This window comes from Sylvia atricapilla, chromosome 12 (genome assembly GCF_009819655.1).
Source record: "Sylvia atricapilla isolate bSylAtr1 chromosome 12, bSylAtr1.pri, whole genome shotgun sequence".
NCBI lineage: Eukaryota > Metazoa > Chordata > Aves > Passeriformes > Sylviidae > Sylvia > Sylvia atricapilla.
In genome coordinates, this window is record NC_089151.1 from 17,477,404 (window position 1) to 17,621,582 (window position 144,179).

Genomic DNA, 144,179 nt, shown 5'->3' on the forward strand with positions numbered 1-144,179 from the left:
GTGCAACATGAACAGCTTTGGGGAGGTGATGGGCAGATACACTCAGGCTGCTTTCTTCTGTGTACTCACCTTCGCTAGCAACAGAAGAAATAAAAATTAATAGTGCTATTACTCCTTTCCCCTAATCCTTCTCACCCCAGCTTTATGTCTCTTAAGCAAAAGGTCAGTCTTTTCAAGCATGATTTAAAATGTGCACTCATGAAAAGAGAAGAGCCAAACCACACAAATCCTGGATGTTAAAAATATACTCCTCTGTAAAGTGTGCATTCCTCTTGTGTCAAATGCACACTCCCTTGCTGAGGTCTGGCTGTTTTGGGGTGTTGTGAGATGTGTTTGCATGGAAAGAGCTGATACAAGTGATATCAGAGGAGCCAATGAAGGAACTGAGTCATGTTCTTCCATGAGACAACTGAGGAAAATGAAGCCTCAGTAAAGATCCTTAGAAGAAGAGCCACACTCAGAGAGCATGACTTGGGAGGGGACAGGCTGAATATCTCCAGATCCTCCTGGATTTGCTGGGTAAGATCCATGTGCTGCTGCTGCTTCCCTGATAGCACAGAATGACTGAGGCCTCCTGCAATCTTCTCCTGCTGCTCTCCAAACTCCACCTTTAGGATCCCACAGCCTGGTGCCATTCTGGATGAATGGGGTGACAGCAGCAGCCCCCAGTAACCCACAGGGGCTCAGAGCTGCCTGGAGCACAGGGCAGACACTGGCAGGACAAAACAGCTGGAAAAGGTGTGTGTGGGAAAGCACCACACTGCTGCCAAAGGCTCTGCAGGCTCTGGAGGTGTGGGGATGTGGCAAGCAAACCTGCCCTGCAGCTCTGGCTGGCAGGCAAGGAACCAACCCCTGTGCTTGAGCTGGAGGTCACCAGGTTTACTGACAATGTGTAATCTACTTGGTGTGGCAGTAAAACACTACAGTTTGCCAACTTTGCATCCACTGAGGCTTTTAAAAATCCTTTGAATTTATCTCTAGTCATTTGCAGAGATTTTAATGGAGAAGGAGACATCATTATAGATCTCTTTACCTCAAATAACAGCGAAGCAGGGTACCCACTGGCAAAAACCAGAGCCAGAAACAAGAAAATAAATCTCTAGGGGACCAGGAAAATGCAGTTCTGCCTAGAGATAGCATTCTTTATTTAAAGCTTTTATTGTCTAGATTTTCTAGCTGAGGTTTCTGCTGTGTGAGAATGGGCTGTGTATTGTGTGTATTTGGGTTTTTGCTCTTGTTTTCCCAGGGATGTTTGGTGTCCTGAAGGAATCCGTGAACTACAGATGGTGCCCAAAGCAAGAAAATGTGGAATGTGGAGTGGAACACAAATGGAGCATCTGAAAGGCTCCTTGTGTGCTCCTGCAGGCCAGGGGAGCAATGCAGAGGAGACTCTTTGCTCCTTTTCTGTTATATCAAAGTGATTGCTGCAGGACTGTTCATTTTCCTTTTCTTTCTCTCCGTCATCCACCCCTAAAACCAAAACACTTAAAAGCCCAGTTTGAACAGTGGAATGTGTGGTGCATTCTTGTTCTGTCTGATGGGACAATGTCTGTGCCATGGGGGGTTGCTGAGGTAATTCTTTATTGACCATTAGTAATTCTGGGAGCTCATTGTATGAAATTCCAATGAACTGTATTGTGTCAAAACCATGCTTAATTTAATATCTAATTTAATTAACTTTTGTATTCCTGTGCTGAAGAATGCTGATATGGAAAGACATCTCCCAGGTATTGCCTGGGCATTTTGTGGGTTACATGAGCTGTTTTTCAATGATTACTTGAGCTTTGGATTTAAGAGTTTTTACATACAAATAGAGGTCACTTTTAAGCAGCAGAAGCAAATTTTAAAACCCCAGTGGTTTCTTATATTGCTAAAGAAAATTAAGAGTTACTGTATCATCTTTGGGATTTATTTATCTTTTACTTTTGCATTAAATTGTCAAAAAAGTGTGTTGTCTAAGTGAAAACATAATTAGAGTAGATAAAGGGGCTGGCTCTTCTGTCTGCAATCCCAGAATGAGGCATCTGCCCTCTTTTTGGGCTAAGTTCACTCACACCATGGCTGCACCAAACCAACCAAACACAGCTAATTGAAGCAGAAATCTTCTAAAAACTATCAAGATAGAAAAGAAACATTTTGCCTGAAGATATAATCACAGGCTGTTAATTATTTTGAAGGCACTAAATTCTGAAAAAGTTGTTCCAAAATTTTAAATAAAATCAGATCTTAGGTGAGGCATGTCTAGATAGAACTTTGTCAGCTGCAGGGGCAGCAGTTGTAGCTAAAAAAAGGGTCATACAAGTCACGTGGTGTGATCCAAGCAGAAATATATGTATTTTTTAATTTGTATATTCACCTTTAGAGAAAGCTGAGGCTGTGTAGTGTTGTTTGTAACTGATTTAACCCCTCTGTGGTAGCAGTGCACTGGAGGAGGAGGGGAGTGATTTAAGTGCAGTCAGAACATGAGGTTGCTGATGTAGCAATGACATTCACATATCTTGAAGATGTACAACTTCTGGAATACAAGTAATCAAATTTACTACATAATTTAACTCAGATGTTTTGTGGTTACAGGAAAACAAAGACCACAAACTGAGAGAGAGGCCTAAATATCCTCTAATGATTTATTAGGAGGACTTTCAGCCTACATAAGTGTTCCTATAAAATTGACTTAATAACCGAGATACAGAGCACAGTAAGACCAGACATTTTTGTCTTATAGTTCAGTGTAACCATATCCTACAGCAACATTCTCAAAGCTCAAGCAGATGTTGTTTAAATAAATTGTTTTGTGAAATGTGCTGCTCTTTTCTTAAGAACAAATGTCCTTTTGGCTGGGCTTTAATGGAGATGCTTTACTGATTTCAGACAACAGCAGAGAGAAAACTATACCCATATTGATTAAAGCAGACATTTTTAGTTCAAAAGCAATAACAATAAAAGAATTGAAGACCTTAGTGAGATGGAAATTCATTCCTTGGTAAAGGTCCATAGCTCTGACTGTAGGAATGGTAAAAAGTTTGGTATTTTGGGGGCAATGCAGTGCCCTGATCCCAAACCTCAGCCAGCAGGGATTGTGTGAAACACACTGCAGGGTGGGTGTTCCCAGTGCTCATCCTGCTGCCCTCACAGAGAGGATTTGCTGTCAGAGAGCTCAGGAGGCTTCTCTTGGTACCCCAGAGGCAAAGAGATGCTCTAGGCAATAGATCACACCATGTTCCAGCACAGGAATAGGGACAAGTCTCCCCTAACAAGGGTGGGAGCGAAGGGAAGAGACACCTCCTGATTTCAGTGGTCTCTGCCCAGTTACTAAAGGATCAATGACCTTTAAACCTACAGGAGACTGCAGCTGGGGTAATGGGAACAATGCAGGGAGCTTTTTTTTCTCAGCCCATTAAGGTCAGCTCTATTTTACAGTTAGGACTTCATGAACAGCCTGTTGAAATATTTTATATGCTTGTAGGTTGCAGCAGTAGATCCACTCAATAGCATCTCTTGCATCCAGAGGAGTTATTTGAAAATCCTTTGTGGATAGATATATTTCAGGCTGTGTCAGTCCACTGGGTAGGAAGTCAATTTTCAAAAGCCTTTTCTATTTTTTACCCAAAAAATAATGAAATTTTCAAAAGCTTTATGCAAAACCCAAGGCTGCAAAGTGTCCTGGACAAAGCTTCTGGACTTTAAGAATCAGCTCTTCAGATCCTGAAAGATTCTACCATGCTGAGATGAACAACTATTTAGGCAATCCACTTTCTCTTAACTGATTTGTTTGCTACCCTAATGTCCAACTCTTGAGAATGACTTTTCTGTGACAAGTCCTTTGGGAATGGATAGTCCCTGGATCCTTCAGAGCATGTGCAGTATTCTGATCAGACAGTGCAATAGATGGCAATATTAACATTAGTAAAGTTTCTTCTGCTAGGCAGGAAATATGGGGAATACTCAATTTACTCATCAAAAGATGACATTTGTGATTATTATCAAGCAGACCGTAAATACAAATTATTCAGTGTCTGTAAAACACTGGTGATATTTATCACTAAGAAAACTCACTGTGTTGGTGTGTCTCTGGAAGTGACAGATAAGAGCTATGGTATCAGAAATGGGCTTTGCCTGCAGAGAAACAATAACTTAATCAATGTTTCAAACATTCAGGACATCTCTCATCTTTCAGTGTGTGCTGCTGTTTATTATGGCTGTGTGCACATGCTCTCAGATAAACCTCTACATCCTCCTCATATCTTAGTCCTTTCAGCTGACACTTCTTGCTGAAAATCTCCTTTGACCTTTGGACTGTGTTTTTGTCTATAAGTGTCCATATTTCTATTTGATTTGGGACGTTGGAAAAGCACAGATGTGCTCAGGGCCCTGACCTGTTTTCCATAGAGGCTGGTATCAAATAAAGCAGTAGAAAAATATTCAAAATGTCTCTGACTGAAGTGCAGGAGGGAATCATTTTGCCATTGCCAGTTTTCAAAGCAGGTGAAGTCCACTGTGATGCAGAAGGCCATGAACCTCCTGCTCCTCTGCATGAAGCTGTTCTGGGTGGAGATGATGGTCAGCTGGTCAGTGGATTGTTCTGTTGGCACAGTAAAGGTGCTCATGGCACCACCATCAGCAGTGTGGCTGGACTGGGCAGGAGACCACCTAAAGGGTGTGTGAAAACACAGATTAATGAAAAAACAGATTAACTGGCCTTCAAATAGTGTGCAAGTGGCACAAAGGAGGCTGGCTTACCATTCCCAGGGTGCTGGCACACAGTGTCCCCTTCAATGTACAACCTCCAGCTTTCCTATGCTTGATATAACTATAGATCTATAATATAACTTCCCTCTGTACCCCTGCATGGGTGGAAACAGCTGAAACCTTTTGCCATTTAGCAAAATAACAGTGATTTATGTCCTCTTCATCATTTATTAACATTTATTGCTGCCTCAGGGAAATTTTATCTTTGGCAACTGATAGATCTGGTGCTCAGCTCCAGGAATCCTGCTCAGCAGCATGGCTGAGCCACTGGCCTGGGGTGTAGGGGCATAAACATGGCATGAGCACGAAAATAAAGAATTTCTGGAAAGAAATGATGTCAGTAGATTGCCATTAGACACTAAGGCTGCAAACTGCTGGAAATATGGCAAGAAAGGAACATCTCATCATCCAACTCTGAATCTTCACAATGAAGGTGCTTCACAACAGCGTTGGTATTTCCTTTTTACTTGAGAGATGAATAGAAATTACTTGCTTGAGTTCATCAGGAATGCATGTTATAAATGATGCACCAAGCACCTGCATCTGTGCTCAGTTTTGTAGTCATAGACATTTTAGTGGAGCTACTCATAAATGAGGCCTTTTCTAGAAGAAAAAAATTCCACAGAGGCTTTTTTTTTGTCTTTTTTTCTTCTTTTTTTTAAGTAGATGCAGAAATTGTAGTGAAGAGAATTTCAAAGATACACACAATTCTTATATGTTACTATGATTGATAAATAGTAAATTTGTATTTGATCTTTTAAAAAAAAACTTACAAGAAAGAGTTCAGAAAGATCAAAAGCCCCTAAAATTCTTTCCTCTAGAAGAAATTCAGACTGTTTGGAGGAGTTGTTTTTTTAGTCATCAGCATTAGACATCTCTTTTATGTGTTTGGCAAATTGTTACCTTTTTTTCTTTTCTTTCATTGTGATTTGATTAATTAGACCACAATGAAGACACTGGAATAAAATGGACTGATTACTTCTTTCTTTGTTTGAAAAATAAACATTTGGTTCGAGATCAGGTTTTTCCCCTCAAATGCATGAGAATATTCTTTCATGGGGTTTGATTTTTTGAAGATATATTTGAAAAATATCAAATGTTCCTGTTTAGCCTGCTTTAATTGCATTTGCAATTTTTTTAAATTCATCAATATTATTTGAACCATGTTCATGTTCTTTGGAATATACAGAGCAACTTTTGGCTACTGAGGCCTTTGGTAAAAAGATGATGAGAACTTGTCAAATTCATGAGGAAAAAAGAAAGAAAAATATTACCTTTTTTTTTTTCCCCAGCAGTTTTAAATGTTTCCACCTCATGAGACACAACTTGTTCAATCATTAAAGAGTTCTGTGACATAACCATGTGAAATTATGAAAATATATGGGGTGAAAGTATTACAAAGTGACGACAGCTGATTCCTAATTTCATCATCCATTGTAATTCTTGTCTTTCTGAGCAGCTTGAGATAAACTGACTTTTGTGGTTGGTATATTCATATGTTGCTGTGTTTCTTGAGACTTGTGTACTCTGCAAAATATGTTAAGCAATGAAAGTGCCTGTCTGAACTAAGTAAAATAAGGATAATTTAGGACATGCTGAACCCATGTAGAATTCCTCCTGCATCAGGAATGAGCCATGAGCCAGACCAGGAAAACAAGTTTGACAGTGCTCCATGTGCAGCCCCACTGAATAACATGGAGAAAGATGGAGTGAAATAAGGAAAAAAAAAACAGCTGCAGACAAAAGTTTAGATCATTTACCTGTTTGTCTGTGAATCAGGGCAATTTAACATCATAATTTAGAGCCAGAGAAGAAAAGCAAAAGCCTCACCAGTGTCTCCACTGACATGATATTTTCACTCCTCATTACAGTAACTTCTGTATTTGCTGGGAATCAAAGTGAGGTGGTTCTCCAAAGCCTCATTTCAAAGTGCTATTGGCTTGCTACATTACAGATAATTATTGAATGATAACCCAAATACTGAAATAACAGCTGACAATGGGCTTCAAGTAATTTCTCCACTGTAAGTATGTTCTTCTATTTTAAGATTTTTTATGCATTTCATGGTATGCAGCAAGTGCTTCCATATTAACATTTAAATACTTAACTTTCTATCTCTGTACTTTAATCTTCTTCTTACATCCTTTAGCCTTTATTACATTACCATTATCTGATAAATGCACAGTTCTCCGTGTCCTTTGAAGTAGTGAATTATTATACAGTATGGACTAGATTATCCATAGATTATTTTCCATGCAGCACAGTCAGGAGATTCTCGAGAGCCTGGGCAAACACTCTGAGTCAAGCTGCAAGGTCTGGCTTTGTACTTGCTCCAGGATTAGGGAATTGAATTTTCCTTGTCTGGCTTTAAGAAGCATCTGTAGCCACAGGCAGCTGAAGACAGTGTGTGAGCTAGAACTTTCACAACAAGCAGCACTTAATTTATTTTCTCTGCAGTGTGATTTCATCTGACCCAGCTCTAAGCATAGTCACTAGAAGGAAGTTCCAAATTCCAAAATTCTGATTTTTCAGTCAAATGTTTGATGCTTGTTATCAACTGTAGTGATGGTATTAAGGGGGAGGTAAATGTCCCAACATTCTTGAAATCATAGGGTCATTTAAGGACCTTTAACCTTTAATCTAAAAAAAGAAGTTTCCATCTAGTAGTTGCAAAAAAAGACTAAAGTCTACAGAAAACTAAAGCAAGGAACCAAAGGAGTATTGATTTCTGCTGCATGTATCTTGCAAACAGCAGCACATGATAATTTAACGGCCTGTACATTCCCCTTGTGATTCATAAGACAGTTCTGATGCATCTGGTTTGATGTGAAAAGCCAGAGTCAGGAGTGGGATGGTGCCTTGGTCTCTGCACTCTGGTGACGTGGACATCTGGGGAGTGAGACATGGCCTAAATCTGTGTATAAGTAGCCCCAGCACCACACAGGAGTGAAATGTCCTTGAAATTTATGCTCAAGACTACAAAACTCAAACAGTGTGAAAATTGTTTCCTATAACATCTCAGACCCAAATATTCTAAAATGAAGGAACAAGAAGAGGGACGATTTTGTCACCCAGAGGTCTAAATGAAGAAAGGTGCCTCAAGCTTCATGAGCTTAATTCTTAAATCTCTGTAATTCTGTGTGTGGTTCCTGTTACTTCTTTCCTCACAGGGCATCATCAAAATCTGTGATATTCACAGGAGTTGCAGTGAAAATAGTTCAGAATCAAATGTCAATACCTCCACTGCACTCCTCAATTTCTGTTTGGAGAAAATATTCATTTGCACATAATTGTTTGGTTTTCCTAAGTGGATAAATCCAGCAGATTGAGTTGTTCTTTGTGCTGGACAATTGTTTGAAAGCTTATGGTCCATGCCCAGTTCCTAATAACTTTTTCCACTCCACAGAAAGTTGAGTGGTGCCCTTAGGGATTGTGTCATTCCAATTCAGTCATTCCAATTCTCTTTTAATTATTAATTTCTAGTCTTCATTTATATTTCATTGTACTGCAGAAAATCTCCAGTCACCACAGTGCCACTTCCATCTCTTAAATGCCTGAAATATTTATTAAACTCATTAAGCTCCAGTCTTGGTAGCTAATTACAACAAACCTATGTTTGTGGAAGCAAATCTAGCTGTGAAGATTAAATTTAAATGAGTGCTAAAAACTCCTTGCCTTCGGAGATTTTTGTTTTTCCTCTTTTTAATTTGTCATGCTGATTTGTAAAGCTTGCTAGTTATTCTGGTACCATTAGCACTGCTGATAACAACAGACACTGTTTGTCTTGGAGAAGTGCCAGTATTCTAAGTACATATCTAATTTGTCCAGACATTTTTAAAGTCTCTTGAATTCAAATTATAAGGTTATTCTGAAGAGTTACAACAGACAATTACAGATGAAAATTTGAAATGAGAATTTTTTAAACAAAACAAACTACCAGAATTCTTTGACATTAAAGACACATGTTCAAATTCAACCCCTTTAGTACAGTGAATGTCACCAATCTCAGAGGGTTTAGCATGTGGACTTGATGCTATTTTTAAATTTTCCACAGACCTTGTGTAGCTGACTTAGAGGCCACTGCTAGATTTAAACCTCTGGTTATGCTTTTTTGGCTCTTTCTGTCCAAGTCAGACCTCCTTTGAAGGACCATCTTCCTCTCCAGAATTATGGATGGCTACTGGGATGAGGACTTTAGGCTTTGATAGGAGGCATTCCAGAGTAGTCTTCAATTTAGGGGGCATTCCAGAGTAGTCCTCCATCTAGGAGTCTTCCACAACAAAATCATGGAATGCCAAGGGTTGGAAGGGACCTTAAAGGTCATCTAGTCCCAATGAACCTCATTATTTTTTCAGCAAAGTTTTCCCATGAAGTTAGAAAAGTGAATTTAGGCAGCTATAGCAGATGGTGTAGCTATTTGGATATTAACTCTTTCTGGCTAAGAGTAATTGCCTTCACTTTTATTTGTGAGCCTTTTTGGAAGCTGTTCCCAAAAGTACCTCTGTACTTACACAGTGACTCCCCAAGAACCACTGGAATAATTCTGTGAACATCAGGAGTCCAAAGGTTTCTGTGAGAGCACTCTCCTCTCTCCAACAAGGGAGCAAGCTAAAATTGTTGTTTTTAAACAGCATCTTTCAGTTTGAGAGTCAAAAGATGAAGGCCAGAGATTTTTAAAAAGGTGAAATGCCTCTCACATAATCACCCCTGCAAAGGAAATATTCGCAGACCTTTTTAATATGAAAATGTATTTCCTTCTTGATTCATATGTCAATGACTTTGTCTTCACTTTTTTTTTGTACAAACTGATGTCAGTAAATTCCCCAAAAGGAACAAGAGCAGAGTGTGTAACCTGAGGATGAGTGTGCGAGTCTCGCTGCTGACATCTGCTGAGTGGAATTTCAGGTTTACTGGCAAAGGGAATTTTGTCTTGACTTGCTCCTTGGCTGCAGTGGAGTCAGGATGCAAAATGTTATGGTGGTGCAGAACAGAGAAACTCCTTCATGCACACAGTAGGTCTGGTATAACCTTGGGATGTGCTGGGTCCCACCATTCCCACTCTGACTGCTTTTCAGGCTGGAGCTTTTCAGGCTGGATAGAAAGTGCTCTTGGGTTTGCCATTGCCTGCTTCTTACCCTATGGATTTGGAAATAAATGCTTAGCATTATTTTCATACTGTTTAAGAGAGTACTTGTGGGTATGCTTTGAGTTAGGTTCCTTAGATAAGCTTCAAGTTGAACAGGACGTGTCCCCCTGGCACTGTATGCTGTAATGGGGAAGATTTTTAGGGAAAAGTGATTTTTTTTTTTTTTTTTTAATCCAAAGAAATAGGAGTCAGATGAGATACTGTACTTTCGTGGCCATCAGTGTACACTAGAAAGTGAAATCAGATGATGTTTTAGAGTGTTTCTGTGGCTGCCAGTCACTCAGTACATGCAGAACTTGGCTCCTGGTCCAAGAAAGAGGTGACAGAGTGTGTCTGGTTGGGTTGTGCTCAGCCACACTGGAGCATGCTGCACTAGCTGCTCCTCACCCTGTTCTTGCCTTTACTCTACTGAAATATTAATGGTACATGGCTGAGGACATAATTACTTCTTCATTCAACTTTCCAGTTTTGTAGTCCAAGACAGGGAATGTGGGGATGCGCAGCAAGTGCACATTGTCGAGTTCCAAAAGTTTCTGAATATGAAGGACTGTCCTCACCTGAGGACTGCGGAGCCTCTTCAAAATACAAATACACTGAAGTGAATTTCTAAAAGCACTGACAGTCCTTAAAAATCTATGGTTAAGATCAGAATTTTTAGTGTATATTACCAATGCCCACATATTGGGCTGGAAAAAACCTGGCCTATTAGACTTTTAATGTTTCAAGGAGAATCTCCCCTTCTGGAACAGCAGCACTTATTTCATTGTCCACACAAGAGTGGACAATGACATATTTTTCCAATCTCTGTGGACACTCAGGGCAATAAAATTTCCAGTATCTGTGGACACCATTATTTTTTAAAAAGTTCTGATAGTAATAGTATCTTTCTCTAAAGATACCATTAAGCACATTAAATGAAACTTCTACTTATGCAGTTTGCCTAGGACTTTTTTCCAGGAACATTGTATTTTTCTACCTACGTATTTTGTCTAGGAAAAGCCAAGGTTTAGCCATCTGATGAGCAGATCAAGGCCATTTGCAGACACCTCCATTGCACAGGGTCAGATCTGTCCTGTGGCATATAGACAATGGATCTCCTGCATTTGGGATGCAATGGGATCTAATGTGTGTACACCAAGTAGGTGATCTGTGTGAGCACAGTAAATCCAATTCACTCTGAGCTCACTGTATGGGTATAAATCAAGGATGCATCCCAGACACATTAGTCTCACTGCATTTCATTTTGTCTGGGAAAACCTGGACAGAAATATGGTAGCCCTAAGCTTCCCACATTCCACACTCCACACACACACATAATAGGTTCATGTCTTGAACCCTTGGTCTCTCTCGGGCTTTCCATTATTGTTGATACAACACATAAATCTCAGGTTAAGTGTTCTCCTGACTTTGCAGTTATTTGCCTTTTTCCTATAGGCCCAACAGTCTTTAAATCCTTCTGAGTTGCTTATTAGACTTTTAGGTGGGAAATAACAGATGACCCTTGGTTTAGCTCTCAGAAATCTCTAGTCTGTGTAATGCCCTGGTCTCCAACAAACCACTCCAAGCGATTTTTGCAGACGTGGGCGTTGTTCTCTTTGTTTCATGTTCTCTGTTGTTTTCTTAGCCAAGTTGCTTTGGTATTTATTAATTGAGAGTTGTAAGTAATTCACTTAATCTAACACTTGATCAGCAATTTCAAATCAACATTTGAGAGGGAACATACCCTCAGGCAGTTGTTATTTATTCTGGTCAGGTAATTCCTTTCTGGGCTGTTTAAACAGCAACATGTTTTTTGTTTCAGTGAGATTGCCTAACTTAGGAAAAAAGTTTGCAAAAGTCTGCCTTTCTGTTTCTTTCAAAGTTTAACTAAGTAGACTGCTCAGTGTGATAATGATAACCAAGTACTGAGGTGGGCAGATAGCAGCATAATTAGGGATATGCAACACTGCAGTATAAAGTCCAAGCATCTGGTAAGGATTAGATTTGCTGGTTACACAAAATCATGAAGATACAAACCATTCTGACAGATCTGATAGAAAGAAGAAAGATGAATACATTATCATCTAAGCTGCCCTTGTAGCACTGAGAAGTCCTGTAGTGCTGTCCACTTAAAATATTTCAACATCAAAAGCTAAACATTTGACTCTCATGGAGAAGTTGTATCACCCATTGCTAAATTTTCCTTTATAAGTATTTTAAGTATTTTACTCCTCTCTGAAGGAAATATTGACTATCAGACTCACATTTGGGTTTTAGGAGATTTTTTTTCTCCTTTTGGAGAGTAAGTCTGACTTAGTATTCCAGAGAAGTCCAATAGTTATAAAAAGCTCCATAGCAGAGTTTCTTCTGGCAGCCCATAAGAAAGAGGTCAGAAGAATCTCACTGAAATATGGAAGGAAGACTGAGCTTTAATAAGAGCACTGTGATAATTCAGGGGCTAGCATCGACAAGCCACATTTGTAGTTAACAAACAACCAAGCTTTAATCACTGCAAGGAGATAGATCCCTTTACACCTATTAAAAAGGGCTTTGAAAGTTACACAGGCACTCAGTGACAACTCTGGCATCACAAAATTATACCTCATCCTAGTTATCAACAAGGCAAAGCCATAACACAAGCCTCTATTCCCCCTTTCCTTCCTCCTCCCAAAAACAACAACCAGCAGCTACCAAAGCATTAAATTCTATTTAGGGAATCCTTAGAGCTGGTTTGTCCTGGACCCAATAAGGCAAGTGTCTGCAGCTCCAGAAGAAAGTGGGAAACTGAAGAAAGCTTTGAATTTCAAACATCTTTCAGTGAGGAATTAGTTTTAAAAGACATACAACAATAAGCCACGAAATAAGTCCAGACACCATAATTCAGGGATAGAATATGCTATGAAACTGGCAGGCATCCAGGCCAGAGCCAGGTGCCTGTTTTGGATTAGATTCAAGTGGCCTTAGGCCACCTATGGAGCTTTCAGGTAGAATCTGGAAGCAGCTCACCTCAATATGCCCTACCTTACTTCTATTTCAGGTCCTTGTGAAGGATTCCCAGATGGCTGGCACTCATCCAGACCCATCTGCTTTCAGCTCTCCTTGTCTCTATACTGTCATGAGACAGGCTGCAGAAAAAAAATGTATCTGGAAAACAGAGACTTAATAATTAACTGCCCATTTTCCTCAGTTTGCAATGAGAAAATTTGACTCATGAGAGCTGCATTTATGTCTTGCTGCTCTTGACACCCTGAGTGTGAGATTACAGATGAACAAGGCACAAGTGTACATATATAATCAAGGGGAAACAAAAGATAGACACTAAAAAAATAATAAATCTTGAAACTTAGACTCTTATAGGCCATAAAAAAACCCCCTCTGATTTGTCAACCTAATGAATATTTTACCTGTCACATTCTTCTGTTTACTTTTAATTCTATTTTATACTGGATCATGAAAATAAGCCAAGATAACTCAGGTCCTGAATGTCAGTTGTAGAATTCTGAGTGTAAATGGTTTTTGCCTGATCGTGGCTGGGTCCTTGATGTGCTGCCTTCTATATTTCTCTGGAATATCCTGTGCATGTCCTGCCATGGGACTCCAGTTTCATTCCATGAGGGTGGCTGGCTGGAAGGGCAGAGCTGGAACCAGTGAGGTTCTTCCTGCTAGATTCAGTACAATTATCCTGGAAGCATGGGGAAAAACTGGTCAAGCTACCCTCAAACAGTCTAATCAGTCTGAGTTTCTGTTATGAAGCTCCAGCACAATGTTGATATGTCTGCCCTGCCAAGGAGGTCTAAATCTCATTTAAATTCAAGCTAAAAAACTCCTGTTCTCATTAAAAGTAAAATGATTGAAATGGCCATAAAACACTTTTATTAATTTTACAGTCTTAAAAAGTTCATCCATGGAGCAAAACAACAGCACTGTCACAGTATCTGGTATTCCTTAAAGGGGAGGAAGGGAAGGATTTTGATTATAAAGCACTTCCAGCAAATATAATACCTGGAATTAGACTTGTACATAATGGTTTGCCAAGGAAGACCTCAACATGCAGGACTCCAATATTCGTTAATATTGTATTCTACATTTCTTTTATTGTACTAGGACTAGAAATCACCCTCCCAGCTACCTTTCATCCATGCTCTACTGCTTCACCTTTACTACTGTGCCACCATAAAGGCCCAACTCCTACCTTACTAAATTCAGTTTACAAAGAGCTGTTTTCAGTGTTACAGGCACACAACATAAAATGATCTAATTCCTTTTTCTTCCCGATATTCTGCTCTATTGAAAACAGGCAAAAATCAAACACTTTCCACTCGGTACACACACACAGAGTAAGATATTATTAAATGTTGTCACAGCAACTGGTGCAATACTGAGTTTGTAAAACAGCTGTTTGATTCCTCAGCATGCTGAAATCACTTTGGAAATCAGCACCACAGTTGGGGAATAGTTTTGTTTGCAAATTAGGAATGCAAAGAAGGCTGTGGTAAATTAAAAACTGTAAGCTGAGCTCTTGGGACAGGGACCAGTTTTCTGTTCTGCATGTGTTCAGCACCTAGCTCAAGGAGTCCTCTACAGCTACTGCTACCATATTCTTCATCTGTTCTCATCATCTTTTGGCATGAAAATTAGTGGTAAAAAATAGATCTCTTTGCAAAAAAATAAAAGGTAGGTCCAGAAGGCCTTGTTTTCCTGGTGAAAGAGTATAAAGCAATCTGAAGGGAGTTAATGCTCTTATCCAAGACTGTGATTGCTCACTGCCATTGTGGTGCAGTGTAGTCCTCAAGTAATGAGCTCTGGTCCTCACAACACAGCACGTTCCAGTGTCTGACACAAATGCCACTCTTGTTATGGAACAAGGGTTTAGAGTCCTTCAGTGCACAGCAAACAGAGTATCCGTGCAGATCTTTCAGACAACACCATCTTTGTACAGTGTTGTATGGTGCTGCAAGCCCTTTCTTATAGAAGCAAATATGGAACAGCTCCATAATTCTGTGGGAGACCTTTTCTTGTTTGTTTGCCAAGCTGTAGTTAAAACTCCCCCAGAGAGGTCCAGCTCGGGTAAGGAGGACATGAAGGTGGGTCTGGGCAGACCCCTACCATGGGAAGATGAACATACACTGTACCAGAAGTAAAACCACCTAATTTTCATAGGAAATGGGCTGATACTTAATTGAGAATGGTAAAACAAAGGATTTGTGAGCACACTGCAACTGTTCCACTGACGGGACTGAAAAGGCTCCTGAGCTCCTTTGCCATCTGTGTTCCCAGTAGGAAGGCTGAAGTAACAAAGGCTCATTGATGTGAGAAGGGAGGGAAGTTTTTAATAGAGGAATCCCAGGAGCCAGCCAAAGAAGCATTATCTTGTATTTAAAAAATCTGCAAATAATGAAATTCAGAGAAAAGAGAAGCCAATTTTCTTTGACTGGCCCGTGGAATGAGTAGCAAATAAAAGAAGAAACACGTTTTACAAAGGATTGGAGACTAAATCTTCCCAGCAACTTTCTTCATGGGATATGTTGCTCAAAAGCATGCAGGGATCCTTGTTCAGAAATGCTCTGGAGGTTCAGTTCCTCTTGAGCCCAACTGGAGCTGTGAACTCTTCGTACTGTTGAAAATTAAGTCCCAACATTTTGATCCCAGAACTCAGACCCCCACCCTGAAACTAACTGGATACAAGCAGGAGAATTGTTCAGAGATCTTATCTTCAAACTGATGCCAGCACTTGTAGGAACTACTCATGTCACCAGAAGTCACCTTTCCAGTCCAGTAATAAAATGAAGAAAGCAGGATAATATTTCAGGATTGGATGTGATGAAGCAACACGAAAGGAATAGGGGAGAAAAGCACAACTTTCAGTCTTGGATGAAACAAATATGTGTTGTTTACAGACATGAAAAGAAGAACCAATAAGAAATGAATGAGGAACCACTTCATCTCAATGCCATTTGTTTTGGGGGTGGAATAATCTCATACATTCCTAACATGGAAGACAGAGGTTGAAGTTCCATATGGATTTTGTTTCTTGGCCTGGTTTATCCTTTTCTGGGGTGCAGATGCTGGCTGACTGCAGCAGGGACTGAGCTTTCCTTCCTGCACGTGATGCCAGAGTATGTCTGAAACCAATCCTAGTGTCTTAGAAGTAATTTGCAGGGGTTTTAACTGTGTCTTTGTGATTCTGTAGGCTGCCCAGCCTTCCGGGTAGAGTGCAAATCACTATTTATAAAAAGCATTTTCAAAGTGGATCTTTGAACCTTCTGGACTGCACGGTTTCTCCCGTGCCATTTTTGATCCATTGTATAAATACGAATTTTGGCACGTGCACAACATTATAAACTGCATAATTGTTTTTATTAGAGTTCTGTGAGTTTGGAGGTACCTGTGCTTTAATTACCCTTGGCACGTTTCCAGGAAAACTCTTCTAAAATGTAGTGCTTGCAAAGCCTTCGTCGGGCCACCCACAATGACAGCTTCTATTTTTCCTCTATTAGTGATGGACATTTTCATTTAATTTCGGTCTGGGTGTGTGACAGAGCCCCCAAGTACTGAGCTGCAGCTTCCCCCTGTTCACTTTCCAGCCACAGAGTGGTCGGGACACCGTGGCAGCAACTTGTGACGTTTGGACCCGAGCCAAGCGAACGCTGTTTGCAAAGATTTTTAGGTTGTCTGTCTTGCTTCCTTGGCCTCCCCTCCCCCTTCCAAAAATTGCTAGTGACACTAGAAATGCAAGTCAGTTAATCTGTTCTAAAATCTAAGCACCAGCCTACAGCAGAGACGGCCGGGGAAATGCAGAACATTGCTTGGAAGGTGGGTTTAGTTCCGCTCCCGAGCCCAAATCTCTCGTGTCGCAGGACGGAGCAAGGACAATGGTAACAAGTCAGCAGGATAGCTGGAACTTCATACTCCATGCCAGAAAATGGGATGTCCAGCTAGCACAAATAAATGTGTAGAACTAATCAAATTAGGATGGACATGCTGTGCAATACAGAGAAATGCATGTAAGCAGAAAATTGTATTTAATATTTGTAATCAAAAGCATTTTTTTGGGACTGTAACAGCCTAGTGCTACGTGCAAATTGGGTGAGGAAAAAATGTAAACATTGATTCTTTGATTTCATGGCATTAGGGTGCAGCAGGAATGCTGGATGGAGCTCCTTTTTCAGGAGCTGTGATTAAAAAGTTATGTGAAATGAATTTAGGAGCTTATTGACAGACAATATTACTGTAAATGGTGGTGGAAACCTATGCCACAATGATTACTCTTTATTGCAAGGAGTTTGCCAGAATTTATAGGATGCAAACTGAAAAGTGTGGGTTTAGAGACAAGCTGAGGGTATGACTTCCTAACACCATGTTATAGGGCTTCTGCAGAAAGCAGAATTTAATAGAGAAACTGGTGAGACGGTGGAATTTTATTCTGTGAAATTTCAGGTCCTTAAGAATTAGGAATTAATGGAGGAACTACACTAAGTCAACCAGTACGTGTTTTTGTTATTTATGAGTTTTCATGTCAGCTGAAATACAGTTACCCATAAACAGAATAACCAGTGATATGGTATAGCCTGTGCCACGTGTCACTAAAAAATGTAATTAACCATCACGCAGAAGCAACTCTATTCCAGTAGCTCATATGGTAAACTGAACACTGGCTAGAAATGCAGAAACATGCTTTTGGGAACATGCTAGACTAGCATTTTCCATTCCACAGAACACTGTAGTCAGCTTCAGATTTTGTGGAAGTAGACAAAGGAGCCCTCAAAGTTTCTATTTATGAGAGTAGCCTTTTAAAATTTGGGGTGGAGGGGGGAGGAGGCCGGTGCAGGAGTGGCTGTGCTGTCAGCTGCCACTGCAGTGCTGTGTGGCCCTTTGTAGTCCTGCTCTGTGGAAGTCAGAGCAAGTGCAGGAGGTGCTGCAGCCCCGGGGAAGCTGAGCAGTGCCCTCAGAGCATCGTTGTGCAGGGTGTGCCCTGGTCCCAAACCTGAGGACCACCAGCTCTCCCTGTTCACAGCCTCCTCTCTGCACAAAGCATCTTTCTGGTAGGGAGGATACAAAGATTATCTTCTCAGGTTCTCTAACCCAACCAGAGAAAGGAGCTGTGGTTAGTCATGCCAGCTGAAAGGATTTGGCCTCAAACTGTACAGTATGGCATGGGTTTAGATAATGTACAGCTAGATGTGCCAATGGGATTTGGTACCAGCTGAGCACATCCCTGCAACTCCACTGAATCTATAGGAACCCTTCCACAAGACCTTTTTTAAGTTGTTCATATTTTGCTGAACCAGCAGTCTCATCCTGCTACAACTGAGCAACAGTTGCTGAACTCTTTAGACAAATTATATAAATTCACAAAATGCATTGAGGTTACTGAATGAAAAATGTAATGAGAAAGAAAAGCCTCCTTTTAGCTGTGTGTTGTGTATGGAGCACAACCAAATTTGGAGCATAATTTCACTTTTGGGCCTCTTCAACTTGTGACAAAGATGAACCTGGCGGGTTTTAAAAACTACCAGCTCATTTTAAAGAGGGTCATTTGTAAAGGGGCTTCTAAGAAGACTTCTCTGCAGAGAGTTTCACCCAGCATGTGGTTAATCATCTCTCACTAGAAATGAAGGCAAAGGGCTTCTCTGTGCCTCAAAAGAGGGAAACTTCTTCATGAGGATAAACACAGAGAGTGTAAAGATTGAGCTGGAAGAATCCTATGGAGTGCTTATACATATCCTGAGTAACCCAACAAGTATTTAATTTGGCAAGAAATGGTCCCAGAAATGGTCAAGTAGGGATGGACAGTTGCAGAGAGTGAACGCTGAGTTAGCACAGGAAAATTCTGCTCTGATTCTACTATGTATATTCACTGAATATTGATTAAAATGAGCCCTCCCTGCACCATTTCCCATTGGAAGTTCTCTGGAAGTCATCCAGCCATTTGTGGTTTAACTGTGGTATAAATAACACAAATTTATTTTAAACACAAATAAATCTGGAAGATAATCTAGATTGACAGCTCTCTGTCTTCTGTGAATCATTCTCTCATCTCAGTGGCCACAAATGTCTCTCACATGATAAAGAGTTTGCTCCAACAAAAATGGCAAAACAAACATGGGGGCATTTTAGTCCAGGGCTTGTTTCTCCTGCATTTCTGTCAGTCACGTAACCAGTAAACACAGAATCACAGAGCCATAGAATGGTTTGGATTGGAAGAGACCTCTCCTTCCAACACCCCTGCCATGGGCAGAGACACCTTGCTTTACACAAGGTTGATTCAAGGCTCACCCAACCTGGCCTTGGGTAATTCCAGAGATGGGGCAGCCACAGCTGTGTGAGTTCTGTGTGCAGCTTGACTCTGTCATGAAGGCCATGACAGCATAGTTCTTGGGGAAAAAAAAAAATCTAGGAAACTTTACTGGAAAAGAAGGATTCAAAATTAGAAAGAACAGGCTTCTGAATAATAGTCATCAATTTTCTATGATACGCTTACAAGTCGAAACAACAACATCCCACATCTTTGTATGTAGACCTCAGGACAGTGGACAGACACTTTGCACGCAGGTCTGTCTAGAGGGGGGCTGAGACATCCTTCTGAAACTTGGGCTCTGCTCTTGTGACCTCAGTGTGGGGAAAGCAAAGCAGGAACTCACTGCTGGTGTGGAGCAGCAACCTGCCTCTCTGCCTTGCAGCTCTGAGAGAAATCCTGACCCCCTGAGTGGGGGTCTGTAGCTGATCTCTTTATGCTGCAGATCCCTGTCCAGGAAGGTTCTTGCTACCTGCAGGGCAATGCTGCTCCAGGTGACAACCTTTACTGGGTCTGCACAGTTCCTTGTGTTCCTAGGTAATGAAGGAGTTCCTCACATGGATAGAACACGATTAGAACAGGTGGATATAAACTAGTAGGGGAAAATAAAGACCTATTAAGAACTTGACAAAACTGATCAACATAAAAAAATTAGTGGGAGCATCCAGCCTGAGAGCTTAGGGAGGATAGAGCCCAACGAGACTGCAGTGTGGTAATGGCATTCTCTGAGGAAATCTGTGCTTGTGGTCATCTGAGGTGGGGTTTGCTAGGGAGAGGGGGAGGAAACCCCCCCTCTGACTGCACTGTTTACTCCACTGCTGGCTGTGGAGCTTTAGTTTTCTCTGATGTTTTGCATGGTGTGTTTGCACATGGAACGAGCTGCCTTGCAGGATTCTCTGATGTTTATGACCATCACGGCTGGGATCTTGATTGACTCGGGGAGCAAAGGATGATGCTGTCTGAGCATGTTAACTGATCAGGGTTGCTGCCTACAGGCCAGGAAAGGCTGGTGTCCCCTGCCTAATGCCAACTCAAATTTAGATACATGTCATTTACAGTCATGCAAAGCAGTGTCATGTTTTTTCTTCTTCTTTGATCATACCCAGAAACTATAAATCCCCAGGGTGAAATCTTAACTCTACAGAAACCCAGAAGAAACCTCTTTTCAGTGATACAAGTTCATGGAAAGAGTTGTGTTTTTATTTTTTAAACAATTCTTTTGATTGCTGAAGAACTGTATTTATTTCTCTCCCCTCACAGCACATTAAATGTCAGTTTTCATGGTCAGGTAGGGTAGTCTACTGAAAACAGTCAGGTCTGTCTGTTCAGGGTGTTGAGGGCTGGTAATAAAATTACAGCTCAGTAATTTTATTTTTTTTCTCCTATTATCTGCCATGCACAGCATATTCTGTCTCCACTGGGACCATCGTAAACTTGTGGCCAGCTCTTTCATTTGAACATACTTGGTGGGAGGTGGCAGGTGCACTGCTACAAAAAGATCTTGAAACTTTATCACAATGTATTCAGCAAGGTGATAAGGTAAAACCTGCAGGAAAACAGAGAGAGGTGGAGGAGAAATTCCACAACTGGGAACTTATTTTATGTTTAATGACAGGAAATGCTTTAGAAGCAAAAATATCTCAGATCTGTCTAATCCACTGCCCCAGACTGGTTACCATGATACCCCTGGTGAAGGGGGCAGGTGGAGGAGATGACCTCCATCTCACCTCAGCTTCCATCATGCTCTCCAGCTCCTGTGCCAACGGGAGCAAAGAGGCACCTTAAGCTGACACAGTTCGTTTATTTTCACTGTGTGAGTGTGGGGCAAGGGAGATTTTGAGTGAGATTGGATATACTGGACGTATAGGATATACATACTGGAAAACTCTCTGGCACAAAAGGGAGATCACAAAGTGAGAGACACTTCTCCCAAGTGCAGCCAAAATCATCAGAAAAAAGTTCTTTGTTGATTTCCATCCTGGACCAGTCCCATCCGCTTCGGTTATTTGGATCTTTGATCCATTTCGGTTATTTGGATCTTTGATCCTTTCCCAAAGTTTTCTGTATAAAAGAGTGTGTAATAGCACAACTACATTGGTTGGGACCAGACGCTGGTGCTGTGTTTGGCTCAATTGGTGTGAGCCACTGTGTGAAAATCAGCCCCTCGATGGACATCAGTGCTCAGTATCCAGGACCTGTCACGGCCGTGTTGGCTTTCCAGGCACCTTAATCTTTGTGTCATTTGTTTCTTTGTTTTCCAATGATACGACTTCTAAAAAGAATAGAAAATAACAGCACATTGTCTCCAAGTGAGTGGTGGAAGCTGCACAGTCTGTCCTGGACTGTGCTCCTCCCAGCATCCTCACACAAGTCTGCCCTTGGTGAAGAGAGTGGATCTCATCAATGGATGAAGGCGTAGTGCCGAGTATCTGAGGTGCCTGAAGGAGGGGTGCCAAGGGGATGGAGCCAAGTGCAACTTGGAGGTGCCCAACAACGGATCCAGAGACCATGGGCAGACACCGATGCTCAGGAAGTTCCACCTGGACTTGAAGAAGGACTTCTTCCCTGGGCGGTGGCTGAGCACTGGAAGAGATTGTCCAGAGAAGGGCGTCCCTCACTGGGGACATTCCAGAATTGCCTGCACACGACCTCGCGGTGGGACCAGCTGACCCACCGCCATCCCTTCCAGCCCGACCACCGCGTCCCCGAGCCCTGCGGGCCGGCTGCCCGTCCTTCCCCGCACCGCCGCTGCCCCAGGTGCGCGCTGCCCCGCCCCGCCCGCCTCAGCCCGGCCCCAGGTGCCCCCCGGCCGCGGTCCCGCCCGGCCCGGCCCCGCTCCGCCCCGCGGCCCGCCCGCCCCGCTCGCCCCCCGGCCGCGGCCGCTCCAGACGCGGCGCCGGAGGCAGCGCTGCCCCGCGGCGGCGGCGGCGGCGGCGGGCCTTAAAGCGCGCTCGGGCGGCCGGGGCCGCGCTCACCTGGGCGCCGCTCCCCGCGCTCCGCCGGCCGCCGCAGCGGCTGCGGGGCAGCGCCCGGGACCATGCGGGGCGGGCGGGCGCGGCCGCCGCACGCTCCGGGGAGCAGGTAGCGCCCGCCAGGTGCGCGGCGGAACATGGACTGTCTGCTGCTGGCCGTCTGGACTTTACCTGCCGCGATCCTCGGCGGCGGCTCCATGCCGTTCCAGACCCTCCCGTGGCTCGGAAGCACTGTAAAGGCAGGTCGAGAGCACTTTCTTTGGCGGTCGCCTCGTGTACTTTTATACCAGGTTATTCTGGTTTCTGTTGCCTTGCCTTTCTGCCTTGCCTTGTCGAGGAAAATCTCGCCCAATGCTCCTTTTCTCTCTCTCTCGTTTATTTTTTTTTTTTTTTCTCTTACAGACCCTTCAGCTGTGTTGCCTCTGTTGCATGTCTCGTGCAGCAGCTTTAACCGGTGACAGCATCAGTGACTTGACTCATGGTTTGTATAGCTCTTTCTGTGAACATTTGCATGGATGCTTTTTTTTTTTTTTTTTTTTTTTTTTTTTTTTTTTTTTTTTTTTTTTGTGGGGTGACTGTTTAGAGGGAAGAAGTCACAGTGTCTGGGCAGCATAAAGTGCAAGCAGGCTGGCTACTGCGGGATGGTAACCCACGGGCAGGGATTAACTTGTTAAGCTCTGTGTGCTAAAGCTGAAAGGAACAATATGCAACAGCAAATCGAATGAATGAGATGGTAAATACATCCACGTTTCCATGCGCGATTAGGAAGATGAATGCCTGTGTAGCCACAACAGCAAAACCTCATGTGTCTGTTGTGGAAGCAGTGAGACAAAAGTAATGAGAAGATTTATTTGTGTGGGAGAGCAGGAGGAGCTGTGCAATGCAGGCTAAGGGGGGGAAAAACCTGGAGAGAAAGGACTTGTGTGAGTGGGAGCTCGGGAGCCGTTTGTTCCCAGGTTGGAGTGACTAACACGTAGATGCTGATGACTTCGGGACTTTTGAAGTGCAGTATGTGCTTTGTATTGTGTGTTAGTAGAAACAAAGTACAATAGAGAACCACACCGGGGTGCAGAAAGGAAAACCTTCTCGTGCACCCTGTGCTCCGCTCACTGGGGATTCCCTCTCTCCAGCAGCTGCTTGCATTTTTTGGCCACCAGCCTGCTTAGCGTCCTCAACTTCTGCCGTTGATTAACACCACCCGAGGAAAGTGAAAACTCTTGATGCATTGTTCCCACTGTCTAAGGAAAAGCAACCTATCAGTGGTTACGTTTTCAGCCTAATGTGTGTCCAATAAAGTCTATTCAGGCAAAGAGATTGATTGAGACTATTTGCAACATCTGATACAACACAAGAAGGAGGGCTTCTCTTCTTTTTTAATGGTGTTATTTCAATTTAGGAAGAAAAATTAATTGTTTGTCAAGTGCGTGGACATCTCTAAGTAGCCACAGAGAAACACAGCTCACAAATGAAACGGGGTTGGGAAGCAGTTTTTTCAGCAGAATTACGTAGGTTACCAGGAATAGGTGCAAAGATCCTGGTTCAGGAAACAGCTAAAACTCAGACCCTGATTCCAGGACACAGGTAATCCCTGCATGGCTACGTCAACACCAGTGCTAATGCACTGCAAGTGTGGCACCTGCTTGTACAGCCAGCTGAATTATGGCCTCCTTCCCCCTCTTTCTTTAGGTGGTTCTGAGTAGATCTGAAGTTTCAAAACCAGTTTTGTAATTTTTTGCATGTTTTATCCAAAACAATAAACTTCTTTGAGGTGCAATTAGCAATGGCTGACCAAAGGTTATTAGGTAGGATGTAATCTCTTTTCTGCTGGAGGTCAGTTACAATTTGAAACCCAGTCTAATCAAGTCACTACAAAGAGATGAGGTCTCACTCAGTTAAGGCATTAATAAATTAATCCTTTAATCCATCTGAGCAAGTGGTACAGTTCTGCGAGGCCCCAGTCATGGCTGCCCCTACAGTGATACAATATTTGCTGCGTTTTTGGGGAAGGGAAAAGCCTCTCAAACCAGAGCAGCTTTCACATTTGACAGCAATTAATACAGGGGGAGGGGAAAATCTACAGATGTGCTGGTGATGACAAATGTCTTCAGAGGAGCAGTTGTGGGAATGTTCACAGCTATGCTAGTTAGTCTGTGCCTCTCAGTGGGGCACAAAGGAAACAAACCCAGGCTGAGAGCCTCTGTGACTTAGGGGGTGAGTCTGTGCAGGCGAGACAGCACACACACAGAGCCTTCAGGCCAGCCCCAAACCGAGGGGATGCTCCATGCCATAGAGAGGGCCTGATACCGTGTCTGAGTGCCTTGTCTGGGGGATGCCAGAGCTGATGGCCACCTCTTTATCGTTACAGATTATGTGTTTGTGACACCTGTCAGAGTGGATGCCAGCGGATCCTACATTTCACATGATGTTTTGCACAGCACTAGGAGAAAGAGATCAACTCAGAGTTCAAAGAGTTCCTTGCACTACAAATTTTCAGCATTTGGACAGGAACTTCACTTAGAGCTTAAACCTTCGACCATTTTAAGCAACAGTTTTATTGTCCAGGTACTCGGGAAAGATGGAGTGTCAAATTCTCAGGAACATGAAATTGAGCAGTGTTTCTACCAGGGATTTATAAGGAATGATAGCACCTCTTCGGTAGCAATATCTACGTGTGTAGGCTTGGTAAGTGTCTATTTAAAACAAATCAGCATTAAAAGTATTTTCATATGTGGAATAGTAGCTGAAGGTATGTAGTTCATTTAATATTCAGGACACCATACCCCCTTTTCTGTTTTTTTTTTTTTTTTTTTCTAGTATCACTAGTTGCTATTGTATTTAACAGAAGAGACATCTTTATAGCCAATAAACTGCATCAAAACCTTAGTATTTTTTGATGATAGTCTTTCAGGAAAAAAGAGCCAGAAGACTGGCTGGTTGTCCTAGTAATTATTCCATAGCAATTTGTTACAGTTTGTGGCATTTCTGCTCACTCTTAAGAAAAAGTTCTTCCTGCCTTTGTGAACGGCTATGAATCAAGGAAAAAAAAAAAATCAGTCCAGAAGCTTGTGAAAAAGCAATATTGTATCTAAGTTCGTTAACTACTTTAAGGAATGGTCAATTTCCTAGCTTGGCAGGAGTTAGGAACAAATTTCCCTTTGTTTCCTTTGATAATTCAAGCCTTATTTGGGTTTACAAATCTTGATGAGTTGATCTCTTATGAATGTGTTAAATATTATCATTGTGTATTTTCCATTTATGGCTGTCAGCCAAGTTAATGAAAAAATCATTATTCACAGGTGATTTTTTTCAAAATACATTTGACAGTGCTCCTTGCCTGCAGAGAAGGCTTTACTGATGCAATTTAGGAGAATTGTCTGCAGAATTAATAGTTAAGCAGGTTTTTTAGGCCTAATCCCTTGCACTTGCAAAGCAGTCTGTGATGGCTGCAGAGGAAGGCAGTGACATTGAGTGGGAAGTATATGAAGTCATCTGTGTGCTTTGTGGTTGACTAAAGGTCCAGAGGATATGTTGGGTCACCCTCTGGAAATCTGTTTTGCAAAGGTACTTGTCTCTGAGGACTATTAAACTCTGTGACGGGACCAAAGGAGGAGCACTTGAGACAGCCAGTGTTTCCTTTGAAACTGGAATCAGTGACTTGAGAAGCCTGTTCATTAGGAAGGGCTGTTGATAACTGGTTGAAGTGGTCTGGGTTATATTTTGAATGCTGTACTCTTTTTTTTTTTTTTTTTTTTTTTTTTTTTGTCCTTCATTGAGTTAGAGGAATCTTAACAGTTCATTTGAACGGTGGCAAATGTGAATTTGGAGCAGGTGCCAGGAATTGCGTTGAAGCTTTCTTCTGCTTTTTAAAGTTGTGTTTGTGATGCTGAACTGTTAATATCAAATGTGCTCAGTTGATTTCATAGAAGCCTCATGTTCACAACTGCTACCTTTGATCAGATTTACTCAGAAAAATACCCTGTTTTCACCCTGTGTTTTGTCTTTTTGCTATGGGAAGTGCTCTGCCTACACACAGCAGGTACAGTTTGGGAGATCTCCCCTGTTTGGCCACGTTTTGGTTTTTAACATGCTTTCTGAGCTAAGTGAAGTTGGGCTTGTCAAGTCTTGTCTGGAGAAGGAAGGTTCAAGCCTGCCTCAGGTCACAGAGGAACAGAATGTGGTGATCTTAACTGAGAATGAAATGGATCTTTTACCACTGTCTCGACACACGGGTTGTTATGACTGGTAAGCTTCACTTAGAAAAGATCCAGAAACTGATCAAAAGAGAAGAAATACTGTGTTATGAACAAACTTATTATGGAAGTACCTAGATTATCAACGAATAGAATCTCTTTTAATCTTTCAAAAATTAGTTTCAAGGTTCAATAGATTTTGCCTTAAGTTGTTTTTTTAAATTTGCAAACGAAGTAAACCTTTACTTACAATAATCTCCTGTAGGGTAGGTATCCCAAAGTATAATTGTTCCTTTCTCTCCCTATCCATCTATTAATTTCAGTGCACCTAATGAATCCCAGGCAAATTACCAACAGGATTCTGAGTCTTTCAGTTTACAAGGCTGCCCTCTTAAAGATGTTGTCAGCTGTCTGTAATGACACCCACGTCACTTTTCACTGGGATCCAAATTCAGTAATCATATGTTAAGTCTGGATGCTGTGCTCTGATCAAGAGAACCTTGTGAATAGCTTCTATATCCTTTTTCACCAACTACTTTTGTCACTTGGTTGCCCTTCTTTCCTATTTGCTTTGTTCACTGCAATTAAACCGAAAGTGGTGTTTCTTCTCTATGGTTGGTAGCACTAATCTTTCCATTGTTCCTTTCATTAGCAATAGCTTCTCTACAATAAAGCTGCAGTGACCCATTCTTTCAAGCCTGGAACACCACAATGTGATTTGGAAGCAATTGCATTTCAATAGACTATGGGGACTCTTTGATCTAATTTTTTGGATGACCTAGAGTATTCAGTCATTCAGCTGTCTGTTATCTGCCAGTGCCTGCAGAGGAGACTTTGGGGAGAGTCTATATGAAATGGTTTGTTAGGCAGGATGACCTTAACTTAACACTGGAAAGGAGCAAGAATTTGTTGCTTTGGTCTAGATCTGTTAAGAGATGTGTGTATATTACGTTTTAATGGCTTAGTTGACAGGAAGGCCCCACGTTTTTATGCTGATTTGTTGATTTGAGAGCAAATGTTTCCATCAGTCAACACAATTTTCTTGGTGTGTCAGAGGGCAGAACTGGATCTTTATCTGAACAAGTCTCTAATACAGTAAGTGAGCATTTCAGGAAAATGTGCACAAGTTTACTGTGAGTACTGCCTCTTTTCATCATCAAAGTGCTTTGACTTTCAACTAGAAACTTACCTTTTTCTGTCTTCTTCCCTTTTTTCTACTTCAGTCAGCATCCTCTGGAGCATCTGTTATACAGCAAAAAAACAGTGCTTTTACTTGTTTTGTAAATGAAAACTTCTAGACCTTCTGTGGAGAACATGATACATTCCTTCCACAGAAGTTACGAATTTTTTAATGTATTTTTAAAATGCGTTCTCACTCCCAGGGATCTTTTGTTTTTACTCTTACAGCTTTGGGACAATGAGGCAAAGGTAGTTTCTCTCTTTAGCATCATCTTAATGTGTCTCAAATAGAAATTAATGCTAGATTTTTTGCTTTTCTTCACCGATTTTCATTATTTATTTAATAAACCTCTTGTGTTACTCCTGCATGACTTTCTGGAGTTTCCTTCAGTGTCTTGTGCTCTCCCAGTTGGTAAACCCAGACTACTGGCTTGTCTTGCTGCTTCAGCCCCTGTTTACATTCTCCAATTCAAACAGTTTCAAACATTCAACCTTTTTTTCCAAAATCCTGATTTGAGCTAATTCTTACTTATTGTAATTGTATTTTATTACTATTGTTATTTAGCAATTTGTTGTTACTTACAATTGCCTTTAGGTAGCTAATTGGGAGGCAGACTATAGCAAATCCACAGACTACTGTGGTTTTTCAGGTTTTTCTGAATGAGATGGTGCTGGCCACTGTTAGAATAAGAAATTGGTTTTTTAGGACCTACTCACAATGGTTGTACATCTTCCTACCTCTTTTCTCTTTCCCCCTTTTCCATTCTCATCCACTTTGTGCTATTTAATCTGCATTAAAAATGAGATCTGTTGTAAGTTCACCATCTCCACTTCCATGATGACATCTAAAAGATTTACTGCTGCCTTCCTAGCTGGTATCACAGTGTATTGATTCCCTCTCTTTACAGGCCAGTTTTTTGTCTCCTTACCTTAGGTTCATGTGTACAGAATCTCCTGTATAGACTGAGTTGTTTGCAGTCACACAGTAAATCAGGGCAGAGCACAAGAGAACCTCAGAGGTCTCTGGTTGTATTGTAGAGACATCCTCGAAAGTAATTTATAACTTTGCTTTTGGGAGCAGAAGTTGCATTCCCCTTGTGAACATGAACTCTGGCAAAGTCAAACAAGTTTATAATCCAGTACACAACACGGGAATTGGTGGCCCTAATGAATGAGGGGTTTGTTCTACAGCATTTGTGGCCTACAGGACACAGGAGAAGGGTCTAGAGCAAGGACAAAATGCGTGCCCAGAGGAAAGAACTGTTTATCCAGCATTAGGAACTCTGCTGCCATTCCATCACAGAGAAGAAGTGTGTGTATTCTGGGTCAGAAAAAGTGAGTTCAGTTCAGTGGAACAGTTCAGGTCCTTTAAAACCATGTGACACACAGCTTTATCATCTGGGCCAGGTTTAGCCCTGAGAGGCGGCACCTGCCCACCCCAGAGGTGGGCTTGGGCTGTTCCTGCCTTTCATCTGTGTGCCTCGGTTGGAAGTGCTGGTGCCCTCCTCTGGTTTTGGTGCGATGTGGTTCAATCTGTCAGTGTGCAGCCTCCTCCTCTTGTCTCCAGTTGTGCTGTGTTTATTAGTGTCTAGCCAAGGGAAGAGGAGGAGAGGGATGAATCATGTTACACTCGTTGAGCTGTCAGAGGATTCTAGACAAGAGGGGTTATAGACGTAGCACTGAGAGATAAACAGGAGATGTATTAATTCAGCAGAGGGGATGTGTGTGCTGTCTGAGGGCAGGGCTTTGCTTAAAGTATCAAAGAAGCCACAAAATTAAAGCTTCTTGATGCAGTCTGACCACCTAAGAGGCAAGCAGGCCAGGCAGCTCATGTACCCACTCTTTGTAGTCATTTAATTGTGCCTGGTGTTAGCATTATTCAAGTTGATGCTAACAGCAGCCTCCTATTCCTGGAGCTCACACTTTAAGGCCAATTAAATATGTTGAGACAAATCCCAACATTCTTATGCCGACAAACTGCCATCAAACTCAGTGAGCCAGACTGCTGGTGAAAGTACAGAATAATTGCTGTTTGCAATGAGGGTCCTTTAGAAATCGACAGCTGTAAAAATACAACAAAATTTGGCCCAGTGGGACCTTGAGGAGAAGCTAAGTACAGAGCTGGTGGTTTTTCTCATTCTTAAAGCTGTTTTTAATCCACCCAAAAGCCAATACACAAATCCTATTTTCTGCCATTGTATCAGCACAACATAAACAGCATCTTTCATGGGAATTTTATGATTTTATTTGTACTCACACACTACTACAACTCCATCCTTTATAAAACACAAACTGTGTTTTACAGGATCATCCCTTTGACCACTATTTTGGTGAACATTTGTCCATTATTCTTCCATTACTCTATTATGGTAAATATGAAAATAAGATAAATATCTACAGAAAAATGAGATGAAAATGGGAAATTGACATATTCTTGAGGATATTTTAAGTTTTACTAGAAAAATGCAAGGTAATGTTCCTGGTCTCAGCATTGACCTGACAGGTGATGAATTGGGTGATTAGGTTATTGATCAACCTTTTCCATATCTGTCTGATAAGCTTTCTGTTTAACTCTGCCTTTAGCTCTGCAAGACAAAGGGAGTGTTATCCCTGGTGTTTTGGCACTACTGATTCCTGATAGCTAAGAAGTGGAATTAAAGAGGATTAATGATGAGAAAGAATCTGATTCTGATTGGCAGATAAAATAATAGAAGTTGCATTTCTTCCTGGTTTTGTGTTAAAAAACCTGGAATGTACATAGAGGAAACTGAGCAAAGTGGGCCGTGGCTACACAACTGCTCTTGAGTGCCCACAGGAGCTGGTCTCCTCTCACTTGTGCCTGCCCTGTCATTGCTCAGTTGGCAGCAGAGCATGAAAATAAATGGTTTGTTGGTGTATTTCCAACCAAACTTCAGGCTGCTGTGGGCACCATTGCTTGAGCCCTTGGAGTGGTTTTCCAGAAACAGGGAGTAGCCATTTGTACAGAGAGAATTCTTCCCGGCCCTTCTTGTTAGGCAGCAGTCTTATCATCACTTCCAAAGGAATCAGCAGTCTCTATCTGTGCTTAAAACATCAGTGTTTTTCTTCCTGTAGCAAATCTTGTCCCCGAAACCTGGTTCCCACACTTTGCCTAGTCCATTAGAGAGGAGCTTATGGACAAATGCCCTTGTGAGGGTCAGGAGTGGATGACCTGCCTGCACAGATGTGACCCCTTCATAACAGGATGTCTTTTTGATGTCGTGAGGATTTTTATTTTCAGCGCCACTATTTTCATGTGGGCTTTACCATCTCTGTTGCTGAGGCAGCGTATTCTCTTCTGCACAGCTGGGAACTGCTGGACATCATCAACAGTTCTCTTTTTAGAGGTAGATTTCAATAACTGATAGAAGCTTTTAGTCACTGATTAATCTAAGCGGGGTTTTATTTCTGTCTTTCCCCTTTTCTTCCTCCACTTTGGAAGTGTTTGAGGAGAATACCTGGTGTGTAAAGGCTTTTGATTACCCAAACCACAATGACAGTCTGTGGAACTGAAGCTCAAGTCCAGCTGAAGCAGCCCACTCCTGGAGATTTGTACCTGACACATGGCACAGGAGTGAGAGGCACAGAAGTTGTCTTGGTTGTGCCCTGGCCTCTACACAATTCACTTATTTTGAGCGAATAGTGCTATCAAAACTGTTCTTACATATTGGGTTTTTTTGAAGCTTATCCTCTCCTTACCCTGTGCAGAAGCAGATCATGATGACAGCTCTGTGACATACTTGCACTCAGTTGGGAGCTTGACTTCAAGTCACGGTGGGCTGCTCAGTCACAACTACTCTGGATGGTCACTGCGAGTTCTGTCACCAGCTCCACAGGTTCCTCACATATTTTGGCTCCTCAAGTTTCTGCTTGTTATGGTACCGTGTTTAAGTCCACAAGATATTTATGGTAATGTTTTCTAATTTGTAGCTTCTTAGGGATGGGTTTGTTCTCCTGATGTACAGCAGGTTCTTTACTCTTAGGAAGAGAGGATCACTGGGGCTGCTGTCCAGTACTGCAGCAGGAGGGAAGGCTGGAGGTCTAAGATCTGTGGTTTGGAAATTTCCATGGATCCAGATAAAAGCTGTAGCTATGCTAGACAAAGGCATCCAGGCTGGTGATGCCCATGATTTATCAGTTAATTCCTCAAGATCATTTCAGAGCCATTTGCAGCTGATTTCATTCTCTCCTGAGCATTAGCTCTGTTGTTGGCTTACGGAGATGGAGCTTGCTAGGGATTTTCTGGGAATACCTGTGTTCCAGGAGCTCTGTGTGCCTCACTTTGTCATGGCCTTCTCCCAGTGAGCTGGCAGAAGAGGAGTTAAACTTAATTATCTCTGCAGTGAGAGCTGGCAGTGATCCTACAGTGAGTTTTAGCAGCTGAAACCCAGACTTCAATGTATTTTTTTTCTGAAAAACACTCATTTTGAGTTAGGAAGGCTCTGACTAGCCCTTAAGTGGTATCTGAATTGAATTTTAATGGATAATTCCATTGCAAACAAGATTTTTTTCTGTCTTTTTGATCATGTCACTGGGAGCAGAAATGTTGGTTCTTTCTTGCCTTTTCTTATCCCATTTTAATCCCAATTCTGTTGCTGCAGGTCTACCATAAATTACTGTATGCTAAAGGAATTTCCTATTGATTTGCTCTGACAGTGATTTGACCAGCTATGTGAATAGCTGATGGAAGCAGAACTTATCTTGGGTTCAGACAGTGGGGCATTGACTAAAGCTCTGAGGTAAACATTTGCAGAAGAAACCTGAAATCATAAAGCCTTGCAGTTCAGCATAATTTACAAACACGTATTAATTAAGCTTCAGTGCTGGCTCTACTCTGTGTTAGATGAGAACAACATCCTGGCACACAATGGGTTGACATCAGTAACCTTTTATTGTTTATCATGCTCGGAAGTCACCAAGAATGAGGGTGAAGAAATGTCAAATAATCAGGTCAGATGCAAGTGAATGAGTCTTGATGGTGGAAGCTTGGTACCGTGGGAACCATTATTGTCCAGAGTAATTTCTGGAACATGCAAGTTAATGTCTTGTTTTTTTACAATGTTAGTTCATAAGCTGGGGAAATCTGCAAACAACTTGTACAATCAGATGAAAACCTTTTCCCTGAATCGTATGTGGCTGCCCAGCTAGTGACTGCCAAAAAATGGTAAAAGACAGAAGTTGGATGACAAAGATAATTGGTCTTGAAGTTATTCCTACAGCAATAACAAGGCCCAGCACAAACCTGCTGAAGAGAAGAGGAAGCTGAGGCAATAAAGTGGTATTTGCTTGCAGAGACAATGGGGTGTTGCCTTTTCACTCCCCTGGGCATTCACATTTCAGGCTGCCCCACTCTGTACACAGACACTCAGGGCTTTATTCTTTGAGGACTGGATTCTTGCTGTTCACAGTGGGATCACTTGAATGCTTGTGCCTGCCTGCCTAATATATGTTAATTGAAGGACTTCTGTGTCTCAACATCTTTATTAATATTAATGGAATGAGATTTTTAATGGACCTATACAAAATATGCCTGACCTAGCTTGAGCCCTCACTTTGTTTTTATACTCTGCAGCACAGTGTGGCTTCTGACTAATTTAAGAATGTAATATTATATTCTGTGGCAGAGTACACAAACTAATGAAACATGGATTACTCTTCAGACCTGCAGTTTCCTTGCCATGAGATATAGAATTTTTGTAACACCAGAATGTAACTAGTTCTTTCTAAATCATGACATTAAAACCAGGTTTTCTGTTTCTTTGTGAGGATTATTGCACTTTAGTGAAAAGATTTTTAAAATAATTCTTCCTTGACCAGGTCTGTCTTATGCCACACATTCTTTTTAAAATTTTTTAGGAGTCATCAAAACAGTAGGCCTTACAATTAGGCTAGACTAAACCTCAAGAAATATTTTAAATTAATATTGTTGTTAAAGTATAAGTTAGTCATGGTGAGGGATAGGTATAAATGCTGTAACGCAGCATCAGACAAAGTTGAAACTTCTCTAAAAATGTGGCTACCCAGTGTCATTTCTTGTTAACACTTGACAGAATGTTGTTTTGTTATGTGCAAATATAAACTGAATGTTAAAATAGCAGTCTTGCACCAGGGCAGAGATGGTTTTTGTTTTACAGTCCACTGTGGATGGTTATGGCATATACAAGAAAAACGCTTCTGTCACATCTGCACTTTTTTGTTATTTTTTCTGATAAAGAACAATTCCTTGTAGTCTGCTCTACATTTCATTGTTTGTATAAACATCTCTACAACCAGTGTGGAGACCAGTCTGCCACAACAGGAGCTCCAGGCTTGCTCTGTCAGCTGCTCTCTTCATGCTGGAAGCCATGCTAAAGGCCAAAGGGATTTTTTTTTACACTACTGACATCACATACTGGTGGTGGGATGCTTGTCCTACCCCAAGCAGCAAAAGCTTGAGCAAAGGGACAGAAAAAAAGAATTTCCAGGCTGAGACAGCAGTGAGCTGCTGATGTCTGCTGATTCCTGCAGCCCAATATTGTCCGCTCTTGTTGATGGGCTTCATCTAAAGCTTCTTGTGGTGAGTAAAGTTTTCTGCTCACTGTTCTGGACCTGAACTTGGCTTTGGGAAGTGTCTTTTATTCCTTCCTACATCATCTTGGCCATTGAGTCAGTTGGCGCTCCACTTTTTTGCGATACGCTGCTGCAACTGCTACTTGGTTTAGAAAGATATTTTGAGAAGAGGAGGCACCACTGGCTCATCGAGAAAGTGAGACGTGTCTGTTGCTCCTGGCAGACCCCAAAATGCATGTTGGACACGAGCCAGGGTGGTGCTGTATAATCAGATTTCACTGAATCAGAAGTTAGATGGAGGCCAGCTCTGTGTGCTGAAGGGCAAACCCCGTGTGCAGGCTGAGCCTTGCTGCTCTCAGACCAACAGCCAGGAGAGAGATGTGGCAGGAGCTCAGGCAGCACCAGAGAGTCAGCTGCTGCTACTACTGCTAGAAACTGCACCCAAGTGCTTGGCATGCAGTGCCTGCAGTTGCCAGATAGGTTTCAGTGCCCTGGTGCCAAGTGTTGTCATTCCACTCTGCTGCCAGAGGGATCCTGACAATGAACGAGTAAAGGCAGTGCAATGGCCATCAAAAAATGCAAAGCCATGAGTAAATGTAAAGAGATTATTTGGCCTAACACAAATCCAGTCCTGATAAAGTCCAGTCTGGTGATGAGAATAAAAGAGGATGGTACCTTTTGAGGCCTGTTGTCTTTGTTAGACAGGAGATGGACTTGGCAGGCTTTGAGCTGGGAAAATGTGCAGGAATATTATCAGATGTCATCACAGAACACCTGTAGGGGACAAAACCTCATTCATCTCCTGCTCCTGGTAGGAGAGCTGAGTAATAGCAGAGGGGGAGCATGTTGAGAAATGGTTAATTGATTCCTGTGTTTACCAGAGAGAGCTGGGTGGTCATTTGAGCTGCCTGAGGCAGAGTCCTGCAGGTCTGGCATAATGAAGAGCATGCATGATCCCAGAGACAGAACCCAGATCCCAGGGTGCAGGTGGTGCCATGTGCTGGGAGCATCAGGATAATACTGTGGTGACACAGACTCGTGTTTTCCATCAGTGAGACAGATGAAATACCAAGGAAAGGACAATTTGGACCAGCAGCTGAATCAGATGGCCGATTATATTGCCATATATTACCAGTTAAAGCTAGGAACAAAAATGTGCCACACTCTGGTTTTGGCCTCTGAGTGTTGCACTGGTTCTGTTTAAAGGTTCTCAGCTTTTGGGTTTTAGTGCCATCAGAAGTTTATTTTTGTTGTAATTTTCTAAGCGTTTCTTGAAAATTAGCTTTCCGGTGCACAGAACAGCACCACAGCACTAAATTAGTTGCAAATAGCTCAAGGGCTGAGGGAATAATGTATTTTTTTGTTGTGGCTCTTCACATGATTTATTTACTCATTTGAAAGACTACAGTTTGGGAAAGTCAGGAACCCACTCTAATGTGAGAAACAAAAGAGAAGGAAATGTTATTCATCCAGAATGAGGGTCTATCTTCTGAAAACCCACATTTGTGCATAGCCAAGGTCATTCTGCCTCCACAGCCCTACTCATGTGTTAGGATTTGCAGAAGATGGGGAGTGTTTCCCATTGGGAGTGTTTCCTGCCCACCATCAGCCTGCTCAGAATGGTGTCCATATGCTCCAAAATATTTCTATGGATATTCCACATCCTTTAGTGACAGCTTAGCCTTTGGACTTAATTGTCAATAAAGAGGAATGCATACTTGATTGATACATACTTTTCTATACCAGTGCACTGAACTGATGCCTATTCTTTCTTACATCTTTATCTTGCCAAGTTCAGTGCAGTTCAGTGTCTATTGTATCTGAAATATGAATATATTTGTTTTTCTATAAAGGTGCACATGCAATGTTGTTTATGGCCGTAGTCTCTTCTGGTGTTCAATAACTTGTTCAATCATTATTATAATGACTTAAAGCAACACTATTGTGCTTCTTTCAGGAAAAGAACTGCATTTTAAAGAGATTTAAATTGCATTTTAAGGCTGTTGTAGTTTGCCTTATTTTTTGTAGTAAGTGGAGGGTATAGGTTTTTTGCAAAAATTTTTAATGTGGAGGATGTATATGAATGAGTCTCACATGACCTCCTCTATTATTTGTTAAAATATGTAAAGGAGTAAGGTCACTGTAAATCTGTAACATATTTTGTAAAATTTATTTGCTATTGAAAACAAAACCAATTTTATTGCAGATTGGTGAATCTCGTAAGAATTAGCATAAATAATCTGATCAGTAATGTATAAACTTTGGTCAGTGTCCTGTTTTAGTCCTTTTGAGAAGCTCAGTGGAGATGTATAAAAAGAAGCCCTGGAGAGGGGTGATCAAATGTGAAATCTTGGGCTGAAACTATTCCGACAGGATGGGGAGTGTAGTTCAAACCCTCTCTTATCTTGCCAGTATTCTTGTATGCTGCTCTCCCCAGTGAGATGCCTGACTGATTCACAGCAACTGATGGGCAGTTTAAAATTACAAAGCTTTCGGTTTCCTTGTTCCTAACAGATAAAGAGGGTGGGCATTTCCTGCTTATATGGTATACACTCAAAATATTTAAGTTCCCCATGGTGCTATTTGTGCCTAATTTACTTCTCTAGCACATTAACACTGCTAGTTTTCTGCAGTGGGAGGAGTGTGTGGTGTAACATGCTGTGAGGAGAGGAAATGTTTCACAAGAGCTCCTTCTGGCTTCTCCTCTGTTTGTGTTACCACCTGGAAAGAAGAAAAGGTGGAGGGGCTGACTGATGGTCCAGATGGGCTGCAGGAACAGTCACGCCTGTGGTCAGACGTGTTACGCCTGGCAAATTCACACTGGGAAGTGGCAGGATTGCAGTCCAGCTCCTGAAGCACAGGGAACCTGCTGTAGGAAAGTGTGTGGGCATGAAGAGTGCTGAACTACCATCAGCCAGTAACCTTCAGAGGCCACTGAGCAGCCAGATTCTTTTGGGAAAAAGTTGGGGATACACCACTATGAATGAGGGACGGGGGCTGAGGACAGGCTCCAGCAGAGCAGATACCATGTGAGTATAATAAATCAGAGGCTGTGCAGGTCACACGGAGCTTCAGAGAGACTTGGAGTGGGAGGATCACATTTATCACTTTTCATGTTCACTTTTCTAGCTCTCGCCTATGAAAGCAGACAAATGATCTCCTGATTATGGGAGCTGGGTGCTTTGATGTACTAGTTACTGCACTCCTGTGGTATTTCTCAGCAGAGCAAGCTGTCCTGATTGCTGGGTAAAGGCTCAAGGTGCAAGAGCAGCTGAGCTGTGCAGCCCTTCTGTCACTGCTGGCTGTGCTGTGGAGCCAGCTCAGGTGCCAGGATGGAGCAGAGAGCACTCACAGGCCCTGGGAGCAGGAGCTGCACTGGGGACTGGAGTGTCTGTGGCTCTCACACACTCTCCTGATGTCCCAGAGTCTCTGTGACCCTGGCAGCACATTCCTCTTCTTGGAGCTTTTTTCTTAACCTGTGCTTAACCTGACCTTTGCTTAACCTACTGTTCAGTAGATTCATTGCAGAAACAAGGTCAGGCTGCTTAGGAAATTTTGTCTCCTAAATCTTCTGCTGATACAATTTATTTTTTTTTACCATCCCTTTATAACTTTGCAGCATGCTGAGCTGTCAACAAATATCTCCCTTGTCTTCACTGCATCTTTATTTCAGTCAGAAGGCCTGTAGTGTTTAACACAGTGACAGCATCTCTTCAATAGATATCTAGTTATCTTGGACCAATTTAATATAAAGAGTATCTCATAGAATAAAAAGCTGCTTTCAGACACTACCTTCCCTTTGCCACTTAAATTTTCCTGCTTCCTGAGATCTCAGAGAACATCACAGGGTTACTTTGGGCTTTGATCCACAGGCTGTACTTTGAGAGCCTGATATGTAAGGTATTGTGCTGAAAACACTCTACTGTACAGATGCTTTTGTGAAGAAATGCTCTTCACTTGCAGGAAAACCCTGGCAAATGGTGTTTGCTGACATAACTAATAACTGAACAGTTTCTTTAATGAGAAGACACCACTAAATGCCTCCACGCTGGTTTTTTTTTCCCACTGATTTCTCTAACACTCATCTCTGCTAAACAGTTGCATAATTCAGATGCTTGTACTAAAGTCTGGTGATGGCAAAAATCAGTGTAAATTTTCATGGCCAGTTTAGTTCTGCAGGCCTGTTCAGGGGGTTGAATACCTGGAAACCTTTGGTTAACACCCCAAATGCTGCTTTAGACCTGTGTGTTGGGCTCTGACCTTGTCACAGACAGCATGACAGGAGGTGTAAATTGGTGCATTGGGTTGAAAAATGGATTTACCTAACCTCACCCCAACCTGGACCAATATTGAGATAGTATTTCTGTGTCCATTTTAAGATTGTGGTATTATGTTTTATTTTATACCAAACCAGGACCTCTTTGTGGTGGCTTTTGCATGTCATCACAGTTATTTCTACTACAGAGGTTTAGAAAATAGGACTGAAAATTATTTCTCAGCTTTCATTTATAATATTAAAAGCAGAAAACCTGGCTAGATTTGTGACAGACTAGAAAAAAATTTAATTTACTCCAGCAGAGCAGTTATAGCATGCTCATCTTGGGTCACCATTCCCTTAAAATAGAAGCTGAGGCTAATTTGTGGGAGAGGAGTGGATGAGTGCAGAACTTTAAAGCAGGCCCAGGGTGGGTGTAGAGTGGCTGAGCAGTGCAGATTGGTGGCATTTGGCCACAAGGAGGAAAACAGAGACTCTCTGGACTCAGGGTACACTTAGCAGTGTAAAATGCTGAAGGCAGGTTTTGTAACTGTCAACAGGGCCTGCAAATATGAGGCTTTTTCATGCCTTGGAATGTAGATGTAAGGTATTACATTTAGCTTAGTAAAGAACGATTTAAATGCCTGTGTAAAGTAAGCTCTGGATGCTGAGGGTGTTTGTATGGTCATGGAAGTGTTTTGTGGAGTTGCCATTGTGCATGTTTTTAATGCTGAAAATTGAGAAAAGGATGAGGTCTTATTTCAATTGGGTGGATTTCTGGGGTGCTGCTGCCTTGTATTTTGGGTTTAAGTGTGTGAATTACAGACAAGGTTTTACTGCTTTACCTTTTCATGGTGGTGAGAGGAGACTCAGACACACCTAGGCTTGCTGTTCTGCTTCCAAGTGATTCCTACAGCAAGAGAGCAGAGGATGTCACTGATTGTCCCTGCTCTGCCTTTCACAGTGGTGCCAGCCCAGTGTTGAGTGGCCCTGTGCTGTTTCATCCCCAGCTGGCTCTAGCACCCTGGCACCAAGGAACACCCATTCTCTAAAGGCTGTGCCCAGCAGGAAGCCTTATGGCACAGGAATTCCAGCCCAGCTCCCAGCCCTGCTCAGTGGGGTGTTTCTGGGTTGCTGGTGCTGCCCCTGTCCCTGGGGCCACCTGGCATGAGCCTGTCCAGGCTGTGCCAAGGGACAGGGCCATGTCTGGGGACAGGGTCTTTGGCCAGCTGGGAGCCCTGTGAGGTGGCACACACCTGGCTCAGCACAGCTGGCTCCTGGGCCACAGCTCTGGCTGTGGGGTGGCTCCCTGAAGGCTGGGGATGCAGCTTAGAGTACAGACAGTGGAAGCACTTTAACAGAACTACCCAGCCAGGGTCAAATGTGAGCCTTCATGAGCCTCTCATGAGCATTTTCTGCATTGATTACAAAATCTTGCCTATTAAACTGGTAAATAAGGGGCAGAGAAGCCAAAATGCTGAGGAGCAGGGAGTTTAATCCAGATAACCCAGGCGCCAGCCCAACATTCTCACTCTTGGGCCATCTTTGCTTCTTGTTTTCCATTCCCTTAATGGCCTAAGCTCTTTTGTTCCACTCCCTTTCTCCTTCCCACGTAGATATTTCAACATATGGATATGTCTGTGTATGTGGAATATCAGCAAAGCTGATACTTTGCTCCCTACAGAGTTCCTTGTGACCACTCTCTCATGTAACTAATCCATAGCAATGTATACTCCAACAAGGAAAATTAAAAGGTTGGGAACCACTGACCTAACTTCTTAGTAAGCAATACAGCTGGCAATCAGATGTAACCCGAGCTCCTCGTTATTGGAGCTGCCTGAGCTATTCATAGCAAAGCAAAATTGCTATGGGAATTGAGCTGGATTTATTTTGTTTGAATGCAAATTATCCCAGGTCAGACAGGCTCAGATCTTCTGCCCCCTCAAATTCATTTGCATCAGCTCTGGCAGGGCAAAGCTCATATCTGGAGGATCTGCACTGGGGAAATGTGGGTATGGGTAGGGAACCACCAGATGTGGAGAGCATTTGCTTGGGGCTTTGATGCAGTTGGGTGTAACTCATTGCAGCCCAGAGTGAAGGTTCTGCCACCAGGTATCTCCAAGTGGTGGCCCATGCTTGGGCAAGTGTCTCTCTCTGTTGTCTGCAGCCTCAATCGGGTGTCCTGTAAGGGAGAGGGAGTATTGAGCCTTGCCTAATTCTCACTTACAGTATGAAATGTTCTGAAGGGTCCAGCTGCCAGAGTCCCATCATCACAGGAAAAGCTGTGTTTTCACTAAAAAAAAAAAAAACGCAACCCCACTCAACTTTGATTCCAGTATACATGATTATAAGGAGTAAAAGAAGCCTCTTAAAAACTCAGCTGAAAATCGTTCAAGAAATTGGAAAAAAAAACCACTGAAGCTCTTTTTGCATTATTTTAAAAAATCTCGTAATTTATAGTGTTGTTTCCTGCAAGGCCTGATTCATGAGTTTTAGTGTTTGGAGTTGCCTGTCTAATAGGGAGGAATGTTGCTGATCAGAAACACTCAAGCAAGAGTCTGTTAATGCTAAGTACCTGTGGAAAAGGAATTTCCAAGTACTGATTTTAGTTATATATAATCCATTTCTTGGGTGGTTTTGTTGGGTTTTTTTAACTGTTCATTTTTTATGTCACTCTCCCCTTATCTTATTGGTTTTGCCTTTATTACCACTCTAGGAGCAGCAGCTTCATTAAGAAGGCATGCACTTTCCCTAGAATATTGGTACATCTGAACCCAGCCCTTTAAAATTGATTAGCTGTACAGAGGGGGAGGAGAATCTTGCCAGAACATTTTCATTTCACCTAATCCTTTGAGCAGCATAAATAATTCGGAGCAAACCCACCTTATGCTGCCCTGTCTGAAGATCTGGGTATCCTGAAGTCATATTTCAGATGTTTAACAGGGATGTAAATGGTGCTTTTGTTTTGTGCTGTTACAGAGAATGACAGGACAGAGAGAGCTGCATTTCCTGTGCTTTGGAAGGTTTCTGAGGTAACCCTGCTCTCACCTAGAGTGTTCTCTGAAGCTGTGCACCCAGTTACATGGAATGTTAGATCAGGGGACACACTAAGTACCCTCTGAAGTCAGTTTTTCTGTTGTTCTTGAGGTACCCTAAGTAACTAATCAACTGTCAGCACATGACAAATAGTGGGCTGCCTCTTTTGTGAAAAAGTGAAGCATAAATGCACTCATTAAATAATCCTGCTGTTTCCTGTTTGCTTTGTGATGGATTTCAGAACTGTCATAACTAATAAAAGCTCCAGATTTTATCTTACGGTTGCAGGGATTTGCTTAAACAGGCCATACCCAAGTGCTTGTACAGCTACCAAGGCTAAATTTGAGCTGTTGGTTTTTGCTAATTGCCTTCCAAAACCTTTACAGGGAGCCAAAGAGCCAAAGTGATGGAATTGTAAATAGAGTGATCCCGAGTGTAACTTGGTAAACCTTTGGCACTTCACTTAAATATTATTGGTGTATAGTTAGTGTGGTTATGCTGTAGTTTGCATTACTGTTTTCCTTCTATTCATTTATCATGCCTGCTCCTGGGGTGTGTGTTTTTTTTTTTTTTAGTTTTGGCTTTTTTAAACCCAAAACATGAGAAATGAGCGAGCTCACGTACTGACAAGCAAGTATTTAATCTGTGGCAAAGCAATCAACTTTGTGTTAGTTCTAGAATATCTCATTACCCTGCAATAAATACCAATTTAATACATTTAAATACCAATGTGACTGGTTCAATTACCCCAAGTGGAGGAACAAATAAGAATATTTCCTTATTTGCCATATGCTGACAGGGGGTTGCATAAAGATGTTTGAAACAAGCTCAGTCAACTGCAGAAATACAAAGGCACTATTCAGAGATAACGCTGCCTTTATTCATATAGGAATAATTAAAGACATGCAATTTTGTTACCTTGTTTTAATTGCTGACTGTTCTGCATAGCACTTCTTTTGAGCAACCAAACAGAGTAGTCTTTCATGGCTAACTCAGACTGGCAATTTAAACCTTTTACTCTCCTTCTGTCAGATCGTCAGGTAATAAAATGCCGTATTGTTAAGAACCCTTAACATTTTACATTTGCAAGAAATCTATGTTATGTTAGAAAACAGAATAATTGAGTTCGTTTTCCGAGTCAGATTCTAAAGAAAAATGCCATCTGCTGACAATTCTCAAGTCAGAAAAGGCAACCAATGATTCTAATGCTTCTTTCATGATAAAAAATATTTTAGTCTGTGTAAGGGCCATTAACTTAACCTAAACATTTGCTGTGGTACAGAGCCAGGTATTCCAGTCTGGTGAAAGTCAGTAAAGGTCTGCTGAGGTTATTCTCACCAGCCAAGGACCCAGTCCCATAAAACATCACTTTGTACTTCCCTGACTCTGGGGCCAGCATCAGGAACTGCCCATTTACAGGCTTGAGAATTTTCTGGAGGATGGGTGAATTTTTTTGGCAAACATAAAAGCTAGGGAAAAGTTTAGCTAACATAAAGTCTCTCTTCCCTTCAGTGTGTTCGCATGCCTTTGTGCTGCCTGGTTTGGGATAGGATCAAAAATGAACAAGTTCTGAGTTTTACTCGTGGGATTTCTGACTTCAATAATACATGTGTATTATTGGAAACCTCATGAGAGTCCATTCTCACTAGTTTCCCAGAACATTTTCTTTCCCAAATTGGTATAAAAGCACTTTGGAAATGCTTGCACAGACAACATTCTGCTCAATGGGAGCTCCTGGGTGCTTAACACTCTGTAAAAGTCTGTCATTAATTTAACAATCTGTGTATGGATTTAGGGTCCAGACTTTTCACTTTTTGTTGGTGGATCATGGATGGTGTCCCTGTCACAGTGTCACAGAAGCTTGTTCCATTTACCCAGAGCCTCAGAAACATGGGTGCAGTTGTGTAAGTGCCCTTCTCAGAGGGACAGAAAGAGGCAAAGTGCCCCTCAGCCTTGTGCCTGCTGCTGTCCTCTCTGCAGCCACCTTCCAGAAAAGGGGCTGTAGGTCAGAGTGGAGAGGGAAGGAACTCCCTTAATTACCATGATTTACTGCCCTTGGCTTGGCTCTTTGCTCCTGATGCTTCCCGAGGGTAAAAATATCTTTCACCTCAGCAACACTTTCTGCAATTCAGCCCCTTTCTCCTTTCCAGATATGCTGCTTGTCATGTTTTTTCTACCTAATTTCACATCTTAATTTGCTCATTTTGATTATATTTTCCAGAGCATTGACACTGTGACCCTAACTTGAGAGGGGCTCAGTAAGCCATCTCTCAAAAAGTCAGTCAGTGCTATCGGGTATCTGCAGTTCAGGTCAGGCTGTACTATCCTGCTGGCTATAATTCTTGGAAGTAGTTTTGCTTATGACTGTAGTAAGGTTATAGTTTCACATATTTTTCAGACTACCAACTTAACCCATCCCAAGAGATGAGTCTACTTCATTACACATTCCCTGAAGAAACAATCAGTTATTTGAACTGCTTACATGATGCAGGATTGCTTTGAACAGCCTCGTCATGGCACTGGTTGAATGAATACCCTTGGTTTGGAGGAAAGAGGAATTCATAAGATGAATGTTGGCAAACTTCACAGGACTTTATTCTTCCTGGGATTCCTTGGCATGAGTGAGAACATGATGCATTTACCACACTTTCAAGGCTTAACCCAAACCCTGCTCTAAGCAGCTGGCACTTTCCCTGCTGTCTTGGCAGGGGTTTGTCTCTGCTGGTGCACAGGGACTGCCACCTCCTCATGGGTTTCTCCGTGGGGACATTTGACATGTTTCTGAAATCCCTGCTGCCGTGAACTCACTGTTGTGTTATGAAATGCTGTGTGCCCACAGGGATGCTGTGCTCCCCTCAATAACCCATGCCTCTTGGGCCAGGCTGGCTTGCTCTGGCATGTGTTCCAGGCAGGAGCAGAGGGATGGTGGCAAACGTCAGGGTGATTTCTGTACTTTGTGAGGGCATTGCCATGATCTGCTCATAAAACCTGAGGGAAAGGCCTCCCTCATCTCCCCTCGGGCTGGGGTCTGAGCAGAGCTGCAGAGTTATGGGGACACCTCTGCCCTGCTGGCACATGTGGCTGTGCGCTGGTGTTTAACATCTGCCCCATTCCAGAGAGCAGTATGGGCCAAAGGGCAACTTCTGGCTGTTGTCAGGGAGCCCTAAGCTGTGTGAACAGCTTTGTGTTCTCTGGGTCTCTGCCATACCCTCTTCTGGCTTCCAAGCTGCCCTTGGTTCCGTGTGGGAAATGGTCTGGCAGAGAGAAGCCCCAGGTGGGACAGCTGAGTTGAGGGCAGTCTCTGCTCCAGCAGGGGAAAGCTTTGGTGACAGAGCTGGGCCTTTTGTGAGTCCTTTGTGGCTCCAGAACACCAAAGACATAACAGAACATCAGGGCAAGAGACAAGAGTTTGATGAAAATGCAACTGTAGGTAAGGTAATTTCATGAGTTTTCTTTCTGGAAAGTGGACGAGAAAAGACTCCAGTATGCTGTAACATGAGATGGCCCCAACCACACTGTGATGTGCATATTAGATTTCTAGGAATCTTTGGCCTCAGATGGTTTTAAATAACCAGCAACCATAGTTCATAGGTCATCTGCTCTCCTTATTCTTTGTTTTTCAGGGAAGTTCTTAGTTTACATTTTTATGTGTTTTAAGTAGAACTAAAAACTGTACTTTATGTCTCTGTACTTCACGTCCTGTAATTCTTGTTGGGATGTGTTTGAATCAATGATTTGGGGTTTTTTAGGAACTGGACAGTTGGGAAATAACAGGAATCTTGGATCAATGTCCACTGAAGTCTGTGGAAAGCTTTATGCCAATTTCAGTTGGCCTTTTGTCAAGTCTTTTAAAACTGTTTGTGAATATTTGGAACTATTTTAATGGCTGTGAAATGACATTTAACTCTTCCTTTTTAATGCTTTTTCATCTCGAGCACACTCACACCACATAATGGTATTGATTTCTTTGGCCATTGTTTTAGTTAAGACACAGTGGGTTTTTAACACCTTATTTTATGTATATGCTCTTAACACTGAATAAGGCATTCTGGGTATGAGTAGTATTCCTTAGGAAATATGTGCACTCTTTTTAGTACTTCATTTAGCTGAGCTACTCTTGTTCTTGTGCAAACTGTTATTTAACTTTACATCACTCAGTACTGAGTAGTTGTGTTTAGCAGAAACACTGCAGTTCAGTTATTCATGTTTTAATTCTCAGTTTCATTTTGTTAGGCTTTTACCTCATTATTTGCGTCTGGTTTCTGAAACTCCTCTAACTTTAATGTGCATCAAGCTGTTGCCTTCAGTTTAATTAGCATGTAATGCAAGTGCCTCGTGTGCAGGCATAGAACCCACAGCCACGAGGCCTCTCCAGCCTGGAGTGAGGATTGGTCTGCTCCCTCAGCACTCAGCTTTGTTAAATTATGGGAGAGAAGTAGTTCTGCAAATCCTTCACTCACTGTCACTGCTCTGCTTTTTATGGAGGGTCTGGTTTTTCTGGAGATGCTGAAACCCCAAAGTGAATTAGGTTTACAGGCTGGTAAGCTGCCAAAGGCTCCACTCCGAGTCTAAGAACACAGGGGAGCAAATGGGAGCAGCCTGTGCTGTTTCCAGGAAGAGGCAAATGAGATCTGTTAGGGACAGATATGTTAGTGTGTGGCTCTGAAAATTCTTCCATGTGAATTGAAAAGCACAGGAAGAGCTACCTGATTTTGTATACTTAGGATGATCTTTTTCAGTGGTTTAAAACAATCCTCCTTGTTTTTCAATTTATAGTTGATGTTCAATTAAAAAAAATCTTGAAGCAGCAGATACCATGTTGTCACTGCCCTTGCCCAAATCTCATTTTGAAATTCTTCTTCATTTTGCAACACACCAAGAAAACAGAACAAGTGCCTTACCTTGGTGATTACACCAGATACCGAGGAATTTCACAGAGGCGTATTGGATCTGAAAATTCCTTTAGCCCAGAGCTAAGCAAATGTTTCATAACAAATAAGGAGAGGAGGAGGAATGTTGCCTTTTTCTCTCTTCTCAACTTTATGGCAAACAAACTGCAAGTTCCTCTAAATAACTGAATCAAAATTATTTGCTGACCACACAGGTCAACTTAGGTCTTTCCATTTTCTTTCCAGTGGCATGGAATATCCCTTCCAGAAAGATAGCAAGTATGTTAGTTCTAGAAAACTAGTTCTAGTTTTCTTCTTCTTGTGAGGGAAGAAGAAAACAGCGAATTCCAACAGAGCAATCTCTTGGGTGTTCCTTCCCACCATATTCTCACAATTATTGCTATTATTAGTGATAGCCACAGTGGGATACAGAGGGAATAGACTGGAGTCCCTGGCCTTTTTCATGCTGTGTTGTCTAGACTTACAAGAATGTTAGATTTTGTCATCCTGCTTCCTCTCGTGGTGTTAGAATTGCAGAGAATCTGAAATAAAAATGGAATTTTGACCTATCTGACCCTCTCCTCCTTGTGTCCTAAAACCATCAGGGTTAATGGAAACTCATCCTTGATTCAGGGGAAATCACATGTAATGCAGAAAGCTATGCTGAAAGTAGAAAGCCCAATGCATAAATTTCCATGACAGTTTTGACAGTATTTGTTTTGAAGTATTTGAGTTGATGAATACATTGAATCTAACTCAAAATTATAGAGATATTTAATGTATTTATAGAAAATAATTCCTAGGACATCCAGGAGTTCACAGTAGCCAAAATGTGGCCTTCAAAAACTGGAATTCCTTCTGGTGTAAAGCTAGAAAAGATGGATCTGTGCCAGTCTCCTGCCTGTGTGCCATGGCATTTCTCAGCTGGCGTGTTTACCAGCCAGCACAGCGGAGCCAAAGGCCACTTTGCTTCACCCAACACTACAATTTAAGAACCTGGAGGAAAAGGACCTGGCAATTGTTGTCCCATTGCTCTCTTTGCAGTGCTCCAGAGAACTGCAGCTCTGTCTGAAGTCAGGTCAGCATTCTTGGCATTGCTTTGGAATTCCCAAAGTGATTAATTCAATACAAATCCTTGAAACCATCCCATGCCTGGAAAAAAATGGCAAATGGCGTGTGATTGAATGACTGTCCAGACTTCTCTGTGGCACTTCCCCTTTCTTCTAGACAACTTCACAACTTCATAAAACTGGATGTTATCAAAAAGAAGGTATCTTTCATTCACACAGCATTTTTCAACTTGGAGGATGAGTTTGATGGAAAACCCAAAGGAAAAATGTCTTATTGGAGATTTAGGGTAATTTTTGTTGGAAAAAAGTGACTACATTTGTAAGGCACTCAGTCAGCTGCAGCCCTGTGAAGGTGCAGCAAAATGCAAGCAAGGCCCAGAATTCAGTCACTTCTTCCCCCCCACCATGAATTCTCAACCCACCCTTATAATGTTAAATATAGAAATGATGTTTGGGGCTGAGACTTCATGTGCATCAGGGACAGTTTCTTACAGGAAAATGTACAAACCTCCTTTTTTATTTCCATATGGTTTGAATCATTTACAAAATGAATCCTACAGGAATAATTTCAGATGTGGAAACCTTTAAAATGGGGAAATAAGAACCAGATTCACTACATTTCTGTTTTCCAGCTGAAAAAAAAAAATGCATAGCAGTGCCCAATTATCAGTGCATTCTAGATAAAGATTGCCTCTCACAACCACTTGTAAATTGTGTGATGACACACATCTTAAGGATTAGAATAGTAGTCATCTTCCCTACAGCAAAGTACTTTGTCATGACCAAATGTGATCTGACATTTGAAATATGCCAACTTATTGCAGTGAGCAGGCAAGTTAAATTTCTGTCAATTATTTAAAACCTGTCTTTTATTGATGGAGACAATTTAAACCTTCTTGTAGAATGTTAAGTAGATACAGGCTGAGATACGTAATTATGAATTCATGTTGAACAGAGGAGAATGGGCAAATTGTGGATCAGAATATAATTTGTATATTTATTTTTATTGTTATAATAACAACAAAGGGCAATTAGACCCTCTCAGTTCATAATGTGGAATCTTTTCTATTACCAAAATTGAGATCACAGTGTGACTCTGTGAGCACTGTCACTGGGCTCCTGTGAAAGGTGCTTATATTGTGGGGTACTGCAAGGCTGCCTTTTTGATTTGGATCAACAGGAGAGATTTTCTATAAAGAGAGCAGTGGACGATTGCAGTCTGTTGAGGATCTGTAGGTCTTTGATAAATCTTTCCAGCTGGAATGGACTTAAAATCAATTTCAGCATTAGTTTAGGTAATGGTTAAAGGTGTGAAGATTCGTATGTAACGTTCAATTTTCACTTGCTTTTTGCTGTGTTGAGTTTTCCTCATGGGCAACAGTTCTTAAAGTGCAGAAAATCCCACAGATCTTAAAAAATACTGTCCTTGTGATACCCGTGGCATTCAGGCCCTGGGAGGCTGTGCTAAAGAAGAACATCCATTTCGGAAGGGAAGAAGTGATACATGTGACATGTCTGCATTTTCAAAGACTTTTTTGAGGAAGGAGGTAGAATCATGATCTTGGAGGGCTCAAGATGTGGGGCAAGATGGTTTGCAATTGACATTTGTTTGTCTGCACATATTTTTCTGAAGCCTAAGAGATATGTAGTCCTCGTGGGATGTCAGTTTTGGCAGGAGGGTGTTGGCACATGGTAGGGCCTCACTGATCCAAACCAAAAATCTGTATCTAGTATTACGTATATAATGTAACAGAATTACCTGATGAAACTTCTTTTTGGTTTTTGACTTGGTAAAAAGGGGTGTTTATTACAGCATGTTTTACAAAACCAATAAATGAAATAAAATCATAACTGATTAATGAGCTGCATGGAAATACTTCCTCAGTGCCACCCACATTTCCCTGGCCCTGATCCTGGAAACACTTCATCACATGTGCACTTTTATGCACAGATCCTATGTGAAAACTACAGTGTAGTTTTCCCATACTTGTGTCTTTCAGAGATCCAAGAAGGAAAACAATCAGATGCTTGCCTTTAGTGATTAGCTTTCCCTTGTAGGAGGGTATACATTTCACACTGTGTTTAAATTATAATTAAATTGCAGGGAGTTGATTACTGAATGATGGTGCTTAAATGTTCAGATGTTTCAGCTTTGTGCTGCTAACCTGTAATGTCATTTTCTCCTTGGAGTGCCTTTCACTCTGGGATTCCTGTTTGGTAATACCTTGGTGTGAAAAAGCTGTGAGCCTTAATTCAAATATTCTCTTCTATGATGTGTGTACTTATGAGAAGTTGCAATTCCCAAAAGTATTTCCTTTTAATGTATACCCTGTACACAAAGACCCACACAAACAAACGTGTACTGTGAAGAACAGGTTAATATTGCACATGAAACTAGCCATGATATTGTGTGAAGGTGCTGTGCTGCCCATCCCACAACATTCCTGGTTTGTGTTTTTCCAAATGGAAAACCTGGTCATCTCCAGGAGGAAACGACACATATTTAAACGGGAAGGATATCCAGAATAACTTGAATAAGATAACCTGATCTATAAGTTGATCTATGAGTACTAATATCTTGAGTAGCTAACCAGCGTCAAGGTGTGTTTCAGCGCATTTCCCACACCCAAGCAAATGTTTCCAAACAAGGGAAAGATTCGCAGTTTCCCTCTGAACTTAAAGCGAAGACAGACCAGAACCTTGTGGGTTTTTCTCATTGTAACTGGCTCGGTGCCAGCACTGAGAAACCTGTCGGGCCTTTTCGCTGCTCCTGTGAAGTGTAGCTAGTTTCTATCGGGGAGCAAGCCAAATTATCACATTATTAGCTGTGATCGTTTAGACTTAAGGATGAGCTCAGAGTTACTCTGGGTTTTTTGGGTGCCTTAGATTCTAGAGGTTTCTCTGCACCATGCCCGGCTTTTGTTGTGTTTCTGTATCGTTTGTTATTTTCTCGTTCGTTAAAAACAACTCTTGCTTTACAAAACCCACCTGAAGAGCCGTCTCACAAATTACTCTAAGCCATTCCGAGAAGTGCAGGACGCCCTCAGATTGCACTGGGCCTTTGTGGAGCTAACAAATCCCCGGCTGGGTGTAAAGATGCACGTGGTGGTCCGCGGGGCTTTGCAGGCAGGTCTCTCAGGAGCCGGCGTGTTCCAGCTAACCCGTGGTTTCCTTTTTTCCAGTCAGGTTTGATAAGGACGCGGCAGATGGAGTTCCTGATCTCGCCCTTACCTCAGCGGCTGGCGCGGCAGCACAACTACAGCTCCCCGGCCGGGCACCACCCGCATGTGCTGTACAAGCGCACGGCCGAGGGGAGGGTGCACATGGGACACCCGGGACACTCTGGACACCCGGGACACTCTGGACACCCGGGACACCCCGGACAGCCCTCACGGCCCCGGCTCTCCCCGCCCGGCCGCCGCCCCGCCCGCGCCTCCCGCGGCCAGCCCGCCTCAGCCGGCCGAAGGTTCCCCAAGCAGCATTTTTGTGGACGTCGCAAGAAATGTATGTAAGGAAACTTTCTCTCCTTCCTTGAGGTAGCGGCCTGTTTCAGGCTGTGTGGTGGTCCCGAGTAATGCCTTGAATTGTAACTTTCATGTATTTCCAGATTCTGTGCTGCCCAGGGGTGCAGTTCTGAGCTCACAGTCAGTGTCACTCAGCTCTGCACAGAGCAGGGAGACAAAACAAATCCTTTTCCTCATGGAGACCAAGGACAACTTTCAGCCCCAAAGCACAAACTGTGGTAGATATGAAGGGAGAAACAAGGATGAGACCTCACAACCTGGAGCTGGAATTGGACAATTAAACCCCAATATACAAATGAACCAAAACTTTTAAAAGTGTGAGGCCTCGTGACCATTTGTCCCTTTTGTGACCATTTGGGTCCACCTTGGGTGTAGCCCTGGTCAGGTTCTTGTCCTGCCCAAGGTGTATCCTAAAGGCCTTTTAATAAATACCTACTTTATTCTCTGTCTCTGTCCGGTCTCTGCTCCAGGTCAGCCTTCCCAAGGCATCACAAGGTGTGCTTCACATCTCTTCATGTCCTTTTGGGATGGAGATGTAATGGCTTTAAATTATGTATTTCTAATGTGAAACTCATATGAGAAACTGAGGTTTTCCTCTAACTTCATAGAATCATCTCTTTTATTAAGTCACCAGAATTGCTGTTTAGTTTTCTTGTACTTTGCCTAGATTAAAAAATCACAGTGGTGACTTTTTTTTTTTTTTTTTTTTTTTTTTTTTTTTTTTTTTTTTTTTTTTGCATTGACATAGTTTTCAGAAAGCAGATCTGCACAGTGATGGATGCCAAGTCCCTGAACTTCTCTCTGTTAGGTTGGGGATAAAAAAATAATTAGGCTTGAAGATGGAGGAAAAAAACCCTTCAAAATCGTTAATTTCTGAGAGGATGGAGAAAAAGTCTTTCAGAACTCACCATTTGATAATGAAATTTTCAGCAACTGAGATCTTCAGAAAAAGCCACCCATGCAAATTGTTTAAATAAGATTTTGGAGCCACGTCTTAAAACGTATATTGAAATATATTATCCTGCCAAGATCCATTCTGAGTCTTTCATTAGGCCCTCAAATTGCAGAACATTTTAGAGCCCCCTTGGACCCCATATCTGTACTTTTAGCATTCAGTTGAGTCTTTTTGAAAGCTGATCAGCTTCTGAGCTGAGTTACTTAATGAGGGTCTCCAGGACTGCAAACAGTATTGAAAACAGTGCCTCAGTCCATTTATATTCTTCCAACTTCCTACTGAAGTTCTGAGAAAATGAGCAGCTTCCTTTTCCAAAGGTGTGTAAGGAAGAAGGAGGAAATAAATGGAAGGGAAGGAATGAAAAAGGAGTTAGTGGGAAAAGTGGTTGGCTGAGACTGAAGCCTGAAAACAAGTGGCTTGTTAAACTTTGAAAAATCCTTCCCCCCAGGTTTAAAAGCCAACCCTCAAATACCAGATGCGCAAGGCCATGATTCAACCTGTAAACATTTGCCTTCTAATGCAATCCAAAACTGCCTCATTATGTCCTCCCTTTCCCTCCTGTCTGGTTTTCCTGCTGCAGAGCAGGGCTGATGGTGCTCTCTTGTCTCCTCTGCTCTACACTGGCCCATCTTCTTTGGATTGTCCACTGTGAATTCGTGTCTCATTTACTGTTCCTCCTGTGACTGCTTGTCCAAAATGAGAATTGTCTACGTCCTGTTGAGCTTTTGCACAGTGCTTATCCTTAAAATAGATGAGAGCATTTTGAACACTGTATTTGTATGATTTCCTGGGATGTGAGAAGATATTGTTGTTATTCCTGTCTTATAAATGGGACTCACAGGCGCAGGAGAGGTCAGAAGTAACCAGTGATTCTGGGAACCCAACTGAGAAACTGAATTTTTCTTTAAAATACTTTGTAGTTTTTTAACTCTGCGTGTATATCTATTTATTCAGTAATTTCACTTACAGCTATGAGCTCCTAGCTGCATATTCAAGCAGGGTTTATATTAAATGAAGAAGATGCAATTAGTATCCAACTGTGATGAGTTTAGTAAAAGTGATTTACCCAATCATTGTTTAGGAACTTGGTATCAGACACTCTTAGGATCTGATTCTGCAAGATAGCATTTAAGTACCTTACCCACAAAACTCTTTTCACACCCTGTGGTCTTTCACTTTGTGCAGTTCATACCTGTAACCTTCTGAAAGAAAGGAAGGAGTTCTAAAAAATAATAGCCCATTTCCAGACCCAGCCTTGGTTAATTTATAGAACAAATCAATCTCTTGTTCGCTGAATGAAACAAAGAAATTCACATGTCATTTTGTAATTTAGTAGAGAAAAATACAGGATGCAGAAGAATTTACCCAAGTAAGGGTACCCTTTTTCTAAGAGTATTTGGTACGTTTTTCTTCTTGCCTTAAAAAAAAAAAAAAAAAAAAAAAAAAGAAAAAGAAAAAAAAAGTTTTTACATTGTTTTCCTGGTTCTATTCTGAGATCTGGAGTCATATCAATTGGAAATTTTCAGCAAAATCCGATTTGGTCACTTGGAAATAGAGCTTTGTTCAAATGAACAAAGAGATGGAGAATTCAGGCTGACAAAAGGTGGTCCTCTGCTATTAAACCTGCCTAGTCAGGGTTAACTTCTCCTAACCTAACAATGAGTTCAAGCCTTCTGAGCAGTAAGAGGGAAGAGCACATTGCCACTTGGGTGTCATAAAAACAACTTGTCCTGCACACCATCTTTTAAAATTTCATGTGCAGGCAGTTTGTAAGCACTAGAAAAGCCAGTTAGTCATCTTCCAAACTATTTGTCACAACCTAAATGCTTTTAGATCATGAGAATTCATTGGACTGTAGTTAGTAAAACATGCATGAAACTGCTGCTGCTTAGGTTTTATGAGAAGCAGTGAGGTAAATTCAAGAGCAAAACTTCTCTGCTGATGGATATATGTATCCAAAGCACTGGAGCTGCATTGCTTTCAAAATACTACCTGGGCTCTTGAACTGAGCACTTTCCTCTTGGGTGGGGCCTGTCCTTGTGTCTTGATGTGCTTCCAGAAAAGAAAAGTTCTTTGAGTTTGTAAAGGATGGTTGTGTATAATGAGTGACACGTTTGAAGATCACCATAACCTGGTCCTTTGTGTGTTAAAGGCACCTCAGAGTGCCGAGTTCTAGAAAGCAGACCACTGGTGTGCATTCTGTGGTGTTCTTGATTTCCCAGTTTGGCATAGAAGAAAGTAGGGTCTGTTTTAGCTCTTTGGAATGACTTTTCTGATGAGACACAGGCAGGTTGTTTTTTTTTTTTTCACTAGGGGAGGCTCCCTCACTTAAGTTGTTACATCCTGTGTCAAAAAAAACCCCTCATTATTATCCAAAGAGTTTGTTCAAGTGGCCTTTAAGTTAATTCTTGATGCAAAGGCAGTGTAGGTTTATGCAGAAGAACCTGTGGAGGAGCACTCTAGGATGTGGGAGATGGATTTCTGGTTCCGTGAAGAAGTGGAGTAGAAACCATTCTCCAGCTGTGCCACTGGCTGTGCTGCACCAGCACACAGGGACAAAGTACTCCCTGGAATTGGGATATGCATTGCCTGTTGTGAAGCCCTCCTTGGTGTTGCCTGACATTTCCCTGTACTCAATAAATGCATTCCCAGCCGGAATAATCTTGCTGGCAGTTTGGCATGGAAGGCCAATGTCAGTCCCAATATCAGGCTGGCAGGAATTTCCTTGTGGTGTGTATCTGATTTATGTACTGCCCGTGGACATCTGTTGTGGAAAGGACTTTTTTGCCAACTGCTACGTAAGTAGCACATGCCAAACACCTCAGGATGTTATCAAAAGGACAGGAAAAAAATGCAGATACTCTGTTAAAAATTGTGTTGTATTTTTTTGCACAGATGCTACCATTTTATTAGATTAATTCCTTATTTTAAACTGCTTATTGAATACGAATGTGGTTCTCCCATTTCCTTCTCTCCCTGTAGCCATCCTTCCCTCAGGAATGAATCAGGTCTTTTTTAATAAATATGGAAGAACTTAGCCAGAAGTATTAAATCACATGCTATAAAAATAATCTCAGGCTTTAAACCTGTGATACTTCATTTTCTGATGAAACTGTTCATGGGTGATCTGAACTCTTTCCAAAACAGTTTTATTTCCTTTTAGATGCACCCAAGCCACCCACAGCAGAGACCTACATTCGCTCAGACGAGTATGGGACTTCTGCGAGGTTCAAAAGATCATCTGCTAAAATCCAGAAGAATGGAAGTCTAAATGTTGAAACCCTTGTTGTGGCAGATAAAAAAATGTTGGAGAAGCATGGCAAGGAAAATGTAACAACATATATCTTAACAGTCATGAACATGGTAAGGTGTGGTGTCACTGAAGTGCCTTTTCTCTGGGAATATTGTTGTGTCAGAGTAGGATCTTTCATTAGACAAATACTGATAACCAAAAGAGCAGAGACACCTTATGCAGGCCTTTCTTCAAGCTTTATCTAATGTAGTACTTATATTATTTCAAAGCCTTGAAATATAGAACATCACAGCTCTGGCAACAGTACTGTAAAAAAAAATAAATAGGAAGTATTTTAAAATACATCCTCTGTAGTACAAAAAAGGCAGATACTGAAACTGAAACATTCATTTAGTATCATAAAGCTTTATCTGTTTCATCTCATGTCTCCTAGAAACACTTACTGAGAAAACACAAATATATTTCCATAAATTTGATACAATTTGACTAGAAGTAGGTCTTCCTGCATGGACTTTCTCTTTATTTTTGTACTGTAAAACTTGAGCTTGAACTTTGACCTTAATTACACTTGATCCAGGAGACCAAGGACAGATCAAAGGCCATTGAAGTCAATAGTATGTTTTTGAGTTTTTGACTAAGTGTAGTTTGGGGCATAATTCTTCTGGTTTGAGCTCTTTTGGGTTAATCCTCTGAGGTTTATAACTCCATTAGTTAGTATTGAAAATTGAAGTCCAAGGCAATAACTCAGTACATATGTTTAATCCATTAAAAAGGGATTATGCATGTAGGTGATATTTCCTCTCCAATAATCATTGCAGGTCTCTAGTCTGTTTAAGGATGGAACAATTGGAAGTGATATAAACATCATTGTTGTGAGCCTGCTTCTTTTGGAACAAGAGCCTGTAAGTTGTGTCAGAATTTTTGTCTGAGCTACTTCATTTGCTGTTGTTCATTGGGAGCACCCAATGCTCCCACATTATGTGTAGGGGGGGTTCTTAAGACATAGAGCATGAAAAGAAGATTAAAACTGCCAAAGTCTCCAAAATGACACTTTCTACTTTTCACTGCTTCTAGGGTTTTGATTCTATATATGAAATTCTTCATTTCATATAAATATTCTTTAGAAACACTGAAATGCTTCCTGTAAGATAAAACCTAACATTTCCCAATGTTTCTTTGAGGAGGAATGTCTGGAGTGCGAAATCTACTTAATAAGTATTTAAATAAATAGAATGATTTTGAATTGGGCTTTCCAAGGTGTGATGATTAGAAGTGGGAAGGAGTCAGAAGTCCCAAACTGAAGAAAGCATGTAACAAAAGGTGGGAGTGGAGCCAGTTCATGTGTCAAGGGCGTTGAGACAAAAGAAGACAAAAAATCTCTCTTGCTGAAAAGCAATTTGTGATGGGTTGATATACTTGGATAATACTTCTCCTCCCCAGCAATTACAGTACATTATAATCACAATATTGAATATGGCTTGGTGTTCAGCATTCTCAGGAATCAAATATATTTGTACACTGTAATTCCAACCACCGGCTTTGGAAATATCTGTGTGTCTGGGGAGAGGCCCAGTTTTATTTTACAGTTGTAAGAGATTCACTCATCAGCTGACTCAGCCATCACAGACAGTTACCATGGGAATACATAAGTTGATGCAGAACAAATATGAAATGTTAACTCCCTTTTCCCTAAGCAACTCTTTCAGTCTCCTTTCTCACGTTCTGCTGGGAACACCTTGTCTGTGTGTCTGTGCTGTCCCTGCAGGGCGGGTTGTTGATCAACCACCACGCTGACCAGTCCCTCAACAGCTTCTGCCAGTGGCAGTCTGCCCTGGTGGGGAAGAACGGGAAGCGCCACGACCACGCCATCCTCCTGACAGGCTTTGACATCTGCTCCTGGAAGAACGAGCCCTGTGACACTTTAGGTGTGACACCACAACATGGGCTAAGGAACCCCGGGGTGTCCACAGCAGGAGCTGAATTGGTTTCAAATAAAAGAGGCCATTTTTGCACATGTTGTTAGTTATCTTGAAGAGGGGAGAATGGCATTATTTTTGGATTGTCACCTCTTCAAGGAATATTTATGATTTTGAAAGTATTTCTGAGCCACTCTATTTTTATTTTCTTTTTGTGACTGCTTGCCTTTTTTGAATGGGATTCCTCCCTAATTTGAGAGCAGTAAGGGCATGGGGGGTGAGTTGTGGGGGAGAGAATAATCTTTACAAATAAAGTGTAGTTGGAGAGGTTAGGTTTGATTTATACTTTTTATATGGGAGTTCTTTTATTGTCAAATAAAAGTCTGCTGTAATTCCTCCATGATAAACTTGATGAAGTAGACAAGTGTCTCTATGTGCCAAAATAAACTGGCTTATTAGGACCAGTGCAGATGATACGTGTATTTGGAATTGTGCAGAGGAACAAGCTATTTTACTGCTTCCTTCCTTCAGGATTTGCACCCATCAGTGGCATGTGCAGCAAATACCGCAGTTGCACCATTAATGAAGATACAGGCCTTGGGCTGGCTTTTACAATTGCTCATGAATCTGGACACAAGTAAGTTTCTTCTTCTATAAACAAACATGCAAGTGAGTGGAAACATGGCCTATTTAATATATATTAGTTATGTATAGATCATTTGGATTGGCACATTCTAAATATGAAGCATTATAAGCCCAAGGAGTGGTGGTGAATGGGGTTCCATGCAGCTGGTGGCTGGTCACCAGTGGTGTTCTGCTGGGCTCAGAACTTGCCAGTCCTCTTTAATATCTTTGAGCTTCCCACACTGCTCCCATGTTCTGGTAGGCAGATCCCTTCTGGTGTCCATGTGGTTGCTCCAAAAAGAGAAGGGTAGCTGCAGGTTACTGCAGCTTCACTGGAGAGGTGATTTCTGAGGCTCTTGGAAGTCTCCTTTTCTCAGAAGACTCAGTGTTTAATAGGAGGCTTTTAACCTGTCCTTTGTTCTCTCTTCCTGTTTAATAAGTGATTTGCGTAAAACCCACCTTTGTAGTGGTCTCTGCATTTCTGTATTTATGTCCCTTGGATTTCCATTTGATTTCTATTGTAGAAAAACTGTAATTTTCTTAGAACCTGGTGTTTCTCCATTAAAATTAAAACCATTAATAATCTTTCATGGAGCTTCAGCTATTCTTCAAATTGTTGAATTAAATCTAAAGAAGATAATCAGGCTTTGTTCTGCTGTTTTTTCCACCGTAATTTTGAATTACTTTTCCACAGCTTTGTGCATGGTTTTGATTTCCAGTTTAGCACAGTTTAAGCTGGAGTCCATCTCACCACTGGCAGTAGAGAAGCAGAGTTTCTCTGTGTGGGACAAACCTAACATCAACGGCTTAATTAAAAGGTCTTTATTTTTCAGCACCTTTAATACACAGAAAACCTTTGGAAAGCAGTGATACTATATTTGACAGTATTCTGCTGATTGCTCAAGGCATGAAGCCTTCCCATTCTGCCTGGCTGCATCAGGACTATTCAGTTTTCTTTGCACTGGTATGCTCTGCAGTGCACACTATGACCTAATGTCTACACCAGTGACCCTTTCACAGGTTTCTGTACATCTGAAGGGAAGCAAGGAATTAAAGGGTAATCCAGCTGCCAGTGAGGCCCGTGGGAATTGTGCCAAAGCATTCAAGGGACCAGATATGTAATATGAATATTGTTTGAACCTCTTGTCAAACTAATGCAGTTTCAGTGACCTCAGTACATTTTTAAAGCCCTTCGATCAGTATTAGGAGAGGATCATGACCACAGCTTATTTTTCAAGAATTATCTCGTTTAGTTTCTTAATGTTTCCTCCCTTTTTATTTTCTTATTTGCTTTGAGAGATTCAGCTTGGAATATTTTATTTTTTCTATTTTTTCTTTTTTTTCTTTTTCACCACTGCCTTTGATTCACATGTTATTCAGCCTTTCTTTGGTGTACTTCCATGCTCCTAATAAAATACTTATCTCCTGGGAAAAGCCTGCACCAGACACAAAATGTCTTTATGATCATTTGTTGTGTTGTGGTCCTGAGACTACCTAATATGTGATGTAAGACAGCAGAACTTGGTTTCTGCGATACAGAGTTCCTTGGAAGAAAAAAACCTGTCACAGCTTGGAGGTGCTGAGGTCCACTGTGAACGTATTTACCAAAGGTCTCACAGGAGGGGAATATCACACACTGTGATCCACTGAAAGCTTCAGTGGTTAGACATTTTAGTGTTTTGTTAGACATTTTAATGATTTTTCTGAAGTTTGTGTTTTTACCTGAAACCTTAACAGTTCCTCTGGGTGTTCAGAGCCCATTGTGTCAGTGGGGTATAAACTGGAGATTCACAGCTGCAGTGCAAGGGAACGCAGTATTTTATGAGGGGTTCTAAAACACTGACTCAAGTAGTATTTTATTTTTGTCCATTTATAGGAAGAGCCATGTATTTTAGGAAGTTTGGAGCCTCAGCTGGTGGCAAGACATGCAGTAACTCTGATGAGCCTGTAATGATTTATAGCAGTAGAGGCCTGAGTCCAGTAAATGAGATATTCCCTCCACATACACAGACTACATTTATAAAGTCACCAGTGTTCTCCAATATTGAAGTAACAGATGATGAAATTTCTATCCCAAACACATGGAAATTCACAGATGTCCCATACAGTCAGTAAATACAGAACAGTGAAAGGAAAACCTTTAAAAATTAGCTTTATTATATTAATAAAATCCCCATAATTTGTAATTATCATGTGATTTTTTATAGTTGCTTATTATTTTTTATATCATCCTAACACCTCTCCTAGTGAAAGCAGGGCCTCCTGATGCTCAGACTGAGCAAAACACCCCATAAGAGGCAGTTTTCCCAAGTAAGAGGCACTATTCCCATTTAACAGTTACAGTCTAGACAAAATGACACTATAACAAAGGTGAGGAAACCAGTGTGATTTGCCTGAGATAATACAGCAAGTTAGTGGCCAAAATTAGAAAAATAGTAATATTTTTATGTTCATACTTCTGTATTCTATTCATTCCCACCCATTTCCTTTGCTACAAATGGAGCTGTGGAGCTCTTCCCTCTGATAAGGAAAGCAGTTATGGTGGGTAAGGTACATGCCTATGGGTGGTAGTTCCCTGGATTCTGACCTCCACAGCATTAATATTAACAGGCATTGTCCGTGGGCAGAGACAGGCTCACACTCTTGCAGGTTTTGAGCTGACAGATTTATAGGAAAGGGCAGTGTGGCTGAACATGACATCCATGGTGTCCATCTGCCTCTCCATGGAACTGTTCTCCTTTGGGAGTGAGAAGTGGGTAAACTGGGGAACTTGGGACGCAGTCTGCAGCTCTGGTGCCTCTGTGCAGTGTCCTGGCACTGGCTCCCTGTGCAGCACCAGGGTGGCTCTTCCTTGGCACCTGACCATCCTTTCCCATCAGACAAGTGTGTGAGGACAGAAATTGCTGTTCATGGGAATTTGACTCATACCAATACTAATTTTCATGGTGCTTAAGTTTTCATCCCATTGGAATGAAAGGGATGGATTCCACCTTCCCTGTGCAATTCAAGCATAGAGCTGTTACCCAGAAAGTGTTTCTTTTCCCTCAAATTTTGTCTTGCTTCTGTTTAATCTACACTTTCACTCTCCCACCTGGTTCTCTTTTCAGCTTCGGGATGATTCACGATGGAGAAGGAAATGCTTGTAGAAAAGCTGAGGGAAATATTATGTCTCCCACACTCACTGGAAACAATGGAGTGTTTTCTTGGTCTGTGTGCAGCAGGCAGTATCTCAACAAATTTCTCAGGTAGGTCAGATGTAAATCTGGGCTAGTGCCAGGGAATGCAGCTCTAGTAACTGGGCTTGAATTCTTGAACAGCATAAAAATTACTGAAGTGTGAAATTCTCCTCCTTTAAAATGTGCTCCAACCCTTGCAGTGTGTGAGCCCACACACTCAGGCTGCTGGAGCACTGAGGTGGTGTGGCCTGGAAGGGCTTTTGTCCTGCCTTGTTTCAAAAGCCTGAGTTTCACCCTCCAGGAATGCCCTGCATCAATGACTGGCATATCATTCTTTCCCAGGCATTCCTGTCAGCAGCTGAGTTTATTAGAGAATTAGTAGGAAGTGTACACAAAAAAGGGCAGACACAGTGGTACCAAAGTCATTGCAAAATGTAAATTAACATCAGTGGCCTTTCTTACTGGAGTTTCTCTCTTCATCTAGTTCATGTCATGAGTAAAGGACATTTTACATTTTTCACATCTGTTTCTGGGAGAAAGAAAAAAGGAGAAAGGGAAATATGTCAGTTTTTTTCCCAGCATGTTGTCATTACTCAGTGATCCCTTTAGAGGAAACTGTTTTTCAATCACTGTTTAATTCATGACTACATTAATCTTTCCCTTATTTTTTTTGGTCATTCATGGATAGACTATACAGAAATACTAAAAAATGTGTAGGAGGTATTTTGAGCAAGAGCAACACAGGCATTTTAGATGTTAATTCCTTAGAGTGAGAAGCAGGCACCTTGTTCTGTGAATCTGGTCCTTGAATTCCCAATCAATATCTTAGAGTAGCAGCCAGAAAAGGTGATGGAGTTCTGGGTTTGTTTTTTAATGCTGCAGTGATGCAATATGTGTTGTGTACAGAAGCAAATTTCAAGCTAAGAAATCACATGAGCCCTCCAACCTGCCATATGGTCCCAGGGACTGACACTTGGAAGGCAAATCCAGCCCGGAGTGACCTTCTGTATCCAGGGGTTCTCAGGCAGAGGTGAAGGGGAAAAGGAGGAGCTGAGAGCTGTGCTCTGGACACAGCCATCCCAAAGACACACCCTGGAGCCTCCTGGTAGCTCCACACAGGACAGTGCTGGAGTGGGACACTGCCTGCTCCTTCTGCTGATCCCTCATTTGGGGCATCCACTGAAGGAAAGAGGTAGATGAAGTCACCTGGCTCTCGGTTACCCAGGAATACAAGGAGGAAAAGAAGTTGACATCATTCTTTTTTGTCACCACAGTCCCAAAGTCTGGAAATTCCTGCTTTAAACTCTGCAGGTCAGGCTACCAACAAGATGTCATGAACTTTTGGTTCCTGCAAATAATATTCTTGTTTCAGAGCATACCTCTAAAACTAGTTAAAGGTACTGTATACCATAATATGTAGTTGTGCTGGTCTGTAGCAAATTAAAATATTTTGATGTAAAGATCATAGTCATGATTAATTTACCTTCTCATTATAGTACAGCTCAAGCTGCCTGCCTGATTGATGAACCTAAGCAAACAGGACAGTATAAATACCCTGACAAACTGCCAGGGCAGATCTATGATGCTGATACCCAGTGCAAATGGCAATTTGGAATGAAAGCAAAACTATGCAACCTCAGCTTTGTAAAGGTACCTATTGATGCATTTTTGAGAAGTTACAGTGACATGAGAGAACTGCAGTACACTGAATAAGTAGAAGTAATATGGGGTTCTTCAGAGGCCTGGGCTATTTCTCTGCCTTATCTTGCTTGGCAGTTTGCTTTGAAGGTACTGGCCTCTTTTGAGGAATATCCCAGTCCCAGGGGGGTTTCAGAAGGAAACGTGTTCCCTCCAGGAGTCATAAGGGGGGCACTTGAATCCACATGAGCCATGAGCACTTGCCTGCTATGCTAAGGGAAATTAGCAGGCAGTAGAGTTTTGATCAAAGCTTGTGTGGGGTGTGGGGTAAGAAGGACTCAGTTTCTTGTGTTTTACTTTTATGACAGCAAAAGGTCTGGGAGAGATCTATAGGGTTATTTTAGAGCAATGAGATGTAACTTATACTCTTGACTGCATGATGAATGATTAATTTAGATTAACCTATTGTTTTATGACTGTTACACTCCTTACCGGTCTCTTCAGAGAAGGCATTTTTTAAAATAATCTGGAGTGCTCATTCTGAAAAAAAGTATGGTAATTTCTTTTACTCCTGTTATTATCCTGGAGTATTTTGATTTATTGTATACTAACCACATTATTCAAGTGATGGCAGCTGTGTTTCTTCCACAGCTAACAGACAAGGAAGAGGGAGTGAACAGCACAGTGCACAGACTGCCTTTCCAGATATCTTCTGTGCTTTAGAAAGTCTTGTCTCTTCACAGTATTGTGGTCCCTGCAGACATGATGAAATTTTAGCCATGAACTTTTTAACACTGCTTGTGTTCTATTATAACCTCACACTCAATATAATTTTAAGAAATATATAGTGAAATGGTGCATAAACAAGAAGGCTCTGCTAGGAAACTTTAACCCAGGCGTTTCTATATTCAGAAAAGATTTTATTTATACATCTTTTAAGGTAGCAAAAGCATGTTTCATTGGTTACTCTTTTTAAACACCAGGAAATAATGGAAATTCTGAGCGCTGTAGCGAGTACTGTTTCCTTTTCAGGATATCTGTAAATCTCTCTGGTGTCACAAAGTGGGTCACAGATGTGAGACAAAGTTCATGCCTGCAGCAGAAGGAACACCTTGTGGTATAAGTATGGTAAGTTGTTTTATAAATAAAATATTGTCATCCTAACTTGACTGTTTTTGGTCAAATGCAAGCTCCCATCAAAACCAGTTTTAGCCAGATCCATCCAGATTTGCCCTCCTGGACTTTGAGATTCCTTTGTAAATGATTCCACTGTGATGCATATTCAGCATGTGGACTCCCAGGCGTGCTTGTCTGGTGTAGGGCCTGGTGCCTCTCCCAACGAGCTGTGGGATCTGATATCTCTGGCAAAGCTTAATCAGTAAGAAAATACATTAATTATAATGGGAGTTAGATCAGTGCTTCAAATTCCACTCTGATATGAGAATACCTTAAGCCATAATATTTCCTGTATTTTCATCAGAGATGACCACTAAAAGAGTTTATTCATTTGAGTCAAACCTTATAATTTACATAATCTTTACATCTAATTTATGTCATTTTACTTGTTGGTATTCACCTTCATTTGTTTGCATTTATTTGAGTTGAACCTTCTAATTTACTCTGATCTGTAGTTATGCAAAATATTTTCTTTTCCTATAAGCTATCTTCCAGCAGAACATTGTTTTGCTTTTTAAGTTAGTGACAAATGTTCTATTTTACTTTGTCTCTGTGTGCAGTATTTTGTAACTGAATCATAAAAGGGAGACATGTTAGCAGAATTCTGTTTGTAAATTGCATGGGAAGTGTTGAGGCCTACAGCACAGGGCCATAAAGTAACATGGATTACTGGGGGACAAGTAGGGCAAAAAAGCACTCTTTAAGAGAGCAGTTTTGAAAATTTGTTACCTCAGGGATCCTGAACTCAGATCTTGGATAAATATTAAGACATTACTTGTCTATGCCACTGTATGGATCCATGTCCCGCTCCAGAGTCCTTGTCCTGCTGTGAGCTGTTCATGTCCCGCTCCAGAGTCCTTGTTGTGCTGTGGGCTGTTCATTGAGTCCAGTGTGTGACCTTATCTTTATTAGGATCAAGCACTGGGGGTTTTAGATGTGGTGTTCTTGTTTCTGTTTGGGATCTGCTGGCTGCTGCTAACCGTGTGTTTGTGTCCTTGTCTTGCAGTGGTGCCGCCGGGGACAGTGTGTCCGGTACGGGGACCACGGCCCCAAGCCCGTCAATGGCCACTGGTCAGCCTGGTCCCCCTGGTCAGAGTGCACCCGCACCTGTGGAGGGGGGGTCACCTACCAGGAAAGACACTGCAATAATCCAAAGTAAGACACAGATATGGAAAGGTAGTGTTTTTCTGCTGGTCGTGTCGCTAGAGCAGAAAATGAGCACAGTCTGTTTCTGCAGGGAAATAATGTGTGTGGAAATGTTTGTACAGTCCCTTTCCGTGGGGAAATAATGTGTGTGGAAATGTTTGTAAGGGTTTCTCCTGTGGCCAGGATGGGCAGGCAGTGGGTGGAAGGCAGAGCTATGTCCTTGGTTGGCTGCAGACTCCTGGAGTACCTCAACATCTCCAGCCCGATTTGCTCCATTTATTTTGTGATGCTACAATTTATCAAATACCTGCAGAAGTAAGGAAGCATCATACAGACATTTTTACATTTTACATTTAAGGAAGCAGCACACAGACATTCTTACACCTAACAGCCTAAGAGCAGCAGAAAAAGATCTTAAAAGCTATTAAGACGTCTACTGAGATCATATTATCCAGGATGATAAGGACAGATGCCTCTGCATGTCTGTCATGTTCTTTGCATTCTTTTATATTTCATGAGTCAAACAAAAGTTGCTGAACCCTAGAACTGTGTGCTAACTCATGAAACATTTTTTTATGCCTCTGATTAATATCTTCTCTGTAAATACTGTTCATTATAGTAAGTGTTTCCAAGTAGATTAAAAGTTTTAACTGACCAGCACCTTTCCCAAGTATTCAACTCACTGCGACTTACAAGAAGAAAAGGATTTCCCTGTTTTATTTCGTACACAAATTCAGCAGGCATAGACACATGTATTCCTCATTGCACACAATAAAAGCAGCATTTAAACTGCAGTAATAAAAACTAGAGAAAATATAACACAGTTTGTATGAGGCTGTAAAGAAGCCTCTCATCTACTATACAGTGCTGCAGTAATAATATCCATGTTTCATATACTATGTTATAGGAGAATGTGAGTTAGTTAAAATAGTCTTTATTACCCTCAGTCAAGCCAATTTTTGCAGATCCAGAGCAGAGTGTTTTGTCAACTTTTTTGTTGTTTCTCAGTTCATTTTCATAAATAAAATTATATGGATATTTTCCTTTGTTAAACGGTTTAGCAAAAGAATGTGGGGTCTCAGTTAGAGGCCATGTGTTTATATTTTGGTCTTCCTGCTTTGGTCCCTGCTTTTCTTGCTGAATTTGTATGGCTGCACAAGCTCCCCCTTGTAAGCTCCCCCTTGCTCTCCCTGTGTGACAGGACAATGTCCAGTAGGGGAAATGGTTCAGTGTGGTGTGAGTGATAAACATTTCTGGGGTCTTCAAACACAATCTCTTCAACATGAAGAGATTGTGTCAGCTGCTGTAGCATTTCGAACTTCCCTTCAGAGTGAACTATCTGTTCTAATAAAGTAAGATTTGATGTAACCAAGTCATACATGGTACCAGAGCTGGATCATGTTTGCACTAGATTTAATCCCATTGTGATAGTGGAAATCCAGTTAGGGCAAAGAGAGGACGGTATAATTTGCTCTCAGAGTTACATTGATGGAACGACAGGAGTATAAATAAGCCACACAACAGGGCACAAATGTCCAGGTATTTGCCATCACAGCATTTTGTATGAATTTGGAATAAGAAGAAAAGTAATATCATCTATTTTTAATGCTACACCACACAAAACTATTTAAGGACTAGTCCCTGTTCACTGTTCACCTCTAAAAATACACAGCAACTCAGAATAATGATTCCTTTCTTTCTGAATTTCTGAAACATTTCAGATGTTTATATATCTTGGTACATACATGTATGTTATTTTATATGTGATATATTTATTTCACTTTTCCTAATCCAGATTTGTGTAGAAGCGAATGTTTATTTTGTTCAAAAGCTTGATAGATGATTTTGGATAGCAAAATTCTGAAAATTGCAAAGAATGACATTTCTGGTAAGAGATTAGAACAAGGAGTGTGGATCTATGAAGAGCTGACTGGACTCTAAAATGAAGTCAAAATGATTGACTTCTTATGAACATTGAGGAAAATATCTCAGTTTCTGGTGATTTTAAGGGTGACACACCTTACCAGAAATTTAAGGGCAAATGAAGAATACAGCATCAGGCTGTACTCACACAGTACATGTCTGAGTTTGTGAAATCCTCCTTGCAAATAATATCAAACCAATTCAGTTCTATTCCTCTTGCCAATTTTCAGGCAGCTCTTGTGATCACATCTAAACAGCTCTGGGTATGGCTTTGGAATTCCCACTGGAGTTGTGCACAAATTCTCACAGACAAACACACATGGGGATCACCTGTAGTCCACAGAGTTGGGCAGATTTGCTAAAATCATTATGTTCCTGTGAATTGTCACAGTGTAATTTCATGGATCTGGTTTTCATACACCACAGCACTTTGCAGTTGAGGTACTTTTCCAAGATAGAAATTGATTGCATAATTTAATAGTTTAGCTGGGAAAGAACCCGAAGAGTGCCCGAGAGATTTAAATTAATACCTAAATCATATCTGTGGGACTGCATCCTACACTTCACAATAGTGCATTGTTCAGCAGAGCAGAATGAAGTTGTAGGCATGTGTGCAGTCAAAAGACTGAATCAAAACTGCTTGAACACACTTTTTAAAATCGTTTGTGTATAATATCTGTAACAGTGATTATAGAAAATATAAGATGTGAACTGATGCAAATTAATGATGCCATTTAAAATACTTTTAAAAGACAAAGACTGTGAAAGACATTGTAGACCTTTCAGACTCATGCAGAATAATAAAGCTTTGTGATACTATCATAATATGCCCACAAGAGGAGCAGAGGTGTTCCTGCATGAAATTAAATGACTACAAAAAGTGAAAGAGTCCAGAATTTCAGAGTCCTAATTCATTTGGTATTGCATGAAATACTTTCCTTATTCCATGAATTCCAGGATTTCCCTCTCTCTCTGTTGTGTTGCAGTGAATATCATGGTTAATCTACCTTTAAAAGGCTACGCAGAATTAATTTAAGCTACTCTTGTAGCATTTTAATATTTGAGTCTTATATGGAGTGGAGTACTTCCTTTTACAAATCAGTCTTTGGAGACTTTTCCTTGCTGGCCTTTCTCACCAAATTTCTCCCTTTTCCAGTTATCCTCAGCAAGACCTCATGCAGGTCAACCTGTTCATGTCAGTGCTGGGGGCTCACAGAGGGCTGAAGGCTTTAGGCTGTATCTCTGTGTTGGGGGAACTGTACCACTACAGAAATACTGGAATACCCTTTTGTGCAGGGCATTCCACTGTAAGTGTGGATATACCAACAGCTTCTGGAGGCAATCAACCCAAAATCTGCTGATGTTACAAACATCTTCAAGAAAAGTGTGATTTTCTCAGTGTGGATAATAGTATTTCCACAGAGATTTGCATTTGTAGATCTCCATCTCGTTTCCTGGGAATCACTTAACTCCTACTGACTTCTTGTTGGTAAAAATGAAGGTGGAGAAGTTTACATTGCTCTCAAGCCAACAGTTTCAGTAATGGGAATGTACTATTAATTTAGTAATGGGAATGTAATATTAAAATGCTGTAATGGAGCTGGGGAACAGAATGCTTCTTTCAGAGCTCCCTTAGTTTGGAGGAATTTTATCCCATCCTCAAATGCAAGAGTGCGGCTGGAAATCACGATCTAGCCATAAATAATTCTATTATATTGCTTATTTGGTGGCATTTACTTGGAAGGAGGTTGCTTCTTTTCCTTACACTGAAGCAGATTTGTTCTCTGGGGTTGAAGGAGGTCAGAAATCCTCCATGTGCTGAAGCTGTAAAGAAAGTCTATAGGGAATTGAGTCAGCACCCAGCAGTGTGGCTGCCTTAACTCAAAGCTCTGACCAGTTGCACAAAGTCAACATAAACACTCCCTGATTTCACTGATGTTCCACATCCTCCCTGCCCTTCACAGGCTGGATTGCCACCAACTAGGACAGAAAATTTGACTTTAAGACCTTCACCGTTATACCCAATATCAGTCTAGCTGGCAGGTGACCTCAGGAAAAGTCATTGAAAGTTGTGTTTTTTTCCACAGCACATTTCGCAGGTGATTTAACCCAGTTTTAAATACAGTAACAGGTGGGTTTCCATCTCTTTCTCTGAAAGACTGTTTTGCAGTCCAGAATTCTGGAAAAGGCAGATATATTATGTAAGTAGAACATAAAAAAGGCAAGTCCCAGCTTGGTTAGAGGGTTAGGCGTATGGGAGTTAAAATTTATACCAGAGCAAACAGAAGAAGCACCTGGATTTTATCCTCCAGGTTGCACGGAGAGGTCTCCATGTTATTCCAGGCATGAGCAAATCAGGAATTTCTTGATATCCTTGGATGTGGGGAATAGTTACAGCATAGTGTTTAGGGATTTCAAAAAACAATATGTTTCAATTGCACATTCTGTACTCTCAGAATTTTAAATTTTTGCTGTTAGTTAATATATAACTGTTATTTGGTATTTTTTATATTAATCTGGGTTTTTTTGTTAATGTGTGTAATGTGGGTGAAGCTGTCTACTCAAAGTTTGTATCTTGTCCTTCAAGTACGAAAGTTCCCTAATTTTTAAAAAAATTGTTATATAAATGAGGGCAAGTATAGCATTGGTACATTTCTTTTCCCTTGATGCAAGAAATGTGTAATGCAACAAAGAGTTCTTAGAATTTATTATTTTGAAGACTTGGCTCAGTGCTTGCAGATGTGTATCTGAGCATTGTGAAACTGCATAAATTACATCAGTGAATTGCTAAGTTTAAAAGAGCAACTCTTGCATTTTACATTGTTTTAGAATGTCTGTGCACAGACCAGAAGGTTTAAAAAAAATATTCTGATAATGTGAGATATGAACAAAGTCATAGAATATGCTCTTTCCCTTCTGGCCAAGATGAAGGGAAATGCCCAGGTGAGGTTTGCTGAAGTGGACTTGACATGTTTAAAATTACCCCTGAATTCCAGCATTTTCCTAAGGCAGGACAACTATGAACAGTCCCCGTTTCTTCTGACTGTTTAAAAGCACATTTTTAAAAATTATTTACAAAAGAAATGAGCAAGCAAATATAATCATTCATTCTCTTTTTGTTTGATCAATGTTATGTTATCCTTTATTAGCTCTAATTGTGATAGGTAATTCTTTGCACATGTTCATTCCTTGGTTACAGCTGAGTAAAAATAGCTGTATAACAAGGTTGAACCCAGCCAGTACCAAATAGCCCTATAAATTTAAATTAGTGCAAACATGACTCACCTCTAGATGGTTGCATCTTTGCTGAGTCTGCAGCGATCCAAGTAGATAATTCATGTCAACTGCTTTGCTTGGTTTTAGGAACCATGAAAATTAATGGCCCATGTAAGAAATACTGATCTCCCAGGGCAGAACGTCCTCTCCTGTTCCCTGTATTCTCACACATGTGTAACATGCCAATCACACAAAAGGGAGATTTTGCAAAATCGTCTTTTTTTTTTTTTTTTTTTTTATCCCCTGGTAGGCCTCAGTACGGTGGGAAGTTCTGCCAAGGCTCTGGCCGTGTTTATCAGCTCTGCAATAAGCAGCCCTGCCCAGCAGACAGCCCCGACTTCCGAGCCCTGCAGTGTGCAGAGTACAACAGCAAACCCTTCCGGGGCTGGTTCTACAAGTGGAAGCCCTACACCAAAGTGGAAGGTGAGAGGGGCCAGGGCAGGGAGCTCTGATTCACACCTGTGCTGTGAATGGAGGCAGTGGTGCCTTGGGAGGGCTGATGTGAAACAGAGAGTGGACAGAGCTAGTGAATAGAGCAGGTATTTATTAAAAGGTCTCCAGGATACACCTTGGGCAGGACAGGGCCTGACCAGGGCTACACCCAAGGTGGACTCATAATGGTCACAGAATGGCTGGCTGGTCATGAGGTCTGACATTTTTATAAGTTTTGGTCCATTTGTATATTGGCGTTTAATTGTCCAACTACAGCTCCAGGCTGTGAGGCCCCATCCTTCTTGTTCCTCCCTTCTGTCCACTGTTGTTTGTGCTTTGGGCCTGAAAGTTGTCCTTGGTCTCCAGCAGGAAAAGGATTTGTTTTGTCTCCCTGCTCTGTGCAGAGCTGAGTGACACTGAATGTGAGCTCAGAACTGCCCCCCTGGGCAGCACAGAATCTGGAAATACAAGAGAGCTACAACTTAAGGCATCAGCAGGTACAGGCTCACTGCTTTCTAGCAGAGCTGGAGCCAGCCTCCTGTGTGATCCTGCCTGCATGGACATGCAGGATTGATTTGGGTTGGGAATTCGAGTCGTTGTCCTCACTGTGACTCTCCGGCTGTGGCCACCCCTCTCTCTCTCTCTCATTTTATATTCCATATTGCTTAGTCTGAAACCCAAGCAAAACAATTTCCATGGAATTTTCAGCATGGGAAATGTAGGCTTCCACAATAACACTACCAGAATCTTCCTTCTTTTGGAATGTTCTCAGATTTCAAAATGTAACAGTAAATCAACCTTTTGACTTTTCTGCTGGTATGGTCCCATGAGAAGGGGAAATGCAAACAATGTACTGACATACATTTTTTAAAGTCATCTTTTACTAAGAGATCTTTATCAAGTTCTGGTCTCAATAACTATTTCTGTTATTTTGCACAAGTGAGTTTATTTTTACTTTATGCATCTCAATTTTGCAAATATTTTGAGTCGGTATTTACTTTGATCAGCTAAAACAAATATTTTCTCTAGTTTGAAAGCACTACTTGAATAAAAGTGTCTGAATTTTCTCACATCGTAGCTGCTTTGTTTAGCACATGTACAAATTTGCTCTTGGTGATAATGTATATAATTAAATATAAATATATATGCACATACATGTAACTTTCATTCATAGCATGATTATATTTTCTTCAAAAGCCTTTGTGGACATTTTTACAGGTATTTAAAATGTCCTAACAGGCCAGTGTGAACAGAGGTTGAACAGAGGGAAGAAATATGGTTTCACAGCATGGAGCAGTGGATGTTGTATAGTAGGGCAAAAAATACATCTTGTTTAATAGAAATTAAGATGCCTACCTTGGTTTTAAAGGGAGGGGCTGTCTTTAGTAAAAGAGGCTTGAAATTAGGGGCAAGGGATGTAACTTTCAAAAGCAAGATGCCCCAAGAGATTCTGAAGTGGAAAATGCCCATCCTTCTCTCAGCTGCTTTCTAAAAGCTCTCCCAAGGTCTCCATTTATCATCCTCAAAACATGATCTGGTTTTCAAAATTGCTACAGATTCTTTGCCTCTTTATAAGGGACTACTGGAAATCAGCTGCTGATTTAACAGTAAAAGGATACTCTTTGGAATCCAATTTCATGTTCTTAAAAGCCGTTTTATTCATTGCACTTGAATTTGTATTAAAACTCTGCATCTCAGCAATTGTGATAATATTTACAATTTCATGACTGGTTTTGTTTATGCAGAATTAATCAACTCTTTATAAGCATAACATACCACCTGTGTGTAAGGAGAAATTTTACAATGGTTGGGATTTGTTAGAGGAAAAATACTTTTGTGAGGGGAAAGTCTGGCTGCAATTCTAATTTTCAGCTGAACTGGTCATTTGTGCCATGTTATCTTTTCCCCATATTTTAAATAAACTTCAAATAAAATTATTGCAGTCTCCCATTTATCTTAATAAAACTGAAATTTCAGCCTGTGAAGCAGTGGAACTGAAAGCAGGGTGCAGCAGCAGAGCTAAGGCAATGCTCCCACACTGAGTTGGAATTCTTTGTTTCTTGTGTGGACAAGCAAATGTGCTTTTAAAAAAGCATAATATAAACTACTCTATTTAGCTATATTTCTATTTAGCTGCTTGGTCTCCTGAGTTGCTACCATGCACAGTTCATCCATGTAGGTTATCTTCTAGAATACAGGAAGAAACAACAGCCAAGATGCTTTTTATCTCTTTGCCACTGCAGGTCTGCTAATGCTTTCTTGTCTTTTGTTTGTTTGTTTCTTTTTCTCCCCAGAGGAAGACAGATGTAAATTGTACTGCACAGCTGAAGACTTTGACTTTTTCTTTGCAATGTCCAGCAAAGTGAAGGATGGAACTCTGTGTTCTCCAAATAATTATGATGTTTGTATTGATGGAATATGTGAAGTAAGATAAAATTAAGTTTCTTACAATCCTAATGTCTATCTTTTTTTTATTAGTGGGCAATTGACTCCTTTAGGGAAAATGCAGCTGTTTCTTCAAATTCCCTTCTGTCTGAGTCCTTCACTTGTGCCTTTTGGTTGCAGCAAGTAGGGTGTGATCATGGACTTGGTTCCAAAGCTGTGTTGGATGCTTGTGGAGTTTGTAAAGGAGATAATTCAACGTGCAAGTTCTTTAAAGGCCAATACTTGACCCAGCACAAAGCTAATGGTAAGGAAAACTGTTCCCCACGATCATCAACTCACTGCTCTGCTGTGTCCCCATGTAATATATATATATGACTCCTTGCTCATTCAGGCAGTGGCTAAGGGTCCAGATGTGAGCTGAAAATCACAGGGAGAGTGAGAGGAGAGTTCACATTTCTCCTGTTTCTTGGTAACAAGAAGGCTGTGAGCATAAGTCTTGGTCAGTTAAACAATTCTCTTGTTTCTTGAGCCACATTTTCCCTTTATGTGTGAATTTCCTCTTGAAGGAGATTTTAGGATTCAGGCAAGTGAAAAAATAGCTGTCAGCAGCTCTGACTGGGATGGGACTGTGGAACATATAAAAAGCAATGCACAGCATAATGCCAAACATGACAGTATTTCCATGTCCATTTTCAAATTAAGTTGTCTGGAAGCTGTCCAGCTGTTTCAGTGGAAGATCCAGGCACTGGGAGGTGGGCTTTTCCTTAGTGGACTGTCCCAGGCTTCTTGGCAAATAATCTCACTGTGCTGCAGTTTTTCAGGCATAAAATTCAGATAAGATTTCAGTACCCACCGGGGTGTTTTGAGGATCTGTTTGCTGTTGGTCATAAGACATTATTTTACTGCAGTAATAGGTAATATGGTAATATAGTAATGCAGTAACATAGTAATATAGTAATGTAGTAATGTAGTTATAGTAATGTAGGCCAGGATATTGTCCAGGATGTAGAAATGTAGCCCTGGCTGTCAGCAGGGAGATGCTCTGGTATCCAGGGCTTTGTGAGGACTCTGCATCCCAGTGCACTTCACCTCAAAGCCCTTGTGGTTGGCAGTGGTACCTTCCAACTACTGTAGGGAGCTACAGGGAAAGCTGCAGAGGAGCCACCATTAGTGTGTTCTGCATTTTTCTAAGGTGAACTTGCTTTTTCTTGCCTTTAATCACGAGGAAAAATTTCAGGAATTGAAATACCTCAGAGTTAACTCTGATTACAGTCTGCATGGGGCGGGGGGCGGTGTGTGCGTGTTGAAATCAGAACTGGTTTTTCCTGGTGAAAACGGACTAACTTGGTGAGTCAGAACAGCTGTGTGCCTTCTGAACTTGTGCTGATTTTCAGGCTGGCTCGGAAAGACGGGCCAGGCCTCCATGTGTGCCAGCTGCCAACACGGTGCTGCCTCCTCCTCTCCTGACAGACTACTACGCGGTAGTGACGGTGCCGGCGGGTGCGCGCAGCATCCGGCTGCAGGAGATGCACGTGTCCCCCAGTTACCTGGCCGTGCGCAGCCTGGCCAGCAGGTACTACCTGACAGGAGACTGGACCATCGACTGGCCGGGGAAGTTCCCCTTTGCTGGGACAGTCTTTGATTACCAACGCTCCTTTAACCACCCCGAGAGTCTCTACGCGGCAGGACCCACTAATGAGACGCTGGTCTTTGAAGTAAGCCTGGCTCTTCTGTTTGTTCTTGCCCCTGATGTCCATTACAGGATTGGGAACGACAGCTTCAGCTCTGTGCTGGGGCTCTCAGACAGATTAGAGGATGGTGTTGAGTCACTACAGCATTCAGACTTCATTGTGTGGTCGTGCTGGGTTGAAGGGCCTTTCACTGCTTTATCGAAAGCTGTCACAAGTTCAGTGAAAAAGGAAGACCCATAAAACACCCTATAGCATAATTTCTGAATTGAACAGTGGTGATGGAGATTATAAATGCCTCCCATACGTTAATAATATAAAAATTAAAGGTACCATTATGTCAATGCTCAATGGTTACTGGTTCAAATAACGCTCCTGAAACTGCAGGTGAGTGGAGCCATTTTCACACCCACCTTGGATTGCAGTCAAAGTACCACACACAGGTTCCTGTAAAATGAATTTCCCTTGGTTCTGTTATTCTATTATATATGTTCATCTCGCAATCAAATTTGTGTCACCTACTTAGTTTGCCAGATGTCCTGTGTTGAAACTATTGTAAGCAGAAAGGAAAGTTGGTACTTACATGGTTAGTTCATGTTTTACAATTTTGAAATTGGCCTCTGCTACTGCTATTCTAAGAAAAATTTTCTTCTGCGTTAGGTTGCTTAGCTAGATTTTCCTTTAAAATCCATCAGAACACCTGAGGGGCCATTTCTGGCTGAATCATCGAGGGCTTTGTTTCCTGTCAGCTCCATTAGTTTGCCTTTTTTAGCTCTAGCAGGTGTCTTTGTAACTCAGCTGTTAAGTCTGTTTTGATGAATCCTTCCTTCTCTGTGAGAAGGAAAGATCGCTCCCCAGCCGGGATTGAGTTCCTCCCCACAGCTTCCAGCAGCACTCTGGAAGGTGCAGTGCCCCTGGGGAGCGTGGCAGCGAGTGCTGTGCCCCCTGTCTGAGGCAGCATCCTGCTGTCCTTGCCCCCATCCCATATCCCAGTCTCGAATTTGCTCCCTTGCCCAGCTTGGGCCTGTTAAACCAAGAGAGAGCAAGCCCAGACAAAAGCTTTCACAAGTCCAGTGAAGTGTGTATAGGGAATACTGAGGAGCTTTGCTGCTCTTCCTGCTGGCTGAATAATGGACTGAAATGTGTCCTGGAGAACCACTGAAGGCCTTGGACCATGGGCACGTTAAAGCTCTTTAGGGTGAACACAAGTTTTAGAACAGGCAGTTTGACATGGGCTAAGGGCTTGTCTTTCCACAAATTGCCATCACAATTCACAGTGCCTTTTGCAACGTCTTTCTCTGTTGAAGAATTTTCATTTTGGGTATGTGTGTTCATAGGGATCTTCCTTTAGTCCAGGCAGTTGGGTCTACAAGTGACAGACATGCTCCCCTCTCTGCAGATCATCTGCCTTGCACCAAAACAAGCACACTTACAAATACTATGAAATGTTAAGCTGAACTCCCAGGAATCTTATTTGTCATAACCCAAAGCAGATTTGAGCTGTATTATTATTACAGAGCTGAAATATGAATAATAAGTTGCCTGCAGGAAGACTTGGCTGCATATCATGCACATACTTTGCAGAATAAAGATTAAAGAAAATAAATTAATGCCAAATAACACTTCTATTTTCATCTTTTCAAATTATGCTAAACAGTTTTATTAAGATGTAACATTTAACTGGAGGCTGTTGCTCCTTTCAGAGCTTGTTTAGGCTTCCCTTGTATTTTTATTGAAATACCTACACCACTGGCATTTGTAGCGGGGGATTCTAATGACTAAAAATGTTATGTGAAGATTTATTTTTTCTCCTTTAATAATTTAAGCAACATTCAACAAGTCGAATTCTGAAAAAAAAATGCAGAATTTTCTCTTCAGAGATCTGCATTATTTACAACTTACCAGTAACTCCAAAAAGCAGAAATGCCAGAAAACTGAAGATATATGTTTTGAGAAACATATTGCTGAATGTCTGCTTGCACCCATAATAGTGAAACAAATCCTGCTTCAGCTCTAAACACCAGACACTGATAGCAGGCTGAAAAAAGGAGTATTTAAGGATACTACAGTGTAGCTTTTTCATTTTTATCTCACCTATAAGTTTCAAAGACACACACAAAACTGTCCTGCTGCAATTTATTATTCAAATAAATAAGTTTTATATAAAATAAGGTTTTCCAGGGTTTGGACCTGAACTTCTTCCTGTAATTTTTAGATTTTTTTTTTAATTAGGCTGTATTCAAAAGACATTTAATACTTATTTTCTAGATTAGGGCTGTTGTTTTTCTTCCAGAATAATTCACTGTGAGCCCTTGTAAAATGGTGCACTGCAGGTACTGACGACCTGAATAAATTGTTTGTATAATACAGGAGCTTTCATTATTCAGGTGGGCAGAAAACAGAAGGTTTTGCATCTGTATTCATTGCCATTCACCTATGTCTGAATGCCAGATTAACACAGCTTGTGCCCATTTCATTCTGCAGTTATAATTTTGGTAGAGATCTGTGTGGTGACTGAAGTGGTCCAGGTTTTTGCCTTTGTTTCTGCATGCAGAGCAGGCTGCAGGTATCCAGGAAGCTGCACGTCCTCCGAGCAGCATTCCCAGGAGAGGATGGGACCAGACAGGTCTGGCAAGTCTGTGCTCAAGGCAATCACTTCCTTTGAAATAGTCATCCTCCAAAATATTTTCTTGAAAGAGACATCTGAAGCATGTACTGAGAGAGCAGGAGGAGATGCAAATAAGAAAAGAAAAAATTTAAATTTCCCATTGTTTTGCACACCACAAGTTCAGCCTTGCAGTTCTCTGAGATGTGCTGTATTTATATTTTATAGTACAGTGTGTTCCTATGCATCTGCTTTTCTGTCAGGCTTTTCAGTAGTTCAGCTGAGCACGTATCATTTCATCAGACATAGCAGTCCTCAACACTGTTTAAAAATGGGTCAGAGACCAGAAAAAGACATAAAGTGCTATTCTTATTTACCCTAGAATTTCACCAAACCCTCCCCTCCATATCTATACTTCCCTGTGTTATAGATATGTAATTATGGGAATGAATAATTCTAAAAAAGACAAAGAGTAGAAACTCTGTAATTTAACTGGGTTGTGGGAGAAAAAGTACAAACTGTAGTGGCCAGATATTTTCTGAAGAGGAGAACATTGTGAGATGCATGTGGAATTAATATGTTTGACTTGTATTTCCTGAACACAACTGCTGGAAGGGTGAATGCACAATGAGGTTTTAGGATTCACTGGGATCCCTTCTGGATTGTTCAGGAATTGATTTCACAGAGGGAAGGGAAAACCCAGTAAACTGATGTCCTTCAAAATTTGTGCATCAGTGTCCTTCTGAAGGTAACATTACTCATATTTTTGGTGTTTATGGGTTTTCAAAACCCAGTAAAAACTGAAATGAAAACTATTCATAGATTCAGAAGGCAGTTGTTGAAATTGCCCAATTTAAATTACATGAAATAATGGTCAGTGATCAGAGGGGTAGAAATATGATTGATGCTAATTTGGGATGAGAAATTGATACCAGCTTTTTAAAATACAGTTTTCGCAGCATATTTTTCTCATCTTAAATAGAAACCTGCTGGAATATTTTTTTAATGTAGCTGAATACCTTCAGCTCATTTATCTGTTATTTGGACCTAGGTCATCCAAGGTCAGTTCTTCCAGTTTAAAGACCTTTTCAGTGTTTTTCTGTTAACTGAAAGATATTTAACTTGAGGAGAAACAGTCAGTATATTTGTAATTAATTATCTATTTGCAAACAAGAGCTGCCAGTGGGCACCACCAGCTGCTGAAAATCCTTTGGAGAAGGAGAACCTTCACAGGGCTCTGTCACGTGTGAGGCCCACTGGGAACATTCACTGGATGCAATATTCAGTCTCCCTCCACGACTCACTCAGATTCTGGGAAAGATTCTGAAAGGGCACAAAAACTTTATGTGGATATGAAAAAGGCTGCATGGCCAGGGATTGAGGAACTAATTTAAAAACATGAGAGTTTTGTAATTTTGTGTTCCATTCTATCAATAAGCAGATGAAGGAAGAATTAAGTGATTTGAGATGTCAAATACAACTGGAGAAAGCAAAGTTTGCCAGGATGAGACAGGATGAGTGTACTCACTGAAGTTTGCCTCAAACTTGGTGAAGCATTAAATCAAGAAATTGTGACATCTTTGTGAAATAAAGAGAGTTTATTTTAACATCAATAAATAACAGATGGAAAGGATGCTTTATAAAGAGGCAGACATCCACAGGAAGAGAAGGTGAATGGAGCTCCAAGGCAGGAATAGGTCTAATTAAATCCAGTAAATCACTTCCTCTTTATCAATAGGGGAAAATGGGAGAAGGGAGGCCAGGTGGAATGGCTTTACTGATGATGTAGCTGCCACTGGGAGAAAGCCAAGTTGCAGTTATAAAGGATTACATTTATTATTAGCTACTAGATGATAAATTTGTACTGATTTCCCCTGAAGAGAAAGTAGGCTAAAGAGACCTAAGATGTACTTATAAGATACAGATGTTGACTCAATACAATGGATAAAAGGGTTCTCCTGTAGTGAGGAGAGATTAGCTGGACAGCATCCCTGAAGGTTGTACATTTAGCATGTGAACAGTGAAAAAATGGAGCACAATAACAGTGGAAGATAAATTTGAAACAGCTGAAGTAGAAATGAGATCATATAGGACCCTTTCAAGGGTACTTTTTTTTTTTCCTTTTAATGACCTTAGTGGACTTGAAAAACAGTAGTTTGTCATAAGCTTTTAGTTAGGGCTGTGTTTAAAGTTATTTTAGAAGTACTGAAGAGATAAAACCCCTTTTGTCTTAAGGTTTGGCTTAAGTACCCAGTGGGTAATTCTTCCTTTACTGCTTTCCAAACAGGTGTTCTCCCACTTTCCTTTGAAGCCCTGGTGCTGCCACTGTCAAGGATCTCATCTAATAACCACCCATTCAAGACAACAGACTAGTTTTAAAACTTGTTTTAAACACTTTTCCACCAGAACCATATGCTGCGTGCTTAGATGTACCAGAATAAATTCATAGAAGTCCGTGGAATTAACCTCGATTGAACAGAGAAATCAGAATGTGGCTTAGGATGTTGGATGTAACAGTATTTATTAAACAGCATGTAGATCCCCAGTGGATGAGAGCTGCAGGTCTCAAGCAGAGCACAGCCAGGCACTTGCCTTCACAGAGACTTCTCTGCCCTCTCTGCAGATTGGTACATCCCCCTAAAGAAATTATCCAAGGCCTCCAAAGCATGGGAATGACCCAGGAAGTGTACATGATGTTTGCAATGTAGATGCAGCTTGAGGATGCAGATCAAAGGCACTGTGGATAATGGGATGTGGATACTGGGATTCAGAGTCTGGGCTCATGCCCATTTTCTGAAAGGGCACATGCAGAAAGTGTGCAGATGATGAAAATAGTCCTTTTTACCTGGGTTTTTTTCCTCTGTGCTCAGCTTCACTCTGAAAGTGATTTGTAAATGTCTGTTAGGCCTCCACAGAGATAACAAATCTTTTTTTCAGCATGGCAAGCATTAGTATTCTTTCCTATACATTGAACAAAACATTGTGTAAGGAATAGGAACTTAGCTTGTATCAATTAAACCTTCTTAATTCAATGTGCTGCAAGTAATTTCACATGCACTTCTCACAGTGAGAAAATACTGGAAAGCACTGAGTCAATCATAACAAAGCAATGTCCATGGACTCTTTAAAAATTTGATCTGCAAAACAGAGTATTATATTGGAAACTTAGGATGGACATGAGAAAAAAAATCTCAAAGGAGCAGATGCACATCTAGTTTAGAGAATTTATAGGTTTAGCTTTCACATCAAAATTAGCAGCAAAAGGAAAAGGTTCTTTACTCAGGAGAGTTCAATTTATCCATTGTTTTAACATTTTGTGCCGTAAGCTAAAGCCACAGCTCTTTTTGTTCGGAATAGATCCAGCAGATTCCAGCCGTAGAGCCTGTGGTTTTCCAACTCAAGGAGCTGTAAATTTTATAACTCTGCGCCCCGCGGTCAGAGCTGCTGAGTGTTGTGTCTGAAGTCAGGTGGTTGGTGTGTTAAAGGTAGACATTAAACAGTTCTGTTGAGGAACTGGAAATGTTTAAGGAGGTTGTTTGCCAGCTGTAAATTTGGGAGCAAATGCCAGTTGGCTGAAAAGATGCTGGAATGCATCCAGTTAAGTAGACTAGCACTGGAGGTCTTTCCAAATTTGTAGGTCTGATAACTTGGCTGAATATGCAGACTTCAGTTATTGGGTTGTTAAGAAGGGGCTTTATAATGAATGTTTGAAAATACGATAGAAAACTTTTTATATGCTCGTTACTTTGGCAAAATTGCAACTTTGCAATAGTATTGCATTCCTGATGAAAACTTGGTCCGACATTATACGTCGTGTACTGTTTTTCAGCTGAGCTCCAGCATATGGGTTTTTGTGCCCTCCAATAGTTTTGTCTCCAATACTGGTCCATAGTTTGGTTTTGTGCTTTTTTGCATGGCTGGTATGATACAGGAGAAGAGACACTTGACAGTGATGCAGCTCCTGCGTGGTAAACATTGCCTCTCGTAGCCTGCTGGGTGGGAAGGGGCTCTGGCTTTGGCTGCTGCCCAGCAAATAGAGAGGAAGTTCCCTTCTCCTGCCTGTTAGAATTGTGGCTACTTCCCAGTGTGCAAGCAGGGGGTGTAGCTCAAGCTCTTAAAATGTGTATGGCCCAGGTTGCCTGGTGTGCAGGATTTACCCCCCAAACACTCCCATGGCTGTTAGCTCCCTGCACCATTGTGGGGCTGTTCTGTGAAGGGATGGATTCTCATGCGTCTTCTTCTGGCTTGTCCCAGGTCATTCCCTTCACTCTGCTGAAGCACCGGCAGAATATTGACCTAACAGGAGTAAAACTGTCACTTTTACCTTCTCGTCCTCCCCTTTTCCTGTCCTGAACTCTCTGTTCAGAATGCATTCCATCTGTTCCTTGCCTCCACTGTTACAAAGAGCACTTTCAGAAGACAAATGTTCAGTCTAATACTTCAAGATATTTTTATTAGAGAAGTTTTAAACTCTGCTGCTTTTTGGCCACTGGCACAGCACATTTTTATGACAGTTGTCAGAATCAAATGAGATGAGGACTAACCCTTACACGAGGTTTTGTGGTATGAACAAAACCTCCTCCTCCTTTGACACATCTTATTAAAAGGCCAGACAGAATTTCAGCCTCTGCACTTGAAGGAACACAGAGCACCTACTGAAATGAGAGAAAGTGTTTCTGGCTGCCTGAGATGCTGAGATCTGTGCTAATACCTTAGACTTGGAGGATGAGTAAATGTAAATTAAAATATTTTGAGGTCTGGTCTGTAAGAAGAACCAGGGAAGGCATTGTTTTAAATGAAGAATAGTACTAGAGGGTTCAGTGCTTACTACAATTAACACACTGCATTTTTTTTTTCCTGAAGCTTTATGCTTCAGATATTTGTCTCAATTTGTCCTTGAGAGAAGAAGAGTAGAGTGAGCATGTTATTGCAACCTGTTTTATCTGCCAGTGGACTTGGGGTTCAATACTCCAACTCTAGAGCTGCAGTTTTAACAGCTGGACTTCTTGCTGTCAGCAGTCTGATAGATTGGTAAAAATAAAAATATTACTTTGGCTAAATTGCAGCTTTGCAATAGTATTGCATTCCTGATGAAAACTTGATCTAACATTGTACATCCTGTACTGTTTTTCAGAAGAGGTGTTTTCCTTCATTTGAAGGGGCTGTTAAATCTTATCACATTTACATCAGATAATGATGAATAACCAAGGGAAAAAGAAAAGTCCTGAGAAAAGTTACACTGGGAATGGTTTGAATAGAGTGCAGCAAACAGGGCACAGAAGCACACACTGGGGAAGGAGGGAGCCTAAAGTGAAATACAGAAGCTTTGTGAGATGCTCATTAGTGAGCCTCATGTTCTGGGAGCACTGGACACTGTGGAGGTTTCCTGGGGAGCCAGTAAGAGATCCTGGGATCTGGGGTGCATCCGTGCAGGGCAGAGAGGAGTTGCACAGCAGTCTCAGTTCTCATGTTTCCTAATTTCAGAGCGTTCCATTTTAATCCTGTTCTTGTAAAATAGTTGTGGTATATACTTGCATCTATGACTCACCCCCTAAAGCAGATCTGGTAATCCTACTTCTATCGAGAATTTTCATTCAAAATAGAGGTCAGTAATCACTCTCAGATCTATTTCTTCCATAGCCTCAGAGATATTCTAAGGTGCTCATGAATTAAGCTTGGATGGCTGAAAAAAAGTCACATGAAATACTGGATTTACCTATGCTTGAAGGAGTTTCTAATCTGAATCCTCCCAGGACAAGGCACATACTCCACAATTCATTTGGAAGTATTTGCCTTTTGCAGCCCTAATTGCTGTATTCTCAGTTAGGGTCATTATTGAGGTTCCCTGACTGAAATAAAATCTTTGGCTGCTAAGAATGGAAATGACAGCATCCGTTTTTCTTCCTTCTAGAAAAGTAAACACTGTGCAGTCCAGATCCTTCATGTGTTCAACATTATTGAGCTGCAGGTCTTGTAAATTTGGTCTGAATTTTCACTGTCATGGGCAATTTCTCTTTTCCAATAGGTATATTTTCACAATACCTTAAAACCCTTGGCTACATTTCAAAATGTTATTATATTCCTCTGTCTTAAACACCATAAATGAGAGTTTGTTGCTATTTTATGAAACCAGTCTCTACAGAGGTCGGTTCTACTTGTATGGATTGCTTAAGTGCTCACATCAGACATTATGTAAACTTCATTGAAAAGTTATTAATATTTTGAATGGCAATTATTAACATAGACTCATATGGTACTTGAAATGCTAATGCTTATCAAAAAGCATATTTAGGAGCTGAGGTTAACTGCACCTGCTCTTTATGTTACTGTGACAAGATCCATATTGGTTAAGAGTAGAAACTCATTAGAGCTCTGTAACTGTAAACTCCCACACTGTTTCTACTGAGTGTGGATATAAATGCACTTTGCTGCCAAAAGTTTCTAAAATAAATGTTAAGTAGAAATTTCTCCCAAAATTTACGTATGTATCAGATGTTCATGCATCTTGCAGTGGTTATAATTCAATCTTGAAATGAATACAGTGAATGAAAACTGCAATATAGTTCACCACTAAAATAGTACACCCTCGAGAGCTTGGACTCCCTTAGTTAAATGACAGAGATTGTTACTACAGTCAGTAATCACATTTTCTATAAATTTTCTAACACCTTATGCTGAAATGGTGAATAAAAGTTTTTTTTCCAATCCTTTTTTTCTTGTGTAGGCACTCAAGGACACATTCTCTCCTGTAATGAAGCTTTATCAGCTTCAATCACCATGAGAAAAATTCCAGCTGAGGGTCTTACAAACACAATTTATCACCAGTCTGCACAGAAAAGAGGGTTTTTACGAGAAAGAGACTTGTGTTTTATACCCTCAGCCTCAAGGACTGAGGAAGCCATCTCCAGCCCCACAGCTATGCTGCTGCTCTGCTAAAGCTTCTGCCAGGAGAACATTTTAGTCCTGCTTGGTGGGCAAAGGCTTCCTCCTCGCTAGATATTGCATTTAGGTAAAACCTTACAAAGGGAAAGCCTGGTAAAACCATGGCTCACGCCTGCTGCTTTGGCTAAGCAGAAGAGGGCTGTGGGAAAATGACACAGCTGAATCAGAGGTAGAAAAACAAGTTATATAACCGTTAGGTGTTCACACAGTGGTGTAGGGTAGCTGGTTGAATAGTGTTATGATTTAAAACCATGTAACTGATAAAGTCCTGACTGCTTAGCGAGGCCTGGTTTTAGCAATAAGGCGGCTCTGCTTTGCACTGCCTGGGAACCCTGCATCACTACAGACCCTCACCCACAGCTGGAAGGATCAGCCTGCATTTGCTTACTGTAATAAATGATCAGCCAATTTTATCAAAAAGAAATTTATTGAAAAATTGCTAAATGAAGGTCTGAGCAAGCCACCAGCAAAGCTCAGCACCGAGCCCAGGGTCGGAACTGGGTGAGCCTCAGATCTGGCCTCTGTCGCACCAAATCTCCCCGTGCACGAAGTCAATCTTCACAGGGTCGGTTTTCATACAGTTTTTCAACTGGACAGTGGGTTGCCTCATCCTTTTGTTCCTCTTGTCTTCGTTGCATATTCATATTTCTTTCTCTCGTGGCTGCCGGGCCGATGAATAGTTTTCTGGGCAGGGATGGACACTTGATTGCATTTATGGGAACCAAGCATTGGGACGCACACCCATGACAATGTCATAAGACTTCCATCAGGTGTTGGTCACTGGGTCGTTGGCAGTCCCATCTTCGGAGGAGACCCATCTCCTCTTGGAGGCACCCTTCTTTCTGTTGCAAATTCCTCCGTTTCTGGCAGAGGCGTGGCAGGATTCCCAAACACCTTTATTTCTTACACATGTATGTTGATTTTATACCACATTTTACCATAAATCACGAATTAATTCCACAAAATATATCACACTTCCTAAAGAGAGGAGATGTGTCCTGTGCCCAGATCCCAAATCCACGCCCTGCAGTGGGCCAGGCAGGGAGCAGCCCCTGGCAGGGGGATCCTGTGCGTGCAGGGACCCACTGGCTCAGGGCCAGGGCAGACATTTTGGGCTGATGTTCCACCTCTGCTGAAGGCACTGCTCCTTCTCTGACCCAGTCAGGTGCCCCTGATTTTCATGAAGGGACTCTGTTTCTGCACCCTCTCTTACCGACCTGCAGTTGTTGGTCCAGTCAATGCTTTCCTGCTTAGGAACTGATAGTCTTTCCTTTGGGTCTCCCGAAAATCCTCTCACAAGCATGCTGTGTGACCATATATTTTGTGTGTATCTTATTTAGTTCATCTTCCTTCAGACTGACAGAATCTTTTTTTTTTTTTTTACCTCCTCCCCACCTTTTTTTTTTTTTTTTTTTTAATAAACCTCAAATATCTCTCTACAGATCCTGTTACAAGGCAAAAACCCTGGGATTTCTTGGGAATATACATTTGCCAAAACCAGCATTGAAAACAAGACATCTGTCAGAAAACACAGCTACTCCTGGGTGACAGTACAGTCTGAGTGCTCAGTGACCTGTGGTGGTGGTAGGTGACTTTCCCATTGCCAAGCTTCTTTTTTTTTTTCTTTTTTTTTTTTTTTTAAAGCATCTCAAATCTTTTCAGCTGCCTTTAATCTTGCAAATATATATTGATACATACAGGGAGTTACACTGAACACCTGGTCCTTATTTTTTTATCTGATAGCATAGAACATAAAGGAAATAACTTTGTAGTGCCTTTAGAGTAAAAAGTATTTGTGCTAGTGAGTCAGTCTTTTTTGTTTAGGTCAACCCATATGTGTATCATATCTTCCTTTTGAAGTAATATGGAAATTATTTATGCACTTTGGTTTCCTTTTTGCTTGCACAGACACCTATTTGTTTTTATAAATCTTGCATGGTTGGTCAGTGAAAGTAAATCTGGGATGTAAAGAAAGCAAAAAGCTGGCATGTGGAAAGTCTGTAATATCAAAGGATATGACTGGGCACTGAAGGAAATGCTCCTGTATTGGCAAAAATGTTCTGGTGAAATTCAGGAATACCTTGCTGGTGCATTGTCTGAACTTCACAGCATCTCAGTAAATGGTTTCTGGAAGAAAGATCTACCAGGAGCACTGCAGCCATAAAATATAACAGCTGTATTTTCTTCCTTCCCTTTAAAAGGTTGCAGCATGGATATAAAAATTATGAAAACATTCTTATTTCCAAATTTGATTCACTCTGCCCAATGAACCATGTGTGAGGTGAATGATAGATCTCAGTTAAAAGATAAATCTATAAAATCACTGAAGGCAGTTCAGTAATTGTCCTGCTGCTGACACTTGATTGAATCTAAGGTACAGGTACCTGCAGCACTCTGGGGTCTGTAGAGATTCACTGTAAAAAGTTTATAGAATGTTTATTTGTAGTTTTCAAGTATTTGAAGAGGGCTCTAAGCAAGCACTGCTAGTGTCTGCAGGGAATTTAGATTTGAATAATTACCAATTTTTGCTGGGGGAACAGTCTGCAAATCTGTTGTTTATAGCTAAAATGTTTTATCTGACTTCAGTATTCTCTGTGCTACAGAGAAGGAAATCAATGTTAAAAACATGTTGCCACATAAACCTATATTTTATTTAGTTCAAGTCAGTGGATTTGTTGCAAGGATGAGTTTAGGCTTGTTTAGTTAAAATTGTTCCCTACTACTTTTTTGCTCTTACATTTCAAGTACAGGTTTGTTGTAGTGTATTCTTTTCTAATCATTCCACAGGACACATTACAGCAAAAGCGATTTGTTTGGAAGATCATCGTGCACGAGTCAACACCTCCTTTTGCGGCCCAAGGACAAAGCCTTTAACTGAAACAAAACTCTGCAACACAAATCCCTGCCCAGCCTAGTAAGTTCCCTGGGGTTTTGTGCCTGCTGGCTGTGCCTGGCTGTGCCAGGACGGAATCCCCTCAGGGGAATTGTTTGCCTGCTGGATGAACCTCCTCTGTGCTCTGTAAATGGGAACCAGGAATTGTTTAAGACGTTCTGCCCAGGGCTCCCAGTGGGGTTTTGGGTCTGATGCCTAAAACAAGGGCTCCTGAGGGCTCTGTCCCCGTGCTAGGGTGACACAGGGAGAATCCAGCTTTCTCAGAGGCTCCTTCTACCACCTTTCCTCATCTTGAATCACTAAGCCCATTTCCTGAGTAAAGTGCTACTCCCTGTGTGGAAGCTTGGCCCCATGACTCACATTCCACATATTAGATTAGGTTAAAAGAGTCTTGTGAAGTGTAATTAGTGACTTTTGGACAAAATGTCCCACAGAGTATTGTGATGTCACAAAGAGGACAATCTGAACCAAATGAGCTGTCAGCAAAGCTCCTGGCGCCCACAAAAATCTATATGAAGGCATTGCCTTTGTGAACAATCTTATTTTCTAAAAGATGTAAGAAAGGCGAGATGCAAAGGAAGACATTGACATATAGATAAGCACTTAGAACCCAGCTGGTCTAAATCAATTTAAAAACCAAGGGAGTTACACTGATTTATAGTAGCTGAAGTAGAGGTCCTTTGGAAGAAAAAAAGTTGTGTGCTCATGTAATTAAACACAGTATTATGTGGCTTAGGATATAAATGGATAGATGAAAGGACACAGTGGCCATCCTTCTTCCTCTGGTTATTTCACTTTTGGATTCCTGACTTTGCAACCTCAGCATCATTTTAATTTTATATTAAAGATCAGAAAAGCTGTATTATGTTGGACAAGACATTTAAACCTCTGGAACAGGAGATTTTCTGAAGGAATATATTGAAAAAATAAGAGTGTTTCAGTCAGTGGGAAGTAAATATCCTTGAAGATGCATTGGAGCAGAAGAAATGGAGGAAGGGTCCAGACCTGGCGTCATCTGCTGGTTTTACTCTGGGGTGATAAAAGCAGCAGTAAAAGCAGTTGGCTAAGCCTGCTCCCATACTTCATAAAATATCCCATTTAATGATGTTTAATAGGAAGCATTCCTCATCCCCCCCCAGTCTAGGAGAGGATGGTGGGGCAAAGCAAAAAGATGCATGTGTTCTTTAGTGGCTTTGGTTTTACTTAAAAATCCATGCTTTGCAATATGTTGAACATACTGAAAAATAGTCCAGTAATAGTTTGGAATTTCCTGCAAATTTAAAGACTACAGCAGAGTACACAAAACCCAAATGCCAAATTACACACTATGACCACAAAACGATAGAGATAAGGTTTAAATAATGGTACCTTGTGACATGAGAGCCCCATGTTACTGCTTCAGCACTTTCTTTAGATTGCATTTAGCCACATGATTTTCTCAATACCAATTTTAAGTAACTTTTTTCATGTGCAACTTATCTTCTGCCAGGACTATTTTTATCCAACGAACACAGAAATTTACTGTCTGTGATGTCTCCAGGAGTCTGTCTAAGCTCTTTCTGCTTACCTTTGTTTTGATGTGGCATCATTATGCTATAAAGCTCCACCCGAATCAGATTTATTTATATTGACCACACACAAAATTTCTGTTTCTGATAACCTGAGATCCTCATGTATTTTGAACATTCACTGATATATATTTACCATGAAAATTCTGAATATCCATTTTGACACACAGTGCATACACAACTTTTCTATGATTTACTACTTTGGAACAAAATTAATGAGTTGAACCCTAAAAAGAGTACAAAAAGAAAAGATGTAAAAGCCCCAAGCACCTCTAGGGAAAAATAGTTCAACTCACAAATTAATTAGTCTTAAAATCCTTAGGATATATTAATGCATGGAGGATCTACATGTAGGACCATGCCTTAAATTAACAGGTTGCCATTCAGCTGAGTGAAACTGTGCCAAGATATCTCTGCTGAGGGATCTGCCCAGAAACTCACAGCATGTAATATTTCCCATAAACCCAAGACAGCCAACAGGGGAAAAAAAATAGGATTAATAAATACCATGGTGGAAACAAAAGAATGTTTAATAGCCAGCAAATAAAGCAAATGCAAATACACCAGGCAGAACGGGCAAGGGAAAGAGGTGGCAGATGAGACACAAGTGTGTCAGTCTGGGGACATAAAGAGGCTCCAGACTTGTAAAGGTCAGTGAGGAATAATTGCTGCATAAGAACAAAGGCTGATTAGTCTGACTGGGACCAAACTACTGTCCCACACAGAAAGGCACCAGCACTGCACACTGCTGTTGTTGGATTTCAGAGCTGCCAAATCTGGTCATAATTATTTAGTTATTTGAACTCATGAAAGATACTCTTGGATCATGGCCTAGATAATCTTGGAAAAAAGAAGTTTACTAGAGGACATTTAAGTAGGTTTACTGCTCTCTCCTCTGTGAAGAGGGGAACTTTCTGGGCAGTTATGGTGAATAAACTCTTAAAATGAAGACTTTTGGTCACTCTACCAATGACCATTGTCTGAAACATCAAGGGAAACTAATTAAAATTCGTAAAATGGACTAAAACCCTTTTCCCAGAACTTTGTAGCTCAATGGCCCAAATATTTATAAATCAGACAAAAAGGAAACTTCTGACGTCTTCTGGAATTACATAACGACTGACTTTTCACATTAATATTTGTCCATAAATTAGTGCCTTTTACATTTCTCACTACTTTTGGCAGTTCCTGAAGTTGCTAGACGCTGAGAGCTGGGATTTCTTCTATTCTCAAAGACATTTTTCAAAACCAGGCTTTTAATGAATTTTTTACAAATTAAAATTAGCTTTGTTTTCAGGCAGCTGTGAATAGACAGGCAACTGGGATGCTGTGCATCTTTCACACAGAATGAAAAAAGCTTTCTTGTCATTAAAACTGTATGGAAGCAGCTATTCCAGTGGTCCCAGGATTGATGCTGTGGGAAACTGTGGAAGCAGGATAGGCTAAGTGGTCAGATATGAGACAATAACCTTTTCCATGACATAAAATTACTAGAAATTTGTCAACTGTTTAAAAATCTTCCATTTGATTTCATTTCTGGGTCTTTGAATAAGAGTTCTGGATGAGTAACCATTTAGTAATTCATAATTTCTTCTGCTTTTTCACTTCTGTTTTCCTATCTGGCTGTAATTATGGTCTTACATTGGAAGGCTTCAGGGACAAAGACACTTGGTTGCATGTTTGTTTGCAAAGTGTCCCACAAGGCCTGGGGACTAACTCAGAGCTTCAAGAATAGAAATAGTGAGCAGCTCCTGGCATTTCAAAACTGAACTTAGCCCAAGCAATTGGCAATAACCCCTCAGACTTTGTGTCACTTGGGGGACATGACGTGTAAACTGCAGCATCCCTGTGCCTGAGCACACATTGTCCAACAGCTTGTGCTGGTTAAATTGCCTCTGTTTTATTTAGATTCTGCATCAACTGTCTGCCAGATTTATTAGTCTGAGGATATGTGAATCATTGAGTCAGGGAATCATAAAGTCACTGCGTGCTTTGGGTTGGAAGGGACCTTAAGGCTCATCCCATTCCACCCCAGCCATGGCAGGGACACCTCCCACTGTCCCAGGTGATCCAAGCCCCAGTGTCCAAGCTGGCCTTGGGCACTGCCAGGGATCCAGGGGCAGCCATAGCTGCTCTGGGCACCCTGTGCCAGGGCCTGCCCACCCTGCCAGGGAACAATTCCTTCCCTTGTATCTAATCTAAACCTGCCCTCCTTCAGCTTAAAGCCATTTCCGCTTTTCCTTGTGCATTCCCTTGTGAAAAGTCCACCTCCAGCTCTATTCCAGGCTTCCCTCAGGTACTGGAAGGCTGCACTTAGGTCAGCCTGGAGCCTTTGTTTTTCCAGGCTGAACAGCCCCAACTGTCTCAGCCTTTCAGAGGCTTTTCATTTCCTCAAGACACCAGTGACAGGACTGCAGGTTTTAGCAATCAAGGTTTTTTCATGAATAAAGTAGGGTTTGACAGAAATGCCAGCATTTGTCATCCTGTGTGAGTGGAGTGTATCTCAGCACAAACACGGTCGGTACCTACTTGGTTAAATTCTATCTTATCTAATTATATCTTCTGATTGTATCTTTTAAATACTCCCCCAGTTGCAATGGTGCATGAATGAATGAATGAATGAATGAGTGAATGAATGAGATGCTCCATCTCTTTCAGTCCCTGTGGAGTTCCAGATTCCAGGTCAGATTCATAGGTAAACTGGTTCTAGTGGATAAAAGCTATAAATAAACAATACTTGTTTTTCTAGTGGAGCGACTTACATTTAATCCCTACAGAAAGTTCCATGTTTTGAAAATAGATATGTAATTGCAGCTTTTTGATTGCTTGCACAGATACCAGTACACAGGAGATAGGCTGAGCAGGATCCCTGGATAATTCACATTTGATAGGTGGCTGGGTTTATTGATTTTCTAAAGCTAATTGCACTGCTGTGTTCCTAACACACGTTTCCTCCTTTCAGCTGGTCAGCAGGTGAATGGAGCACGTGCAGCAAGTCTTGTGGAGGGGGACAGCAAAGTCGTCTCATTCAGTGTGTCCAGAAGAAAGCTTTCCAAGGGGAGGAGGTGGTGGCCCATTCCCTGTGTCCTGTCAGCACCCCAGCACAGGTGCAGGTGTGCAGTAGCCAGGACTGCCCACCTGAATGGAGCCCTGGCCCGTGGTCTCAGGTAATTTGGAGAAAAACTTACATTTTTGTCTGCTGGCATAAAGAAAATACTGCAAAAAATTCTGGAAAAGGAGAACAGTGCAAATACTGTGGAGATCAGTGCTTTGCAAGTGGCTTTTTTCTTGAAGATAATATGCAAGCCATGTTTGTATAAACAGGTGAACTAAATGTGCATTGTAACCAGCCTTCAGAAGAGCTGGCACATAAGGGCTTGCCAGAAGTGAGCACATGGTGTTCTTTTAGGTACATACAAGCAGATGGATAATTTTTCTGGATTCATAATTTAAGGCTCTATGAATTCTTCAGACCAACAACCCTCTATGGGGTTACTTCCCAAGCAGCTCCAAGGGACCCACAGGGATGACAGAATCACAGAATTTTGGAATGGTTTAGGTTGGAAGGGGCCTTAAAGCCCATCCCATCCCACCCCTGCACACCTTCCACTGTCCCAAGCCCCAGTGTTCAACCTGGCCTTGGATATTTCCGGGAATGGGGCAGCCACAGGTTCTCTGGGCACCCTGTGCCAGGGCCTGCCCACCCTCCCAGGGAACAATTCCTTCCTAACATCTAATCTAAACCCAGCCTCTCTGCACAAATCAGGGTTGTTTGAAATGAAAAGATCATATTCTTTGTTTGTAGAAGGATTAAACCCACAGATTTTCAGCATGCAGATACTTCTGTTACATCCTCAGCACAACAGTGCTTTCATGAAATCTTTTAAAAACATTTGTAATTTGATACACAGAGTGATTCTGCCTTAGAACATGCCCCATGATTATTGGTAGAAGGAACAGTTAGGAGAGGATGCGAGCAGGTGGGAAGCTGGCAGCATTATTTCAGGGCTCTTTGCTTCATTTCATCACAAATGGCTCATTCAGGCATTTTGTTTTAAGGCAGTGCAAACCACAGCAAGCCTGTTCCACTGAACCATGGCTCAGCAATGCATATTTATTCTGATGACTCGTCCTAAGCTGCAGTTGGCAAGTGAAATATCTCCTTAACCATTGTCTGTATCAGATTCTGTCTCCTGGCGAGATTCCTTTGGTGAAGGAGTTATATGTATCAATTCCCTGGGCAGTTTCCTCTGCCTCCATCTCATCCCTCTAGGCCGAGGTGAGGACAAAATGACAAATAGCTGAGAGCATCTTGCCATGGAAGATTCTGTGATGGGAGCTTAGGACCAGATTTCTACTATGCTGAGCAGGGAAAAAAGCATTTTTCTCACAAAGGCATTTTGCTCACAAGTCCAACTTACCTCATCTACGGAAAAGAGATATTATTTGTCTGTTCTACATGGGGACTAAGAGAGTTCACAGCTTACATTAAAAAAGCACTTAGGACAATGTTGTAGAAGTGACACACAGATGTTACTGTTACTTATTTACCAATAGGTTTTCAAGTTTACTGACATCGCAATGGCAGCTGTACAGCACATTAGCCATGCTTTCTGTGCTCTGCTGAAAAATGCAAATAATGCAAATTTTCATTTCCTCCAGTTCAAAGAAGTATTTCTTTCCATCACAGTGCTCCAAGACTTGTGGGAGAGGTATTAAGAAACGAGATGTCTACTGCAAGAGTACTGGTTCTCCCAAGGTGAAAATCCTGCCTGAGAGCATGTGCAGCACAGACCCCAAGCCTGAGTCGCAGCAGACCTGTGTGCTCAGGCGCTGTCCCAAAAACGACCGGCTCCAGTGGGTGATTTCTTCCTGGAGTGAGGTAAAGTGGTGCACTTGCATGGCTCACTGCCTGCCCTGGCTCCTCTTGGGACACATACAAACCACGGGGAGGAAAGAGAGCTGAGCTGTTGTTTGGAAATCAGGTATTCTAGGTGAGGTGCTGTAAACCCCAGATGTAGATGGATCTACCCCAGTGTCTTTGTTAATCACTACCTGGGGTTCACATTTCAGTTTACTTTTTACAGAGCGTGGGATCTGTGGGATTAGCTCTGTGATGCTTTTATAATGCAGGGTTTGGGGTGTGTGGCACATCAGCCCTTCCCCTTTACCTGCCCGTGTTTGTGAGGCTGCAGCAGCTGTGCTTTGCCTCTGCAGTGCTCAGCCTCCTGCGGGCCCGGCCTGCGGCAGCGAGAGCTCAAATGCGGCGAGAAGAGCGTCCACGGGAAGCTGCTCACCTTCCCCCAGAGGAGGTGCAGGAACATCAAGAAACCAAACACCAACCTGGAGGAAGCTTGCAACAAGGGAGCCTGTCCATCTCAGACTCTGTACAGCATGGTGTCTGGCTGGTATTCCTCGCCATGGCAGCAGGTAGGAATGGGAAATCAGAGGTGGCGCGGCACACAGGGACTGCCCTCAGTGCTAACAGGCTCCATGTGGCTCCTGCACAGAGCCATTCCCTAAGGACCACACCACTCGACACTGGGATGGGATGCAGCTGGTCCACATCCATCATGTGCTTCGGTGCAGCTCAGTTCTTTGTCCTGAAACTGAAGAATGTCACCTAAAAATGTTATTCATGCTTGAGAGGCACTGCATTCCATACTCATTTTCCAACACTTTCTTCTCAGTCTTCTTCAAAGTGCTCTGTGGTTGAACTACTACATATCTCTATGTACAATGTATCTGAGCATCTGCACAGATTGCCTGGAATTCCCTAAATACTATGATTAATTGTGGGATCAGTCTGTATTTGTTCCTACATTCCTGCAAACAAGCTTCTGTATTTCTGGAACTTTTCTTCTTTATGAGTCATATATCAGTGAGACAGGCACTCATTTAATAATATTTACATGAAACAATGTATGCCTGACAATTGCAATCAGATGAAAATGATCACATTTATCTTAAAGACAACTTTTCATGAAACACATAAAAGTAAAAGGCTTATTAATTTTAAAATACATCATTGTTCTTCCTGCAAACTCATAGTGGTTTTCCCCAGATACTGCCATAATTATGGTTCTGATGGGAGTTTTATCTGTGTTCAGGCAGCAGGGTTGGGCCCAGAGGCTTAGAGATCAAAAGAAATCTATGCAGACAATCAGGACCAGGTTTCTAAAATGTTCAGTTTCTGTCTCGATGCCTAAGTAAGGAGCACATTTTCAGCTGAGTCCTTAAATAACCAAAAGACACACAGGTCCTTGAAAAGTTGGTCCTGATGGGGGTTGATGAGCAGCAGCACACCTGATCCTGACCCCTCTTGCTTTGAAAGTCTCGTCCAAGGCCCTGGGAAGCTCCCCCTTTGGGTTTCAGGGGCTCTGGGAGCCCGTGCAGTGACAGACAAGGTTTTGTTTTCCCTCTGCACAGTGCACGGTGACCTGCGGCGGGGGAGTGCAGACGCGGAGCGTGCAGTGCCTGCGCCAGGGCAGACCAGCTGCTGGCTGCCTGCCCCAGCAGAAACCCGCTGTCCTGAGAGCCTGCAACACCAACTTCTGCCCAGTCCCCGTGAAAAGAGGTAAAGCTCACCTCGAGATGCTGCAGCGGGCTTGTGGCTTAGAGTTCTATACCCAGCAAAGGTCAGCTTATTGCTACACTGCTGATCTGGCCTGTTCCTTCATAAATGGTTTTTTTCCCAATCTTCCAGATTTACAGTAACTCCCTGATATTAACAGCATCTCTTCTTCACCTTCTTCTTGTTTAAGTGAGCCCTCTTAAAACAGACTTGGGAGTAGAACTACCACTGGAGATTTTAAAAACAGGCATATGTTAAAAGAAGTATATGAAAAAGTCATGCTGTTTGGTCCTGAACTGCATCTTTGTACTCTCCTGTTGAAAAACACAAGAGTTCTATGCTGGTGCTGCTTTTGATGAATAATAGCAACTTTGGAACTAAGCAATAAGAACTTGCCACATACTTTTAGTCTTCCAGACTGCACCCAGCTCCTGGGATTGCAAAACTACTTTCCTAGAATGTCCTTCTTACTGCTTCTGACATGCAGTGCATGACATGCAGTCAGGAAACATGAAATTAGGGTCTCTCTCCGCTTTTGTCTCTACTCTATCCCTCCACGTCTTCAGTGTGAGAAGGGAGGGGAGAGCAAGAGTTTTGTGCCACATGGAATGTTGGAAGGGGAAGTCTCTCAGCAGCACCACATATAGGGAGCAGTGCATTATCCTGTTCCAGAGATTTGCTTACAGGGTGGTTACTGGTTGTGACTCCTTCCTAACAGCATGGAAAAAGCTTATGGAGGTCCACATTTGTCCCACATAGTCTGGTTATCTAGGCATGCTAAAGCACTTTAAATAGTGACTTTCAAAATACTGCACATTAATTGACTTGTTACCTTTTTAAAAACTGGGAGCTGAAAGCAGCCTCTATAAAACCTAGGCTGGATTGCATGAGGAAGGTGGTAATGGAGCTGGGAGCAGAGGTCAAGCTCTGGCCCTGCATCTTGTAAACTGACATTAGCCAACCCAACCACCCCCATGTCTGCCCCAATTCCTGTTCCCTGTGCACAAACCCAGTGAGATCCTAACAGACCATTCTGCTGCATCAGCTCGAGACATGCAGGGTATCAGCCTCATCTATCAGGGGACCTGAATCCAAACAAGGACATGGAGATGAAATGGTCCTAAAAGGGATAAGTAAATAGTTCTGCTGTTTTTATCAGTGAATGTTCCTAACACTTCAAATTAACATTCCTAAAAGGTTCTGCTGTACTTCAGAGTTTCTGTATAACTTCTTTTTCTGTTAGGATATAGAAGGACTTTTCTTTCACCCCTGTTTTCCCCAGCTATATTTCATGGCTGAAGTACTGTCTGTTATTAATTTTGGCCTTGGCCTGTTTCTCTCTCTCCTCACATCTGCAGGAGCCCTTTCCCCTTTATTATACCTGGGTCGTCAGGCTCTAGAGATCAATTATCTCCTCACTGCTCTCTAACTTTCTGTCTAAAGCAGCAAAAAGAGAGGAAACCAGCTGTGCTGGAATCACATTGAAGCAAATCAGTCTCTATTATCAGCCATGCAGCTCCAGCTCAGTGATCACAGGCAAGAAATTAATGTTGCAGGGAGAGTTTGCACACTTTCCTAGACAAACTGGGTCATTTCCATCCCTCTCTAGATGCAGTTACGGTCACCGTAACTCTTAATAAATCCAGCTGCTTCAAGTGAATGAAAATCTAAACAACTTATAAATACTCGGGTAAATAGAAGTCAGAACCTGCTTGCCTGATCTCCATCCACTGAATTTTGTAGGTCTCTTTGTGTTCCTTCCAAGAGCCCTTGGATTAGGTCCCAATTTCGGCCATACCTCTGCAATATTAGCATTGCCCTCTGATCTTCAAAGGGGGCATAAGGATTTATTAACGTGGCTTCCTTAGTGCTTACACATTTTTTTTAAACACTAATTTTTATTTTTTTTTAAATTTACCCTTTCGTGGCAGGAGAGCTCCTTCCTGTCTTCATCTGAACAGCTTTCCTTCCTTTGTGTGGTGTGTGCTTTTCATCTCTTGTCTACTTTGGGTCCTCCCAAATTCTGTCTGGTGGCAGCAAGTGAAGGAATGGGAAGGCTGATGCTGCATCCCTCCTGACACTCCATGCAGAACAAAGAGGCAGTGCTGTGGAATGGGAAGGCTGCATTCAGTCCTGAGCTCCCCAGTTCCTGTTCAAGAACAGTATTTTCTTTCCGTACAATTAGAATTTCAAGACAAGCTCATGTTTTTAAAACCTGAGGAAAATAATGGCATATTTAAAAATAATTATTATTTTATTTTTCATTCAAATAAATTCGACATTGATAAAGGCATAAAAAATCCCCTTTGTCATCATATAAAAGGGAATAAAAAAGAGCAGTGGTGATTAAACCAAAGTTGCTATAGAGAGATGGAGATGCCTCCTGGCCCAAGGAACATGCAGAAGTTGTCTGTGCTCTGTGAGGGAGCATTTATATGCTGTGACTCAGTAACTGATCTGAGAATGCAGACAGTGGTGGCTAGATTTTTGTTCAGTCTCCTTGTAAATTCCTTTTATTGGCCATGTAAACAGTAGTTCTGAGAGTTGAACAAAATCTTTTCCCATGCTCGCAGGAGATTTCAGTTTAGCTATAAATTTTGCTAAACCCCATTGAGTCTTACTGCTCTCTCAGACATGGTGAATTTGTTTATAAATCACCCATATGAATCATCACTCTCCTCTTTTAAAGAAACATAAAGCATCCACTGAAAAACTGGAGAGAAGAGTTTTTAAAGCAATGGAGCTGTGTGTATAAATTACATCTGTACATAAATTGAAGAGTAATAGGATTTTAATTGAAAATATGATTTGGCCTATTTGTAATTAAAAGCTGGGCTTTTGAGAACTAGCCATGGTTAGCAAATCTCTTTTCCCTTGCAGTTAATTAAGATTTTGCCAACTTTAGTCAAAGTCCTAAAAGCCAGACTCATGACACCTAACTGAAGTGTCTGAGACAAGAGATTTCTGAAGTTCCCTGCAGAGTGGAAGGCAGAGAAAGGTCTCTCCAGAAAGTGCTGGAATGCAAGCATGGAGCAGAGCACTTTGTGGAGGGCCCAGGCATTCTGAGTTCCATGGGCTCTGTGTGCAGGTAAACTCCTTGTGATGATGATGATGATGATGGCAACCAGAAACTGGTATCAAATATGGAGTAGGTTCATTTGTATGAGTACCTGGCTTTGGAAAAACATTTGTAGACAGAGATATAAATGCAGGTGGCTTTTTTATCCTCCCATGTGGAACTTCCTCTTGTCTTCCTGAGCTACAAATTGTGCTCCAAATGTTTTAATTCCTTTGGCTTTTAACACCCCTCCCCCATAATATTAGCTTTATCTCAATCAAGTTAACAAATCTCATAACAAAAATTTAATGGCCCTTAAAATAAAGCAAGAAACTAGTATTTTTTGAGATGAAATCTCATTCATGTTTCCTCTCCTTTGAATTGAGTCACACATTGTGTTTTTAATATTACCAAAGGCATACAAGGGTGTGGGACTATTTCCTGACTTTCAGACTTTCTAAAACACAATCTTACCGTATTGCTTGGGTTTCTCTCCTTCAGATGATCCTTCTTGTGTGGATTTCTTCACTTGGTGTCATCTGGTGCCCCAGCATGGTGTCTGTAACCACAAATTTTATGGCAAGCAATGCTGTAAATCATGCACGAAGAAGAACTGATAGCAGCATGTTATCTGAACCCTTCAGTGACAGGATTCTCTTCTTCAATTTGTGTTGGAATTACCTCTGCTTTGAGGCAAGACATGGTGCCACGTAAACCACTGATGGAAGAGACATTTTTTCTAAGGGAATGTCTGAGGTACAGTAATTGTTGGATATATGTTGAAAAAGGAATGTTTCTTTCTTATTTTTTCCTAATTTGCTGACCTCACTAAAGCACAGGGTACTGTGGATCATCACTTGAACACTGAGACTCGAGGGGGAAGTTCTTCTTTCTTTAAAAGTGTCATTTTGCACTGTCACATGTTACAAGAAGAAGTTAAGGCAAGGGAGCCTTTTCTGGCTGATTTAGCAGAATTCAGAGGAGAGTGTGGGAGCTGCAGGAGAAAGGCTGCAGCATGGCAGCAGGACAGAGCACACCATCAGAAGTGTGTCCTTTCCTATTTTCTGTGACTGCTGTCCCAGGGTGAGGAAGCTGCTGCCCCAGAGGGACATCCATGGCTGGAGGGCTGGAGAAGGCAGTGTGGCCACCAGAAGTAAATAGTGCACTACAAAGATATTATGGTGCTTCTCTACCAGACTTGCTGCTGGAAAAGCAAGTTGTGCATCATGCTAATGTTTTTATAATTTTTGAAGAGTTCATTTTCTGCTTTGTGTAGAAACTCAGAGGTGGTTGACTAGTAACTTGAAATGTATTCCTAGAAATATGCAGCATTAGAATATTTGGACTTTTAATATTGCTGTGTTACAAGTAAAATAGAATTTCATATTTCAACTAACTCAAGGATCTCAGATTGATTGAGCTCAATGGTTGTGTTTTTAACTTTCTAAGCTCATTAGATATGTAATTTTAAATTTAAACTTGATATTTTTAAGTAGTTTTGTTTCACAAGCTTGATTGTTTGAATGCCAAGATACTGAAGAATGTCTTCCTTCTAATCTCAAATCTCTCTGCAAATTTTGATTCATCCATTACTCAAAGGAAATAACAAGAAAATTACACTCCATTAATTCATGCTGAACTTCTCTAAACAGTTATTTATTCACATTGCACACAAAAAAAGCATGAAAAGATAAGTGGATTATTTACTCTTACAAAATAAAAGTACATTCTATTTTTATACACTCTCCTAATACTTGTATTTTGTTCAGAATCCACCAGGAAACAAAAGAATTGTAAATGTGCTGATATTTGTGGCTGTTCAGTATCAAGATGTTTGATGGCACCATGTATCAAGTGGTGCCATTCAGAAGGTTTCTGCTTAAAAAACCCCAACATATTTGCCAAGCCCATTCCGAGACAGAGCTGTGTCCTACTGTAATTTTCTGGGGAGTGCCTGTGAGGGACATATTTATCTAATTCCACCCAATCCCACAACTTTGTTTGATGAATGTAGTTCAGTTTGAGTGTTTTCTTAAAGTATGGTTTCAGTGTAGGATTAGCCAGCTCAGCACTAATGCCAGACAGTGGTCACTTAAAATTAGCAGTTCCTTCTGAAGCAATTTAAATTAAAAACATGTATTCTGTGATACTTAAGGAAATGATTGGAAACATATCTCAACCTACACTGCTCTGTCTTGATATTGGACATTGTGTAATTATAATCGTTTTTCTAGGAAAACTACAAGTGTTGGATTTGTTTTGTTTTTATAATTGTGTCCTTTTTATTATTTGATGTAAAATAATTAATTTATTAATGCATAGCTTTTCCTTTATATTTCTTTGCTCACTTCCTTACGTGAGAACTGAGGAAAGAAGATGGTAGTGTCACAAAGTATGAATTATGGTGTAAAAAAAGCAAAAACTATAAGTGTAATATTTAATTATTTTATAAGCTTTGTAATAAAATACTCTAACTGTTTCATTATATTTGGAATTGTAAAATTCATGAATAAAATATGGAGGTTATAAGTAAATATCAAGTGTTTTAAGTGCTGTGTCTTTCCCCTGCATGTTTGTTTGTTGTCTCATAAGAAGGTTATGCTGTTTTTCTGCTGCTGTGTGATTGGGAAATTTGGCCCAAAAAGGCAAAAAGGGCAAAAATCCATGATTTTATTTGTATGACAAGATGAAAGGTAAAATAAACACAACAATACACATGCAAGACAAACCTGAGCTCTCACTCCTCTCAGCAAGAACAGTGGGAACGTGTGTATCCCAGAAGCAGCAGCATTCTTCCCTGTCCTTATCTGCAAGGTGGTGGTGGAGATAAGGAGCCTCACTCAACACAGCAGGAGTTCTACAGCCTCTCCCATCTGCCTGGGGATACTCGGCTTTTCTAAAACTGGCTAAGAACCTTCCGAGCCAATCCCCAGGAGGGAGGGTATCATTTCACTGATCATTTCAGATCCATTCTCCAACACATATCGGTGCTTTTCCCTTCATTCCCAGTCACTCAGTGCTCTCACAAGAGCCAGATATCCAGGGGGCTGTTGATAGAAATACCGAGATGCCTCTGACACACAGTGCAATCCAGTAAGCAATAACAGATCAGTCTGCTCCTGAAGGACTCCCAGCAAGAGCTCTTTGGAACGGGATTTGGACTAGTGATTTAAATAATTAATATGCCCACACAGGAATTCAGACTATAAACTGCTCAGCGTTCGGGGCTAGAATTTTGGAATTGAAATGAACCGATGGTTGTCAGTGAATTACAGGGTTGGAGTGGGATGTTGAAAGAGGAAATATTGCATAAAGATGTGCTATTGTGTGCTTGGATCCCCCCCAAGTCCACAACTGTTTTATTGCTGAGCCCTTCCAACGGTATTTGGTACACAAAGCTTGGCAGTTCCCTGGGAGTGTATTGCTGCAAGGCTCACTTTATGAAGCAGAATGGGCTCTTTTCACAAAGGAATAGCTCCATTTCCGCCGCTCAGATTTCATCACTCAGGTAAAGGATGCATCTGCCCAAAACTCCAACAGATATTTAATGAATAGCTTGATTGTGTAAATCAAACTCAACTCTCTCAGATGCCCAGAAGACATGAAATGCTGGAGACAGATGAATGTTTCGCTGCATGTGGTTTTATGGTAACCCGATCCATATCCCGTATTTCCTTTATTTTTCAGCAAATCCTGTTTAAAAGCATCAAGCAAATAAATTATTATTTCTATTGCAACTGAAATGCAGCGTAACAGTCGCTGGGATGCCATTGTGTTCTGGGCTATGTGCACAGGTCATGAGGAGCTCAGTCCTGAGTGTGCCACAGGAAACCAGGGAAAAGATCACGTTATTAGGGAGCTCATGGGGATAGGAGGAAAAATGCTGCTGGTGGCTCACTACCTGTGTGGACAGTGCAGGACATCTCCAGGGCAGCTCTGTGCAGGTGAGATCTGAAGGAGCAATGCTGAGGAACTTTATTCTGACACTGCTTTGAAAGCAGAAGTGAGTTGTGTTCTGTGCTGAGCCCTAACCAAGACAGGGACTGTGCCAGGAGGAGGGAAATCCATGTGGATCGTTCACCTGCCAGTTACTGGGGACTGAGAAGTGAGGATTTGGCAAAGCAGTAAGCCTCCTCCTCGTCAAAGAAAGTCCTGAAATAAGGAGCTACAGCTTCCAGGAGATGCTTTAAATCCCTCCCCAGGCACTACTGTATGAACCTCAGCCAAATCAAGCCGTCCTCCCTACCTGCTTCCTGCACACTGTGCACCACCACTGTGGGGATTCTTCATCCCCTGCTCTTCAGGACAAACCCAGGGCTGGGCTGGAATGTGTCCTTGGATGCAGATCACACTCTGGAGTCCTGCACCTTGAGCTTCTCGTGGCGAAGGGGCAGTGGGATGACCTGACCCTCTGCCCTGCCAAGGGCTCTGGTGCAGGAGGTTGTGGACAGCATCTGCCTCACAGTGCCCAGGGGAAGCTCTGGCTGGGGCACAGGGAATCAGAAACACACTCTGGCCTTCCAGCAGCCAGCACACACCAGGCAGGGCTAAGGGGAGGTGGAGCAAACATCTGCCAGCTGGGCTGAGCCAGAGACAAAATCTGAATTCCTCAATTCACAATATAGTGTAGTGACATCAAAAGCAATTTCCCTTATGTTCCCTGAAGAAAAACATCTATTACTGGGCCTATGTTTCAAGCTGCTAAATATTTTATGTACTTTCTGTTCAGAAATAAGAATTATTTAGTCATGAACAGAACCTGTTTTAATTCTGGATTCTGCCAGTGGAGGCAGGAACCTTCAGCTAAGTTCTAACTTCCAGGCTTACTTTGTAAGCATTAAATCAAGCTGTTGTCGCCATACATGTCAGCCTCAACACTGCTGCATGCCTACTGCAAAAAATGACAGATCTTTAGTATCCCTTGGGCTGCCAAACATTAATTCTTTATGCTCTGTTGTCATAATGTTCATTAATCCTTCCATAATAACATTGCAAAGCTGACAAAAAAAGCTCATTGAAGAGGACTATGAATGGGTTTTTATGGGAAAAGTTTACTTGTGAAGCTCTTACCTGTGGAAACCAAAGAGGTTTTGGAGGAAAGCATACACAAGAATTTCATTTTTCAGGATCTTCTTTGGGACCTTCTCAAATCAGCATTAACATCTGAATTTGGTCTGTCTGATAGGACAAACTGAAGGGATTCTTCCCAAAGCAGGAATTCCCTACCAACACTTGGCTTCTGTGGAAATGATGGTCCTCTCTCTGTTTAGATTAGTTGAAGAGAGTCAAGACATCTATTAAAGGAATTTTCACTCCCAAAGACCTTTACTGTACAACTCTCTCCACTGATATTTTAAGTGGATCAGAACACTTTTGGAGGGATATTGCCTGTCAGCAGAAAGCTCATCAGCTCAGGTTTTGTAAAAACAAACTGCAGATGCCAAGTGGCTGAGAACTTCCCTGAGTCTGGGCTTTGCTGGTGTGTGTGGAAAAATCAACCAACACAGACAATAACAGGCTGTAAGCACAGCTCTCTCCCATTAAATATAGGATATACTTCTTCAAACTGTATCATTCCCCACAACTTCACTCTGAGGGGTTTGCTGTCTGCTTCTAAAATGCTAGTTGCAACCCCAAAATTGTGTCTAAACAAACCCATCTGAAAAGGAACATGTCATTTGAAAAGCCTGCAGCTACTGATTGAGGCTGCCAGACAGTGTAAGGGACTGTGACACCCACTGACCATGTCACACAAACCTGAGCTGGCCTCGTGTCCTGTGGCCACTTAACAGCTAATGCTGGTTTTTTATTTTGTTGTTCCTCAGCTGCAATGCACCTTTTAATGAAAATCATGAACTCTGCACGAGGTTATCGTTCAGGTAAAATCAAGTGTCAGGATTAACCTGCCAATCCCCAGCTCCAGCAGAGCTGTGTGACGTTTGGCCCATGGGCTGGGGAGCAGAGCAGGGCAACTCCCACAGGCTGGCACAAACACTGAGCTCCCTAAGACACATCTCTACATCTGTCCCACTCATCAGCCATTCCATCTGCTCCTTAGCACAGTGACTCTACCCTAGAACTGGCACATCCTTGAGGATCCTGCCCAGTGTCACCAGCTTTGCTACAGAAGAGCAAGGCAGAGTAAGGCAATAGTAAAGCAGTAGTATGAACAGTAAGGCAGAGCTAAAGCACCTGTGCCTTCATGCCTCAGTGCAGGTTGGGGTGGAGCACTGGGCAAAACCCTTCCTCTGAGGATGCAGAAGTTCACAGAACTGCTCTCCCTGCCCTCTGGCAGTGGGCAGCCATTCCCCCATGTCCTGTTACTCCAGGCCCTTGCCCAAAGTCCCCCTCCAGCTCTCTTGGAGCCCTTTAGGTACTGGAAAGCCTCAATAGGGTCACCCCAGAGAGATTCTGGGTGTTGGTGCAGGTATTTTAACCTCTTCTGCAATCTCCTGTGAATTTGGATGCTTGACCTGCGGTATTGACTCTGCTGTAAGCTGGCAGGTGGGGTTTTTGCAATTTCTTTGCTTGTGCTGAGGAAGGAAAAGGGAACAGAAAAGTGGATCCTATTTGGATTCATTCTTGATTCTACACCTGTGACATAGCAGCCTGCCGTGTGCCGAGACTGGATTTACTAAAACCAGTGATCACTTTCAGCCCTTTAGTCACCTCTCTCTAGATCACTATATCCAATATCTCCTCGGTTGAAAGGTTCATTTTATTTAAGGCAGGAACAACTCACCCCTGATGTCTGTCTGTATAAGTGCTGTGGGGTCCTGGTGTTAATGTGTCATGGTCCTGCTAACAGCCCTGATCTGCTGGGACATCATCCCTTGGAGGGCAACTAAAACCCTTCTTTTAGTTCAGAGATTCCGCTAATCAGACCAGTTTTAGAAACTGCTACCCAAACTCTTCTTATCCATAAATATATATATACAAGATATATTGTATACTTATAGACCCTTTATCTAGAACTTGTTTTGTGTAAGGAACAAAATTAAGGTGCAAAAAACACCTAAACTATTCTGTATGTGCTATGACTTCTTATCAGGAAACAGCCAGACTAAAGCAGTTTCCTAGATTGCACAATCCCACTTTGCCCAATGAGAGTGCTGCGAGGTCTGGGTTGTTCTTGGTGCTGGCTTTTGTAAATGCTCTTCCCTGAACTTCTCATTAACCTCCTGAACCTCATGCCTACTGGATGGATCCCAGCCAGCATCCTCCACTACCAAAGGACTCTTTGAAAGGAGGGTTTACACCTCAGCTTCCAAACTGATTTACTGTGGCTTACTAACTACATAGAAAAGGAAGGCAAACAGTAGATTTTCCTTTTTAAAAATAGCAGTTGATTAAAAAAAATGAAGTACCAATAATGTGAGAATCATACTGTCCTGAAACCTTCAGACATTTTGGCACATAGCTCTGTCTCTCTCGGACAATTGCATCCCCTTTTTCACTGCTTCCCTCCTCCTGTTCCAGAGCTCCCCCCTGAAGCCGTCGGGGGGGTGGGAGCAGAGTGGGTTGTGAAGTGTCCTGGGATAATCCACTTTGACAGGGAACTGTGCTGATTAAAAGTTATGGCTTTGGAACAGCAAAGCTCCCACTGCTGTCCACGTAAAAGTGGCTGCTTTCTATTTAAACCTTAACAGTCAGATCTAATCAAGAGAAAAAAAGGACGTTTTAATGAATTCCATGAGAAAAATTCCCCTCAGGTGTAGGCTGCACGGTTTGATCAGCTCCAGTATCATGCTTTAGAGTTTCATATTAATCCGGCCCACTCTGAGCCAAGAATTTAACTTCCAAACTTGCCTGACGGCCAGGCAAAAACATTTTGGCAATTTGTTACTATTTCAGCTAAACTTGCAATATGCAAATTAAGATTTATGGCAAAGGAGGGCTTCAAACTCTGCATTTATCTGCACGTGGAAAAGGTATTGTGTGGCTGCAAGGTGCCAAAAAATACCAGAGCTGGGCAGAGAACAAGAGAATTACAACTCCCAGAAGGCCCTGGAGAGTTGTACATCAGCATTTGGTGTCCTGATGACAGGAAACAAACTATTTCACAGTCTGAGATTTTCTGGAAGATATGGAGTTGACCCAGCCCTCAGACTAAGTATCTCATGTCACCGTTTCCAACTGAAAACTGTTAAAATGTCAGGTAAATCTGGGTTTTTCAACAAGGCTGAACTAAAAGAAAAATTATGGTTTCGTGGAATGTAAGTATCCTGTTGAAAACACAGTGATGGGAAAACACTGATTAAGTACAGATAACATTTATATTCCTTTCTGTTCTCCCATCCTCTCCCTCCTTTCTCCATGCATAAGCAATTCAGAGCATTCCCATGTGCCAATTCAGCTTTGCTGCAATCCCAGAAAGGCAAAGAGACAAAGACACTGCCAATTCCCTGCCTCCTCTTCCTGGGGTAGTCCAGGGGAGCACAAACCATGCAAGTCAGATCCAGAGGTGCTCTGGAGAGATGCATTCGTTGCTGTGTGGTCTAATTCCCTGCTCTGTATTCTGCAGAACTGAAGACAATAGGATGACACACAGGCTAGAGATAGATCCATGCATACTTTCCTTCCTGAGTCAGGGTTTCCAATAAAAAGGAGTTGGAAAACTGAGATACAAGCCCAAAGTTCAGCTCAGCCTGAGCCTTGGGGTCCAATTTTCATCTTAATCAGAAACAATTTCCCTTAGGTTAAAGGATTCATAACCACACAGCATCAGTGCACACAGGCCAGGCTTAAGCCACATCTGGCAGCAAGGGCTTGGACATGAAGAACGTTCAGTGAACAGCACAGATTTTTTCCTTAGTCTGTCCCCTCATGTGCAAACCAGAATTTCCAGATTCTGGAAGCTGTTTTGTCCCACTGCCCTAGCTTAGTGGAAGAATAAAGCAGCCTTCAATACGCACTTTCTTTTTACCTAACTCCTAGGAATACCTCATAGAATTTGAAAAACTGTGGAGGAACTCATTCAGGCAAGGTTTGGACTTGCCTGATACAAATACATAATTCTGCTTTAGGGAACCAAACCTGCCGAACCAAAGGGATCAGCCAGGAGTGTGGGGCTGGGTTTCCTCACCCTGCCCTGGCAGTGGCACTGGGTGCCTGGAGAGAGGTGCTCTGCAGGGCAGAGTGAGTGAGGCAGCAAGAGCAGAGCAGGGCACACACCATGTGTGTTCTTAGACAGCCACCTAGTGAGCTTAGCGAGGAATCCATCCGAGGAGATTCCGGGAATTCTCACCGAGGCTGGAGTTACACCACAAACACAGTGCTAAACCAGTGCTAAACCAGTGCTAAAGTGCCAAACTTTGCCATGAGTGCAGAGGGGCTTTGCCTCAGTCAGGGCAGTAGCAGAGCAAAAGGCAGCTTCAGTTACTGAGCTGTGAGACAAGATTTATCATCCTTCTGTGATTCTTGAAGGTAACGTTTTGGGGAGAGCTCAAGTATTGAAAAAGATGCCTGAGGTTTAAGTGAATTTCAGAATTTTGTTCAGGAACAAGTATATGTTCAGGAAAAAGTGTATGGTTTTATTTATACACATACACACACATATATATATACACCACCTCACCTTTTTCTTACATAACCATTGCTAAATCTAAACATTTCTGTTGACTGAAACCAGGGCATCATAGACATCATGCAATATAAAAAAGGGCCAAAGTCTGGAGGGATAGACAGGTTCATAGAATCTTTAATTGGAAAAGGCCTCTAAGGACACCAAATCCTTCTGTCAGCCCAGCATCACCACCATGTTCACCATTAAACCAGGTCCTCAAGTGCAGTATCCACAAGCTTTTGGAACCTTCCAGGGATGGTGACTCCACCAGTGTCCCTGGGGACTGGCACAGAGATCCTGCTTCACTGCTCTCGTGTGTTGGGCCATTTCTGCTAAGCCAGGTTTGTCTGTGGGTGTGAAATTAGCAGGAAGTCATTTGGGAAAGAAAAGAGAAGCTGTGTGCCCAGTTCACCTCAAAACCAGCACTTGTATTTGCTTGCTGTATGTGCTGAATTCCAGCTCTATGAAAAAAAAATGGGGGAGAAAAGCCCTCAACCATAAAGATCTACAGGAAAAACATTCAGGTATGATTTTTGGACTTTACTTTTGCAAACTTATCCCAGGGAGATGTCTGACAAAGCTACACACTTTCTGTCTCATGCTCTGGGCACTCTCAGAGCCACAACATACAACTTTATCCCTGTGCTAAAAGGACACAGAATGTGTGAAATGATAATGAAGCAGCCAGACTCAGCACCTCATCAGTCCAGTGGTTACCTATTAACCACTGCTCACTAAATTGCCTTTTGCTATGAAGTCCCCGGATGGTCTCTAGTTAATAAATGGGATCACTGAAAGGAAAATTAAAAAACCCCAATAATCTGAAACAAAAATTTAAGATACTAGTGGAAAACCTTATCAAACTCGTGGTTCCCCAAAGTTCCATGCAGTTTCCATATGCCACAGACTGGCTGCATGGGGGTGAGTAGGTCATAGAAGAGACAATGAAACCTTGATGCTGATGCTTGCTTTGGGATACTGTAGAATTTCTACTTGGATATTTATTACCTCCCAAAACTCTACCAAAACAGAGAACTGCCTGGCTGCAGATCTTGTCAGTCCTGATCCACTGCTGTACACTTGGCCATACAGTTTCTTTGCTCTTATGGACTTGCAGTGTTTGTAGTCCTCAAGTTTAACAACCTAATAACATTAAAAATAGCTATGAATGTGCTTTGAATTCCTCTTAGAAATATCAGCTCTACATGCCTAATTAAATCTCCTTGACACACACACACACAAATAATTGCATGGAAAAGAAACCTCTCTTGTGAGGGCCAGATGATTTTAATTAGGTCTCACTCAAAATCTTCCTGGGCTCACATGGCTCAGCTCTCAACAAAACACTGAGATGCCATGCTGGGCTCCCCTCCTTTACCTTTCACACTCCTTGCTGCTCCTGTGTCCAGTTTCTCCCTCTTCCTTAAGAATTCACTGTCCTCCAGCCCTCAGGGCTCTGGTCCTGGATGCCCCAGACATGTGGGGCTGGGGGATTTGCTGATTTCTCACTCCCTATGCCCCCAGAGAACTGCACATCTGGTGTGATTCTGGGCACAAGTTGAACACGTGCACAGAGGTTCACACCAGAGCTGTGAAGGAGCAGGAACAGTATTTATTTATTCATTCCAGAGGAGAGATACAGCCCCTTTATCCCCCCAGAGCCAGCAGCAGGTCTGCTATTAGCCCAGCAAGTGGGGTGTGGGCTCAGATCCCTCTGGCTCTCTGCGAGGGCAGGAGGGGCTCAGTCCTGCTGCCACCTCAGCAGAGCCCAAGGACATTCCCAGAGGGAAGCTGAGCCCACCCCAGCTGCAGAGATCCTGACAAATTCAGGCTGCTGCCTCCACAAACCTCCTTCTCCCTCTCTTCTGTACCCAGGGAGGGATTTGTTCTGTGACAGTGCCCAGGCAAGAGAGACAGGCACTTCTCAGTGTCTCAGTTACAGCTCAGACATTTAAGGGGTTGGCACTAAAGGACTGGGGGATATCTAAAGCACACTCTCCCATCTGCCCATTTCCCAGCCACAGATATTAATAGTTAACAGTCAAATTTATGCTCCTTGAGAATTGAAATAATATGGACACCCAGTTTGCTCTAAGGAGTTATTTAAAAATACTAGAATTATTTAATCCACTGAAGCATAACAGATACTGGTTGTCATAGTTAGCAAAGTCTTGAAGTTCTTTCTTGTGGGATTTCCTTTTTCCTGATCCTGAGCAGTTTTAAGCCTCACTCTTGATTTGATATTTGATATGTGTGTGCTATGAGTTTAAACAGCATTAAGTGTCACAACCTCAACCTGGCCCTGAACGGCTCATGTTCAGTGCAGTGTTTTATCTGACATCTCAAGGGGCCATTCAAGACCTTGCAATGACTTTTGAATGGGCTTTTGTTTGTTGGTTGGCTTCTAAATGCCTGATCAGGGAGTCTGGCAGATTGTAACTTGCAATTCTAAGTTCCAGCTGTTGGAGAGACTTAAAACACAGCCCAGAGACCTTCTGAAATATCTCCACTGCAATGTCATCCTTCTCCTCCACCTGAGGTCACCCACAAGTGTCCCCCAAATGGCCACTGCTTCTCAGCCCTTCCCTGCTGCTGGAATTCAGCACTTGCAGGTGCAGCCTGTGACTTTTGGACCTGAACTTCTGCCAGTCACTTCCACAGCCTCTGAGGTTTCCAGCTTTGTGCTGGGAGTTCCCTTCCCCCATGCTGGTTTTTTGGGTTTTTGGGTTTTTTCCTCATTTTTTAATCTTACTTCTAGTACAGCAAGGAATTTTATTCAGCAATCCGCAGATATTGTTTAATTACCCACAAAGTTCTTTAAATGGACAGTCTCCATGATTCCTCCAGTTCAGTACAGATGTCTACACAGAACTTATTAGCAAACTTCACAAGACTTCCTCTTTATTTATGAGAAAAGCAACGACATTCGATTAAGAGTTGTATTTAAGTTGCCCAAGGAGGGAGAGCTGCTGAGTGCAGTTGTATTTAGGCAGTGTCACCCAAGTGATCACAGGTATCAAAGCTCTCTGACCTGCAGCAGCTCCTCTGGCTCTGAAGCCATGGCTGTTGTCAGGTTCCTGCCTGCATGGATCATTTCTCAGGTTATTCACCTGAAGCACAAGTAAAATTCAGACCTGTCAGGCCATGAAGATGATATTGCTTCTTGGGGACGTATAAAATGCATTTTCTCTATGTTATATGTATAAATATGTTTTTCTCCCATGTAATACCTGTATGACACGAATTTCTACACTGTGTATTTAAAATCTATTCAGTGATGCTCCCTACAAAAGCCCTCCCAAGTACCTGACCCCTGGAGCAGTGTGTCTGTGTGTTCCCATTGCATGTCTAGAGGTCTCTGAGCGTGTGTGAGCCCTGCTCCTGTTTGCAGACATCTGCTCTGGGGGAACATCTCTCTGTGAAGCCTAATTCAGAGCTTGTTGGGGTTTTTTTTTGTCCTCCATGACCTTCTGCTCTAGCACAACCTTGTCACCAGGATTGCCTCATGGAGTGCCCCTTAATGGCCATGAGACGTGTCAGAATTACAAGAATTTAAGACAATTTGCAAGATTTTGCAGAACTGAAGCTTGTGGAAACAATGGCCATAGGATCAGGCCTAGCTGCAGTTTTGTTCTAGGGCTTCTGTACATTTGACAATTTGTTCAATACCATTGCTCTGCACTTTCGTGAAGTGAAAGGTCTTGTCAGGGAGGGAAAGGATCCAAGGAACTGAAAGCCAACCAGCTTTCTGTACCCCTGGAAAAACAGCAGACTTCTCATATGAATAACCATTAAGCTGCATCCGTCTTTCTGTGGTTTAAAAATAAGGGCAGGACTTGATTGAATATCTCTGTGATTATGGGTTTAACCTTTAATGATTCAGAGCAAAAATATCTCTCCAGGGTCTCAATTTAGAAAGAAATGCTCCATCATCTCCCCTGAACAACCCCTGTAAAGTGAAATTTGGTACCCCCAAAGCCTCTGGAAAATCCCCTAAGCAGACAGGCAAAGCTACAGCCATGAATTCTCTTGCACAGGACAGTTTGGTGGATTTTATTGCATCCCAGATCTTTAACTACAGAACATCCCCTTATAAGTCTTCATTGACCTTTCATAACCCTGAGTTTGGATTATATTATTGTTTCTATCCCTGATTAACTATCTGCAGGTTTATTCTTTAATTTTAAGGATGGGCAAGAACATGGAAATACAGCTGAAGCTGCTGGGAACTCAAGGCATGGAAATACTAGAAATTCACCTCTGATGTCAGAGTGAAGCCATTTTACAGGAGTCACATTGTACATTGACAGAACACTCCCAGGCCTATGAAATTAAACATTTGCTGGAAATTCTTTTACTATGGTGTCATTTTTCAAATCTGGCCTGCTGACAGCATGTGGCAATGTAATATATGTGAAGTATGTAAATGTAAAGTAGCCAATGGTGGCAGGAAAGCAGATGGTTTTTATGTTGTCCTGTGAACATGAGATACACAAGAACACGAATTTAATTAAGATTTGCCCGAGTTTTTTGACAAATGCAGCTGTGCTGCACCAACCCCACCAATGCAGCCTGTGCTGGCCAGAGGTGCTCTGCAGGCAGGACAAGCCAGAGGGCAAAGCCACATCAAGAACACAAGAAACAAACCCTTGAATTTGCTGCATGACTTGCTAGAAAAAAACCCTGATTTGTTCCATTTTCATGAAAATAACCTCTGGGACATGAAGCTGTCACAGATTTTGTAAGACAGGAGGAAGGCTGACCCACCTGAGAAGCTGGGATAGGGCTGCTGTTCACTCCCAATGCCTGCAGGAGTGGTGTGCTGGCATTGATAAAAATTCAGTGCTCAGAGCACAGAGGGAATGAACCCCACTGCTGAGCCTGCAGACTGCATTTCTCTCTCAGTGTTGCTCAAAGCTGAGCCTATGTAGTATTTAAGAAAGTGTCATATTTTTGGTAAGGTAAAAAGCCCAACCTCTGTCTCTGTTTTCACAGATTTAGGAGATTCAAATTCAGCCCATCTGTGAAAATTCATAGAAGAAGAAGAAAAACTTCCCACAGCTCATCTAGAAGTTAAAAGAGGTATTTGCTCATTCCATTGATGTTTTACACTCTCCATGTGTGACAATTCCCTCCACTGATCCCCCCCAGTGGTCCCAATTTCAGCAGTGAATTGTTGCTATCACAGAAGCCACCTGCATGGGGAGATGTAGAATAACTTCTGGAGAAAATCTTATGTCATATGAAAAATCTTTGAAAGCAAGTGACAGGTGTTTAGGTTATTACAAAAGGAAGGATAAATCCTTCCTTTACACATTTTTTGGGCACTATTGGAAGAGATGCTATGAACAACCACCCTCAGAAGTGTGCTATCCTTGCTGCTCACGAGCAGCTACCTGGAAAATTTTTACCTTTTTTCCCCTTGTTGCTGTAATTGCACATCAGGAGGGCTGTGGAGCAGAGCTGCAAAAGGCTGCCACTAACAGGCCTGAAAACAAGGGAACAAGGATCTTGTTGATCTGACTGGGGCTGCTTGCTGTGTCAGAGGAGCTGGGGAAAGGTGGGGCACAAGGGATGTGTGGGGACAACTGTTCAGGTAGATCTGAGTGGCATGAGCTGCCTGCTGGATTAAAATATGTCAGGGTAAACCCCAGCAGGGCAGAGTCCATGCCAGGCACACCAGGAGGACTGGCTTTGGTTCTGGTCTGGAGAGGAGATGCTCTGGTTACAGTCAGATACCTCTGGGGACTCTTTGCAGAAGGAAAAAAACCACAAGAAGTACCTTTGGCTTAATTCAGGTGATGGTGGAATAACCAGGATGATCCATAGGGGAAACCTTGCATGGAGGATGGCACAATTCTTCAATTAATGACTTTCTGTTTGTGCCTGTGAGACCACTGCAGCTCTCCCTCAGCCTCTGGGAGCACTGTAGATGGACACACAGCAGCTGCACTGCTGTGAGAAGCAGGATCCTTGTCTCCTTCCATGAGCAAAGTCTCCATAAACACACAAACCCTTCAAATGCTCAACAAGGAGCCCCTGAACTCTACTCCCTCATGTTGTACCTGTGTATTTGTGAGCTGCCTTCACCAGCAGCATCCTCTCTGAGTTAATGAGAACTGAAGCAAGTTTGTAAGTGTTATCACCTCCAAAAGGTGTTTAATGAGAGTGCCTTTCCTAGCCTGGGACCAATCCCAGTAATCCCACTGCTTCCCTGCACCAGGCACTGCACAGTGCATAAATGAGCCATTGCATTCATACTGTGTGCCTGAAGGTTTTCCAGCATCTGTGCATCTACTCGTGTGCCTTAGAAGAGAAGTACTCCAGCAAGTAAAAACATGAATGTGTCCTTAAAATCGCCCTTCTGGAATTAGCTCAGCCTATTTGTAAGAATTCTTGCAACTTAGCACATGCTTCATCTTCAGCTCAGAGTGTTAGCCAAGCAATAATCAGCACTCAGCAAGACTTAGAAAGCCAGTTTGTCACAGTGAGGTCATGGGGAAGATTATTCCTGCTTTATGACTCCATTTATAATAAATATTCCATAGCCTGTCATGGAAAGGATGTAGAACATATTTATACTTCCAACCTCCCTTTTCACATAAAATTTATCAACTTGTCTGGTAATTCAATAGAAGCCTATTCCCTTTTGTCACTTTTTACATGCCTCCTGGCTCAGGAGAACCAATAATCTTCATCAGAGTGCAACAGAGATCTTGTCTGCCTTTGAAAGTTAATGTGGCACAGATCTAGATTAGCAAAGGTATTTAGTTATTTCCTTTTCAGGTAGAATATAACTGCATAAATCTTCTTCTCAGAGTCAAGTCAAACATCTGATGCACTCACCTCATGTTTAGGCTGCTTATTACCATTTGTTGAGGCATCAAGATTCAATTTCAAAACATCATCTTACTCCTGTCCAAGTATTTATTGCCAGATAAGCGTGGGCTTGGGAAGTCAGCCTACAGGGCAGTGTAATAATGCCTTTGTCCTCCTCCTTCAGAAACACTTGAAGGAAAATCCAGTGCATTTCTCAGAACAGAAACTTTCCCTTCTCTGAAAAAGGCAACAGGAAACATCAGCTGTGTCTCAGGACGTGGCAATGAGACATTGGAGTCTGCACAGGGAGGGAGCCAAGGCCACCAGTGAAACCAGGGAGGGAGGCTCCAGCAGCACATCCCCACCCCCAGCCAGTCACACTGCAGCAGAATTTACACAAAATGTCCCTGTGTCCTCAGATTCCCTAAGGGAATATGCCAAAGGAGCTGGCTGTGGTATTTTACACAGAGCAGGACCCCTCACACTGGGCATACCCTGGAGAATACTTGGAATAATTGGCACATGCCAATGCCAATCTCCTGCCTGGTGTTGCCAGGCTTGCAAGAAAAGCTCTAGGCTCCTTTCTTTTTCACTCTGTACACATATTAGCAGCACTGAGGCGATGATACAATTTTAAAAATAAAATAACAAAATAAATCAGACCGAGGAATGTGTTATAATTCAGGACCCAGACCACTGAAACGTTATAGAAGGGCAGGAGAGAAAACATGTCAGCGAAGCTTTCAACAGGGTGGTATCTCAGCAAGACTTAGAGCATGGAAATGGCCAGAAAACAGGAAAGGCATTTATTTACAAAGCATGAAGACACACGTTGTACCTGTGTCCACTCTAAATATTTAATGAATATTTAAATGCACATTGTTGAAACAAATTGAGTACAGACAGTTGTTTCTTTTTGCAAAACATATGGGAATGATCATGATGGAATTAGTCTTTCCAGAAAGAAGTTTTGAGGAACTTCCAGTTGTACTCCAATAAAATAGTTGCTTACAGAGGAAAAAGACAAACCAAATCAAAACAAATCCAGGATTTTTTTTCTAGTAAGAAAGTTTCTAATCCTACACTTTTTGCTCCCATAATTCTTACACAAATGGCTTCACTGAAGTCTGCTGCATAAAGAAGCTTTCTTAAGTGAGTGAAAATGATAATAAAAAAGCTAGTAACATAATTAAAGCTTCACAAAGAAATAGATTTGTCTTGAGATGGTAAATGAGAAGTTTGTCTTGAGAGATAACTTGCATATGAATTTTTTTTTCCTCACCAGCATTGCACTTGCTGCAAGGGTTGTGTGACATATCACAGGTGAGCTGATTCAATGCCTGGAGCCTTTAACTGTTTCACAAAAAGAGCTAACAGAGGAAATGAGTGCACCTGCCCTTGAGGGGAGAGAGGACAAGGATAACGGAAATAGTGAGGAAGAAGGATTCCACCCCCCAAGGCTGAGAATCTGTTAAAAATCTCATATAGCTTCGAGGAGCCAATTCACACAATTGTTATATCAGGACAATAAATCAGAGAAAGGCTGAATGAATGGATGAACAGTTAAAAAAGAACCACACTGAGAACAAGCCACTAACCCCATCTAAGTGTTGAAAGATGTTGGGATTTATATTTGAAATCTTTTAAATGACCATCTTGCCCTGACCATGGGGAGAGAAGCACCCTTATCTCCATCTCTCGATTTTTTGTCAAAGCACACATCCCCTCCCAGCTGCAGAGCTGACCTGGGTCATCTTCCACAGCCTCTCCTAAAAGCTCCTGACACCAGCACCTGGTCATCACCTCGGGCTGTCTCTTGCCTTTACAGAAGTCACTCCTCGTTTTCCGTATGCAGGAATTGGGAGCATCACATCATGCAGCTCACTGGACATTTCCATCCTTATTCTAAGCAGGATTCTACGACATTTTCGTGGTTTTGCTTTGGGCCATTTCAATCCTTTAACCTAAGGCTGTCAGTAAATCCAACAACGGGCTTTGCATTCTGATTTATACACACCCATACACAGATTTCCCCCTCAGATGGAAAATACTGGTGTTTATGTGAAAAAAAATGTCAAGTGAGCTTAAACCCACCAGCTTTATATGCCTTCCTGGGGCTGCAGCACTGTAAAACTCTCAGCATGGTGTGTAAAGCACTCAGCAGCTCTTGCTGTTTAATTGACCTTTTCCCCAGGCACTGGAAGGGAGCACTGGCATCCCCCTGCCACAGCTGGGCAGGCACAGGCAAGGAGTTTGTGTCCCTCCTCTGCTTTAGGATGAGATCTGATTAGAACTCAGGAAAGTCACCTTAAAACCTGTCTACAATCCTATTCAGGAAAATAATGAAAAAGTAGCAAGAGGCAAGCCAGCTGAAAAGTGAGAATAAGGATTAGAAACGTGCAAAACGTTAAGGTATGAGCACTGAAGAAAGAACTGAAACAGGCAGTAGGTAACATATCTTCAGTTAAGATGGACTACACAGTAAATCTGTCATAAAAGCCTTCTGCAAACCCATGAACAACTATATTTTTTAAAAAATCCAATAAGAAACACTGAACACGAGCCCAATCCAGTATAACTAAATGCTATTTCTTGTTGATGTAAGCTCTGTAGCCAGCTGAGTGTGGTGCTCAGTTAAATCTCTGGCACTTAGCAGCAGTGAGAGAAGTACACAATGCAGTCTTGGAAGGCAGGCAAAGACAGATGGAAAGGGACAATAAAGGAGCCAGTGACTAGACAGACAGAAAATCTCACCCAGCACTTTATCTTCCATCTGCTTCTCCTTAGAACTGTACCTTTACAAACCCAGATCTGCCTGACACTGGAAATGGCACAAGAGTGTTTATGACAAGGAGAATGTGTAGAAACACACAAAACCCCCAAAACAACAAAATGAAAATCTGAAGGTAAGCATTTGAGGGCAGACACTCTTGAGGAAGATTTCTTTAAAATAAAACATCATTCTGTTTTCTTTGTTTTCCCATATCATTCTTTAATCTGCCCCTTAAAAGGGGATCTGAAGAACACTGAGAGATAAGCAGAGAAGAGATGAAAGAAGGAAAGATGCAGCTTTGAAACAGTAAAATGTGTCTCTTTTTGCCCCACTCTCCAGCATCCCCTGCAGCAATAGTGAGGAGCAGTGGGGAATGTGCTGAGGAGGGAATTTGGCTGCAAGTCTCAGCTCCAAACAGTACATTTTTACACAGAGCACAGGCTTTATCATCCTCCCCATCAGGTCTGGTGATATTTGACACTTACATGTTTACATATACGATGTTATCTTGAAACCCTGTAAATCATCTTTCCTTTAAATTTAAATTCCTCCTGAGGGGAAGAAGGGAGGACAAAACATCCCAAGTAGTTAAAAGCTTGGTAATGAATGAGTTTCCAAGCTCAGTAGGCTGCAAGAGTCAGTGAAATCCTGTTACAGGTTTTCCATGTACCACATCACCACAGATATTGCAAAGATACAGAGGGTAAAGATTTGCTTCTGTTGTCAGATGTGCAGGGACAGCATGAGAGCAAAACTTTATCTTCCTCTGCATAGCAAGAAATGCTTTGCTACCTAATATAAAGTTAGTTTCTCGAGAGATGAGTGATAGACAAAGCATCCTTAGGGCTGAAGGGACATTTATTGTGCAGCCCTGGATTGCCTCTACAAAACCAAACAGCCCCAACCTGCTGCACTTCAGGAGCTCTGCCTCTCCATCTACACCACCCTGCACCTACTGTAGCTCTCACCTTCCAGCCCCATTTACCAGACTCAAGGAGAGTAGGAGAAAACCATTTCCAACAGGATTAGCAAATTTAGAATCAATGGGCTTTATTGATGCAAAGGACAGAGGGATTTCTGATAGCAAAAGAAAGCATGCACCTCCACTTCGAGCTCCCACTAATTTCGATTTCTTACTTAAAAGCAGCAAAACACTTCTGCCTTGTCCCTGGTGAGCAGTTCTTAATGAGAATGGAGTTGGCATGGAGCACTAAATCAGTGCAACAAAGGACACTATTCCCTGGCACTGACATAGAGAGTTTTTTTATGGCAAAACCATACTGATTTCCAGAGCATTCTGTACTCAAGCATTTCAGACTTTGCAAGAATAGCAGCACTGAATTTTATCAGTTATGTCAGTTTGATTGGGTTGTATTCCAGCTCCAGAGTGCCAGCTATACAGTAATATTTTATTGCTTGTATTGCTGACAAAGACTGTATCATCTAGCTCTGGAAATGTACTTAGAGGGCTGTAAATAAAAAAGAAATTTTGCAGAACTAATATTGCAGGTTGTGAATGGCAAGGGGGCACATTTACAGTAGAACACTGATAGCACTTTCCGGCTATTTTAGCAATTGGATAATGATGGATGGAGCTCTAGGAGCTTTGCCTTGGGTCTCAAGGGAGATCAGTGCATATCCTAGGGAACACCCTGTTCAGTCACTATAAAATAAAGGCCCTTGATTCAATATCGAAATTAAATCCTGAAGACACTGATTCTGCTGAGCAGGAACTGTGCACAGAGCACGTTGTAGCACCTGGACAGCACAGTGATGGTGCTTCTGGAGAGATGTCCTGACCTGAATCTACTGCCCACAGCCACCCTTTAGCACATGACTGGTTTGGCAGGATCCAAATCATGACCAAGCCAGCCAGGGTTTATTCAGCTGACGTGGTGAAAGCTCCTCTGAGAGCCAGGGCTGCAGTGTTTGCATTTCTGTGCTGTGCTGAGTCTGATCCAGCCCTGTCCCGGCTGATGGAAGGACTCCTGCTGCCCTCAGCATGCCCTGGATCAGTGCAGCGAGGGGCAGTGGTGGTGTTTGAACACTGAGCTTCTTCAACAACGTGGATAATTCACAACTGAAGGAACACATAAAAGACAGAGCTGTGTTCCCTCTCTTTCAGTGTTCATGTTACAGTCTATGACAAAAAACCCCTGCCAGGTTCTCCAAGCTGTTGAGCAACCTTCCTTGCTTTTACATTCTTTTGTTCCTGGGAAAAAAAAAAAAAAAAAAAAAAAAAGTCAGACAAAAATATCAGCTGCATCGTCTCAATATTAAACAGCTACTTCAGACAAGGACAGTCTTATTTTTTCCAATACTTAGCACTTCAGAAGTGGATTGTGTTGGAAGATGAAAAGAACCAACCATTTCATTTAGTGAATGACAAAATCCTAGTTAAAACCTGTTTCCATTTCAAGCTTGTCCCTGGAATCACACAAGGCCATGCACTGCCTTGATTGTGGACCAAGAGCAGCAGTTCTCCCCAGAGACTTAGCCGAAAATATCCCAAATATCACCTCATTTTAAATATCTTTAAACTTGCTAAATGCTGAATACTTTAAAAGCAGTTTCGACTGATTTCCCACCACCAAGACATGTGTCTAAAATTGTTATTGTTTCTAAAATAGGCACGATACAAGTAGGACTGATTCCTTTTGTGACTGCAGTTTTCTGATCTGGTGTTTTGTCACAGTTCTGTGCTTAAGTACATTAGTTCTGAGCAGGGACTCTGACTGAGAGACCATCAAGCACTGGAAATGCCCAGGGGCCAAGGGGCTGTGTATACAAACAGGATTTTCCATGTCTTCGGCATTTTTTTTTTCTATTCATAAGTCCCTCCATAATATAACATGGGAAATTTCAGTTACACTGCTTTCTTTGTCCCTTCCAGCAGCCAGCCTTTTTTCCCTTTATTGTTTAGCAGAGCAGTGCCTATGTCTGCTGACAGTGCTGCAACCAAAGCTTGCCACATTATGAGCCAGACTGGAAATTCTGGGGAATTCTATGGCTATAAGAGCATATTTTATTTTGGGCTTTGATTTTCTTGGTGCCTTTTTTTTTTCCTTTTAAACTTAACATGAGATGGTATCACCATGAGAATGATATATCCTGGAAGAGTGTTTCAGAAGAATGAGGGTGACAGGCTACCCATGGAAACAATCTACTTGAGGTATTTCCTAGCAATCTTATCACTGTCATAGCAAAATTTCAATGTGTGAGGCAGATAAATATGGATGGCAACTGAGCTGCAAATTGACCTTGTAGGCTTGGGATAGATTTAGTCACTGCTGCCAAAAAAATTTTCAGGTACATCAGAGATTTGTGCCCAGGGGTCCTCTTCTTACCCAACTAACTTGTAATCACAGCTGTCAGCTTCAGAACATTTATATGACCCTGTGGAGTGTAATGTGACTCCACCATCTGAATGTGCAATTCGTTAGACAACTGCAGCATGCTCAGTGGGAGCAGGCTGTGAGACAACAGTGATGGATAAAAGAAGATGAGAGAGCAGGTTAAAGGGTCCCTGCAGTGGTTTTGCAGGTCTGAGAATAGGTGTGCACGTATTAAGTGCTGATGTGCCTCCTCACACACCTCGGAGGAGATCATCTGGGTGCTGTGAAAACCTCAGCAGTAACAGAACCTGACACCTATCTCTTCCAGTATCAGGGTATAACAATGATTGGCCTGCACTTTAATAAGCCTTGCCACTCCTTGTTTATCAAGGACATCATGCTTCGAAAGAACACCTTGCTTGATTATAAGCTGGCAGTGAGAGGTGTGAGCAGCCCTCCTCACAGCACTTTACCCATTACCCACAGCACCTCTCAGCCCACACCAATCACTCTTGTGGGGCTCGTTCTAATTGTCTAAAGGGGCTTGGACACTGTTAGCTTGTTTCTGGTACAAGCAGGGTTGATTTATTAGCCCTCTCCCACTTATACTTGTTTTAACCTCCAGTAGTCCAAAAGGAATCTATTGATTGAGTTAAGGGCTCTATGTAAAACTGAGCCCTTAGGCAATGAGTCTCCTTGGCAGGCTCTCACCGACTTATCAGTTACACTTTTTTTGGTTTTGTTCTTTAGGTCTAATTTTACTTCCCCTGTCCATTTTGCCCCATAATTTCTTCTTGCTGAGGTGGGCACTTACAGAGAAAGTCAGTGCTGCAGTTGAGAGAATCAATACTTCCATTGCAGGGTACTTACAGTGCTTCATTCTCTTTGCATCCTGTGCCCTTCATATGTCAGGGATAGGGATCAATTATGAAGATCTGTCGCGTTTGTTAGTACATGAGAACATTTATTCTGTTAAGAGGATAAAGCAAAGTCAGCAAGCCAAGAACATTTCAACTGCAGTTTCCAAGCCTACAGTTACAGCTTGTTAGAAAGACAAGAATATTTCCTTTATTCTAAACTCACAGAACAAAGAGACAGTTCTCTTCAGCCTGACTGCTGAAGAAATGTAATTGAGAATCACAACACAGAGCTTAAAAATACCTGGAAATTTTTTTCTAAAGGTGTTTTTTGCCTAAAAGCTTTCCCCCAAAGCCTCTCCTACATGACAAAAAGAGCACAAAAGAACTAGAAGAGCACCTTTTTTGTACTGGACGGGGAGCATGACTTCATTTTCCATGGCTGGCCCAGCTGAGCCTCTCAGAGAATTACCAGCAGGGCAGGCAAAGAGGCTCCTCTTGCCCCTCTAAGGCAGCCTGAACTTGAATTTGCTCAAACTAGCAGATGTCCAAGTGCACTGCAACAGATAGAAAGAAAAGCAGCCAGAGTGAGCACAACCTGGCTCCCAGATCTCCAGGAGCTTGTTATTAGTGTGATTAGCTGGAGTACTATAAGTGAATAGGCTGGACACATTAAACTTGCAAACACATTCAGCTGCTGACTAACAAAACTCTTGTTCCACACGTGTACACCTGATCCAGGCAGGGGCAAGGTTGGAGACAGCCTTTGTTCCTTAAGGTTTTATGGTTTTGCTTTTCTTTACAAGATAAAAGGCAAAGACAAGAGCAGAATTTCTTACAGTGATTTTCAACTAATACTTTGAAGGTGAATTCTGAATATTTAAACTCTTGCTCACAGTGGGAATTCTGGTATTTGTAGCCACTGCCAAGGAAGGATCTTTTGCTATTAAAGTGGTCGAAAATGAAAGTGAACATACTGCAGAGTCCGGGAGAGATGCCAGAGCTGCACGTTCCCTGCATAGCTAAGAACAGGGCACAGCGCAAGTGCTGCATGGTGAAGATGTTATCTACCCTCAGCAAACATCTCAGCCTCATTTGGAAAGGACCACGTTGAGGGGAAAGAGGCTTTTTATTCCGCACTTCCCTTCAGCAGTGATTTGAGGAGCTAATTAGTGCCAGCATTTGAGGTCCAGATCCTAAATAAGCTTGAGTGTCTATTAGCCCTTGCATCTCCTGCCAGCTGCAAGCCGTGTCCCTCAGAGGGTGTGAAATGAACCCTGACTCTGCTGTGAGAGCAGCAGCCCTACATGTGGAGCCTTCCCTGGCTGTCCAGGGAGAGGAAAACCAGCACCTGGAGAGCAGTTCACACTTGTGCTCAGCCCTTGCGGGCAGCAACAATAGACACAGCTCTGAGAACATAAAGAGGATTTTGACTTCAGGTGCCAAATTCAGAAAGGTTTAAGTTATTTCAAAGCCCTATATTGGATATCACTGAGCATTTAAAGCCCTGAATCAAATTGTTTCCATTGAAATGAATTTGGTGCTAAGGATCTGCTTGGAGTTTATATATAATACCATCACCACCCCTACATTAGCTCTTGAGCTAAAGAATGGCACTTAAAATAGGCTTTTCTCTGTCATTCTGCTTTATGGGACTCAAGGCACAAAATATCAGCTCAGACCATGAAGACCCAATACCTCTAGCCCAGCATGCTCCTGGCTAGACCTACACACTGCTCTGTGCTATTTCCAGGGCCAAATTTCCTTCTCAGTACAAATTCAAACTCCACGTAATGCAGCAAAGATTTTCCAGGCATAGCAGTCAGAATGCATTTGAAGTTGAATTTCCTTTGTTTCTTGTTATTCTCTTGTAGACCTCACATTCAGCTTTCTTTTCAGATGTGAACAGTCTTTAAATATGTATTTGCATATATGGAACCAGAGTTTGCATCCTGCTCTGCCTGTGACCCCGTGACACTCGTGGTGCTGCTCCTGTGCTGAGTCTGCTGCTGTGTTTCACAGGCAAGGACAAGCTGCAGGGAAACAATTCAGGAGGAAAGAAATGCAATTCTAAATCTTTTATGCTTATCTACGTTTGTAATTCCAGTCATGGATCCTATCTGTTTGTAAATTCCAAAGCAAAATACCTCTGAACTTGCAAAGTCAGTGTGGATATGCTCATCTTTTCCTTGCTACATAAAATTAGACACATACCAGGCAACAGTGGACTGATTAAGAGTCTCTCCAGCAAAATAAAAGAAGATAGGTCTTGTTATCAATTTGGCTGCTGACTCTTGACAGAGGCAGGAGTGTAAGGTGCATTGAGATGCTTATGAGATTCCTACCCTCTATTATGAGAACTTCCAGTGGTGGTTTATGCTGAAAAGTGACTCTGAATAAACAGCATTATGAAGTTCCAAATTTATTTTCTCTCAAAGTCTTGCAGAATAAATTTGCCCACTTTACAGGAAAAGATGCATTTTCTCTTGCTGACATCCCTGCCAACTCTGAAAGTCACAGCTGTGTTCTCCTTTCATTGTTGCTCTCCTGAAGTGGTGTCTTAGTTAAAACTCTATTGTTAGTGTAACAGAGAAAAAAAATTCAATACCTTCAGAAAGAAATCCCTTAAAAGGCCCTTAATATAAAAAAACCCAAATGCATATCCTAAGATTACTGTAAAGCTATATCCATATCTAAAGGGGAGGGGATACAAATCACTCTGGGGTTTGAATTCTCTGAATCATAAAGATTCATCATAAAAATCTAGTTATGAGGATCATTAAAAAAATGAGCTGCAGAGCATGAAATGTTACAGACATTTGCAGTCTTTTAGAAAAATAGTGTCTCATTCAAGATCAGATTTTAAATCATCCTCTCTAAGTTGTCTGAATGCCAACTTCTCGCAGGCAGGTTAAGTAGATGTGAAGAAATGCTGGCAAATGTGTTTCAAAAGTCTGATGTAACACACCCAGCACTGGCATGTCCTGGTCTCCTCAGAAGGGGATTAGGGTCACACTTTGACAGACCTTTCATTTTTAACTATACACTCAAATACCTAATGACACTTTTGAAAAACTTTATTACCTCACTCTTGTCAAAGTCCTTTAAAACCCAGAAGCATCTCAGCTGTTTTGAAAATTCCAGGAGTTACTGAGTATGGCAAGTGCCCAAACGACTTTAAAAGTCTAATCATCAGTGCCTGTAAATGGCTGGCAAAAGAACATGTAGAACAAACCCCTTACAGATTTAAAGCAACAGATAAATAAATCACACACTGTAATGGGATATTTTGCGCTGCTCTGACTCTGCTCCTTTTATTAGGATAGATCACATTATATGATTATATGACCCTGACTGCAGGATACAGCTGTATGTGAGAGGATGAGACAAAAAATCAGGCCCGACATAAATATGTAAAAGCCACAGTAACATTTCCTGTTTGTGAACTTGCTGGGATGTCATGACCCACCTTTTGTTGGGCCATTTCAGGGGTTTGAGTAAGGAATGAGCAGAGTTATTTGCTGCCTTTCACCAGCAGGTTCCCAGCAAAATCTTTGCCAGAGGTGCAGGTGAGCTGCTGCTTGGGAGCAGGATGAAAGGACCTGTGAGAGAACAGACTGGATGTTGTACTTTCCATGGATCACTTCCTGACAATTTGGGTTCTCGGGATTTTTCCTTCCAACCAGTGGGAAGGAAACACTGGTCCTAAAGAACAGTGCAATGGATGTGAGGCATGGTTTGTGGAAAGTGCATTTATCAGCTGATCTGGGTTCTAGACTTTCAGGAAGTTCACAGAACTTTTCTGAACAGCTAATGTGAGATTGGAGAGGATTAAAAAAATCTATTAATTTATCCTTTTTGTGACAGGTCACATTTCAATTTGTTCATGCCATTCTACAGCTGTGTTGTTTTGAACTTACACTGCCATGTATTTTATTTTTATTAGTCCATTGCTAAACCAACATTTTAAACTCCCTGAGAAACTTTGGGCCACAGGAGAAGTGGGATTAGATCAAAATGTCATTATGGCATCAGGGGCATCCTTGTTGGAATACAAATAGAGATGTGGAGAGAAAAGATCCCTTTGCTCCCCCCACTGCCTTTGTAGGGTTATGAATATTGCAAGCACTGGCTCTCAGGAAAGCCCTCGGATAAATCAAAGGATTGCAAAATGCTTCTTTTCATGGATGTATGGCCACTTCTTCTCAGGGTCAGCTCTGGCCCTGTCCCTCTGGAAAGTGCATTTGTTGTTCAATTTTACAGATGAATCTTCTCCGTGGACTCTGAAGGAACACTAGAGGGCAATAATGCATGAGATATTCAGGATATCTGAGCCTGAGAATATCTGACATGGGTGGTCTCCATTTGTTAATTCATCGTTTGCTTCATGTGTTTGGTTTAATTTAGGAAGGACTTGGAGTAGGCTGGGCTTGGAAAAGCAAAAGAGAAAGTTTCACAGAAACCCAAATATTAACAATCACTTGCTTTCACAGTGTTGTGGTATTGTTAAAAGAAAGTGAGGAACCCTCTTGGGAAGGGGATCTGCATACATGGAAGGGGTGTCTCTTCCAAACAAAATATAGGGACATTTTAAAATCCCCAAATTTGTTTTGAATTTTGCTGAATCACTGACAGCAAAAAAATATCTTGAAAAGGACAGAAAACAGAAAAGGCAAAACAGATAAAATAAAAAAGGGAAAGAAAGGGAGAAGATAAGGAAAAAATATTAAGATAGATAACATAAAAAAATATCTCTGCATTGGAGGTATCTTACCTGCACAACAAAAAGATTGTACTTTCCCTTACTCTGGAGTGTCCCCAAAGGTTTTTCTTTAAAACCAATTGATCTGTAAAGTGACACCTGGTAGAGGAGGGGACGAATGGGTTTGGTTTGGTTCTCAATCTGATCTGTCACACTTTCAGAGTGTCTTGGGTCACTATTTTAACAACTGCTCTTCCTCAAATTGCTGTGGGAAAAGGATATTGTGTAATGCTTGGACACTTTTTGGTGCTGGAAAACAAACCAAACATCTTTGCATCTTGCTGCTTCCAAGTCTGAATAAATCCAAGGAACCTGGATGGCTTTTTGTCTTGAGTGTAGTCTCTGGTGATTAACATCTTCAAGGTGCACTCAGACATCAAGAGGTTTTTGCCTTAAAAAAACCCTTTCTTTTAGGATTCCCAAGTGCAAAATTAATGATTCAGGACTGAGTCTGGAAGAAAGAGGTGTAAGTGTGAAGTGAACCTTTAATGGTCTGCAAGAGGGAATGACTGCTTAGAAGAGTTTTTACAGCACTGCACTTCCTGCTACCTGGGTAATAATAACAGCAGTAACAGTAAGAATGCCTGCCTCTGTCAGCTCACTTCCCATCAGCACAAGTAATTATGTTCATTGCTTATCTTAAGGCAAGTGCTACCGAAGAGAGGGATGTGATAATGTGCTGTTTGCTGCTCTTAGTATTTTTGAGGAAAGTATCAGGACCGGTTTCTTCTGCTGTACTGAGGCAGGGAAGGACCAAACATCAGACGAAGCTGTTCTTGAGCATCCACATTTTAGACAGATCAGCTCTTTAAAGGTGAGGTGGGGGGGTCATGTCGTGGCCACAGAGGATGTTTGAGCAGAGAAAGAGTGTTTTTGTGACATTTAAAACCTCACCATTTCTGCTTTCAACTCTACAGCACTGGAACAGCACGAGACAACCTTGGTACAGCACATTATTGATGGGTGATGATGCCTGTCTGCTCAAGCCACGCACTTTAAAAACAGAAGGTGATATTGTTTTTAAGAACAGGAATTAAAGGTTTATTAACCTGAGCAAGCTTCATTTCTTCCCTCCTATGGCCAAGAGGAAATGATCATGCCACAGCAAATTAATTCAGGTCATGATAGTGCCATGATCCAATGAGATCCATCCATGATAGTGCCATGGCAAAGCTAGACGCCAATTCATGGAGATTGCTCAGAACAGCCTCTCTGTTTCCATGTTGCATTTAATGAGCCTTTTGGTTGAAAAATTCGTTATGCTGTGCTTCAATTCCAGCACAAGATGAAGATTGCCCCAGTGTTTTTTTGAGCCTCTCCAAGATAATGACTGTGATTCCAGAGTTCTCCTTGATGTGCCTGTGTTCGTGGGGCTGCACTCCCTCTGTCACTGGCAGGGTGTGAAAGGGACCACTGAGGATCCTCACACAGGTCAGCTTTCCTTGAGGACATCTTGCCTCTCGTACCTGTGCTCTTTCTCCTAATCCAAACGTAAAGATGAAGAGTAACAATTCATTTCAGCCATGTATTATTAATTTAAAGCTGTCTAGATTTTTTATCAGCCACTTCCTATTACCCACGTGTAATGACCCTTGCCCACATAAATCAGCCAGGAAGATTTAATTTGCTTACTGATGAACCCAGTTCTGTTCATTTCCAGCCTCTTCCTGCAGAACTCAGAACACTCAGTTTTTCCCTCGGACTTCTTGAAGAAGTAATGCACAACTAAACCCTTCTGTAAAACTTGGAAAATTGCCCTTCAGTGCCTAAATGCTGACTATTAACTGCAGGAATTTTAAGTGTTTTTCTCGATTGTGTTTAGCCCTGCTCTGCTAGGTTATCCTTGATTTTTGCACTGTCCATTTTTTTGGTAAATGAGGTGATAATTAAACACATGCAGTCTATAGAACAGAAAGTGTTACTCAAAACTAACCAGCAAAGGTCATGGAATAAATACATTGACAACTTGCTAAGAAAGGAGATTACCCAAAGTCTTGACTTGGTGTTATTTCAAATCCCAAGACACAAGAGAGTTTTTATTCCCTCTCAATTCCTTTGTTGTTTGGGGATTTCTGTGTATTGCTTAGCTTAAATTTCTCTCAAAGCCATCCAATCAACTCTGTTGACTGCTTGGTAAAATTCCTTCTACACTTGGGTTGGTGTGTACTGAAGAAGAAGGTTATCTGCACTATTAAACCTTTGACTCCTTGTCTTTTGAAGAGATCATTTTGCATTTTGCTATGGCAGAGCTGTAATTAGATCTGTTAATTAAGGACAGAATGAACTTTTTAAAAACTCTAAACCCCTTTGCATTTTTGATAAGTTTGCTTAGGTTGCTACTGACCTTCGTACAGGGTTTGCCACTGCTTATTAATTGTTAAATTTTAATTAGGCATGCTGATGGATGTGCTAGCCTCTGCAATAAATAAAAGGTAGCTTCATTTATAATTGGATATTTACCAGTCTACACAGAAATTATCTGCTTTCCTAGAACACAGTTAATTTAACATATTTTGATAACAGTAATTGGTGGTCTGTAAAAACCAAATGCAAACAGATAAATATAATGACTCCCTGGCTCAAAGATTGAATTAGCAGTCCTAACAAACTGAGCTAGGACATGGGGTCTTACAAACATTCCACAGGTACTTGAACTAAACAACTTTAACAGCTGGACAGATATTCATGGTATTTTTATTGAAATTCCTTGAAAACATCTTTTCCAGGGAATAGTCAACACTTCTTACAGAAAAAGCAGGTCAGACTGGGGAGATGGAGGAGTAGGAGGATGAAGAAGGGGATCATCTTTCGTGTCTAAGGAAAATGAAATTTTACAGCACAAGGGAACAACCTGCTTTTTCCTTTGCCAGTAACTGTGTGGTGAATCCCAGTGCCTGTGGCACCCACCCAGGGACTCCACAGACCAACCCACCAAGGCTGTAAAACAAAGTATCAGGAAATCAAAGGGTACTGAGAATCAAAATAATTCTTTAAATTTGACCAATATCCTCATAACTGAAAGGAATATCAATTTTCTAGCCTGTTTGATTGCTCTGGTAGAATTGGTAACTGCAGTGTGTAAGTTGGACCTCCTGCCACTTTCACCACTTGCCTCTGTGGAAGAGGTCACAGAATCTTGTCCTGAGGAATGATATATTTAATTAGGCATGTCCATTGCCATGACACAGAGTGAACAATCTTCTGCCACAGCACACCTGGATTTGTAAATTTATATAACTGAACAGCAAACTGAAAATGCTGGAGAAAGTGACTCAAGTCCTGGTTCACATAGAGGCAAGTGGCAAAAGCCCCCCTAATTCCCACACAGTCCCTGCCAAGCTTCAGAGACCAATGGCCAAATGCTTTGCTTTTGTCAGGACCCACCACCTCCATAAGGAAATAATGCTGCTTTTTAAAGACAGTACACTCAGTTTTGAAAGCTGAAGGAATGGGGCTCCATTAATTCACTTTCCATCCAGTGCTGATTTTCAGTAGTTTCACTGTTTTCCTCCAAGAAAAAGCACATAGATTCACTCTTGGCAGGGAACTTTAGCACCCATCTCTTCTCAAGGGCTGAATAATCAGACAAACCTCCCGTTGCCTGTATTATCAGATAATACAAATGCTCCCTACACTTGGTTAGGGCTGTTCCAGCAGGTTTAGCAGGCTGATGGAGTGCACTGCTCAGAGCTGTGTGAGCAGTGCCAGGGGTTGCTGTCCCCTGACCATCTCAAAGCGTGTGGTCACTGCTGCCTGGTTTGATGCCAGCTCTTCAAGCACTGAGTGCTGCTTTCAACATTCCACTGCAAGGAGCAGGGCTGGTGATTGACTTGCCAGGGTGATTTGGGGCACTGATGAAAGCAGGGCTTTTCAAAGGCTGGTGCTTTGGGAGCGTTCTGCCAGACTGAGGGAATATTTTGCTAGTGGCATGTCTAACTGGGCTTAGAGTGAGAATTCGGAGACAGGTAAATTAATTTTCTAGGTCCTAATAAGTATGTCTTGCCAGAAAACAAGTTTCAGCAGAATCCTGACGTGGGGACTCTGTGATATGTGTTTGAATATCTCCTGACACTGAAAAAGCCAGTTTCCAGACAGTGTTTGAGCAACCTGTCTGCTGTTAACCCTGGTTTATCCACAGATGTTCCTGCAACCCTACTGAGAATCAACTCTTCCTTTTGGAATCAGCTATGACTGCGTGCCTGGCTTCGCTTTTCCCTGCAGTGGAAAAGCAAGGGAAACATCTGAAATCTTTCCCCCTCAGGGACATAAAAATGCCATTACATCCTCAGCACAGGGTGGGGATGCTTCCCATGCTCCTCCCAGACACAGCCTGACACATTTTACCTGTGCTCTTGATGTAAGTGGAGAAATACAGTTGTTGCTGCAGTAGAAAATGGGGCATGAAATAGGGGCTGTGGATCAGTCTGGTTAATAATGATCTCCTCAGAGCTGCATTAACGAGCTGGAAGAGAGAAGAGCAAAATTCCTTCCCCTTGAACTTAGACTAGCAGCAGGACATGAAGGAGCTGTAATAGAATGTTATTTTACAAGAAGTAAATAATGTAATAGAGTCTATAAGGATGTCAGCAGGAGAGTTAGAACTGTCATAGCATAATCCTGACTTGAGCAGCAATGTGTGAAAAAGTAGCCTGCAGCAGTTTTACCAGTACTTCAATAATTTCTGCTTTCTCACTGATCTTTGTTTACTCTACTTACCTTGTCAAAAAAATGTTTTACCTTATGTTAAAATGCTAGCTAAAAGAGGGAAATGTATTCCCAGAAATCCCAACTTCTCAAGCATACACATTTTATTTTCTTTGCTGCTGCTGTTGTTGTGGAAAAGATGGAAGAATTGTATTCCCTTCACTTAAAAAATATGAAGAGTAGTAAAACCATAAATAAAAAGAAGCTGCCTGTGTCTTTGTTGCTTCTTTTTCCTTCAGACTAATGAATAATTCACAAAATTGGCAGTATTAGACTTCATATCCTTGTGATATGATGGCAGATTTTCCAATGAGGCCTCAAATGTAAGCTCAGGAGGGTCATGAAACTACACAGTTATCATTATTGGAATGCAGCAACATCTTCCAAGGTACTGCAGCACCTTTATATCATCACTGAAGCAAGGCAGAGAGGACAAGCTTGCAACCAAAGAAAATGCTAAGTATTAAGCTGAACCTACAGGAAAAGGGGAGGGGGCTAATTCTCCGTTTTGTCATTTCTCTTTTCATATGACACCTATTTAAGTTTTCTTTAGCCATTATTACAGCAATGCTGTAAAGACAAGGGGGACAAACAAACCCAAATTTTCAGGATGGGTATGCTTGTGCGTTGACACTGTACAAAGAATTCAGAGTATGTGCCCCCAGAAGAATACTCTCACAAGCCTTCCCTGGAACAAATCCTACCTGACTTTCCACAGCACCCAGGCTTTGCTACCTTCCTTTCAAAAATGCTGCTTCTGTTGTTACTTTGCTACTGGTGCTCCTGCAGGCCCCAGGCTCCTCTGGAATTCTCTCACCCCATGCCAGCCACAGCCTTGGGAATACTGTGCTGTGTTTTAAATTCAAATTGTATTGGCTTCTCCAAGTTTGAGACAGACCTTTAACATCAGCCTGGTGTAATGTATTTGTATGGTATATTTGTCTTGGCTTTAAGGAAATACATTAAAACCTTTCCACTGAGAATATGAGATATGGCACTGTCCTTGAAATTGTGTTTGGACCTTCAAAGCCATTTAATCTCAATTAAAGCAGAGCACACAAGATAAGGTGCTCTGAAGATGCATTAAAGCGTGCCGCAGTGCCAAGCCTGGTGCACTCTGACACATCCTAAAAGCGCTGTGGCACTGGTTGGAAGGTGGGTTCAGAGCTCTCCCCTGCCCCATTATCCATGGATCATTAGCATAACTCAGAGCACTCCCCGTGCTCTGCCAGTGGGTGCTAACAAGTGCTGCTAATGTATGAAGGCTTGACATGATAGATGGGAATGCCTCTGGCTCTGTCATGTCACAGGCAGTTTGTGCATTAAATAAAACACACCAGGGGATTACAGAGTTAAGAGATTGGAAATGCACCGTGAAGCCCTTTCAGTTCAGAACCACCAATTGTGGTCCGTGCCAGAACTGGCAAGTCCAGCCTGAAGTGTGGCTCAGATGGAGGGGCAGGAGTTGGTCTGCAATGAGTTTGGGGTTCTCAGTGCAGCCCATCCAGCCCAGCACAGCAGCCCTCACATCCCAGGCTGCCCTCACAGCTCAGCGAGCACCAGACTTTTCAGGGTGACAGCAGAGAGTTTATGCTGCCATTGATTTTGCTGCACTAATTCAGAGGATAAACAGAGGACTCAATTCTCCAGAGTTATCAATCTGGCACCTTTCAAGCACATTTAGATTGGCATGGGCTTTTGTTTTCTGTTTTCTTTTTTTTTTTTCCTTTCCCAATTAGATGTTAAGTGTAGCAGTGTTAACAGATGTCACAAGAATATAATCTCCAAGGATTTCAAGAGCAAATAACACTAGGAAAAAATTGATTCACAAAGAAATGTTTAGCTATCATGATCGTTGAGAATAAACTACATTATTTTCTTAAATGCCTAGTTCAAAGACCGTTTTTAGAGTTATTTTGACAGAAGATTTTGTGAAAGGTGCCAGCAAACAGTGTGGAATGACAATCACACAGGAAGAAGATGGTGCCACAGTCAGAATTCACCAGTGACAAAGATGAAAGGCACTGGATCATGGTTTTTGCAGGAATCTAACCTCCACGCCTACAAATGGTTCATATAGCAGAGTCCTACTGTGCCAGAAAATACATTTCTATCTGTAACATGCTAAAAATACTGTGAATACCATGATATCCTGCTTCTTTTTCCTACTAACTTTTTGGGCTTAGAAAACAATTTCTTTTTTTATTTCTGTCCTTTTTTTCTTAAGTGGTTTGCTTTTTTTTTTTTTTTTTTTTAAAGCAACTCATCAGATAAGTCTGTTGTTAATAAATTTATGGCTGATTTTTTTTTTAAAGCATTATGTGGGAATGTGAAGTAGTGAATATGCCAGATGCCTATTTAAATTCCTAGAAAATAATGATCACAGAAGCACAGAGCTCCCATGGCTTCCAAAGAAGAAGTGGAAGCTCTGAAACAGAGATGTTTCAATACCTCTGCCCACGTGTGGACATGCACATTAAAACTGATGCCCACAAAGTTTATAACCTCTGTCATGGTAATTGATTGGCAGTCAAGCTTCTTTTTGGAGTTCATTGCCACTGCCCATTTATTTCAGACTAACAGACAATAGTAATTTTTAGTATATATGTTTTGTAGAGGGCAGAAGAGGCCACAAACAGCTGAGCACAGACATAAAAGTGCTCAACACAGACTGTCTTTGTAGCTCATGCACAAGGACTTGGTGTTTGTTTAGGGCTACCCAGGTGTGTTGCCACAGGTAACACCAGCAGAATGATCAGTGAGAATTGATTTCTCTCTGAGATGGGAATATCCCTGACCCTTCTCAGACCACCTGATGTTCATGTTCCACTGGACCCCAGTGCCTGCAGCTGCATCAGTGCCTCAAGCTCAGACAAGTGCCTTCAGTGTGTCCTGAGCTGGCTGGGGTGAAGGAGGGCTTGCCAGAGAGAAACCACCTTGTCTGGCCCCTCAGGGCATGGAGAAAGCAGATGTGTATCTGTCTGCAGCTCAGCAGAGCTTTTCCCCCACTTTTTCCCCCTCCAGCTTTGCCCCTGGGCTCTGGGATGAAGTCCTCACCTCTTGCCCATCCTGAGCAGGCTCTCAGGGAGTTCACATCCCCTGGAGGAAGCCCATGAGCACATTCCCGCTGGCCTGAAGGCCCTGAAGTCTCCAAAACCAAACCAGGCTGCCCCACACCCATTGCAGAGCAGCTCCAGCCCTGTGTGAACAGCTCCTGCACGGTGCCGCTGAGAAGCAGTCTCAGCAAAGCACATCAAAATTGTGCACTTTTACTCTCACACTGGGGCATTCTCCTCACTGCCCATTGCTTAAAATGTGAACAGAATCTGGGCTTTATCTTATTAGAGACCTGGTTCAGGCTCACATTTCCATTAATTCTGGAACTATTTCAGTGATGAACTGTAGATGGAGTTATTAACCCACCAGAAGCATCTGACAGAGGAAAAGGAAAAGGCCCTCAACACATTCTTCTCCAAAAAAATTTCCAATCTTTGCAATTGTTTGTTCATTTACTAAAAATAGTATGTTTAAAAGCATGGAAAAGCAGAAGGCTGGAGTTATTGAGGCATGTGACAGATATGACAGATCTCTGGCTTGGAAATGCCACAGGATTTCTTCTCCTTATATCATTATTCACCTCTGAACACTTCTTAACAAATTCTACACCTGCAAAAAAACCCCAAAAAACAAACAAAGACAAATGCAACAGGAAAAGGAAAGATTTCAGGATTAAAAAAAAATACAATCAAACCAAATACAACCATCCTTAGAAACACATATAGCTAAATTTACTTGATTACATTTCATTTTAAGGGTAGCAATAGTTCCTCACTGTTTTCCAGTTAACAGTTCACATGACAGCTCACTCTCTCCCATATTTAAGTCTTGTTTTCAACTGAACTTCAATGGGTTTGGAAGTTGGACAATATTCAGCCTCTTGTTCAGTAGCATCAGTGTTGGAATAATGCAAATAACACCAGGTTTATTTTCCAAGACATGTCGACTGCCTGCTGAAAATATCTGGATGTCATTCCCTTTGTAACAGAAGATCTCTCAATTGTTACAATACTTGCACATTTCTAAGAAAGCAGAACACTCAGTCTGCCGTGGGTTAAGAAAATCCCCTGAAACTGCATCATAAGCAAATTTTATTCCTGTTCAGTGATTTATTTAAATGCAGTTATCTCTGAAGGATAAGAAACAAATCCTCAGGGTGTTCACAGAAGCAGGGAGTTAGGGCACAAGGGGATCTTTCACCTTCAGATCGAATTAAGTGACTTTATTCCAGAATGAGGGTGGTCAGCTGGGATGGTCAACCAAGCATTTGTCCAAGACTACAGAACACGACCAGCAGAGGAACTCTGCTGACCCAAAGGGGTTTTGAGCAATCTGAAAGCTCAGCTGTGGGAGCAAGTGAATTACCAGAGACTACTGGGTCTGAAAGCTAACAGCCAGTCCCAGACAGGATCCTGGAGAGCTGTTTGATTTGGACACACTCCTCACCTCCCTCTCCTCCATTCTCCAAGGGGTTTGGTGTGCATTTTCTTATCACCCTCAGCAATATGATGATACCAAGACAAGGGTTGTAAAATCAGGAGGCTGATCTGATTTCTTCTAGGCAGCTCTTCTCAGAGCTGCATGCTGAGGGAAATGTCAGGGTGTCCTCTCAACCCCACAGATCCACACTGGAACCTGGGTCAGGCCATTAATTTACACCAAAGCATTGCAGGGGATGCACTAATTCTGAAAAATGCCCACACAGATATTCATTATTGTCAGCCTGAGTAAGGTGGTGCAGGTAGCCTCCATGCAATCCCATATAATGTGGAATATTCAAGTTTTCTTATACAGATAATGCAACAAGATAAACTTCCGACAGAAAATTGTTCACATTTACAGGGAGTATAAAGAATGTACCTTCCAGCCAGCCTAAAAGTATGCAAAGTTACCATTCAAAAATAAAATGCCTTGATAAATGTTTGTTATAATCCAGATGATGCTGCAATTATTTGAACTGGAAAAGCTCCCCACCTAGCAAGACAGTAAGTTGATGGGTTGCTAGAAGAAACAAGACATAATAATGTACTTGTGTTAAGATCCCACATTAAATGAAAGAATCATCCTTGAAAGGATGGATGTCTGATTCCCTGTTACCCTGATTCTCTGTCACCCTGGGGCTTCTTCAGGCTCCTCTGATGAACCAGCCTCAGACCATCAGTGCTCTTCATGGGGGAGAGCAGAAATGGGAAAATTGGGCTGAAAATTGGATAAAGGAGAATGTGTGGCTGTTTTTTGCTGTATGCTACTGGAGCCAGCATGGAGATAGGCGGTGAGAGAGGCGTCCCAGGCTGTGGCTGTGCAGAGCAGCACTGTCACACTGCTGCCAGGGCACCACTAGATGTCTGTCTCTGCCTGTGCTGGCCCTGGCACTGTGCTCTGCCAGGGCCTGGCCACCTCCTCCCCTTTTGGACCCCAGCTCCTGATTGTGCTGGAGAAAATTTACCTCTCATCACCTGAGTGCTGGTGGAGAACACACACTCAGTGAATTAACTGTTTAACACACCGATTAACTGCAGCTATTCCTCTCCATAAGTGCAGGATGGGATCTTTCTTTTCCCCTCCACAACAGGACACAGCAGCCAGGGGAAGCTGGAGCAGCCTGGGTAAAGCAATGTGTCCAGTGTGACCCAAGAACTATTGCAGGGAGTGGCACTTTTGCTGCTGCCTCCAGCTGCACCAGCCTTTGCAACAATCCACTTTCCCATTACAGAGATGTCCAGTTTGCTGTGTCATTTTAACAGAGTCATGTGTGGCTCCACTCACTGATGCAGAGCTGACCTCTCAGGCTGTGTGTGTGCTGACTAATGTCTGTCACACTTGGTACTTCTTTCCAGCTGACTCAGGTATTGCTTTGTTAAGGACTTTTCACACATTAAGCAAACCTGACTTGCACACTCAGTTTGCACTCCCCAAGCAGTGCCAGAGCTGAGCTCCTGAGGAAACCCTTCCAACACACACACCCAGGGTAGCATCTGCTCAATGAGGCACATAAATCCCACATGGAGTGATTCAGTGTCTTTGGCTGACTCCTGCCAGAGAACCTGCACAGAGATCCACCTCAGCAGCACTGCCACCCCTAAATTAACCTGTGGCAAGCAAGGCAGCTGCAGCTTGCAGCCATTTGTGCCACTTCTCTGCAGGAATTCACTGCCCCATGGCAGGATCAGGAGGGCTGGCTCAGAGGCTGAGGTTTGCATGTGGGCAGGGTAACAAAGAGATTTCCCCTCAGCTCTATCTCCCCCTTCTTCTCCCTCACTCACCAATCATAGGGAAGAATTGGAGATTTTTTTAAGGATAAGATGCCAAAACACTTTAGATCCGACTTCAGATCCATTGTCATACAATTTGGCTGTACTAAATGGGTCAGTGAGCACATCCCTTTCAGATGTTCAAGTCCCTCAAAGTAAAGAGTCATGCAGTAATCTAGTTTATTTTCCCTCCTAGTAAATAATCAATTCTTTGCTTTGAGTGTGTATCTGAAATTACCTCCATTTCCATTTGGGAAACTGAGTTAGAGTGAGTCTCAGTGGTTTGCCAAAGGACCACTCACAACACTTCTGGCAGACCAGAGAGAAAGGCAGGAAGGGAAAGACAGCTAAAGGCTCAGATATTCAGTGTTTCATCAATTTGGCAGCAAGTTCTTGGACAAAATAAAAATACTGTTCCACAGAATCTTCAATTACACTTTGGAGTTCAGTATCATTTAATATTATGAAGAATAAAAATGTAAATGGGTTTGAGGAAGGAATTAGAAAAGCTGATCCCTATGACGACAGATCTGTTTACCTGTTTAATTAGCAGATAGACTTTTTTGTATTGGGTCGGGTACAAAAGTTCTCTTAAAACAGAGACAAGTCCAACCCATGGGATGAGTGACAAAGGTTGCCTGTTCCATACCTATTCCTTAAACACTACCCCCATATTCCACCCTGCTCACTCTAAAATGGGATGTTTCACTCCAGAGGATTTCTGCTGAGGTCACCACTCCAGCCAGGGGGGAGAGCAAAGCTCTATTTCATGAGGGAGATCTAGCAAGCGAGTGCAGTTATGGTTCTGTAATGCAAACAGGATTTTCAGGGAAGGAAGAGCTATTTTTGTGATTTTCCTCTGAGGTCCAGAGACTTTGTTCCTGTAAAAAAGTGTCATGTCTTAATTCAGGATGGCTGGTTCAGGACACGCCATGGAGCAAGAAAACAAGAATGGAGCAGTTTGCATCATGGTCAGAGAAGACTAAGCTCATTTAGTCAATCCAAGTGGTTTTCCCCTTCCACAGACAGGAAATTGGGCCTTTCTGCCCTGATACAAGCACTTGCTGCGCACCAGGCTGCCAGGTGTGGAGATCAATATGAATAAGAGAAGAATCAATAAGAATAAGAGAAGACAGAATTTCCAAAGGAGCCTTTCCACCTTTTGCGACCCAAGCACGGTGCGGTGGTTGTAAGGGTAATTTTGAAACTAAGGGCACTGCAATGCTGCTTTTGCTTTGCAAAGCAAATGCCAGCTCTCCAAGTGCAGTGGTAACTGATGGCAGCTCAAGGCTATATCCATTTTTATTCCATGAGTGTACCAGGAACTAGTAGTGCTGGGAGGTGGTTGTGGAAAATGAGGGCATCTAAACAATTACTTGTTTACAGAAATATTCTAAATCTGCCTTTAGTAAAGCACTGGGGTTAGAGAACTAATTACTCTGCTCATATCTTGCTGCCTTCCATGGCTCTACCTATTCCCTTTTAGGGTGGATGTCTCATTTTTTGTATTGATTAGTGTATGCTCTGGGTTTTATGGATCATTATGTGAAGGTTAAACCAGGTATGTGTTTTCCTCTCCTCAGGATCCTGTTTCCAGTGCTACAATTATTAAGTACATTATTAGCAAATGCAGAAAAAAAGCAGCAAATTGAAATAAAACCAAACACAATCAGTCTATTTATGTGCTTATTCTTATTTAATGATACACTTCAGGCTAGTTACATACACTGCCTTGCAGTTAGACAAGACTGTACTCAAATCACACTCTTGTCTTTCTTAGCTCAGGGACTTCTTAGCAGCAATCCCAGTGAAGATCTCCCACACCTTGGCTTTGCCTTTCAAAGAAGCTGGACTCACTCCTTAAAAAAAAAAAAAAAAAAAATCCAAATCCTTATCTTAATTTTCCTCCCATTTTCGTACTGCTCAGTCATGTTTCTTACGCAGCCTTTATTTTTTTTTTTTTAAAGCTGGCAAAATTCTAGCCAAATAGAAATATCCAAAGAGAATGCCATTCCAGTTTAGTCCAAAATTGTTGGTGTGGGGCTTTTTTCTCAAAATGAGAAAATCTTCCCTTATCAATTGAAACATTTTGTTCATTTCACACCACTAATGTTTCAGGTTTTGCAGCTCAAGATTCCAGTTCCTAACATCTTATTTCAGCAAGTCTTACAGACAAGAAATTTAACACAATCGCACTAAACACAAGCTGCATCAGCCTGTAGGATTCATGGATTTCAAAGTAAGCAAGGCAGTGACAATCCAGTTTAATTTGCATGGCACGGGCCAAAGAATTTCATCCAATAAATCCCACTATCAAATGAATTATTGCTTCCTTCCATGTAAGCAATCCTTAGATCCAGTAAGTTGTGGCTGAATTACAGCACACCTTGCAGGAGGGCATCCAGCTTCCTTCCATCCTATAATGCTTACAAGGCTAGGCACAGAGCCCAACAAACCATCTCCTTCCCCATTTCCTGGTGCTGGGACTTAATCCAGCTATGATGGGAAGGTAAACTTATGTTGTGAATATTTCTTCCATATACCACCGGGCTTATCCTGTGCCAGAATGATGCCTTTACTCAGGGAGAGAAGTGTTTCTTCAGAAATGATGGCTGGGATAATGGGCAGAATCAATCAACAAGAGAATCGCAATCTACAAAATAATACTTCCTGTTTGGATCTTATTCTGGTTTCTTTTGCAAACTTGGAGAAATTTGAAAAGTAAAGCAGAAATTGAAGGAGGAATGAAGACAAAATGACACAGGTCAAGAACATGAAAATATCTCAGATTTATCTTGGGCCCCTCACTGGAAATTCTGGAAAATAAACTCCTGGATATTAGGAGTGTGTGGTGGGTTAAAGCACACAGGCATTGGCTCCATGTCCCCAACAGCATGAGGCAGAGAGTAAGAAGAGAGAAAGTGAGAAAACCCCTGGGCTGAGATAAAGACAGTTTAATAGTGAAGTAAAAGCCATGCACACAAGCACAGCAAAACAAGGAATTCATTCCCTGCTTCAGGAGTTCAGCCATGGTCAGGAGAGCAGGGCCACATCCCATGGAAAGGCTCCTCAGGAACAAACACACGTTCACTCCAAACAGCAGAACTCACTTTAACAGGCTCTGACTCATCTTTGGGAGCCTCTTTGTGTCTACCAACAAACAGCAGCCTGTAAATAGCAGTAAATTCCTTACCTGATGCTGGCTTTGTGGGGTAAATTTGAACATTAATCATTGCTATGTCTGGATGAATGCAGACTGAAAATGGTCCTCTTTATTCTACTGACAGGTATCTGCAATCAATTTGTAGTTTATTTTGTGTATCTATTACATAATTGCAACAAGCAATATGTTTAATAAGCAGAATCCCAACAACTCCAGGGTGGAGGAGACATTTTTGTTGATGTAGGTGTTTGCCATTGGTGACATAAGCCAATACAAGATGTCCCAGCTGCAGACCATTCTCCTGCCTGATTCAAGATTTTAATGTGAAAATGGCTATTTTTAGGCTGGAGCTCATTTGAGGTTGTTCTGTGTCCCCAGCATGTAGCTGATTGCTGATAACCTGTTTGGGGGAGTGGGGGTGAACCAGTGCAATCTGCAAACATTACGAATCAGACTGACTGAAAAGCAGAGCAAAAGCTGCAGAGACCTTTCTGAGATTCAAGTCCGATCTCTGGTACTTTGCCTTCTCTTGAACATCCACTCTTCAGTTATAAGTGACACTTCTTTCTCATTCTAAATAGCTGGCAGAAAATAAAAAGGAAAAGACCCTAAAATGCTTTTGCCAGACTAGTCAATGCATTTAAGATTAAGCTGAACATTTCTATACATCAGTGACCTTTAAAATCTGTTAGGAAGGTGAGATGTTAGGATTTAGTCTCAGCCAGGTGATTGATGTTTTTTTCAACTGCAAAGCAAAGCTATAGCCTGTAGTCTAAAGCCTATTTATAATCCTCTTTAACAGCACTTGGTATAAAGATACAACTCATTTCTTTGTGAAAATAGCCTGGCTCTGCAATAGAGTGATATATTGAAAGAAAACAAAGCAAGAACCTGGAGCTTGCCGCCGAGATATATGTTAAAGAAGTGTCAATAATTGCCCTGCATTTGAAGGAATTTTGTTACTATGAAAACCTGATACCATCCCGACACAGTTAGTGTCAATAAGGGTGTTCATCATCTCCTCACCTTCTGAAACAGATTGGCAAGGGCAATAAACAACAATGGAAGCAGCTTTGTGGATGGGGCTCCCAAGGATGTCTCTTTATGCCACTTGCAAGTGCAGGAGGAGCAGTCTGAGGGACAGTGCCCACTGACAGCAGTGTTTAATGCAGTCCTTCACTCTCCTCAGCCTGCTCTGCTCTGCTCCTCCTGTGCTCCAGGAAAGGTGCACTCAGCTGGAAATGGACCTGCCCTTTCATGAGCTTTCACGACACAGCTTTTTCATCCTGTCCTTAGAGAGGACAGGGGAAGAGGAAGAGAAGTTCTCTTGCTTTCACTGAAGTAAAGAAACAGCTCAAATTCAACCCCTTAGCACCTGAATGTCAAGTGGAAGGCAGAACCTCGTTGTCCTTTACAACGACCCTCTTGTCTGCTTTTTGCTGCCTCAGTATCTGACCCTGGATTGCACCTCCCACAGTAAACCACTGATAAACCCACTTTATACTATCACCAGACTTTTGCCTTCCTTCTGGCAGACCATGCTGACTTCTTTTTTACTACTTCATTGTGATTTTTTGATACATAAGTCTGTAAATAGTGCATCAGAAAAAGCATCAAATATGGAAAGCAGAATCTATTTGTTTTACTTTAAGGGATATACCTCAAAGCCTGTCCTAATGCACTTCCAGAGCATGTCTGTTCTGGGGTTGAAGTATTAAGCACATATTATGCACTCAAGTTTCAACCCTGCCATCACTGAACTGCTTGATTGCAGTTGAGCTGCAGTAAAAAATCCACGAGGAAACACATCCCTGGTGCCTCAGGGCAACTTCTGTTTGAATTTTCCTGTGAAGGAAGAGGTGGGAGCACGGCCTGAGTTGTTGCAGGCTGATCCCCCAGTGCCTGCAGTGCCTCCAGCCAGTGGATCCCGATGGATGTGCTCCTGTGTTCCCACTACCCTCTGTCTTCCCAGGACAGAGATCCTCCCTGGCCCATGGGGCTGCTGCTCCCTGCACTGCTGGACACACACCTCCATCCTCACCCAGCTTCTGCACCTGACAGCCCCCATCACTGCTTCCAAGCCTGTTTTAAATGCGTATTATAAAGTTGGCTTCTTGCAAATATTGAAACGAACACTATATGTGTAATATGGGAAGATTTTATTGTATTTTCTGTTGTTATTAACAGAAATTTAGAAATGTGATGAGTGTGTATTTTGTTTCAGTTGTAACATAGTAAGGACTGCTTTTGTGGCATCTAAACTGGCTGAACCAGAAGGATGGAGGGGATCCCTCCCATTCCTGAATTATTTTATCCAGATGAAGACTACTGACCAAAAACTCCAGGAGAATAATTTATTGAGCCTATGTTGCCAGACAGAATGGAGCCACTTGCCGATGGGTCTACAAGATAAAATGGTTGGGGGGCAGTTGAAACTGAACAAAGAAATTCACACTCAAGAGGAATGTTTGAATCATGCACGTGATTTTATGAATATGCATCAGGCTGATACTTTTAGGGAGCCTTCTCATTAGCAGGTGTGCTCTTGGCTGGGTGCCAAGTCACCCGGTCGTATTTTGCGTTTCTGTCTCCTAGTTGTCTTTTTATTCTTTTATTAAACTTATAAATTTTTCTAAGAAAGTGAACCTCATTTTTCACAAGCCTTTTCCATATTTAGTGCCTAGGGGAGTTAATTCCAAGATTTCGTTTGGGGGAGTTTTAACATTTGAAAGGGTTGCTATTGAATTTAACGGTGTCGCCTTCCTTTTGCAAGGAAACAGCATATTTGTATAATAGCAGAGTAAAGTATTCCCTGCAATCACAGGCAAGGAGTTTTCTACACTGTGTGTCCTGAGAGCCAGGTGTAAATGAGACAAACAAATTTTAAACCACACCAAGCTTCAGGCTGTGCAATGGAACCTCAGTTGCTCTGTCTGAATACCACTGGGACTTCAGTGCAGACTTCGAAAAACCCAACCAAATATATGCTTGGAAAGGGTCAAAAGACAAACTTAATGGCAGTATGATCAAACCTAGGGTTTCTGTGGGCAAGGAGAAGGAAATGCTAACCTATCTCTCAAAGGAAATACTGAGCCAACATACTGGAAAACATACCAGTTTAAAAATTTTTGTACAACTTTAGTCAAGGGATTTGTTTACCTTTTGTTTGCCAGGAGGAAGAATTTTAAGTTTCTTTTCAGGGCATTTTTTTCACCAGGTGGGGTCTGATGAACTCAACATACCAATAGAGATACTCAAGAGACCAAAGGCCATCAGTGGCCATTAGTGGAGCACCAGTGGCCACCTACCAACACCTATCCCAGACCCTGCCTCTGGCAGAGATGGAGACATCTGCTCCAGAAAGGACTGATAAGAAAATCAAAGAATGAATTAACACTGGAGGCGGGGAGATTCAGATCCAATGGGAAACTGAATATTGGCAGCTGCTCAACTCTGGGCCAATGAACTTTAAAACAGTGCATCTCTGTGGGTTTTGACTGCATAGAGTTTGGGGGAAATCCTGCAGGAACACATGTCATGGAATGATTCTCTCTGCACACCTGGGCTGTGTGTGGATGAGATGATTTCTATAGTACAACTTGGCCAGAACAACATCCTGGACAGAGAATAAAGTAATGCCTTGACTCTCTAACATTAAAATGCTGTTGGAGAGGTTTTGTTTTTCCCACAGTTGTGGTGACAAACACAGGGGCAGGACTGATTTTATTCTGTGTAGTCAGTCTGGAATGTCCCAGTTCCTCTGAAAGCATTGCCGGAGGAACACAGTGTATATATTTATTTTACCTGAAAGCAATAC

The 144,179-nt window shown here is 41.9% G+C and overlaps 1 protein-coding gene across 1 annotated transcript; it reads left to right on the plus strand.

The window, feature by feature from the left end:
• Window positions 1–22,155: 22,155 nt before the first annotated feature.
• Window positions 22,156–100,600, plus strand: ADAMTS18 (ADAM metallopeptidase with thrombospondin type 1 motif 18). Its single transcript, XM_066327956.1, has 23 exons — window positions 22,156–22,377; window positions 22,541–22,619; window positions 24,504–24,820; window positions 50,507–50,828; window positions 54,967–55,166; window positions 55,875–55,958; window positions 56,822–56,981; window positions 57,504–57,609; window positions 60,704–60,841; window positions 62,269–62,422; window positions 63,443–63,538; window positions 64,593–64,741; window positions 70,182–70,354; window positions 72,658–72,788; window positions 72,929–73,052; window positions 74,219–74,463; window positions 85,426–85,567; window positions 86,771–86,897; window positions 91,407–91,611; window positions 93,135–93,326; window positions 93,662–93,874; window positions 94,874–95,021; window positions 98,578–100,600. Exons 1-23 carry the CDS (start codon window positions 22,276–22,278, stop codon window positions 98,691–98,693), a joined length of 3,723 nt encoding a protein of 1,240 aa, XP_066184053.1. The 5' UTR covers window positions 22,156–22,275; the 3' UTR covers window positions 98,694–100,600.
• Window positions 100,601–144,179: the final 43,579 nt, after the last annotated feature.

Excerpts from the sequence above, each read along its gene's own strand:
- ADAMTS18 (XM_066327956.1), top strand. The coding sequence starts at position 22,276 with ATGGACTGTCTGCTGCTGGCCGTCTGGACTTTACCTGCCGCGATCCTC. Across the intron at positions 60,842-62,268 it reads TATCTCAACAAATTTCTCAG|TACAGCTCAAGCTGCCTGCC; the intron begins GTAGGTCAGATG and ends TTCTCATTATAG. Across the intron at positions 91,612-93,134 it reads GCCCTGGCCCGTGGTCTCAG|TGCTCCAAGACTTGTGGGAG; the intron begins GTAATTTGGAGA and ends TTTCCATCACAG.